At 36.4% G+C, this 142,544-nt stretch overlaps 1 protein-coding gene across 4 annotated transcripts; it reads right to left on the minus strand.

Moving 5' to 3' along the window:
• Positions 1-22,806: 22,806 nt before the first annotated feature.
• On the minus strand, positions 22,807-118,876 carry MDFIC (MyoD family inhibitor domain containing). Of its 4 annotated transcripts, XM_032194844.1 has the most exons (6): positions 72,257-72,397; positions 71,122-71,203; positions 68,912-69,067; positions 57,873-58,004; positions 34,802-35,077; positions 22,807-24,145 (listed from the first exon to the last, which is right to left on the minus strand). In XM_032194844.1, the coding sequence occupies exons 3-6, from the start codon at positions 69,000-69,002 to the stop codon at positions 23,898-23,900; spliced, it is 747 nt and encodes a 248-aa protein (XP_032050735.1). In that variant the 5' UTR covers positions 69,003-69,067; positions 71,122-71,203; positions 72,257-72,397; the 3' UTR covers positions 22,807-23,897. The 4 variants fall into 4 exon arrangements, with proteins under 4 accessions (XP_032050735.1, XP_032050751.1, XP_032050760.1 ...); XM_032194860.1 differs by lacking the exons at positions 71,122-71,203; positions 72,257-72,397 and adding an exon at positions 118,680-118,876; XM_032194869.1 differs by lacking the exons at positions 71,122-71,203; positions 72,257-72,397 and adding an exon at positions 69,484-69,503.
• Positions 118,877-142,544: the final 23,668 nt, after the last annotated feature.

Here is a 142,544-nt window from a genome sequence, read left to right on the forward strand (position 1 = left end):
TGTGCTTGCCCCAGAGCAAAAGTATACTCACTAAGATATTTGCTGAGATCAGGAGTCTCTCTGCCCCATTTTTTAAACAAAGGCATTAATAAGGAAGCACTATAAAATGTACAACAGTGAAAAAATATGGAAAATTCAGTATTTTTAATAAAGTAAGAAAAAAAATCCTTTAGTTCAAAGCACCCTATCTGAGCTATCCTAAATAATGCAAAAGAATAACAATTTATGACACTTGTACAGAATTATATCTGCTAAGAAGTGTGAGTGAACCCTGATTTCTAAAACTATGACTGTTATTTTTAAAAACAGTGGTCACATATGGTAAAAAAGATATCATTCTCTATAATTTTATAATTATAACACAAATACATGAACGGCTTTCATATACAACATCTTCAGAGTTCAGTTAGGCCCAGCAGAAATGACTGTGTCATTACCCAGCAAGAACATAATGATTTTTTGCTCCAAGAACAAAATCTAGGAAGTTGCAGACCTATGCAGAGGGTATATGTACACCTTTTGATGCTGAAATATCTTTGAAATATCTTTCATCATGACTAAATGATCTTTATAATTTTACATGCATATGTAAATACGTGTACTTTTTAAATTCTAGAAATGGTATTTCTTTTTTTTTTTAATAAGTACATTTCTTAAATTTCATTCTAAAGGCTTTCAGCTACCTTGGTGATTTTTATGCATGCATGAAAATAAGAAACTTATTTGAAGTAAGCTCAAAGTCATATAAATGAGAAGGAAGAAAAATCACATAAGAAGACTGCATGAGGTGGTTTACTAATTTGCCAACAGGTGGAATAAACATACTAAGACAAAAACTTTTCATTAAGTACCAAACCAGACTAATGTTAATCATTCATGTGGGCACATATTCAAATATTCGAGCCTCAGTTTCTAAACTGTATTACTTCTGTCTCTCTGTTTGTAATTACATTGCTTTCAATTTTATATATTAAATAGTTTCCTAGCTGCTCTTTAGAAAGTAATAAATTGTTTAATTTTAAAAGTGACTCCACATGATTAAGATAATTCAAGAGATACAACTGAATAACTTTTTTTTTTTTTTTGCACAAACCTTTATATTAAACCAAAAATAGAGCTCTATTGTGTTTATTAATGCAAATATTCTTATGGAAATAAACAATATTTGTATATTTGGTATTCCTAGCAGGTGCTTTATAAGCCATCACTGAAATATCTCAAAGCAATTATTTTTCAGCAATTTCCTCCCACTGTTATTCTATATATTCTACTATACTGAGCACAAAACAAGATGTTGGTATTTCTCAGTATAGCATCTACTGAATTATAAATTAAGATGGCTATAAATTAGATTGTAAATTAATAAGCACAAAAAGGCACCCCTTGAATATAGAAAGCTTAGTCTGTGTGGCAGAGAACTCACTTCCCCACTAGCATCAAGGCTGACACTCGAGATACTTTGGGATAATGCTCTTATTCGCCACACTGGCAGAAAGAAGAAATTACCTGGTTTGAAGAAGAGCTAGTGACATTTATTTATTCTATCTATTTACTGGCAATTGCTATGTAGGGTATTATATGGATTCCCAGATAGCATTAATGGTTCTGTTTTCTGCATGCCTCAGGCCACAGGGCTGTGATTACTTTTAATCAGTTTCAAGCCTCCCCACCCTGAGCTGTGCTTTGGTTATCTTCAGACTAGATCAGAACATTGCAGTCTACCTACCGTAACACTTGGAAGTTTCCCTGAGGTTTTCAGGCAATGTAGCATGCAGCCAAAATGAAAGTTCAGATCCTTTTCCTTCCCCTTCCTCTCCCTACAGGAATTTCATTGGCTGTTCCCTGTTTCCCATTAGTAGTCCCAAGTATTACAATGGTCACTAGAAATCCTGTCCTTTCTTTTGTAATTCAATACCATAAGACAAAAAATAAAAATAAATACATATACATGTACATATACGTAAAAGTGATATAAAAACTTTTCCACAGGATTATACTACCTATAAGTTCCTTATGAATACTCATGCAAATCTATGTAAATTTACTAAAGTAAATTGCATTCCTGATAAAAAGTAATATGCATTCCTGATAAAAATCAAGTCCCAAATTGTCATTCTACATGATCAGGAATAAACTTTACCACTCTTCAAACCCCCAAATTCAGTTTAATACGTACAACAAGGAGAGGATCCTTAGTAGTCACCCATAAACAGGCAGAAACAGACTTGTCACTCATGCTCACACTTGTGAGCATGACACTCTCTTTCGCTTTTTCCATTTCAGTGAAACTCATAAATTAAGTGTAACTTACCTCTGCCAAAATAACCAGCACACTTTCTGTTTCAAAAGATCTCTAATATAAGTAAAAAAAAATGCTGTAACTTAATGCAAGACAGAATATTGTTGACAACAGCAAAATCATTTTTACTATCATGTGTTAACTATCATTAGCATAACAAACACCAAATTATCTACCAATGTGATAAAATCATGTCAGTGAAGGGGCTTGGAAGCAACTAGGAAGATGTAGTGACAGTACCCTGTGCATATGCAATTCTCATTATTCAGATAAAGAAAGAACAGAAAGTTAGAGGAAATGCATTTATGAAAATCCCTGGTGAATAATATATTAATTATCAAAACGGGCTCCGCCAAACACTCAGACAATTTATATAGCACATCAGACAAAATATGCCAACTATTCAAAAAAACAAGGCAGATGAGATTAGGCTTGTGCAGGTTGTCTCACTGACATGCAGTGTTCTAGACAAGCAAGTGAACATGCTACGAGACAAGCAAGTGAACATATTACACAAGGACCTACGCAAACTACAAAACGATCAAAGACTGCTTCAATATCATAATGTAAAATTGTAATGGGAAGGTAGACAGGATGATAAAAAGAAGCAGATCTCTTTGAAATGCAAGTCAAGGAAAAAAAAAAAAAAGAAAAAAAAAGAAAAAAAAAAGTGACAGGCTCATAGCATTTTCAGATGAGGATTTAAGATTATGGCACCTTACACAAGAGCAACATAGGAAGTGAACACGAAAACATGCAGCTTTTAAAACAACAAGACTAACACAATTTTTGCAAACTATTTAACTCCACTATTAGATAACTCAGCTAATTCCAGAAAGGAATTATCAAAGGAGAGGGGGACATAAGGTCTAATTAAATGGAGAAGTATGCTGCTAAATAAAGCCTAGGGTGTTTTTCTGCCTTCACTACAGAAACTGCATTCTCCTATAGAACAACAGGAGTGGGTTCCACTGATTTCCCAGCAGATCTTCCAAAAGTAAGAAACTAAAAAAGTTATTTCTCTTTTGGTACCTTTGTGATGAGCAGCCATTATCTCCAGTTTAACTGAAAAGAGAGTTTCACAGTTGCAAAACCAACAGCTGCAGTACCACCGGCTTTTAAAAGCTGACACTTGCAGCACTAACTGCGGGAAGCCTACTGCAAGATTAAGACTCCAGCTGCAGGAAACCATGTGTTTTTATTTAATGTTGACTACAAAACTTCTCTTGCTTATTGTTGAAATACAGGTTTCAGGAAGAACAGTTTTGTCCTTCAACTGGAAAAGTACCCAAGTTCCAGTTAACTCCTGCTGGAGGGACTGACTGGCCAGCCATGCGGTGACGAAAAGAATAAAGGTAGAAGCTCTACAAATGGACAACAGACAGTCATGAACAGCCATAAAGAAACAGGCCAGAACACTTCACAGTGTGAGAAAGGGGAAAGAAAAATAAATAAATAAATAAACAAGGACAAATAAAAAAGAGGCACAGCCAAGTTACACTGAAAAAAAAAAAAAATGCAACAGCAATGTTAAACCTTCTGTGGGCAAAATGAGTTTGTGAATGATGGTGAAAAGCATATATGGCTGCCTCACAAGTCTTGTAATTTTTGTGTTTTCAAAATAGCATGATCTTCCTGTTAAAATCACCAGTAAAATCAAAGGAGAACTGGGGCAATTTCCCAAGTTTTGATAGATTCTCAGGTTGGCTACCTCTTACCAAAGCAGTAGGAGGTTAAAATGCTTCTAGAAGTATCAGCCAACTTGGTCTTACACAGTTAAGACAGTCTGATAGATAAGTAAGCACAACACTGTACAATGTAAATGGCAAAACAAGGTTTCAGGTTTTAAGATCTACTGATTTCATTGTTAGTAACAAACTCTTTTGGAGTTTTTTTTAACTCTATTAAGCAGAAAAGCAAGTCAATAATCACTTGATGATCAAGCTCATGTAGACAGACCTGCAGAAAGACAGACATAAGCTTCTGAGAGTGGTCTGTTGTGTCCACAGACAAGATTCAAATACTTCAGGAAGCACATTGGTTAAATATGAAATATTCTTTGATAATATTTTTGTATATGTCTTTCTTGTCTTGCTCAAGCCCAAAATAGTTACAACAAGAAATCAAAGAAACATAAAAAGCAAGTATTTATAAGCACAGGTATCAAGGAAGCTGAAGTGGGAGAAGATAAGATATAGAAGGCTTTCTCCTAGTGCCAGCTGGATGCATGCTGTAAGCCACATGAGGAGGCCAAGCACCTGGACCACAGGAGCTCCAGAATTCACATTTGTGATTATTGGCAGGAGCAAAACCCCAAGCAAATTAAAGAGGATCAATTTCAGCAATTCATATATTTCTAATAACTGAAAATTAGAGATAAAAATGATATTAAAAAATAATAATAATAATAATAATATTTTATTCCAGCGAGAACAGCAATTAATTCTGGCGTGTGTTTGCTTTGTATGAAGGATGGTAGCTTGCTGCTGCATGGAGGGAGGGGTAGGAAAGAAAAGATTTCATGTTTTTAAAATTTATGTCTTTAGATTAATGATTGGCTTTGGCCTAACAGTCATTTTGTTTACTCATTCTGATTTTAATACAGTTCTAAGCAAAGTAGTTCCTACAGAAGAATGTTGCAACTCTACTGGGTAAGATCTGTATTTATTTGTTGAGTTTTGCAGGAAAAGGGGAAAGGATTTTTGAATTACTGTGGGATTTTCATTTTTCCTCATTTTGATGTTTAAAAAGATAAATGTCATCATTCTTCATTTTTCTAGAATCCCTGGAAATGTTTTTTCTGCTGTTCAGCTGGTACTGTGAATGATTCCTTAGCAGAGCTCCACAACCTGCTAGTAACAGAAGAACAAGTTAAGAAAATCATAAGTGAAGTGCCTAGGGAAGAGAACACTGCACTGTGTGTTCTAAAGATCAGAGGAAGACCAGAAGCAGAACTAGAAAAAACTCTGTTCACAACATCGTATCGAAAAAACTCCCAGAAAATTCAAATACCGTCATGGTCATTTTTGAAATCACAAAATCTGGAGGAAAAAAAATGCAAAATGGACTTGAGAAAACTACAAGCTAATAAGTCACTATTACGGAAATATGTATATATATATATATATCAGTAATCTGAGATCCAATATATTAAGTTTTATTGAAATGATTTTACAGAATCACAGAATCACATAATTGTCTAGGTTGGAAGAGATCTCAAGATCATCGAGTCCAACCTCTGACCTAACACTAACAAGTCCTCCACTAAACCATATCACTAAGTTCAACATCTAAACATCTTTTAAAGACCTCCAGGGATGGTGACTCCACCACTTCCCTGGGCAGCCCGTTCCAATGCCTAACATCCCTCTCAGTAAAGAAGATCTTCCTAATATCCAACCTAAACGTCCCCTGGCACAACTTTAGCCCATTCCCCCTCGTCCTGTCACCAGGCACGTGGGAGAACAGACCAACCTCCGCCTCGCTACAGCCTCCTTTAAGGTACCTGTAGAGAGCAATAAGGTCGCCCCTGAGCCTCCTCTTCTCCAGGCTGAACAACCCCAGCTCCCTCAGCCGCTCCTCGTAAGACTTGTTCTCCAGACCCCTCACCAGCTTCGTCGCCCTTCTCTGGACTCGCTCGAGCACCTCGATGTCCTTGTAGCGAGGGGCCCAAAACTGAACACAGTACTTGAGGTGCAGCCTCACCAGAGCCTAGTACAGGGGGACAATCACTTCCCTAGCCCTGCTGGCCACACTGCTTCTTATACAAGGATGCTCATGGCCTTCTTGGCCACCCGAGCATACTACTGGCTCATATTCAGGTGACTATCAACCATCACTCCCAAGTCCTTCTCTGCCAGGCAGCTTTCCAACCACTCATCTCCCAGCCTGTAGCTCTTCTTGGGGTCGTGCGCCCCAAGTGCAGTAGTAATAATTTTAGTATTTTTAGTAATACTTCAAGATACTAATACTTTTAGTAATACTTCAAGATGACACTCCTCTGAGTAGCATACCACAAGTTGGTGCATAAAGATACAAAAGGATCTCCCCCAGAAGGTTGTGATCACTAGAATGACTGAAGTGAATCTACACCAATGCATGCAGCATGGGAAATGCATGCAGCTGGAGGAGCTAGATGCCATTGTGCAGCAGGAAAACTGTGATATAGCTGCCATCACAGAAACACTCACACATGATGACTCACACAGCTGGAATGCTGCAATGGATGGCAATAAACTCTTCAGAGGGATAGGCTAGGAAGGAGAGGTGGTGGGCTAGCCCTGTATGTTAGGGAGTGTTTGGACTGTCCTGAGCTTAATGATGATGATGATAGGGTTGAGTGTTTATGGGTAAGAATTAGAGGGAAGGCCAGTGAGGCAGGTGTCATGGTGGGTTTCCATTATAGACTTTCCGGACAGAATGAAGAGGCAGATGAAATATTCTGTAAGCAGCTGGGAGAAGTCTCACAATTGCTAGCCTTTGTTCTCATGGGGGTCTTCAACTTACCAGGTGTCTACTGGCAATACAATACAGTAGAGAGGAAACAGTCTAGGAGGTTCCAGGACTGTGTGGAAATAACTTCCTGACACAGCTGGTGAGTGAGCCAACTAGGGACAGCACACTGCTGGATCTTTTGCTCATGAACAGAGAAGAACTTGTGGGTGAAGTGAAGGTTGGAGGCTGTCTTGAACGTAGCAATCATGAAATAATAGTTTTTGACTATTGGAAAAAGAGTGGGGTTATCAGAATTGCCACCTTGGTCTTCCAGAGGGCAGTCTTTGGCCTGTTTAGGAGCCTGATTGACAGAGTCCCTTGGGAGGCAGTCCTGAAGGGCAAAGGATGCCAGGAAGGCTGGACACTCTTCAAGAAGGAAATCTTAAAGGTACAAGATTAGTTTGTCCCTCTGTGCCGAAAATGAAGCTGGTGTGGAAGATCAGCCTGGTTTAGCTTTGGCTAGAACTCAGGAAGAAAAAGAAAGTTGAAAAGTTTGAAAGAAGGGGTGGGCCACTCAGGAGGACTACAAAGATGTTGTGTGGCTGTGCAGGTAGAAAATTAGAAGGAGTAAAGCCTAGGTGGAGCTTAATCTGGCTATCACTATTAAAGACCAAACCAAAACCAAAACCAAAACCAAAACAACAACAAAAAAAAAAGCAACAAAAGGTGTAAAAAGGATCTCAATCCATTATTTGATGTTGGGAAAAACAGTGATGAAGTATGAGGAAAAGGCTGAAGACAAAGTCTTCTTTGTCTCACTCTTTAGCAGTAAGACTAAATGTTCTCTGGGTATACATCATCCTGAGCTGGAAGATAGGGACAGGGGGTAGAATGAAGCCCTCATAATCCATGAGAAAATAGTGACTTGCTACACCACTTAGACATGCACAAGCCTATGGGCATAGGTGGGATCTACCCAAGGGTACTGGCAGAAGTTCTCACCCAGCCTCCTAACCAAGGTGTTATTTAGCCTAGAGAAAAGGGTGCTAAAGGGGAGACCTTATCATACTTTACAATTACATGAAAGGAGGTTGTGGTGTGTGGAGGGATCAGTCTCTTCTCCCAAGCAGCAAGTGATAACACATTCAAGTTGTGCCAGATAAAGTTTAGATTGGATATTAAGAAAAGTTTCTTCACTGACAAGGCTGTGAAGCATTGGAACAGGCTGTCCAGGGAAGTATTTGAGTCATCATTCCTGGAGGTATATAATGGATTTGTAGATGTGGTGATTATGAACATGGTTTAGTGGTAAAATTGGCAGTGCTAGGTTGATGGTTGGACCTGATGATGTTAGAGGTCTCTTCCAACCTAGGTGATCCTATGATTCTGTGATTTTGTGGTAGAATTTACTCATCAGTGTACAAAGGAAAAGCAGTCCTCAGCTAGTGCAGGCACTGCAAATGAAATAAAGACAAACCTTTGTGCTGGTGGTTGGCACATCATTGCAAATCATACATTCCAACTTGTATTGCCTTTTAAATGCCATTTATTTCTATATTAAAAAAAAATGTAGACATCACTTTAATTTGCAATATTCTGCCATTTTATAGTTTTGAAGAAGGAAAAATAACCTAAGACCAAACAGGAATTGTGCTCTGGTTAAATTGGAATTACAAGGTCTACAAGAGGGGTGACAAATTCTATGTCTTAACTGCATCATTTGGGAAGCTCACATCAATGTAAATTTTGCTCTTTCCTGGATGGTTAGGTTTGTGATGTTACTATCATCCAGAGAAGTCCAACTTCTACATCCTTACATGTGATATTCCCCTGATGCAGTCTCTTCCACTAATCTTCTAAGTGTAGTATGTGATTCCTCCTGTGTGCAAAAGCTACAGGGCAAACTGCGATCAATGTGTAATTTGACTTGATGCCCTTTGAGTTTCCCAGTACTCTGAAACAGGCAAAATCACTTAAAGTAGCTGATTCAATTTGTCAGACAGCACTGTGTGTAACATGTGTATCAGCCCTAATTCAGCTGTAGCAGAATAGGATGTCTTGTCAGTCATTCAGTATGTTCGGCTATTCACAAGAACATGGCAGAGAACGATGTGAACCATAAACACTCCAAGCAAGAATATTTATTCAGAGTTATAAGATACACCTATAGGAATCAATGTGTGTGTACTATAACAATATATTTTACAGAGATAAATTCAGCAAATGTAGATGTTGAAAGGAAAGTTCACAACACAGGGACTTTCCCAGCTCTCTCACCAGAGTTCTCTGAAGGAACAAAAGATTTCTCCCTTTGCCTGTTTTGGAACGTGTTTTCCAGTTTTGCAGGCTGTCACCTCTTAGAAGGTTTTGTGGAGCTTTTGGCTTTGGGGCGTTGGGGAAGTTTGGGAGGTTGGGGTTGCTTGACACCATCTGTCCCAGCACTCTGAGGTATGTTTCTGAGAAGGAAAAGGAAGAGACAGAGGGAGATTTATCTGTTCAATAGTGGTTTCGGTGGTTCAAGCTTTTTGACACTAATCAATAAAGGTAGAAGTTCCAAAGCTATAGAGCACAGCCACTCTACTGTCAGACTTTTACATTTTTTTAAGTCACTTAACCATAGAAAAATATAATAGAACAAACAATGCATCTTTACTGGTTAATGTGTTGATATCAGGAAATAATCATTTACAGTAAGTGTATCTACATGTGAGCAAGCAGTTTGGTTGTTTACAGTTCAAAAGTCCTTTAAAGAAGACTACATATTTAAAGAAGACTACATACATATCCTACCTTTGATTCCAAGGTTTACCTGAAGGCTATGGAAATATTCATGCATATAGGCAGACAATGGACCTAGCAGATGCTGTTGGATATTTATAATTCCCTTTCATAAATAACAGTTTTATATAATATACAAATGTGGTGTATGAGTTACATCCCAGGATCGGATCTTATCTTCTATTTGAAATGTGCTGGAATACCTTTGGCCTCTTGAAAATATAAGAAGATTTAACCTGAGAAAAAAGTGAGATAGCTTACATTTAATTTAAGCCACACCACACTGAAGAATCTTTTATCAAAGATGCAGAAGCAGTACTTACTTTCTTGATACACTATTTCTTGAAATGTCAGGATCCTAGAGAATTACCATTAAGCCTCCAGACAGTGTGTGTTTTCCCTGATTGTCTTCTCTATTGTTTATCTGAGTTCAGAATTGGGTCCCAACAAAAGGATTCAACAAGCATATTAACCCAAGCAGCACTGGTTACAGTGTTCTGTATGTAATTAGTAAAAAAAAAAAAGTAAGCCTTTGAAATGCCATTACCACAGAAGACATGACAAACAAACAAAATGTGCGTTTGCCATTTTAGCTTTAACAGAAAGCTTCAACAATCGTGCTTCAAAAAGTCTTTATGCTGTTGTGTAAATTGCATGTCCTTAGTGCATTAGCATCCTCACTGTGGGGCTGAGAGCCTACCCAGGGCACCTACAGTCAACAGTGTCTTCCCTTTCACTACCCTGATTAACTAAGTAATGTTAACTTCCCTGGAATCCCCTATGGAGTAGCAGCATTCCTACATGCCTGGCCGTAGATCCAGTAATGACTGGATTCTGAGAGAATTTGAAACCTCTCCTCAATACACTTATTCCTGTTTTTCAACCCACATTCAAAGCAATACTTCAGCATTGTTATGTGATTTTTGACAGGGTTAGGGTATATTCATCATGCTAAACTGAAATGTTCCTGGCAGATGTCTACTCTGCAACAATCAAACTGTGTGTACAGTAATATGTGACAACTACAGTACTGCTTTTAGTTGTAAAAATTACACACATAATACTTTATTAATGCTAACTGGGAACACAAATATGCAGTATATTATTTATTTTTTCATTATAATTTTTGTTGCACAAAGTTGCTTCAGTATTATATATGCGATTAATTTTTTAAATTGAGTCTTGAGTCAAAAGTTAATATCAGTAAAAAGAAAATAGATAGCAGCATATCCAAAAAAAATACAGTTTCTCTTTCAACCCTAGAGAAGTTTTTTCTTAGTCACTATCAAGTTATATTCTCAGCTCTTTCTAGTTTGGTACCTGAAGGCTACCGTGAAACGATGGATTTAGAAAGCAATTTGGTGGGGGGAAAGAAAAAAATATATAAAATAGAATGATTAGAGAGAAATACCATAACTTTTCCAAAAGCAACGGTTACAAAATGGGAGACAAAAAACTGGGATTTATTTTGAAAGCAATTTAAACTATTCACATTTGTGGAGATCATGTTTAAATCACACAAAAAAAATTGTTCCATGAGTAGCAGAATTAAGGAAACCTTGTTTCTTTCCATTGGTATGATTTAAGTCTCTCAGCTTAATTCCATTATATTTAATACAATGTGAGATTCAGGAGTAGGTTCCTCTACAATTACACATTTTTAGTTAAGTCTCCCTTGTACTGATTCTCTGACAGCTTATAAAAGCTGAGCAAATTCTGCAAGTTCCTCCTCAGTGGGGTAATAATAGGCCCACTGTCCTTTATCTAGTTACCTTTGTTATTTATTTATTTTTTTAATTGTTCTCATTTTTAATTTGGTTTAAATTGGACCAACAAGCTTAAATGGTATTAGTGGGGAATAAGGAAATGGATGAACAAACATGCAAGCGTATACCTCACAGCAGAATATTAAGCCATTTTCACCCAGGAAATGAAGCTAAGAATAGGGAATTTTTATTTTGTTGTTGTTGTTGTTTTTCTAATTGGAGAAATTCCATATGTCTCTAAACATAGTCTAACAAACTAATGATTTCCGTAGGGGTCAATATTCATTTTATTATTTGAGTAACTCAGGAATATCACAGAAGCAAAAAAAGCAGCACAAAAACAAACAAACAAACAAATAAATAAGTAAGATGCAGTTTGTGAGTTAAATTTCTCCTGGAGTAGAGAAATACAAAACTCCTGCTGAATCAATGCAACAAAATATTGTATTAACCTCTAACTAAGGAGCAGGGAAGTGAAATATGCAGTAGTCTCTACACACTCCTGACCTTTCCACCTGCTCTATAATTTTCTGCGTTGCAACATGTGAAAAGATAATGTACAAAAAAAAAAAAAAAAAGCCAGTACCCACTTCTTTTCACCAGCCCACAGGAATTAGACCCTTATTTTTGCTCTTTTAACATTTCAGAGTAGATTTGTGATTGTTATGATAAGCCTACTAACACCTCACAACATTCCAGTCCCAGTGGCCCTTTTTTTAATATACTGGACTGCATTTTGTCTTGTAAATTTTCAATAAGCTTCTATATCATAGATGAACATTCATGCTTTATTTCAGTGAGTGGACTATTTATCTTAACATTGCTGTTCATCTTCTTTTCACATTCCTATTTTATTAACTTTTTTATATTAAGTAAATTCACTCTTTATCTATGATGTTTGTTTTACAGGTAATTCATCTAATTTAAAGTATTTTCTTAGGGACTTCAATTTAGCTTTGCCCTTGAAATTAACATTTAATGTCTTACATTTTTTTTGCAATAGAAATTAATCTTTATTTGAATTATTAGTCCAGAACTATAACCTACATTCACCATATTTTAATGTTGGTATTGAAAACATCAGTGACTGCCACATTATCCTAGACAGCTAGGAGGGAGGACATACGTCTTTCTGTTGTGGAGGTCTCAAACTAGTGAAAAAAGCAAATTATCAATTGAGTAGACATGTATCACATATAATAGTACTCACACCCTCACCAGTGAATGTGATGAAGAAAAAAAAGGAAAAGAAAGAAAAAGAAAAAGAAAAAGAAAAAGAAAAAGAAAAAGAAAAAGAAAAAGAAAAAGAAAAAGAAAAAGAAAAAGAAAAAGAAAAAGAAAAAGAAAAAGAAGAGAAAAAAAAGAAAAAGAAAAAGAAAGAAGGCAACAACAACAACAAAACACAGAAGTATTGTGGAAACTGTTATGGGAAGACAGTCAAGGAGCAATCGAACTTTTAGATCTATTTTTAAATCCTTTTTTAAATCTATGCTTTATCTGATGAACGTATACTTGGAGAGCACGGGGCAGAAAACATCACGTCCTCATTAGATTGTATCTCTGAACAGAGGTGTGATAAGTAATCCAGAATAATGTTACTTTTATTCATAGAATAATAGAATCAGAGAATGATAGAACAGCTTGGCTTGGAGGGACCTTAAAGATCATCTAGTTTCACCTCCCCTGCCATGGGCAGAGACACCTCTCACTAGATCAGGTTGCCCAGGGCCTCATCCAGCCTGGTTCTGAACACCTTTGGGATGAGGCATCCACAACTTCTCTGGGCAGCCTGTTCCACTGCCTCACCACCTTACCTCTAATCTAAATCTCCCCTCTTTTAGTTTAAAACCATTCTCCCATGTCCTGTCATTGTCTACCCAATCAAAAAGTTTTCTCCATCTTTTTTATAAGCCGCCTTTAAGTATTCAAAAGCTGCAGTGAGGTCACCTCAGAGCCTTCTCTTCTTCAGGATGAACATCCCTTGCCTTCTTAGCCTTTATTCATGGGATACATGCTCCAGCCCTCTGATCAACTCCATAGACCTCCTCTTGACCCGCTCTAACAGATCTACAGCCTTCTTGTGCTGGTGGCTCCAGACTTGGATGCAATACTCTAAGTGAGGCCTCAGAAAGGTAGAGTAGAGGGGGGACAATCACCTCCCTTGGCCTGCTGGCCACTCCTCTGTTGATGCAGCCCAGGATGCATTGTGTACTGGTGGCTCACGTCAAGCTTTTCGTCCCTCAAAACTCTAATTCCTTTTCAGCAGGGCTGCTCTCAATGAGTTCTACAGCAACTCTGTGCTAATGTCTAGGATTGCCCTGGACCAGGTGCAGCACATTACACTTTGACTTTTTGAACCTTATTAGGTTCACATGGGCCCACATCTCAAACTTGTCCAGGTCCCTTTGGGTGGCATCCTTTCCTTCTGCTATATCAACTGCACCGCTCAGCTTGGTGTCGTTTGCAAACTTGCTGAGGGTGCACTTAATTCCACTGTCTACGTAACTGAAACAGTATTGGTCCCAAGAAAAACCCTTGAAGGATACTAGCTTCCACCTAGACATAGAGACATGGATTACCACTCTCTGGGTGTGACCTTCAAGACAGTTCCTTATCCACTGAATGGTCCACCCATCAAGTCCATCTCTCTCCAATTTGGAGACCAGGATGTCATGTGTTACTGTGTCAAAGGCCTTACAGATGTCCAGGTAGATGACATCAGTTGTTTTTCCCTTGTCAACTGATGCAGTCATCACAGAAGTTCACCAGAAGGGCATGCTTTGCCCTTGATGAATCCATGCTGGCTGTCTCACCTCCTTGTCCTTCATGTGCCTTGACATTGCTTCCAGGAGGATCTGTTCCCTAATCTTTCCAGGCACAGAGGTGAAATTCACCAGTCTGTAGTTCCCTGGGTCCTCATTTCTACCCTTTTTAAAAATGGGAGCGATGTTTACTTTTTCCAGTCACCAGAGACTTCACCTGAAAGCCAAGACTTTTCAAATATGATGGAGAGAGTCTTGGCAACTCCATCAGCCAGTTCCATGGGATGCATGTCATCAGGCCCCATAGACTTTTACCTGTTCATTTTCATCAGGTGGTCTCAAACCTGCTCTAGCTTACAGTGACTTTGCTCCCCGAGCCCTCATCTACAGGCTCAGGGAAATGAGAGCCACAGGAAGACTGACTGGCAGTGAAGACTGAGGCAAAGAAGTTGTTGAGTATCTCAGCCTTCTGTATGTCTGTTGTTACCAGTTCTCCCTTCTCATCCATCATAGGAGTTACGCTCTCCTTTGCCTTTCTTTTCTGACCAATGTACCTGTAGAATCCCCTCATTACTTTTTGCATCCCTTCCCAAGCTCAATTCTATCTGTGCCTTCGCTTTTCTGATCCCATCCCGTTACAGGCCTAGAATATGTCTATATTATGCCAATGATAGCTTTACAGAAAAACATTGTCTTCTATTCTTTGAAATCTCTGATGAAAGAAAGTCTACTCATTTGGCTGATTAAAATAATTTATTAGTGCTGCTAGACAACAAATACGTGAGGTATTACTGCATCACCTCATCACCTCCAATATGAAAGGAAATTAAATTTCATCCAATTCAACACTTATTGCTTATATGCATTCTATATATTTTATGTATATATACATACATACATAAATGTATGTAAGTATGCATACACACACAGAGACTTTATAAGGTAAGCATATGTTCCAGAAAAACATTCACTTGTGTACTAAGACTGTCAGGAGGTAGGTAATCAAATGCTGAGTTTAGTAGTTTGCTCCGCTCATTACTATCTTCACAGTTACATTTAGGTATGAAATTGGACAACAAGTTTTGTTTGCCTTTGTATTTTAGTGTTTTCTGCTTCTCTCTGGTAGAATAAGAACAGCTTTAGAACACAGTAATCTTTGTCTGTGAAAACACCCGTACAGTGCGATAAATCCCATCTCAGTCTCCTGTTTGATCAACTGACTAGATTAAGCTCTGCAGTTCTCTCTTTTTAAAGCAATTTCATGACTCTAAATCATCTCTGTGGCTCTATTTTGAACTACTTCTGTTTTTCAAAAGGCAAAAGCCAAGCAAAAGTGATCTGAAACCAGTTTCCTAACCACACTCTCTTCCCTGCTCCCACTCACTGCATTGCCCATTTAGAAATATACCGTATTTCTAAATATTTCTAAATATTTCTAAATATTTCATGTCACCATGAAAGGCCACAGCGTTTCAACCAAAAACCATTGCTCAGTGCCTTCTTCATCATGGACCTCAATATTTTTCAAAGTGCTTAAAAATAATATTGCGAAGAATCTATGAAGAAAACTCTAAATATTTCTTTTCTCTTTCTTGGAAAAAAAAAAAAATAGGTCCCACCTACTAGATCAGGATTGCTTATAACAAGGTACACATTTAGTTCACTGTTCTGCCAGCTATTGATTCATCTATAAATTCTGCTAGAAATCTTTCCAGATCGTTGATGAGAATGTTGAATAGTGCAAGGCACAGTGCCAATCTCTGCAGAATCTTTCTAATTTTCTAAAATCACTGTTTTAACAACGACATCCTAGAAACTTTAAAAAGGATTCTACAAATCCCATTAAAAATTTAAAAAAAAAATCAATTTTTCAATTGAAAAATTTTTAAATTTTTTAAATTTTTCATATGTTGCATGTAGAAGATCAGGTTGATTCTTTATACTGTATCCTTTAGAGAAGTTAAGATGCAAATGAAATACTGTCAATTCTCTTGCCACAAAAATGCACACGTTAGAGACATGAATATATGTATTACCTCAACACTGCATGCAACAAGTATGTTTCTCATTTCCAGAGAAAGTCCCTGCACAAGTCGTTCCCTCAGTCTTGTGATACTTTGAAATAAAAAGTATAACTCGTATAGTAGATAATGCTTTAAATGAATGTTGTACTGAAACGCTGTACTGAAGAAGAAAGGTTGAAGAAATCAGACTGTATTTCTTTGGACTAGTTAAGAGAAAATTAGGCAAGAGTACACAAACTATATGAAAGGTTAATATATGAAAGGTTACGACAAGAGAATGGTGATTATTCTACACATCCACCGGGAATAGAACACGGATACATAGGTCTTGCAGAAATGAAAATACGATTAAATGGGTTCTTCGGGAAAAAAAAAAAAAAAAAAAAAAAAAAAAAAAAAAAAAAAAAGCTTTTTCTCTGAAGACTACTATAGTGCTACTGCGGATTATTTCTACAGTGTCCAAAGCTCTCTTTGGAGGTTTTCAAGATCATGTTTATAGACACTCTTTCAGCTTAGGCTGCTGAACTAGAAGTTTTCTAGAAGTTCTTCCCAGCCATACACTCCTGCATTTCCACAGTATTTTTATGAGCATTTTGGAATAAATGTTTTGTGGTATTAGCTTTCTTTATACAAGTGATTCTGCAAAGTAATTTGCAGCAAAAGTTAGAAATTTGCATTTCTCAGAAAGACAATATACTTTTGTCCTTTCCAAACAATGTGTGAGATACAAGTTCAGTATTATGTAATGTTTCCATTAACATGTATGTACACTATAAAAAATATTACAGTTCTGGTTTCAGATGCTGTAAAAATTAATATGAGCTTTAAAAGGATGTGTAAAAATATCAATTTAACACCAAAAAAAATCATTTTCACCACAGGCCTTTGTAGCAATACTTGCATATGCAATACATGGAAAAATTTAAAAATCATTTTGATGCATTATGAATCACCTGTAAAAAAAATAAATAAGTGAAGACATTCTCAATTTTGGTAAATATTTATAGAGCCAAACAATATGAAGTATATGTAACAATCAAATTTCTAGTGAAAATGTGTGCAAGTAGGTTTATTTTGAAAGGAAAATTCCTACTCCCAGTGTCATACCCAATTAAATTCTCCAGGTAATGACCCCATTTGCATAGAGAGCTGAACCCACAAGTGGGAATTTTAATGGGCACACCACCTGAGTACATTAATTGAGAGTGACACTACTTGAACTAGTTTTGTGCTTACCCCACTGAAAATTCTACTCATATTATTTTTAATGTCAAGCTACAAGTCAAATTTCAAGATGATGGATTTGTTCTTTTTTAAGCATTGAATTTGAATAAAAGAAAGCTTTAATTCTGTTATAAATTGCATAGCTTTAACTAATATGTAGTTCTGATTCTCACTATTGCTTCATTTTTTTCAGTGATTGGAATTTAATTTTATTCATTAATTTGTGACGAAATAGATAGCCAATAATGTCTTCAGCAGCTAAATTGCTTTTGGATTGCTGTTGAATACTCTGTGTTACAGTTAAACTGGCATAATAGTTTACTAAAATGTAATTGTGTAAATATCTCTAATTATTCTTTCTGAAGAAACAAGACTGAATATAAAACTTCAGTCATGGCTACCTTAATTTTCTTAAACTTAACCCCATGAAACCTTGGTAGTTGCAAAGCAGATTACTGTTGCAGAGACAGCAGTTGACAACAGCAGTAGAATCCTTGCAAGGTGTTGCCTTTTATGATTCACATACTTAGAATGACCTTGAAGTTATTGTACATTCTAAACCATTGCTGTTAGTCTACATTAAATATGGAATCAAGGTGTTTCCTCAACACAGAAGAAATAGACAAATGCAGTTACATTTCCTAGGGAGGAAAGCAAACCCATCTTGCTTAATACACTTCTTTACCCAAGCTTGTTCCTATTAGTCTTCAATAACTGAAAATATCACAGAGTATAAAAGCTGGCACTTGTATGACATTGTAAAATCTATTAATATTAAAATAATGTACTGGTCTTAATCATATGAAGAGAACTATTTGAAGACTGCCAGTTTGCAGGATTCTGCAGAGTACATCTCAACTAACAAACTTTCAGTTCTTTATTTCAAAGAGCAAGACAGAATCACTGTATTTTGAAGTTCATATATTCAAATGTAAAACTCTTGTGTTACAGTAACAGACATATATTCGAAAGTTCCAAACATACACTTTCACAACTCTTTTTGATTAGGAGTTGCAATGACCAATGAACACAGAAAAGATGAAGTAACTTACAACATAATATACATCTTAATATCGTCCCGTAATAAAAGCCCTTTCTGTGCTCTCCCTTGAACAAAGATTTAAAAAGCAAAACAAACAAACATATAACAACAATACACTATGATAAAAATAAAGAAACAAATTTAGTCACAGTAGAAGAAGATTGCAATGTAAAAGGCATACAAACTGGAGTATAGCATATTCACAGTGTGGTCACTCTGCAACTTAGAGATGAGACAAATTGCACAAGCCTACACCACTGATTGAAGAGGAATTGTATAGTGCTTGGGCACCAATTACATACCCTACTGAGATGATATAAAGAGCCTCAATTACAGTTGAGTATTTCGTCAGTTAAAATAGCATATGCATATCAGAATAAAAATTAGTAAGATAATACTAAAAGGTGTAAAAGGTATTATACAATCTTTCATCTAACATCGCATTTTTATGAGTGCTGAATGGTAACATACTAACAATTGCTATAATAGACATATATAATATATATTAAAAAAAAGTAAACTGGATTGTATCTGGTGTTTTATTAAATTATTTTCAAGTGAGGTGAGCTGATACACTAAAACCTATATAGAGATTAAGATCACCTAATCAAACTCAACATCTGCTGTTTTGCAGAATGATAATTCAGAGAAATTCCTGTCTATCTACAATAGAAATAGCCCATCATATCACGGGTTTGTAAAGCAGAGAAAGGCTATCCTTTTATGTCACTAGCACTGAATCACCGGTAAATAACATAAGCATGTGCTTATGAGGAGGTTGAATTTGTACAAGCAATCAATTCATATTCCATAATACTGAGTACAGTGAACAAGTACATCACAGAAGTGGGTGCAGGGTACAATTTTTATTGAATTTCTTTCAAGACCCTGATGCTAAAATTGAGCCAAGGTCCCCCTGCTCTCTTTAGAAAAGAAAAAAAACTGGCAGAAGGATTAGAAGATTAAAAAATAATAATGTAAGGTTAATGTCTGAAGGATTCAAATCTTATATTGTCACCAACAACCTTAAGTCTTCCAACATATGGTGTGCACAGCCACATAATTGGTAAAGACGAACAGAAAGAAGTTGTCTTCTACAACATTACAGGGCTAATGATAAAAGGAGCTTTACTATGAAAATGCACCAATATAAATGGCAATGTGCTCCGAGAATGTACATCAATTATTGCAATCATTAAGATTAAAAAAAAAAAAAAAAAAAAAAAAAAAAAAAAAAAAAAAAGTGAAGAGCTCGGAAATGTTTTTCATTCAGAAGATTACACCAAATAATTCAACAAAATTAAGAAGCAGTTCTTCACTAAAGTACTGTAGTTGATATAGACATTATTCAATTCAGAAGTTCCTGTATGCTGATCACGGTCACTTTTCATATAAGTCTTTTCTTTCTAGAAACATTAGGTACTATAAACACTGCCTAGAGCACCTGTAGTAAGTCTCAGATAGTAATTGTCCATATTTTTGTTAGTGTTCTTACACAAACAATTATTTACAAAGAGAATTTTGGCACAGTCTCAACAGCAAGATCTCATGGTACACACTTGAGCACAGAATTTCTGTCAGTTTAAATATACTACCTGTGTAACATCCACAGGCGACAAAACAGAATTATTTTAGACCCTCTAAGAGCCCATGTTCCATGGATATAATTCAATATGCAACGTGTATATACATTACATAATTTTAAATTAGATGTAGGAAAGTTAGTGTAAAAGACAACAGTTTCTGTGTTTTTAAAGTAGTATAATCTTTAAAATAGTGGTACTGTGTATACAATTCCATAGGCCACAAATGCCATTTCATCTTTATCTATCTACTGCAGTGTTATGAACCAACTGAACACTCTGTGTTCAGCTTGCTTTTAGAAAACCAGACTATTCCAACAGATGCATTGAAATTATTCTCATTTTGATCAAATTTAATAATGACTAGAGTTAATACAATTAATTAATATTAATACAATACAGTAATTAATACAATTGCACTCAGACACAAATTTGTCCCCTTAATGATGAACTTTCCATTGTTGGGCTACATGGTGGAGATTCATGCTAGCCCAGATTCTGGCACCCGAAATGGCACAGACCCACCTGTAAGACAGCTCACCTACTCTGGCTAATGCTCTCTGTGCAAAGTACCCGAAGGTAAAAGCCTTCAGGAAGTGTTATAACAGAAAAATCACAAATAATACAAAAAATTACCATTCAGAACAGTAACAGGACAAAACTAGAAGATATACCGAAGTTTCAAAATAAAGATCTTTATTTCAAAATAGTGTTTGAGAATAACACATCCAGTTAATAGAAAATACAAATAGCAAGTTACCATTTTTCCAAAATGGGACAGTTTGCAGAGATATATACTGAAACACTGTACAAGTTCACAAGAACTCTTATAAAATACAATTAAGTTCTGATGTTTTAAACTATATTTTCACATTTGTCTCCTTCTAATTATGATTGTTTTAATGACACAAGGTGCATATAAGATAGTCTACAGAGTGAAAATTACAAAACAGAATTTAATAATATAAATATAAAAAGGAAGTCCTTAAACTACATACTAATATTCTCTGCTACAAAGATACATTTTACAAAAGTGCTAATATCTCTATGACAAATAGTAGCAGATTACACTTAAATGTCAAACAAATCACATGTTTTTTTTGAACTGTAATAATTTTATAGTCCTAATCACTGTGTTAATAAACACAGTATTTTCACTTTCTTGTATTTCACAAATGAAATGGGAAAAGAAATATATCTCTGTGTGTGTGCACGTGTAGGAGAGTGTACACATATGCATAGATGCATCAACAGAGCTCTTGTATCTAGAATTTGTACTGGACAGTACAATACTAGAAATATGTTCTTAATAGTAAATACATTCCTCAGATTTTCATAATTTCAAACAATCAAAACAAAATCTGATTTCATGTAAGTAGAAACAAGGGATTGTGTAAATTGTATAATTCTTTTACACAGACGATACTCCCTGGATTAACATTTTCGTTTTTTATACTATATCATCCTGTGGTAAAAGTAATTTTTACATCCAGTATTCACTGAAAGCTTGAAATGCAAATGTGCAGTTTTCCAAACACAAAGTTGGAAATGCTCGGGCAGGGATGTCCTAACAGGACAGGAGACAGGAAGTACTTTTCCCCACCTCCAGAAGCACAATCAGACAGGAAACAGCCATAATTCACCTCTCTGTGGTAAGAAGGACACAAGGAAGGACAGACAGCTAGTGGTGCTACCTGGCCCCAGAGAGCATGGCCCCACCACCACTGTGTCAACCATAGGCCTACAATGGGTGAAGCACTGTCTACACTTTTTCCAAGGTGCATCAAGTCCCAGTGCTCACTGTGATGCCCCCAATTTCCCCAGAGGCATTATGCCTTACAAAGGCAAAATGCCTCCAGGCACTGCCACTCAACCAATGCACCTCTTCCCCCTTCCCAATGTGGTTCAGACTTTTAGGAGTCATAATTGAGCCCCATGGGCCTGATTCTGAGCTCAGGGAATTTATCAATTTAGCTATATGATTGCTTATTAGCCTGCCTATTACCATAATATCTTTGTGCTCTCTAACTGGAACTACACCAATGGAAAATTCTGACATTAATGGAAATGTACTCAGTTTATGCAACACAGATCTGAATCTGGCCCAACATATGGGGAAAACAAAACAAAACCAAACCACCACATATGGATCACTTCTTGTAGTAACTATCAAAAAGCAGATAAGACACCCTCTGAGTAAATCTGCATTGCATCAGAATATATCACAATATTGCAGATGTTAAGGCAAAAGGTAACACCTCCCAGCTCCCAAATACAGTTGAGGATTTGGCTATTTTACCTTCAGTGATAACTTGCAGTAGTAGGCACTACTAGCCAGTGTTCACAGGTAGAAGCTTGGATTAATATAAGGCAATTTGTTGACTTAGCTTCACATTCCTGTGATGTTTAGTTTGTCACATTTGCATAAACTGAATTCACTCCAGTGGAAAGAGACGTTTATGATCAATTCACTTAACAGAAATATGGTATTGGCTATTGATGACTCTTTAACAAGGTATAAATTTACTAGATCCAACAATCTCCAAATAGGAAATCTGAAGTGTAGGTAGGAAAGTTTCAGTATGTGAGATCAAGATGTACAGGTGGTTTTATGCAGAAAAGTTAACGAGCTACAGACATAGAGGGGAGAAACTAGCAAATGGGAAAGAAAATGGGTACCATTATTCCCTAAATCTGGGAATGTCGTAAACCTTTCTATGAGTTGGACTAAATTAATTTCAGAATTGCAAAGACAAAGACAGATTTTTCTCAGAAAGTCTTAATGGTATAATAGGGAAAAAATTGCCAACCAAATCCTAACTGTGTACTTACCAACTTTTCAAATCATATTATTTTTACATGAAAAGGATATACTTTTAAAATATATCCCTTTTTTACATAGCTTTTTTAAAAATATCACTTAAAACATATACAAAAAGCAAATGTAATATTCTCATATATGATGACAGAATTCCTTGATTGAGTCGGTTTTAATTTGGTCTTTCTATCCAGTTTAAATGGTGCAATCTTGTATGGATCATGCTCACACAATGAATAAATATTAAATTACATGATACTAACTGTAAAGCCACAAAACCTGGCAGGGCCTCTAATGTACAGATTTAGATTCTTGAGTTAACTTTTGATATTTTCCCCTTAATAGCCAAATTTTTAAGATTTGTTAATTTATTAGTCTATGGATATATTTCATGTCTACACAGATTTCCAAAGTCTGTTTCTAAAAAGAAGCATTTCAAGTAATATTAGTAATGAAGTAGAACAAAAGTTCTCTATTCTGTCTTGATTGATAACAATGAAACCTTGGTACTCTAATTGATAGTAAAATTTACATTGACTCCAGATTGCCAAATCTACATGTATTATTAACATAATATGAGGAATATCTCTCAAACAAATGAGATATTCAAAACAAAAGAAACATTGTCAATGTGACCATGGTAGCAAAACCAACAGTAGGTTAGTGGTGTTGAGAACTGAATTTAGTTTATAGAACAAGGTTAGTTTGAACCCAAGGAGACCGAAACAAAGACATTTTGCTTTTAAGAATTCCTGTAAAGGAATGTTATTTATGTAGGCATTTGAGCATTTAAACATTAAAGTAGGTAAAGGCAAATACTTAAGGCTTTGCCCTGTAGTCTTTACTCCAACTAAAATCTGTCACTACATTCAAATGGCAACTTTGCCCTCATATATTGCCTGCAGTATCAGGCCTATAATTCAGTTTCATTAAAATCTTCCATTTGCAAAGCCAAAAGGAAGCTGGAATGTAGCTTGAGTTTCACATACAAAACTATACAACTTGTGTTAGAAGACAGATTTGAGGACTGCTTACAAAAAATATTTATATATAGGGAATGAACAGTGCAATACCAGTTGGTTGTGTGAAAATCTTACCTTGTCTTTCTTCAAATGTATTTAAAGAAAAGCTCTCCAGTTTTTAAGAGATTAGAAAGGAATAAGTATTTCAGGATGGGAAGCAGATCCCACAGCATTCCATGCAGATCTCCAAGCAATCTGAAGATTCACAACATGCATCCATTATGCCACAGTCCATGTCACAAGGGCAGTTACAGTCATCTCCCATCTCGTCCCCACAGCAACAGCAGCAGGCCTCCGATGTGCAGATGCCACAGGATGCTTGTCCCAGAACAATGTTACAGAGAGTGAGAAATTCACAGAACAAGCAAGCCAGGATACAGTGAACACAGCAATCTTCACATATACCAGTTCAGTAGAATGTCACACATTAAAAAAAAAAAAAAAAAAAAAAAAAAAAAAGAGAGAGAGAGAGAGAAAATTTAAAATATTATTCTAAATACAGATGCATCACAATGTCAGATAAGTTCTTGAAAGACAATGATTCACAATAGACATAATCTAACACCATAAAGAACATGTTTCCTATCTTCAAGGTCACTTATGCAGCCTAACATCTCCTATTCAATTACCAGTTTTGGTGAGTTTTGGTGTAAGCTTCTTTTCTCCAAATCATTTCATGAAAATTCCAAGTATTAAATGTCCACTTAAATTTATTTCTTCAGACATTTATTATGTAAAATATCCATATCCATGATCCCCAGTCCCAATTACTTTGTTTCAGGGGAATTCACACCTATACCTGAATGTCAATATGCATCTCTCTCAAGTACTATTAAATTACATAAGGTAACCAGAAAGGTAACTCACTGTCAAAAAAAAAAAAAGGCACCAAAAGAATTAACTTAATGGAATTTATTCAACTATGGAATAATTTCAAACATGTGATATGTCTGTGAGACAGGACAGAAAAACACAAACACTGGAATTAAACATGGAATTAAACAGTTTCAATGAAATTGAAACTGAAGAGTGAGGGATTTGTTTTCACTGTCATATAATCACAAAATGGTTTGGGCTGGAAGGGACCTTAAAGATTCCAACCCCTGCCATGGGCAGGTGTCTCCCACAAATCCCATTACTCAAAGCCGCAACCAGCCTGGCCTTGAACATTTCCAGGGATGAAGCATCCACGGCTTCTCTGGGCAACCTGTTCCAGTGCCTTCCCCCCACCTCAGAGTAAAGAAATTCTTCCTTATATCTAATCTAAATCTTCCCTCTTTCTGTTTAAAACCATTACCCCTTGTCCTGCCCTCTTTAAGTACTGGAAGGCCACTATAAGGTTTCCCTTGAACCTTCTCTTCTCCAGGCTGAACAACCCCAACTCTCTCAACCTGTCTTTGTAGGAGAGGTGCTCCAGCCCTCTGATCATCCTCCTCTGGACCCACTCTAACAGGTCCATGCCCTTTGTGCTGAGGGCCCCAGAGCTGAGCGCAGCTATTCAGGTGGGGTCTCAGAAGAGCAGAGTAGAGAAGGAGAATCAATCTCTCCCAACTTGCTGGCCGTTCTTTTGATGCAGCCCAGGATACGACCGCTTTCTGGGCTGCAAGCACACACTGCTGGGTCATATTGAGCTTTTCATCCATCATCACCTCTCAGATCCTTCTCCACAGAACTGCTGTCAATTCACTTATTGCTGATCCTGTATTCATGCTTGGGATTGCTCCAACACAGGTGCAGCGTCTTGCAATTGGTCTTGTTGAACTGCATGTAGTTCACACAGACCCACCTCTGGAGCCTGTCAAGGTCCCTCTGGATGGCATCCCTTCCCTCCAGCATGTCAACCACACCACACAGCTTGGTGTCATCTACAAACTTGGTAAGGGTGCACTCAATCCCACTGCCCATGTCACTGACAAAGAAGTTCCATAGTGGATCCAGTAAAGATCCCTAAGGGATACCACTCATCACTCATCTCCACCCGGATATTGAACTGTTGACCACAAATCTTTGAGTGTAACCATTCAGGCAATAGTAAGTATATAATGTCTGTGAAGCATATTTAATTTGTAAGAGGCAGTGTACAGCCAGCCCAGAAAGAAAATGGAAACTTTAAAATACACAAAACATTCAGTTGGAGAATATTGTTCTTTCATAAACAGCTTTCATTTTTCTTCTTACAGCTTGCAAGCCTTTAACTCCTTTATCCACAGATATTTGAAGATTGGGAAGTTGTTCTGGGGAAAATATCCTGCATCATCTCATCCTTTCTGTTCCTAGAGTCCCTCACAGGTATCTGCTATGAGAGGCCATTAGCAAAAACAGGATTTTGAAGTATGCAGACATTTCCTCTGACCAAGTACTGAATCTTCATAGAAATCACAGGTTGGAGGCTCTTATTTTGGGGGAAAGCTTGCAATTACTTGCAGTACTAATACAATTACCAAGACTCTAAAACATATTTATAATATCTAAAATGATGGAGTAACCCTGGCAAGTATCCTGATTGAATCAAAGTATCACTAACATTGCAGAAACTGACTGCAGGATAGAATAGAGCTGATTTTACACTAGCAAGCTGTTGTGATTTAACCCAGCCAGCAGCTAAACACACAATACTCACAGCAATGCAGCTCACAGTTCAACACCACTTGCAAAATCTTTCCCAAGAATGAAAACAACTACCTGAATCCTTAGTCCACACTACCTCCACAATGCTGCAGATGGATTTCTCCTAATTACTACGTCAGTTAGATCCAAACTTATCTTGGGAATGCCTGTACTGCAATGTCGTCACAGTCACAACATACACAATGAGCTTATATACCCAAGTGAAAAAGAAAATTTAAACATCAAAAAAAAGAAGAAAAATGCAGGTAAGATTGAGCTATTTTTAAAGACAATTGTTGCCTGTACTAAAAAGGCTGCTTTTTCCTAGGAAATGCTGTCACTAAATAAATGACCTTCATAGAAAACACAGAAGATATGTGAAATAAAGCTGGGGAGTATCCGTTCACTGAAGAGGACCAAAGCCATACCAATAGCGATTAATTAGCTGGTTGTCATGGAGATGGTGTTAAATTTGTTCAGGTACAATCTCCTTTCAGATTTTCTTTTAATGCAAAGGAAAAAGAAAGATAAAGAAGCCAAGAGTTGTATCTAAGAAGCCCTCATATTTGAAGAACTGAGATTTTTAGTATTTTACATCTTTAAAATACAACTGCAAGAACCAAGTACCATAACAAATTTTGTTCTACAAATAACTTTTAAACAAAACACCTTAATAAAACTTCATGAGCATCAGTATTAAAAACAAGATGCTCAGACAAATCTTGCATGCTTCATACAGGGATATGTAAAATTGAAGGGTAAGAACTAAACATTTATATAAATTATAACATATATATTTTTTGATGGACAACAATTCATAAATTAAACCAAAAGGGACTGCACTTTCCGGCACTTTTCTGGAAAAAAAATAATAATTTCCCTTTACACTTATCGTACACTAATCAATACTTAAACGTAGAGGTCATGTTGGTTTAAATTATGATATTTCCAAGGTAACAGCTACCAAATATGGCCCAAGATAACAGAAAGAAATAACAATTTTTTGCCTTTGCCTTTAATGCTATAGCACAAACTCAGTGAGGATCTTTCCATCTCTTCTTCACTGACTGAAACGCTAAAAGAATTTTTTTGTTGTTGTTTATTTTAATTTCCTTGTGTATTCAACACTTGGCAAAACATGCTGTTACCTAGCTCTGCCTGACCAGCTGAATTCAGAATCACGACTCTAAAAATCAGCAATACCTTTTTTCTGGATGGATTGTTGGAAGAATTACTTTCATGTATGACTCCTACTTCTTAGCTTATTGATGCAATTATAAATAAGATGAAAAGATGCAGTCATGGTGTTTTTTGTAATAGCAGTGACACAAGACCTTAATGTCTCATAACATATCTCCAGGGTCCAAGGTTCAGGCTGGATGTTAGGGAAAGGTTATTTACTGAGAGGGTGGTTGGGTACTGGCACAGCCTTCCCAGCGAGCGGTCATGGCACTGAGCCTTCCAGGGCTCAAGAATCATTTGGACAATGCTCTCAGACACAGGGTCTGATTTTTGGGTAGAGTTGGGCTTGATGATCGCTGTAGGTCCCTTCCAATTCAGGATATTCTGTTTCTATGATTTTATATCTATATATTATACAAAACTTACACATTCTTGACTAGTACCCATATTCATACCCCAATCTGCCAGTTTCAAAGAAAAATTTATAGAGTTTAAAATACTTCCTTTGGTTGCTGTTGTAGGATGCCATGATCAGAGAAAGCCATCTGTGAAGAAGATACTATATAAAACTCCCAAAGAGAGAATACCAGGTTTATCAATACCATGTTGGAGACCACTAATATATATTCTACTGTTTGCACTCCCTGATAATTCTTCCCTGGTACCAATACCAACTAATTTAACATGTTAAGACTATACTTAATTTCCTCTCTTTGAACTTACTACATCAAAATCCTAATAGTTTTTGCAGATAAGTGAATAGTGGAACAAATTATTCCAATTGGAATTAAATGTAATTTATATATTTGGAAAAAAAAAAAAGTAAAAAGTAAATTTGATGATCTTAAGACCTGATAACATGTTTTCTAGAAACTTTGAGCATATTTTAGCCTTTTTTGTTAAAGAAATGATACAGCAATATAAGTTGTGACACAACACCTATGTTACCTTAAAGAGTAGCTAGTTTAAAGTGATATAAGTGGCATTTTTTTTTTATTTTATTAATATTTTTTAGGATAAAAGTTTTTTTTTTTAATTTTTTTTCCCCATTAGAGATAGTCATGAAAATGAGAATTAGGGGTGCCCTTTTACTAAGGACCAAACTGCTTCTTCCTTGCTGTTCATGATGCAGCAATGTTGATAAATAGTTAACTTCTAAGTTTCTTGGAATTTAAGTTTTCACTTAAATACTTTCACAGAGAGAGAAGAAATTAGTCTATTTCTCATTACATAAGACCACCATTAATGAAGACTTTCCTCCAGACTTCCAAACTACACCATGCCAGTCAAAACATTGTATCACATTTGTTGAGTAGGATTCAAGCTCCCAGAAACTATGCTGGATGACATAAATTATGATAGGCTTGGTCTGTAGGCGCTGAGAATATATCTTATTAGACCAACCCACTGTTAGTGGAAAAAAACAGATTCACTTTCAGACACACAATCTCATCCACAATTACCTTTTCATTATTATCCTGGGATAAAAGTTCAACCTGAAGTTAAAAGGGTCATCTCATGCAGCGTTTTTAAATACCAGTGTAAGTAAAGCTGTTTAAAGCTGTTTCCTTAGACTTTTGGCACATCCCCAAAAGTCACAGATTTGTTAGGAAACTTCATGAAAACTCTTAAAACAATGCCAAGGCAAATAGAAGCTCAGCAAACTTGTCCAAGTTTTTGTTGCTTAGATCATACATGTAATTCCAGCTACCTTGCGCTGATGTAGCCAGTGTATATGTTACAAATAATACCTACTTTAACTGGGCTATAAACGTTATCTCAGACAATATCCAGACTAGCAGTTTAAAATCTCTTAAAACTGTTTATCCACTGATACTCAAATCCCAGGGAGCCCCACATTATATCTCATCATGGTTATAATAGCTATGTTCAATTAAAGAAAAGAAATAATATTAGCAATGAAACAGCTTTAATTTTTGTCTATGTACATGTCTTCAAACATTTGCACATTACTTTTTATTTCTAAAATCTTTCCATACACACATTGTTCTGATATCTAATTTCTTTTAAATACTCACACATATGTTTCTTTTATTTCAGCTTCCCTTTTATCCCCTCCTTTTCATTTTTATGAAAAGATGCAGCTTTGCTTAAGAAACAGATTTTAAGAGAACTATCATCTAAACTGTACAAGATCTGCAGAAGTTAAACTGAAAAAAGTGTACAGAGAAGCACACAGGCAGGCTGATCTGTGCTGCTTTTGTAATGCTTGACACTAACCTCTCACAAACTGACCCAATAAGCTTTCATACCAAGCAGGCAGGTCACATATGATAAAAGGTTTCCCTGTCTGTAATGGTAAATAAGCTCACTTACAGCATTCTGACCTTGGTCAGCTTTTTACTAACTATATCCACGGAGTTCAGACAACTCAAAACAAATCTCCAGGCACTCTGCTGTCTCACAGCAAGAATCAAAAAAGGGCAAACCCGCAATCAAAGTGCCAGTTGAGGTCCTCAGCGGGTGTTCGTGCCGGGCCCCCGCAGCGCCCTGAACAGAAGCCCCAGCAGGCGCTGTAGGCTTCCTGCCACCGGCGCAGGCAGGGATAAGCCGTGGCCAGGAATAATAGCCCTGGCCAGATCAGCACAGCACTCAGCTACAAACAGGAGGTGAGCCATGGAGAAACTGCCCCAGCCCACATTTCTAAAAGGTGTGTGTTACCCAGAGGTGGGATGTCAGCTTACAGAGCAGCTACACGTGCGCTAACACAATGCCATGCCCATAATATGTGGAGCTCCTGTGCAGCTTCTGCTTCCCATCCTCTTTTAGAAAATTCACCATGTCCACTAAAATTCTGAAATAAAAAGAAGAAAACCAGAAAGAATAAACTGACATGTCAGATGGAGTATAACTATCCCTGGAAAACAGAGGTCCATTTCTTTAGATGGGGGTCAATAAGGTTACAAATCATGACAGGTGATATTTCAGCTTTTTAAAATAGAAAATGATCATCTCTCTTGATCAAGAAAATTAAAATATTGCCTGAACAGGCAAAATGAACAGAACACTGCAAAATCAATAGAAACTTTCATCAAAGCCTATATTCTAAACTCTTAATACAGACGTAACCTTGGAAGAAAAATGATCCAGGTTCTTTATGTTAAACATACAGAAATACTATGAAACGTGCCAATTTACAATACCTAAGACTTCCTTCAAATCTGCAGCTTTCGTTCCCATTGTTCATTAAGGCAAATACTGACACTAGTTAGATGCCAGCTGGACTGTGACCTTATAAAATGGATGCTGTGGAAAGATCTTTCTTCATTGCAGGCCCTGTGTTCCACTCGCTTGTTTAACAAATGTGTAAAACATGTGCCAAGATTTCTATGCAAGCAAAAGTACAAACCATGCTTAAAACACACTGCTTTTCAAAATATATTTTTTTTTAAATGATAGTTTTGACCATATGATAATGTTAGTTGCCTGACTGACAACTGCCTTCTGACACAACCTTGTCTAACAAACAGTTTAAAGTACTAAAATACTTCTTGCTCAGACAGAACTCCAGTTTAAAGCAAGTTCCAAAAGATAACAATGGAAATTTTGGCAGAAGTAAAGAGATTTGCAGGATATTGATTAAGTAGCTGTCTAAGGGCTGATAGGGCCGATTTCAGAAGTGCATGTAAGAAATAATAAAAAAGAAAAAAAAAAAGAAAGAAAATTAAAGAAAAAAGAGGGAGAAAGCAGGAGAGAAAATGAGAAAAGGAGAGAACAGGAGAGAAAGAAAGGATGAAAGAGAAGGAAAGAAAATTTGAGAAAGAGAGAGAAAAAGAGAGTGGGAGAAAGAGGAGGGAAAGAATGAGAGAAAGAGAGGAGAGAGGAGAAAGAAAAAAGAAAAAAAAGGGAGAAGAGAATGGAAGAAAGGGAAAGGGGGAAGGGGAAGAAAAGAAAGGGAAAAAGCTCCTTTGTACCTTTGTATATGCACATACACACACATGCTGCAAGCTTTATCTACCTCTCTCCTGCATCTAGCTATCTAGCTTTATTAAACTTCCAGTGACCTATTTTGGGGAAAAAAAAAATAATAATAATTGGAAAGAAGATGCCTTGTCCTGCCTCTCTGGTTTAGGGAGCCTGAAAAGGAATGAAATAAAGATCTGCCATACATAAAGGAGTCTGGCTCATGATCTGCTTACAGTAGTTTAATGAGCTATCCTGTCCAGATGAGCACAGTAGTTGCATGTTCTCAGCGTTTCAAATATGTTAAGTGCTAAACTCAGTGCTAATCTAAACTCAGATTATGACAGGTTGTCAGAATTTTAGTTGCTACCCTAACAATCGTAGTAATCTGTGAGGTCACAGCAACTTGACCACAAGTGAGAGCTCCATTTGAAAATTTGTGTTCCTTCTCTCCACCATTAACTTCTTTTAAAAAAATGCTTTATTTAAAAAAAAAAAAGAAAAAAAAAAAAGTTTATCATCAAGCTTTATACATTCTTGGTAGAAAAGCTCGGCTTGTACATGTATTTTACAAAATAGTTAGTGTTTATTTCATTTTGCCCCTTCTCTCCACCTATTCTGTTAATTAAATTCCTCTTCCATCCCGCCACTGCCCAGTTTCTTTTCACCTTTCCTTCTCCAGCCCTGGGTACATCGTTATTATTTGTGTCCCACCATTCTGATACACTTGTATGTACTCAGTTTACCTCTCTCTTTTCATTTCCTAACACGTAGATTTACTGTTCAGCTGCCTCTTTGCTGTCTCCTTTAGATTTCCTTCCTTCTTTAAGTTGCTTTGGACTGTTCCTCCTTTCTTCTCCCCTTGTGTGTAGTTAAACAGAAACTTCCAAAAGCAGCAACTAAATTGTCTCGTTTTTTTTTTTACTCATTTTCAATTTCTTTTTCAGGTTTCCAAGGTTGCTCTGTGCTACATATCATAGGTGCAAAGTGACAATTCACTTTGCCAGTAGTCTACAGACCACAGTTTTGCAAGAACTGTGACACTTCTGACACAAAACATTTTAAATATCATTAACATTATTATATAAATTAAAATATATATATAATCATTTTTTCACTGCAGTGAAACCTATCCAGTCCTTTTGAAAATTCCTTAGAACTGAAATAGTGTTTAAAAACTGATTTTTAAAAGAGAAACTCCAACTCTTTCATAATTCCTTTGTGTTTTTTTGTTGTTCGTTTTTTTGTTTTTATAGTGTAAGTCATGGAGCTGAGTAAGATTTCTTCAGGGATGATATGGATTAATAATAGATGCAGACGAAGAGCAGAGTTAGTGAATGCACTTACACCCTCCTAAGCCTCACTGGATGTGAAGCGTTTCTAAACAGCGTATCTTGGAATGCTGACTTGACTCCATGGTCTAGATCTTCATATAAAAATGCAGATGGCAGAGGGAGGAGAGGGGAGGGGAGGAAAGGGAAAAGAGACAATTTCAAATAGTTTCCTATCTGATCCATCTTTCTGTGAATCTTTTCAATAGTTTCTACAGAAATGTCATTAGATCAAGAATACAGAACTGTTCACAAAAAATACCTCTGCCTACAAAAGTAAGATTCAGAATATGAAGTTGTAGAACTTGTGTCCAAATTAATTTGTGTATACCATCTCAAAAGAGTGTCTATGAAATCCTCAGTCATAGTACTTATTAGTGGTACTAATTAGTACTTATTACTTAATAAGTGGTACTTATTAGTACTTATTATTGGTTTAAATGCAATTAAACTGCAATTTTAGAAGAAAAAGGAAGTGTTAACCATAAATAAGTATATAAGGGCATGGACAGAACAGAACCTATCTCTGTATAATGCTAGAATTTCTTTCTCGGAGTTTGAATATCTTAAATTTAGCAACTGCCACTTTGTATCAGCTATGTGAACAGATCTATTTTTCTTGACGTCCAGTTTTTTGATATTGCATGAATGAAAAATATATAAGAAAAATGCAAGGCTGGAGGATGAACTGTTTTTCACATAACGGGAAGAGAGAAGGGGAATATAGCAAGAATGAAATCTCAGTTTTGGAAAGAACTTTTAGAACTGAAAGCACAAGTCAAAAATAACATTAGGTTCTTGAAGATATATATGAAAATAAACCACAGCAAGGAAGACCAGCCCATGGCCCAGTACAAATGAAGCTCTACTTGATATTATTACATAGATGCACGCAGTAGGCTTGATTGAAGTAGTAGAAGCCAAAAGAAGTCAGTCCACTGAAATCAGTGGGTTTCACCCAAGCCACTACATACTTACAGTCTTTCTGATCCCTTTTGCTTCCATCCACACTGAGAATCCTCCCCATTTCACTGAACAGTACAGCCTCCTGTTTTTCTGCGAATCTGTGTCTTTTCTTACCCCCCAAGATTTTTATTTATTTATTTATTTATTTTAACTAGATGCACCTATGGATGTGACCTGCATTCTGAAAGAAAGCCTGCCTCAAACCAATAAAATTTATAGAGCTTCTGCACCCTTCCTGTAATGGGCAGGAGCAAAGCTCTCTGAGTATATTAGTGCTAATGGGAAGGCAATAGATTGAGTAGAGGCTCAGGAACTCTGGGACCATTAGAGTAATTGCAAGCAGTGAAAACACACACAGAGCTGAAAAAAATATGGCAAAATTATTTACTTTTGTTTATTTAAGCTGTGCATAGGGAATATGAAACTTTTTCATTAAAGTATTTACAGCCTAAATATAGCATAAGACACATTCATCATCAAAGCACATTTCTAAATTTTATTATTTAGTGTTCAGACCTCACAGCTAGTCAGAATATCTCCTAACAGAACATTTTTAAAAACTAACTCTACTGTCATGGAACCTGCCATTGTTAAGTATTAACAATGTAGTAGTTACTATGTATTTAAGCATACAATTAAGTATACAATTAAGTATGTGTATGTTATGTGTAGTATGTTATGAAATAGTGCTTTAACATTTTTCTGGTGTACCCGTTACGCCATTAACTGGAATTTCTATCAGTTCAGGATACTAACTACAAAGAATTAAACATCACCAGACTATGCTGGCCAAATGTTTGAGAGCAAGAAATCTCCCATTGCTTCAATTTCCTTCAAATACTTAATATTTTCCTTTGGGGAAGTAACTTATGTTTTATCATAATGATTTCTATTTGCTTCTGGAGCATGAGTCATGCTCTTCAATTACTTTGAGTTGATTGTGTAATTATTAGTGAGAATGGAGTTTGGCCAGTCTTTATTCAGTTTGGTTTTTTTTTGGTTGTTGTTTTTTTTTTTTTTAATAAAAAAATCTACTTACCTTCAGGTGAAGTACCTGGCTTTTGAGAAAATGCAGAGCTTATTTTACTCTTCTTGCTGCCGTCACTGTTGACAGACAAGGTGGACTGAATTTTTCTGTGCATTTTTTCTGAAACAGGAGATGAAAGTTTTCTGTTGTCTGCAGATGCATGCTTGACCCCATTGTGAATTCCACTTCCATTACTCAGGCCCACATGGCCGTTTTGTACTTTGCCACTTTCTTCCTCACCCCTTTCCAGTGCTGAAGTATTTGGCTGAGGCAAGCGTTGAGGTTGTGCTTAAAATGAAATGGAAAGAAAGTGTTAATTAAAACTGTAAATTGATAACTGAACATTTCAGGCAAGACTGGGAATTCTTTGTTCTTACTGTTCTGAGAACAGATTGAAAAGTTAACATCTTCCATCAAAACAAGAAAGCAAAAAATATCCCTAAATTAAAAATGATTACAATTAAATTATTAAATTTAACCATTATTAAATTATTATTATGTAATTAAAAATATATATGCTGCATGTCTAGATGAGACGTAGAATCCCCATTCAACACTGCGCTGTTTCATAGGTTTCTGAACTAGACAGAGAGAACAAGATAACCAATGGGAAGAAGTAAAAAGTCGGGAATGGGAACAAAAAAAGTATTAAAACTGAGGTAAAGTTGGGCTAAAGAAAGCCAGATGAAGAATGGGAGGAAACACAAACAATAAGGAGAAAATTGTACAGAAAAGATAGAGACTGCAGAAAGAGAAGTGAAACTACCAGTTAGCCAGCCTGCCAGTCTTCGGAAAATAACCAGAGTGACAAGGCTGAAAGGCAGCTACCAGCTACCAGTATATTAGATATGAATAGGAGTAGTCTGGTAACTAACACCAGATGGAGCTTAAACTAATGGATTGCTGGGAAGAACAAAAACAGTCACAATCTTCAAGAAGCTTAAAAAACAAAACAAAACAAAAAAACACCACCACCAACAACAACAAAAAAAAATAAGTTCTGAAACTAATTAAACTATAAAGATAGTAACACAACCAGATTTCATAATCATAAAGCATCAGACCAATCACATCTCCTAATCAAAATACTGTTATCTTGCTTGGACATAAAGAGGTTTTCAAGAAGGCCTATCTTTGACTATTTATAAATTTAATGTCAAGAAAAAAAGCCATCCTCCCTTCCCCAACCCCCCAATTTTTCTTTAAGACTTTCACTGAACTCTCAGAGAGATTAGACAACACCAGTAGCAAAAGCAAACACTGTTCAGCACTGCAATTCATTCTCTTTTTAAACAATTCATGTAAATTTTCTGATGATTTCACAGTATAGCTTTGTATGCATATTATATATATGTAGTGTATTATTTTACATAAAATATACATTTTTAAAAGTGTAGGTAATTTTAGTTTCATTTAAAGGAAACAGCTACACTGTTCACTTCAGATACACATGATTAAACTTTTGGACAAATACTAAAATACTACCAATAGCCACAAAGATGATCAAGGATTGGAGCACCTCTCCTACGAAGACAGGCTGAGGGCATTGGGGTTGTTCAGCCTAGAGAAGACAAGACTCTGGAGAGACCTTAAAACAGCCTTCCAGTACCTAAAGGGCGCCTGCTGTAAAGCTGTGGGTGGGACTCTTTGTCAGGGGGTGTAGTGATAAGCAGTAATGGTTTTAAACTGAAAGAGGGTAGATTTAGATTAGATATAAGGAAGAAATTCTTTACTATGAGGGTGGAAAGGCACTGGAATAGGTTGCAGATGCCCTGGAGGTGTTCAAGACCAAGTTAGATGAAGCCCTGAGCAACCTGATCTAGTGGGAGGCATCCTTGCCCATGACAAGTTGGAAGTGGGTGATTTTAAGGTCCCCTCCAATCCAAACCATTCTGGAATTCTATCAGGACACACAGACCAGTATGGTCTTTAAAAGGACTCCCAGTTCTGAATTTGCCTAATAAAGCCTCAACACTTCCCTTTTATCAAGGACACTGATATCATATATACATTGCTTCCTCCAACTATCATTTAGTTGTCCAGATTAAACTTTAGATTAATCTTAAACTAAATCTTGGTTTAAATATTGAAAAGGAAAAGCAAAAAAAAAAAAAAAAAAGAAAGAAAAAAAAAAGGAGGGGGGGATGTTGTTTGTTTTTATTTTCCATTTGACATTTTTAGTCAGAGCAAATAAGATTTTGAAAATATACCCTACACTGTGCAAATCAGTCTAGGCCAAAGTAACACCAACTGTAAACCTGCTTTACAAAAGTGAAAAGTTTCTGTTGCAGGTAAGAAGAGAAGGGCTAGAGGAACATTTATGCTATTAGACTCCCCAAAGATGCAGCAGTGACAAAGATTATTACCTTCCGTTGGTAACTGCTCGTGAGCTTCCAGGCCAACAGAGCAGGAGTACAAAGGTATCCTTACACTTGAACTAACTTGCCTAAAAATGTTTTCAATGGCAATACCAAAGCTGCTCTTCCTTTCAGTTTTGCATTATTGCTTGAAAAATGTATGAGCAGAAGCATAGGCAAGGTACTTTCTTGCCTCTGGAATTAAATTCCAGCACATATTTGCTGTTTACATTTCCAGACTATCATGGGAACCCCAAAACAAGTTTTTTAGTTTTCTCTTGCCTAAAATAGGAGCAGACTCACTACCTGCATAAGTCTCTAAAGTTTCTAAACTGACAGTTATGATCTTTTTCAAGACAGATAAATTGGTGGTAGCATTTTGCACTTGTTTATGTATTTCTGGTGCTTTCAACAGCATAAAACCATTAGAGAGTGTCCAAAGGCAGGCTATAAAGATGGTGAAGGGTCCAGAGGGGAAGATGTATGAGGAGCGGCTGAGGTCCCTTGGTTTGTTCAGCCCAGAGCAGAGCAGGCTGAGGGGAGGCCTCATGGCGGCCTGCAACTCTCTCAGGAGGGGAGCAGAGGGGCAGGCTCTGGACTCTGCTCTCTGGGGACAGCAACAGGACCCAAGGGAACGGCATGGAGCTGGGACAGGAGAGGGTCAGGCTGGGGGTTAGGGAAGGTTCTGCACTCAGAGGGTTGTCAGGCACTGGGACAGGCTCCTCAGGGCAGTGGTCATGGCACTGAGCCTGCTAGAGTTCAAGAAGCATTTGGACAGTGCTCTTGGACATGTTGTCACCCATTGATTTTTGGGTAGCCCTTTTGGGCATCTGGAAGTTGGACTCAGTGATCCTTCCAGGTCCCTTCCAATTTAGGATATTCTATGATTCTATTCCATGAGAAATTTTCCAAAATTCAATCTACAAAATTACAAGCTTTTTGAGTTCTTCTGTCAAATTGTGGGTGAATGGTAAGGCTTGGGGAATCTAAACAATTACTGTTTTTGCTTTTATTAGTATTTTTACTATGGTAGTGGGGGTTTTGTTTGCTTATTTTGGGGGGGGAGGGGGGGGGGAGGGAGGGTGTTAATAATAATCCTGTTCCCAAAGTACTCGCACTTCAATCTTTCAGCATTACCATACAACTTTTTAGCTGACTGGCTTTACAGTATTCACATATGATATGCAGGTCAAATCAAAATGGAATAAAACCCCAAATGGATTAGTTATCTCAATTTAAATTTATTTTAACTTTATTGATAATTTTGCACTAGGGAGACTTGAATCTTATGGTTAAAACACACTTGAAACCAATTAGGAACCATATGACCGCATTCTAGCATAAAGAACAAAAGCAATTGACAGTTCCAAGATTAAGCTACAACCACTCAGTTTAAAACAGAAATATTTTTACCTTATTTTTTAAAGGTTGTGTATATCTTAAAAAAAAAAAAGAAGTGTAATATGGGGAACGACACAATGCTTCTTAAAACATAGTGATACCCAGGGACTCTCACTCTCTCTTTAATGATCCACTGCTCTCATTCAGCTGTCTTTCTTTTTTCAAATCTTTACATATGTGACAGCTCTCAAAAGTAGACCATAGACCATCTGGCATTTTCAGAGGTGTAACTTGTGCAAATTCAGCTCTACTGGGAACACAATGCTATCTTCTGCCTGCGTTATAAAAGATACAATAGAATGTAGAACTTATGAGTTGTTTTGAATTATTCATTTTTTGCCTGTATATTCAAGAAATTTTACAAACTCTGCATTTTGTACTACATAATCACATGCGTTAAAGGTACAAAGAAACTTTTTGACACCTCTTTTCTACAGAAAGATGGCATTTTGTTTGATATGTGAACATTCAGTGCCTGTTATATCATTCTAAACAGGCCGTGTGCTGCTACAAAAGATCCCATTTTGCACTCTATGTATGAGCAAAAATTTTATTCTTGATATTCAGTAACTAATGCAATACACATCAAAATTTCAAATATGAGTTGTATGAACATTCAGCATCTTCAAATCAGTATGGCATTGGTCACTTACTGTATGCCAACGATTTTTAAAGAAATAAAAATCATTCCTCACACAACACAGAAATATTGTCAGTTTAAACATCCAGAATAAATAGTTTCAAATGTCCTAAGAAATGTGCTTTTTAGGTTAATATGTTTTTAATCTTTAGCAAAACCAGTACATTTAAGTCAATATTTTATATAGTACTAACACTAGTGGATTTTCAATAAGAATGATAAATATTGGATAAATGATTCAATAGATTGAATCTTTTTTGATAGAAAACTAGCAGATAATGTAGCTAGTAATAACTATACATGAATCTGCTGCCTGTGGAAAAGCAATAAAAAGCCAATATATTGCTATAGCATAAAATCTATTAGCATGTTTCACTGCTTCCTTGTCATTGGTTTCCTTGCAAAGTGGGCCTTAATACAGTAACTTCTGCTGTTATTTAACTGGCTTTACATAATAATTTAATTATAATGTTACTATCTGGTGAATAAATATTCAAATACTAAACACTTGCTATGATTCTGATGGTTTTAGATGAAGTTACTATGCACATTCTCATTTGGACTGTAAAATCCATAGCACATATATATTCACACTGACAATACATGGTTTACACCTCTAGAAAATAACAGCTATTCTTATGAGAAAAGTCCTGATGTATGCATTTAACAGAAAAATGTATGTAAACACAGGGAAATACTCAACAAAAAGAGGACAGTTTAAGCTATCATTAGGGATTTTAGACACAATACAAAAACAAACATCACAGAATACAGGCTCCTCAGAGTCAAAATGAATCAAAAGAAAACATCAGGAGGGAGATAAAAATTGAGACAGCTAATTAGTACCCTAATCACATCAAAAGCAATTCCAAGGCATCTGATACAGATGCCTATGGAGTTTGATAGGCTGGCCAATGTCACTGATGAAAAAAAAAAAAAAAAAGAAAAAAAAATTTCCACTGACAGCCTGGATCATCTGACTACATACCTGGAGAGGTAAGAGCACTGTTTTTCTTAGCTTATGACACATTAGTTCATGACATCAGATCAGGCCATAGAAACAATATTTTTGCAGGTGGACTAGGGTGGAATAAAAATGCAAAACTGGTGGGTGTAAAAAAAAATATAACCTTTGGCATTCTCACATATTGAGAAAATACGGAATAGTACTTCAGTTCAGAATATGCTTGTCAATTCTCTGCCTCCCCCAAAAAAGTTGCAAAAACATTAAGTGAATGAACTTTTTTTTAGGAAATAGAGAGGTCCTGCTTTGGTCCGTTAATGTTGAAAGGCAAGATCTGCATGCTAATTTGAGCCTGGAAAATTGTTTGATCTCAGCGGTAGCTGCTTCTACTTGCTCTGCATGGATCATGCTGAAGAGACCACATGGTAAGAAGGTAAGAATCAGGCCTCTGTTTCTTATCAGTACTTCATAACACAAACCCAGGCTTGAGGGGGAAAATAAAGCAAATGACAGATAGTCATGGATTTTACAGTAAAACTAGGAGCTACTTGTATTCTAGAGTAAAATTAAGGTGACTCCACATTGCTTCTGGAAAAGACATAAATTCCTAAGATATAAAAGGTGACAGTTCAAACTGACTAGCAAAAAATCTTACCTTTTCAAAAATATTACAAATTGTATGCATTTATATGCTCAATAAGCATAAAATTTCAGTGAAGCTGGAAGAACTCAAATATCTCAATCTCTCTTCCTCACCACATTTTAACTAAAATCCTGACTAGTCTCTATGCAGATCTTCAAACTACATCAATAGTTTTCTCTGCCTAGCTATCCAGAATATTAACAATCAGATTACAAGATGTACCTCTGAGTCAACCTGTGAAGTGGCTTTTGTCAGCAATTATTTTTGAATATTTTCTAGGACATAAATAGCATATAATGCAGCTTCCATATCATAGAAAGCATACATTAACTAAATAACAAGGTACCATCAAGGTACAATCTATCTTTTAAAATCAATTTTTTACACTGAATTTTTTATACCATGCTGACTTTACAAGGAAAACAAAGTTCCAACTAACAGCATCAACTACCTTTTAAGAATTGCTTCTTGTAAGACATGGGGACATCTTCAAATGAATACAATAAATTATTATGAAACAGGATGTTCTTTGTAAAGAAAATACTGTAGTAAAATTGCTGAGTTTTACAAGACCCACACTGAGAACACTTTGTTAAAAATATGTCTGAGAACACATCCAGAGAGCACCAGGTATAACAGCAACGGGGCTGTAAGGGGACAAAGGAAAAAGACATTTTAGCTTGTCAGCTCTCAGTCCATGAAGGGCTGACAAGAATGGCAAATACGTGTGTGCATGTGTGTTTATGGGTTGAGAAGGCGACATAAGTGTACAAGAAGGTGCTAAGAGTACTCTTAAATCTGTGCAAAGACACCTGCAGTGCCTTCCTCTGGAAGCTCTGCGGGACCTTACACATTGTTTGAAGGGTTGCAGAAATTGTTTAAAGATGTCTTTGACATACCCCAAAAGCAGCATTTACCACAGGGAAGCATGAAAAAGGCTGGTAGCCAGAGGTTTACAAAGTTGATAGGCATTTCCACTGAACATGTGGAGTGAATTTCTGTATTTACAAATCCTCTTCCCTGAAGTGTTTTTGGTTTTTCTTTTTTTCGTTCCCTTTTTTTTTTTTTTTTTTTAAATGAGGGAATGACTGCTTTTTTTTTTTTTTAATAACAGCAACAGCAAATTTTTTATCATTGCTGGATTGAGTGAGACTTTAACTTTTTTCAGTTACCTGTCTTTTAACAGTTATCTCAAAATACAAATATCTTTTTGTCTTCTAATTACCGTTAGAAAATACTCTTATCATACACAAATCTTGCCATCATTAGCAGTAGTTGTGTGAGACTGAAAATATTGACATCTATGATAAACTTTGCAAATGATATGTAAACTTTGCAAATGATATGTAAATTATTTCTAGACCACAACATAGAAATAAAAATTATTCACATAATGTGGTGGTTGATAAGCTACATCTACTTAAGGTGGAATACAGTTCTTACTGCAGAATACAGTTTTTCACTTCTTGAGAACAAACAAATGTAGCTTGATACTAAATAAAAAAAATAGAAAAACAACAACAACAAGAGAAGCGCCCATTCACACACACACACACACACACACACACAAAAGGACATTGTAGGTAGTGGGAAATAGATTTCTATATGAGGCTGTATTCAAAAGTGGGAATTTTTTCTCCAAGCTTCCCACTTGCAGTATTTTATTTTTTTACCTCATATATTCTGCTAGAGGACTGAGAAAGAACTTCAGTATATTTGCTTTTATGTTTCACAGCATTAGAAATACTTACAGTAGCAACTGTCATTGCAAAGATATGTGCAATGCCAGATTAATTTATGATCAACATTCCAGAATTCCATGTGCATGTTGTAGGTCATCTACACTTTAATCAATGACTTCTGAAGGTGATTCTTTTTGTATTTAAGGTGAATTAAATAGTTACTTAACTATTATGCTTAGTTTTCCACATAGCATGCTTATTAAGAGAAGTATTGATCTACCTGATTTTTTTTGTAGTTCTTGTTGTTAAATTTTGCTTTCTAATGCACAGTGACTTGTAGATATTGGATATGAAAACAAAATAATGCACAAATTAAGAATCAGAGAATTAGGCTTGTTAATTTCTGAAGTGGTGAAAGTGATCTATTCCTAGACCATTAATAATCGGTCATTTAGTAGATGTGGAGACAGTCCCCAGAACTGTAAAGTATACAAAGGTGTAGAAAAAAAACACAATCCCATCTCACTGAGGAACAGCATGGCTTGCTTCTGAACTTCTAATTTTAAAAGGAAGGGTGATTAACCAGTACATGCAAAAAAGTAATCCAAGCTGTTGGCATGGCAATTACAGCACTTATGCAATTAGTGCATATTACAACATATGGTTATACCACTGCATAAAGACACACTGGAGTACCATGAATCTAATACATTAAGTCAATCATTTGGAAGATTTTCGATGCCTCTCACCATTGTGTTACTTGTTCCCAAATCAAATAAACTTCAAAGAAAAACTACAAATAACAGGATATCTCTTGCTGGGTATTGCCTCATAAGCGACACAACAGGATATACCGGCTAGGATAGATAACCTCAGTGTCATTAACAGCCACAACCTGTGCGAGTGCGCAAACAGGTCCTCTTGGCTCCACCACCTTCTGCTCCCTTCCTCAACAAACCAACAAGCATGGACTATAGTCACTGTTGCACTGTAGCAAAAACCATGAGATGGTGAGGCAAAAAGCAGTCCTGGCTTCTCAGCCTAGCCCATCCACCACTAACCTTTGAATGAGAAAACAGCCAAAGGTCAGATGTATTCATTACTGATCCTATATACAGGGTTCTCAGATATTTCAGCATTCTTTTAAACTCAAACAAATACATACAGAAATTGGCTGTTCTTTTTTGTTGTAGTTTGTTTTGGTCTGGTTTTGTTTGTTTTTAAAAAGGGCATAAGGGCAAATGCTTGAAATTTATTAATTTATTTATTAAATTTATTAATTAATGCTTGAAAATTATTAGTTTAACTGTGAATGTTAAGATTCACTGTTCTCTTGATTTCAAGTCCTCCAGATTTCTGAATTTCTGCAGACAGAATTTCTGAAGATTCCAAAGTGTTCCACCTCAGATATCAGTCTGCCCCCTGCTCTTATCGCTTTGTCTTTCATCATCCCCATAATTCTAAGCATTGCATAATGCTGCTATTAACAAAACAAACAACATGCAGAAAGAAAGAAATAGGAGTAAAAACAGAAGGACAGCAACAAAGACTGGAGTGTGTAAAAAGACAGTGAAGGGAAAAAAAAAAAATTGGTACAAAAATAGAAATACATAAATTGATACCTGAGTTTCTGAATCTTTGCTGCATTCATTTTCTCTATGCTATTCTTTCTAGCAATCTAGAGTTGATGCTAGGTTTGGCATCAGCTATCAAGTACCAGAAAACCAAAGGAAGAAAAGGGTAAAGCACAGCTGCAAGGAAAATGGAATAGGAGAAGCAAATGGGCACTAACCACAAGGAACAGGCTAAAACTTGGGTTTTTACATTATTAAAACAATAGTAGGGCAAAAACATCAAAAGCAAAAAAGAGCAGATAGCAACCACCCACAAGATGAGAGCACTGGAGGGGAAGGAGATAGAGAAGGGAAAAATATAAAGTGAGCTGAGCCACTTCAGTTTGCGAGGGCAGAAAAGTAATAGGAAAAAAAATAAATAATCATAAGTAAAGTCCACTACAGCTGAAGCATTTGCTACAAATTTTACAAGTAAGGAAATAATTAAATGATAAACCACTCATTGATAAGCAATGAAATTAACTGAAGACAAACATGTTGTATTTGCACAGTAATCTAGAGTTGAAGCAACAGCTTCCCTTCTGCTCTGGGTCAAAGAGACTCAAGGAGCCCAGGCCAAAAGTCAGCCACATTCAGCAACAGTGGAATTGTGGAAAATGGAAATTCTGTGTCAGAAAGCAGGGATTAGACATGAGGTCCACAACAATGCCTACTTTGTTGTTACTGCAGATTTCTACAGCGTGGGTGATTAATACAATGACTGTTGATGGCAGAAAAAAAGGAGAAACATAGAGAGTGCATCAGGTACCACCTACCAAAATAAGTAAGTAAATAAATAAGAGAGTAGATGGAGAAGCAATAGGTATCTACACAGACATTAAAGACACTGAGAGGAGTCTCTTCTGCTACTGACGTCCTCTGGCTATGGGCATTCCCTCTGAGTAAGCAGGGCCTAGGAGATGGGCACAGGACCATCCCACCTGGCTGTTGTGCCCATGGGTGGAATTGGCAGGGCCATGGAGTAGAGGCAGCCCTCCATCTCTGCAGCCCTCCTGTACCCCACAGGCAACCTGACTATTATACACTTACACAGCTAAAACAGCAGTTTCATATGCTGACAGGAAAAGCAATGTAAAAAATTATAATCTGAGAGATTTTTATGTTCGTTTCAAAGCTGAATGTGCTTAACATGTAATTATTGTCACAAATACTTAGCACAAAGGAAAATGTTTGTGGTTATTATTATTATTATTACTACTATTATTTTATTTACTCCTTATTAATTATATTCTATCAAAACATTCTAGGAAGTCCTCTTTCTGACTCAGCTAGACAATACCCACTCATCCTGGCCAAGCTTTTATATATGATATCCATTATATGAATTCAAGAAAGAAAAAGAAGAAGAAGAAAAAAAAAAAAAAAAAAAAAAGCTACATGCATTTTTGCTTTCTGCTCATGCTCACATCCCTTACTGAAGTGCAAGAGTCAAACCGCTCACTGTGTCTGGTGAAGACTGAACTTCCTGTAAAAATGGTGTGCATAGTTTCCTGAAAGGAAGCAAAGCATAAGCTGCTCAAACAATGCACAAGAAAATTCTGGTATCTGAGCCACACAGTTACAAATCTGTGCTGCTAGAAAAATACAGTGTTGTATCAGTGACCAACAGTAACATGCACAAAAAATACGAGAAACAATCGCATTAGGGCAAACGAGAAAGTTACAGATCATTTGAAAGAATAGGTAAATTGTCTGTCTTAATGGGGTGAAATTACCCATACAACTTTTTTCTTTCAGATCCTAAAATTCTGATTCTCCTCTCCTTTCAGGAAAACAAATATAAATCTTCATGAAATTATTATGCTCAAACTATTTCAGTATAGTAGAGGCCGGTAGCAGTTGCAAATCCTTCTACTGCAAAATTGATTGGATAGCAGTAGAATATTGCTTTTTATCTCTGACATACAGAAGGGGAGTTTTCTTATTTCAACGTGTTCAAAACCATTCAGCATATATGTGGAATAATTTTCATTCTCTTAAAAACATTAATAATACTTCCTCTTTAAACTTATAAAATTACATAATTTGACCCTCTGAAGTTTATTTAGTTTACCTACTGTTTACCTACCACTATAGCATTTCAATTTGAATGTTTCTTGCAACAAGGATCTTTTTTAAAAACAAACAAACAAACAAAAAAACCTACAACAAAAAATGTCTTGTCTCTTATTTAGAAGACATATTTTCCTGTATTTTTTTCTGGAAGAAAAAAGAAAAGAAAAAAGAAAAAAAAAAAAAAAGAAAAGAAAAAAAAACTTCTGTACACTAATCACTTTTTTTTTTTTTTTTTTTTAATGGAGTACAGATATAGCAGTGAAAGCTGTGCTATGTCAGTGTTACTCACTATACTGAAAAATATTTGCTCTTACATTTTAAAAACTCTTGGTTGTAAGGTTTTGCAAATAAGCTGAAGGGTTTCATAGGAAAGAAACAGCATGTTAACTAAAAGCATAACAATTTACATCTGTGTTCATATTTTTTGTCCTTTCACAATTCAAGAGTTTTAGCAAGTCACAGCTGAAGCAGGAACCCTCTCTTGTCCCCAAAGATCAGAAGTACAGAGGCGACCCTCACCTCGTAGCAAAGACAGCAACTAAATCACATGCAAACAACCTTCCTTTGCTGCCTTCAGCCCCACAAAAGCATTCATGTCATCATCAGCAACAGCAGCTCAAGCAGGCTAGCGATCAGCAAACCAAACTGCTGCCCTTTGTGCCGTGCAGCTGTTTCATAGTGAGGAAACATCTCAGCCTCCCTTCTTGCATTTCTTGGCCCCTAACAGGAAAGCTCTTAGGAAACCATTGAAGTAACTGCCAAAAGGACACAACTGCAGAGTTTTTGACGCATTCGTACCCACTCTACCAAAGTTTTGTGCCATCTGCTATTTTATTTGCACTGCTGCCACAGCTCTGCCAGTTGGAATTAATTCCAGCACCCTTTACTTTATTGTGCCTTCAGCATAACTAGTTGCATTTTATTGTGCCTATTCTTAGGTTGAGGGAATTAACAACACACAATAAGAAAACCTCCCTACCACCTTACACTTAATTAGTGTCCTACTTATTTAGACAGAATTCCTGGTTTTATTTTCAGTGCAGTACTGCTAACCTAAATTACACAAAAACTAGTAATCATTTCATTTTAAATGTCCTTGCTATTGGCATTCTTAACTTTGAGTCTTTAACTTTCAGCTTTTGTTAGAAACTGCAAAGACTACGGCTGGGTTTATTTGTTTATTTTATGAAAATGTAAATCTCATGCAATAACATGACTCCAGAAGCTAAAATTTTCATAGCCTGTTGTTATGTTTAACAACTGTTTTTTTTTTTCCTGAATGCACCATACCTTTTCATAAATTTTAATCTACTGTTCACTCTCCAATAGTCAAAACACTGATTCTAATAAGAAGGTTCATTGCTACTTACAAAATAGGTTAAATGTTGATATTAACACCCTAAAGTTGAAGTGAACAGGCCTTTATACCGAAGCACTTAAAAAAAAATTCCAGCCACCCTCTAACCACAACCTTCCTGACATTTCTTACCATCGTGTTATTGTAATAGAAAACGAACTAGGGAAACATGAAAAAGGATTGTTAAAAAAAAATAAAAATAAAATGTGTGGAGGGCTAGAGAAAGCGATGCAAACATAAAAGAGAAAAATGCCCTAGAGACAATAACTACAGTAGGAATGGGTCAGTCTTTATCTTTTTAATTTATAAAACTAATGTGGAAAAGACTGAGCACAGTTTATTCAGAATGCAAACAAGCCTTCAATGCTCCTCCAACTTTGTCTCCACCATGATAGCCTCCACATCTTTCTACTATATCAAGAATCTATATCCTTTACTTTCTTCCAAAAATACCATAATTTCTAAAGAAAGGATTTTTTATGACCAAAACCTTGAATTGTCATTCCTTTATAGTCACTGAGAAGTAGATTTTTAATTCCACATTTAAGTTTTGAGAGCAAAATGGATCCTTGCTTGTACAAGGGCTAAACAAACAAGCCGTCTTTCCTTTTCCATAAGGACTTGTTCCACTAATATCTGACAAAATATTGATAATGTGGGCTAAAGTTCTTGCCCTATTCCAGCAGAATCCCTGGTGTGGATGTAGCTGTGTTAACAATAGAAAGCTTTTGCTAGTTTTTTTTGCTGTTGTTCAAGAAGTGAGCATAACACAGCAAATGAGGTTTCTCTATTATACTGTTTTTCTCACAAAGGTGTAGGAGCAGATGCCTACACAAATGGTCCAAAACAAACTGTGTTTTATTTAAAATTGATATTGAATTTATCAATTAAATTATGGGGAAAAGATTCCTCAGGCAGAACACTACCCTATAGACGGGAATCAGAAAATCAAGTGGATGGATGCAGAAGTAGCTGAAATAACAGTTAAAGGAAAGGAACAGGAGAAGAGAGAAAAAAATAGGTAACTACTAATAAGATTCTCCTTTAAGTCTGTGTTATGTGCTGCTTTTTTCCCTTCCATATCTTTTAAAAGTTAAACAGTGTTTTGCTTGCTGTAAATATTAAGCTCACACTGGATGCAAGTTTCCAAGTCTTAATTCAGAACAAAACAGTTTACAAAACAGCTATGATGAAAACTTATGAAACGTAGGGAAGATTTTTATGACTACTTCAGATGCGCAAAGGTACACTGAGAGACACTTTCTAGAGTGATTAGTACATACTGTTGAAAAGTCTATTAACATATAAAAATGTTTCTCTATACTTGATTTAACGACATAAATACGGTAGTGACTTATTAAAAAGTCAGCATATACTAAAGATAATTTATATTTAGGTAGGAAAATATGTATATTTATAAGGTCAAAGTTACAAAGCAAATAGCTAGGAAATACTAAATTGTTGAATGAGCTGGTGTAATTCAATAAAATTGCATATATAAAAACTACATGTGCATTACACAAACTTAGCTCTGTATCCTGCCTTACCATCCAAAAACTTTTTTTATATCACCTTTACGAAAAACTCAATCTGATCACTCAGATAAACGTTCCCAGCCAGGCTGACCCAAATCTTCTCAGCGAAACTTAACATTTTCCTTTACTTTGTAATTCACGCAAAATAAGTATTATTCACTTATCTATAGAGACCTAAAGGTATTCCGTGATCATCGGATCTCCATGGTCAATTCTGATCAATATATAATGCCTTCATTGCTTTTCTGTTAAATTGTGCATTTTAACTTTCATCTTACAGAATAGCAGTTAAAATAAGCATCTCTCTTAATAAAGAGATGGGAGATGGGAAAAGGTACATGTCATCTAACTGGCTTAGAGATTTCACTGTTTAAGATGTATTTTGTAGCTACCCAGACTTGAAGACAGACTTACTCCTGCTCCACTAAGGAATGAGTAAACAGTATGTACTGTCTCCGTGGGGCAAAAACTTGCCCTGAAGGTCAAAACTGACTCACAGGACACATATTTTACAGGTTTGCCTAACAGTTTGCTCTACTTGCCTTGTCTCAAAAGCAAACTTCATAACATTTTATGCAAACATTATACAACCGTAAGTCTGAAATATAAATCAATAATATTCACTTAAACTTGAGGAACCTCTGCACCAGGAAATAGTTTCTTATTTGAAATTCTGCTCTAATTAATATTAGCATTGCTAAATCTTACAATTATCTCTAAACAAGTGTCATAATATTTATAGCTTTAGATTAAAGTAAAAATGTGATAACCAAGATTCTGCACAGAATTTGAGGGAGGCAGGTTTTAAAGTAAAAATTGTCTCATTTTCATGGGCTCAGACAAATAGCTTCACATTTGAAAACTCTTATGTTAGAATGCTGTTGTTTGATATTCGATGGTCACAAATTTCAAGAGCTGTCTCCATACAAAACCATATTTCCTACTCTACAGCTCATTTAAGAATTGTTAAGGTTCAGGTGGCAAATATTTCATCATTCTCTTAAATCAAGCCTCAATATTTCTGGAAGCCTACCTCACTAGTATAATGAGTTAACAAAACTGATATTAGAAAAAGACTGAGTGACCACAGCTGTTTGACATTTGAATGTTTTTCAAAGAGATCCTTTGGGTCTGGGTCATGATTTCTTTTTTTGTTAAAAAATAAAAGGGTAGGGGAAACAGAAAACCACCACCACCACTACAGCACACAAATAGGCCATAAGCCCCTGTTTTTCCTTATCCTTTAGAAAAATACTTTCAGGGAAAGGGTACTTGTGGGCACTTTTGCACTGCAGATATTTACCAGAATGCAGAATAAGTAAGTAATATTCAGACCTTTCTTTCCTCTGCATAGATATAAAGAAGAAAAATGTTTAATCATAATTACTTAGCTAAGCCTTCTGATGTGGCCATAAGCTCTTCTTCATCTTTCCCTTTTATATCAGTAAATACAGAATTCAAATATTAAAAATTAGTTTGGATTCTTCTAATTCTTCTAAATTTTGAAGAATTAATTTCAGAATTTTGATATACACACAATACTCACTATTACTTTTAAGCTATATAAAATAACTCCAAGTGTTCCACAGATGATAGCAAAAATGTAATAAAACATTTAAAAGAGAAAAACTATCAGAATTTTTGCCATGGTTTACATACAAGATATATATATATATATATATTTTTTTTTTTTTGCCAGCAAACAGGTTCCTAAAAGTACAACTTGTATAGCGATACTTTCATGCACTTTGTAATTTGGTGTTTTCTTTGCTAAAACTGGCTAGCTGAACACTGTTATTACTGAAAATAACAGACTGAAACCACACTGACTCATTCTTTTTGTAGTATAATATTTCATGCAGAACCCACTCAGAGTTTTATTACTCTTCCTCTTTAAGGAACCACTACAAATATATTGTACTTTTTCCCGATATGAGGAACTGATCAGGAAAAGAATATGTATTCTTTCCCATCTGGCATAACAGCACATTAATTCTGAGACAGTACCAATATAACAAAGCAAAATATTCTGAAATTAAGATACAATTTACTGCAGGCTCAAACACAGCAAGCACGGTAATCTTTACATTACTCGAAGAATTTCACCTTTGTCTGGTACTGATGATTACTGCCATCCAAGCCTTCCCAGCCTCAGACCATATATTCAGATGATGTTCTGAGAGTCAGAAGTAAGGTAAAACAGAAAATGAAAAGCTCCAGGTAATTCTGGCTACTAGTGATATGCAGAATACATGCATCTATCATGGTCATCTGGCACAGTTTAAAGTTCTCACTGAAGTTTAACTACTTTTCTGCAAATGGATCAACAAAAGCAAGTTTATTTCTCCACATGAAGTCACCACAGACTATACATGTACAAATTCCTTACTTATCACAGTTCATCGCTAACTACTGTGTTTCAAAACATTGAACCCAGGGTTGCAGGGCAGAAGCTACACAGAAAACATTTGCATCCCACAGCACCTTTTTTTATATAAGTAAGAGGCTACTAAAGTTGCATCAGCAACACTCAAGTCATTCCACAGATGACTTAGGAAAACACTGAAGGCAAGGTCTTAAATTCTGAAGACTGTAATTGTCAGGATACAGCTATCTGTGAAAATGTCTCTCCGACTAGGACGTAATTAAATCAAAATTAAACAAAAATGCTACGGTTGTGCAACAATGAGGTCTGAAATTTCCTGGATGCAAAATTTTCTCAGCTAAGAGACCATCCCAGAAATTCCTAGTGGAAATCAAAACAGCAAGAAGATGGATACACCTTCAGCAAGAAAAGTCCAGGTAGAGACAGGGAAGAGGACATCATTGTTATCCATTAAAAAAGTCTCAGGGAAATCTAAAGAACCCCAGCTGAATCATCAAGTCTCAAGTGAATAGATCATAAGATCCAGCTGCATGTGTGTCCACCATCTGCAAACCCTGATTTATTTGGAATGCTGAAAATTGTTGGTCTCTTGTTATTCTAATAGTAGTTGCTTATGATTTCTTATTTGTATTTCTCAGCCTATTGCAAGAGCAGTAATACTTGTTCTCCTGCTCAGCCACAACAGCTACATCTTTAAAGTAAAGTAAAGTAAATCTAAGTGTTCTACACAGGCCCTCTTACTTCTGCTGCACAACACAATGGCCTGCCTCCAAATGGATTAAATTCCAAAGGTTTGTTAAAGAGTGTAATTTTCTCAAGCACCTTCATAAGATGCTTCATCTTGACTGGCATGAGTACCCCACATGTGCTGTACAATTTGGTAGGTAGCTTTCTTCCAGTTTATATAATCAAAGTTGTATTTCACTATTTTGTGGCTGAAAACTATTATAAGAAATCATATTGTACCTTCTGTGTGTACTAAAAGTAACAATTGATGCAAAGCATTTTACTTACTTATTTTTAAAGTTTTTTTGTTGTTGGTTCGGTTTGTGGTTTGTTGTTGTTTGTTGTTTTTTTTCTAAAATGCATGTTTTGTTTGCCATCTTACAACAGGTTAGGAAGAAGTTAAAAAACACATCAGGATAATCCATACATGTGAGCAGAATTTTCTGAGGAATTTTGGAACAGAAGTAGTAAGAGATCTGCCAGACCACGGGGGAGAAAGAGAAAAGACATGGGATAGTTGTCTGCTGGAGAAAGGATTAGAGCATCACTCTGGGAAAGGAGCTTGTAAGGAGGTGCTTCACACCACTATTCCTTCTATGGGCCAGATTTCTTAAAGACTTGTCTTTTTTTTTTAAAGAAGAATCTAAATATCAAATACTGCATTCCTGTATTTCAGTGTTTAAGTACTGAACTGATTAAAGTTTAGTTCATCCACAGGCCCCCACGTTTTTCACATCCAGATGGAATGAATACCTGGATATACTGGGAACATTATGCAAACCCTTCAGACTCAGCAAGATATTCTGAATAATTTCCATTAATCTATTTTACAAAATTTCTATATTCACACACTCAGTTACACTAGAAGATGATGGTATGTGTCATGCTTTCTAACTTTTAAAAGAACCATTTAAGTTATCTCAAGAACTGGCACTATTTTCTAGACAGAATGAACACAGTCGTCTGAAATCACAGTAACTGTAACATGACTATGCACCATAAATTATCCAAGAAAAGGTACTTTGGAAGATAGAAAGAACATAGAAAGAACAGCTCTAATGACAAATGATCTTCTTGTTTGCAAAAAACAGTCCCAAACTCAAGCTTGTATAATGTAAACTGTGGAAAACAGCCACTTAGCCATCAGGAAAAGGGAATTTCCACACATTATAGTTAAATAAATAGCCATGTAAAGTAAAAATGTCAACATAAACATATAAAACCTATATATATATATATATATATATACACACATATATTTAAATCTAGTTTTAAATTTCAATTAAAAAAGTAAGAATGTACTAAATAAAACAGGGAGCACAAGAACATGTAAAATTGTTTAATCCCTACAGAGCTGAATGAAGCACCCCTTTCTCTGAAGACCCACTTTTATCGGGAGGCTGTTTCATGGAGGAGAAAGAGGCAATTGAAGCTACGAAATGATGGATAGCAATGACCTTTCTATCTGTAAAACATGGGCATATTTTAGGTATTTAATCTTGAGAATTGGATTATTATTAATCAATTATTCATGACAATTTGAATCTATGGTAGATGTTTTTTGTTTTCTTAAATATCACATAGCTAAGGTCCATCTTGAGAACCAGAAAGGAGATTAAATCCTCACAAGCAAATAGTGTTGGCACTGGCATTTTCTTCCCTCCTAAAAATTTCTTCCCTCACATAACAGGGCATATTGACAATTACCTAGTACTCTGTGTAGAACTTTTGCCTAAATATTCTGAAATCCGACTTTAGAGTTAGGGCGGGGGGAGGGGGAGTTGCTTGTTTGTTTGACTTTCTAACAAGGGAAAAGATAAACTTTCCCAAAGAACAAAGCAGGGCATTGTGGTAATGCAGAGCAGCAAAAACTGTGATGGCTTCATTCCTATGGCCACAGATTATTCTGCTGTATGGTTTAACATTCACTTTTTCTCATTTGCCAAAGGTGAGTGATACCAGAACCAGAATGTCTCCATTAAAGGCCACCAGATCATATAATGAAAATAAGCAGAAGGTGTTTGCAGATATTTAAAATGCATTGCTGAAGACGAAGGAAAAACAGATGGAGCTATTAATGCTAAACTCTTTTTAAAAGCAGAACCTCTATATCCTTAAATAAAATGCAAGCTACGTGTGCTTCTGTGAAGGGTAAGGAACAGATCTTAGCACTGCCTTGAAGAATACCTCAGATTAAAACTCTAAAATTATTCCGATTTGGGGAACTACAATTGGAAAGGAGACTCTCCCTTACTGCAGCTGTAAAATTGAAGTATCGGGATAGCAGTGGTCACCTTCTCAAGAGTAAAATCAAATTAATGCACCTAAAAATAATTTAGCATGCAGCTCTACCTGTTCTCAAATACCCTATTATATATATATATATATATGCATATATATACACACACACGCCTTACTTCCAGTTTAATTGAACTTCCAGACATTAGATCTAGTTCTTCCTCTGTGTGCTACAGATAGAGAACTTATCAGATTTCTCTTCTTTGTGGCATCACGCTTCTTAGGGACTAAGCAAGCCATTCCTTACACTCCTTGCTAACACTGAACAGATTGAACTCCAGGAGTTTTTCCACAATAAGGCATGTTTTCAACTACTCTAATCATTCCTGAGATGTTTGTGGTTCTCCATTGACCCTTCTCCAACAGAACACAGTATTCCAGTAACAGTTATGAAAAGCATTAACAATCAATACAGAAACTCAACATAAACTTTTCCTTCTTATTTAGCTCTCCCTTGTTTACATGCCAGTATACAGTAGCCTTTTGAAGCACAGAGTTGCACTGGAAGTTAATATTCATCTACCACAATTCACAAGCTCTTTTCAAAACAGGCTAATTCCCTGGTTAATTAAATCCTTAACTCTTTCCCAAGATTAGCCATTTACCCAGGATATTATGAAATTTAGGGATTCTCATTCTAGGGAGAGGGAGTGCTCCAAAGGAGCTCAGGGAAGAGGTAACTTGGGGAAAATCTCATAATCTAGAAAGAGTTTTAAAAGTGGCTTGAGAAAGGGTCTGCAAGATAAAGGTGAACTGGAAGTGTCTTAGTGTGGAAAATGGGTGCAGCATTTTAGTTTATTGATGTTGCCTGGTAAAATGAGTTTATAAGTGCAAATAAGAAATCATACATAGTGAAGTCATTACAGAGTCTCTAACACTGGACTTCATTGTTGGTGTGCCAGTAAAACTGACTGATTAATCTACTTCCATACAACAGCAGGGTAAAACAGCTGCAAACAAGAAGAACCTTGGAAATTAAATGCTGGAAACATTTATACAGTGAAAACAAACTAACACAAATGGATTATGTATCAGCTGTGGGGCTGGAAAACAATCTGTATGGGAAAAAAAAAGAAACTGGATCACTAGGATAGTGGTGAATAGTTGTTAATACTTAGAAAACTAAAGTGTGTCTTGTCTAAAACAATTTAAAGAAATGGTTTTAAAATAGTTCTGAATAGTCAAAACACTATTTATTTCCAACCTCAAGCTTCTTTCAATATGCAATATTCCACAAAATTTAGTCTAGCAGGGTAATAGATTTGGTTGAATCATAGTCATTCTGATCTAAACTACCAGTTATTTAAAATGAACTGTCTAAACAATGTTTGTGATAAACTCCTTTTTTCCACTTGTTCTATTATTCAGATTTTAGTAACTACATAGATCAATTTGTAGAATTTACGAATGCAAGAGGTACTTGGCAGTGAGCCAAACACTCTTCTTTAATTTTGACTTTTTTGACTTCTCTACTCATAGCTATATTAAAAATAAAAAAATTAAAAAAAAAAAAAAAACTAGAAGGTTTTGTTTGGCCATTTTGTTTGGTGATGAAACAAAAAATTATGGATTTGAAACAGAGAAAGAAGTGCGTAGAAACAACTACGCAATTGTATCATAATAAAGCCACTAGCATACAAAATTCAATTATCAAAATTATCAAGGTTAGGAGTTTTAGAGACTTCCAGCTTTTACCTAAGCTTGCTTTCAACAAAGATAAACTGCTACCGACTCCAGGAAGAGCACATTTATGCACAGGAGGGCCTCCAAATTTTACCGTATCTCTACCCTTTTTTCCTGTTATTTATTTATTTATTTATTTTTAATTTGTAGACAGAGAACCTTCCTGTCACAGAGACATATAACTGCACAAAACTGCCAAGTCACTTTACACTTACTTCACTGTCAGGGACTTGCAAAATCTGCTGCAATTTCTACCATACACTGAAAAATTTGCCTTTTCCTCTCCTACTTCCCCAGCCCAAGGGTTGCAGTGAAGAGCTTAGAGGAACCACAGCACGAACCATCCTTGGCCCTTTCTTCCATAGTTAAGGCATGCTACTAATTTGCTGCCAAATAAATCTTTTTTCCCACAGGTTCAGGAATAAGGAACACTCTAGGAGGGGGCAATTAGAACAAGACCACTCCAAAAGCAGCTGACTCCGTACCCACCTTCCCACATCCACAACCGAAGTACAAACCAATTGCTTGTTTACTCAGTCTAAAGTAAACAATATTTGGGGGTTAAGAAGACTCTCAAATCATAGAAGCAAATTCTTCTCCTTTATAGCCCATGAAGAATTATTTTTAAATTTTCAGATAAATATCTGACATGCTAAATTCAAGTTCTCCTATTAAGGATCTTGAAAACTATTCACTACATTAAGGATGTAACTATTTACCAGGATTAATTATTTATATTTATTATTTAGGAGAAGAAAAAAAAAAAAAAACAGAAAAAAAAAAGATTAACTAATATTTGAGTTTCTTTGCAAATCTTTACAGAAAGTTCAGGAGAAGCTGATCAAGAATATCCAGCCTAAGAGCTGGAGTACAACTCAGTATTGAGTCTATTTGCTTTTTGAATGCACCCTACGATTAGGGAAGTTTCTCCTGCTGCCCCTCCCTTGAACATCTAGTGTTCAAATATTCACAGAATTTTAAATCAGCAGTTAACAGAAATATTTTTGCCTCAGGAGAGTGCAATTATAGATGATATTTTGGATGATCTTTTGGACAGCATGTGATCCTCAAGTGAGAAAACTGGGAATAATCCTGTACACCTTTTTATGTTGTAAAGCATCTAAGACATACACTAGGAATGTGGGTTTGTAAAATTCAACTTAAAAAAAAAATATTAAAAAAATAAAGTCCATAGCACTTTAGATCTAAAACCTTGTCTTACAGCATTCTTCTACTTTTGAGAGGACTAAAACTACTTTCAGATTCAAAGCTCTGTATAAAATTACATCTGAACAGTCCTTAGCATATCTGGTAGAAACTTCTCAGTATAGTTTACCACTGAAACATATAACCTGAGAAATCTAAGGTGATGACATTGTGCACAGTTGCACAATGCAGCTCATGTGCCTACTAAATGCACAGATCATGAATAATATTATGAATATTATATTATTATTATGAATAATAATAATATGACATAAAGGGTTAAGATGTAGATACCATAAAGGTCTACAGTATACCACACTGCTCAAATCACACCTTTATTTCAATTTGTTATTTATAGATGCTGACAGAAGTCATTCCGGGAAATAAATTCCAAGACACGCATTATAGTTGCAACACAATTGCATTTGACACACATTTAAGGGAGTCAACAGGCAGTATCCCCTTACACTACTAAAGCAAGCCTAAATGGCAGCAATTTGTTCTGGAAATACTTACTTCTGATGAGGTCACCATCAGTGCGATTTCCCCAGACAGACTGCTCTTGTATCTCTGGCTGTACACTTTGGTTACTGGAAGGCTGTTTTATGTCTTTATCTCCTGCCGCAGGATTTTGTTGGTCATTTTTTTCTAAGTCGAAAGAAATTTGAGGGTATTAGTTTCTTTGGTATTTTTCCTCTACGTGAGCAAATCTCATATTTGAAGGTTAAAAACTAGAGAACATAAAATATAATTTTTATTAGCATCTCATATATTGTCCCTAGAAATAAGTCCTAATAAAGTCAATTTTCAGTTTGTTTTCCTTTGTAGATTCTTTGTAGTTCTCTCTTTAAAAAAGTCTTTAGTCTTAGTTATTGTTCCTTTAGTCATACAAAGAAATTCTCAGCACCTTTTGTAAGAACAACTTACAACTGAATTTATGTTTAGTTACTTTCCATGACATTTTCAGATAAAAATTTTAATCTGTCATACAGAAAACATAGTTTGTCCGTAAGCATGTGCCTCTGGCATATAAAAGCCACAGAAATTCCACAAAAGTCTGTTTTCCATTATTTAGAATTCAACATATGATTAAAGACAAATATTGTTCTAACATCAACACTGATTAGTACAAAGATTTTACTATAGCACAATTTTCTTGTCTTCATTAAAAAACTACACTTTTAAAAGCCATTCATGGAGTCAACTTTTAGCCTATGATGAAAGGAAAAATGATTTTCTCTCTCCAAGTGTATACAAGTTGCAAAGAAGTTTCCATGGTAAGGTTTTTTGAGGGATTCTTAACATTATTTTAAAAGAGAGCAGATCTTGTTTTGATGATTTCTCCAATAAACTCATGTAGACCTGTACTTTCTCAAACCAAAGTAAGTGACAGCCTTCATTTTCGCTGTTGTTAATGTTCTAAGTTTGTTTGTTCATTTATTTATTTTTACTGGCATTCAAGGAAACATTTCCAAATTACTTTGTTCATTATTCATAGTCATAGATTATTAGCTTATATCATTTACTTGAAGGATGTATAGAACACTAAATGTTTTCAGTTTGGAGTATTTTTTCAGAGTATTTATAATATCTAATATTTACAGTAAAACTAAAGTAAATGAGCAACTGCTGAAAAGTCTGTTAGCTCTCTTTTTTTTTTTCAACCTATAACATGTTTATAAACTACTTATCACAATGTAGTGATTTCATATCCTCTACCAAAGCATCAGTTTCAGTCCTCAGACACAGAGAAATTGCTTAGTGCTACAGCGACATTTTAAAGGTTAGTTTCTTTATGTAACCAACAGCAGTTTGAATTTAAATCCTAACTTTCTGCCTTTGTTATCCACCCTATTAAACTGAGCCATTGAACATCACTCAAAATAATATATGCCATATTGTATGTATAGTAGCATGTGCCTTCAAGCACTGCTGCTCCCCTTCTATTAATTTCCACCTCTGAAACATCTGACCCAGCTACCTATATGGTACTTATCTCTCTGCACTCCCTCACACCACTGTTTCCTCAACAACTTGTCAATATTTCTTCAAGCTCATCCTCAGATGAACAGTTTCACTGTGATTTACTTAAGTGATTGGAAAGATAGCTATTGACTTCAATGAATTTTGCACTTCGCCCTGTATGACTTAATCTCACCTAGATTCTCATCGTGTCCAAAACCAAAAAACAGCAAACAAACAGAATACTGGAGGATTATTTTTTTTCCCAAGCCCTTTGACAGACTTTAGTCACAAGTTATTTATCCCAAATATCTATCAGACACAAATATGACTGTATTGAAGTATGATGATTTTGCTTCTGCAGTTAGGTATTAGGTTCAAATGTGTCTCAAAAGTGTTTGAAAAGTGCCCTGAAATAGGCTGAATGAAAATAAGTAGCATCCTGGAGAGAGCTAGTGTAAAAGAACTGCAAGCACTGTACTATCCGCTTTTCATACAGAGTAAGCTCAAATGAGCTATTTTAAGACATTTGGCTCTTAAACTACTTTACTGCAGTAACAACACTAAGATTACAGCAATATCTACCCTGCAGTGGTAGTGCAAAACTGGAGAGTTGCTGTATAAATTTTTCTTGTATATGATACAACTTTGCAGAGCACTACTATTTCATGTTGTAAACAACAAATGAACTGTAAGGAAAGATTAGTATTAATATTACAAGGCCCTTGGCACTCTAAATTACATTTTTATCTAATAAATTTGAAGAAGTGCTGAATGCAATGAAATCATCATTATTTATAGGAATTCAATTTTCATTCCTCTGCTTGTTTTCTGTTTGGTATATACATATTCTTTACAGCTTGCATGTGCATTTTTCATGTTTACTTTTATTGTTCTAGCTGGATATAATGAACAGCCAGTCAAAACCATGTAAACAATATTAACAGTTAACAAGAAAGAAGTAAGAGGTGCTATTAAGAAGCAACAGCGGTGTTGCAATTGAATACCAATTTTGATAGGAAATTTGCAGGAATTTACATGAATTGAGTAGCTGTTCTTTGATTTACTGCATTCATATAAAGTCTTCCCTGAGAATGTTCATAATAGAAACTTGCAGCAGAGACATTAAGCATGTATTTGCTTAATTTGCAGTTCTAATCACCCACCAGAGAAATTTTTCTCCCAGCAGATGCTACTATAACAGTGTGGTGGGTTGTCCCTGACCAGAAGCAAACACCTTTTCTCCCCAGTGGGGTAGGGGGGAGAGAATAGAAAGAGCAAAAGTGAGGAAACTCATGGGTCAAAATACACTTTTAATATGTGAGAAAAAAAAAAAAAAAAAGTCAGAAATAAGTAAGTGATACAAAGGCAATCGCTCACCACCTCCCACAAGTAGAACGATGGCCTGCCAGTCTCCAAGCAATGGATACCTCCCCAGAAACATCTTCCCCTCAGTTGCTGTTGCTGAGCATGAGGTTACATGGAATGGAATGATATACCCTTTGGTCAGCTCAGCTCAGGTGTCCCAGATGTGTCCTCTCCCAGCCTCTTGCCCATACCCAACCTTCTCCCTGCGTGACATGCTGTGTAAGCTTTGTTCAGCAATAGCTAAAACACTGGTTTGTTATCAATGTTGTTTTAGTGATGAATCCAAAAAACAGCACCACAGAGGCTTCTGTGAAGAAATCTAACTCCATCCCAGCCAGACCTAGCATAATGGGCCTTTAGAAAAAGTGTTCAGTTATGTTTAAGATTTTTTTTTATAGCCACACTACTAAAAAAATAATACAGCAGACCACTGAAAATAAAGAAATTATGGATTCCCGATTAATTACTTGTTATTTCTCTTGACTGTGTATAAGCTCAAAGTTTTAGTACAAATAAATTTCTTAATTATTCCCTAATAAAATAAATTATAAAAAAAATAAAATAATAATAAAAAAACTTATGATGGGATCATAGAATTGCTTTTGTTATTATTATTATTATAAAAGTGTGGTGACAGCATATCAACAACTGATTACACATGAAAACAGCCTCAAGAACACTCGAGTCTGTATTTTGTTGATGCCATTATTTTTAGTGCATAAAAATAGTTACGAATTTATTTTATGAAAGGTAATGCATTCATGAAGCCAATAAAAATCCACACAAAGACCTTAACCTCCTCTGAAGTGCGATGCTTGTGGCAAACAGGGTTAATAAAACCTACAACAACTACAAATACTGATGGCTGGATCTGGCCATAACCAGGCATGTCATTTTTCCACTGTGTTTTCAAATAAATTAGTAACACTTCTCTGCTTTAATTAAGCTTAGCCTTAGGAAATTTTTGTGATATTTCTTTGGTATGTTAGCTGCTGCTTCCTCTAGTACACTCTTCCACTCTCAAGTGACTAACCTCCACAACTGAAAGCCAAGAAGAAAACCAGATGCTCTGCCTAGAAGATCAAATAATGGAAGGAAAAGTATCATTATGTTCTGAGTCTGGCTGTATTGAGGCAGAAACCCAATCTCTTCAAAACCATTGCAAGTTACTCCAGGTCATGTCACAAAAGCAACGTAGTCTTCTTACTTGTGTACTTGGTACTACTCGTGTTCAGGGCCCAGATCAGCAACCTGGATGGTTGTGCTGTCCTAAAGGAATAGTAGTCCCTAGGCTTCTAGCCAAAACCCTGTGGCAGTGATACTCAGACAGATCACACTCTGATTTATCCTGAAGTTAAGCATGGGCACAAATTCTACTTGCGTAAAGAATAATACAAATTTAAGTTTTAAATAAGGAAGAGATAAAACATGCAGGCAAAGTATAGAATTGAGATGGTTAACAACCTAGATCATATCTATATTACAGACAACTGTTAAGTTAAAAATTAAAAACTTTATTCATATCTCAAAATGACCGTTTCTTGAAATAAGTGATCAAAGTGAACTCCTACTTTTTTGTTACTTGGAATTATTAAAGGATATATAAAATCACTTTTATAGAACATTAATTTATTATACCACAATATTTTTATATTTATTTTTGGAATTAAACTGTAGTACATATATTTCATAGAATAAATCCTTGTTTTCATAGGTGAAAACTACTGCAATATTGTTAACTCCTGTTTTGGTTTAATTAATATGCAAGACTGATAGAAGAGATAAAAAAGACAGGTAAAGGATGTGCATTTGGAGGACACATCTCAGAGAACTCAAGTCTTTGACAAACAATTGTCTTTTCTTCTTCAAGTGCTTGTCCGTTTGTACATTCATACACTAGCTGTATCCACACGCCCTTATGTCTCTTGAGTTTACTAAGATATGGGTGTCAATGGCTGCTGCAAGACCAAGACAGCAAGCATGGAATCATGTTTTACTACATCAAGAACTGCGTAATGTCTGACCCATCAACATGCAAAAAGATGAGAACAAGTACCTATATATTAAGTAGGTTGGGCATCCTCATCCTTTTAAGGGCAGCTGATTTCTATTCTTTAGATGACACATAAAGCCATATACTGACTCAGTCATCTCTTCCAAAAATTTGAACAATGAAAGTGCTAGACCAGCAACATGACAAACTGGACCTGAGAAACAGATTCAGATTTTGCATATTGGCACTGTGGATGTAACAAGAGTTAAAAATCCCATGACTGTAACAGTAAAAGGCTTTGTTGCTATGACATTCATTTTCTGTTCACCAACAATGTGGTATACAGCACCAACGAGCAAGTAAAGCAAAAGCAGCTGCTGGGAAAGCCTTCTGGAAACCTGGGTGCATCATTCTCATCAAGGAGACAAAAACCAGCAAAATGGACTGGCACGGCTGACCACCACAAAAAAATGTAGAGACAGGAACAGTTCGACTCTTTCACTATTTAAGGACAGAGGAACAGTGGAAGCATGGGGCAAGGCTTACTTAGGCACCTAAATTTGACACAGCTATGGGGATGTAAACGTGAATCCTCCAAAGGCCTTAGTTATCTCTGAACAAGCAGATGTAGATTTAAAGACACATTGTGCAAAGATCATAAGCCATCCCAAATGGAATTTTGTCTTTCAAAGCAAAGAGATATTGATTGATTGATTGATTGAGAGAAAGAGAGAGAGTGAGAGAGAGAGGAAAGGTAGGTCTATGAGGAAAAAAGAAAGTTTCAGAATGTTTCCAGAAGGAGCATTAACAAAACATTTCTTTGTCTCAAGCATACAGCAGTTGAAAGAAATTGAAGCGCATACAGCAAATGCTGTATTTTAACACTTCTTTGTTCATTAATATCCTAGCTGGCAAGAAACCACTGACGATACCATTCCCTGCCTTTCACAACAGTAATACAATGGAACAGTGATAATACCAGGTTGCATAATGCAACTATTAGCAATAACCCCAGTAGTTACTTCATGAGCTGCCTAAGACTTTTATGCATTTCTCATAACAAGTTCAACTGTGCTATTCGTGGAACAGAAAGCCTGTTCCAGTTCATGGTTTGCCTGAAATCATCACATTTCATTAATGACTGGTTCTACAATCTAAGTGCAACGTTTATATTGATAATCCACAAATTATCAAGTCCAGAGTCCTCCAATGGAGTTAGATGCCTCCGTTTAGATGTTTGATTTTTTAAAAAATAAACTAACTTGCTTTTATTTCATTTCAGTGCCTTTCATTTAAATGTCTCATTACAACTTTCATTGGCCCCAAAAGCACTACTGAAGAAACAATCTCTTAAAACTAAAGCAATTCAACTGAACTTGGAAAGCTCTTCCACAGAATTTTCCATTTTTTATGGTACAAACCATAGAACAATTATGGATATACTGTAAGTTTGACAGCCTTTGCCAATGTTCTGTCATGATAAATTAAAAATAAATATGAACATGCAAATAAATACCCTGCACTATTAAAAACACAAGGTCCAAAATCCATAAGTGAAAACGTATTTTCATAAATAATCATACTAATTGTCATTTGGTCGGTTAGGAATTTATGTAATTCATCCGATGATGTTTCACATGTACAAAACTTAAGTTTCAGGTAAATGCTGAGTGATACTGAGCACAGTGGCTGTCTTTATTATCAAGTAGCACACTATAGTAATGGTGGACCTGTACAGTGAAAGATTTGATTTAAAGGACACTTATTATCCCAGGGACTTGGATAATACTTTGGACTAACACTCCAGTCTCAAAGACTGAGAGCTCTTTTCTGGCTGGAGTGCATCCAGCACATTCCTGCAGTGCATCTTCCAGATTATTTTGTTCAAAATGAATCTAGTCCAGGTCACTCCCCAGAATCACTCCAGAAAGTAAAATAAAGCAGGGGTGAACAGGAGGTTCATTTCAAAACTTCACTGCTGATCCAAATGAAAATATTACCATAGACATACTCAATTGCTGGATGCTGCTTATTAGGAAAAAAAAAAAAAAAGTGTTTAAAGCAAAGAGAAATCTAACTTCTGAAGGTCTGGAATGGAATTTGAGAAGAATGATTGTGATGTAAAACTAGCCTATGAGATGGAACGAAAATATTTCAAATTTGATGCAAGATCTTTACAGTCACCTCTGTGAAATACAAGTCTATGACACCCATGTGGACATGAATCACTTTACTGGAACTGCATGCACATGAAACTGAAAGAAGAAGTCTATTATTATGACTAGCTAGAGTTAGACATTTGTGAAAGTTTCAGGCATTTTAGTCAGTAACGTTCAATTTAGTGCTGACAGAAAACTATAAAACAAATTAACACTAAACTCTAGTCAGATTGAAAGCGGAAGCACAAATAGAGCAAGAATTTGGTACGTTCAAGCAATTTGAGTGTATGGGTTAACCGTTAAAATAAAAATCCATTACTCATAACACTGAGGCACTGCTAGCAAAGTGCAACAATTATGGTGATAGTAATAGCTGTTGCCTCAAGAATTTCTAGACATTCCCACTGTGAGTCTTCTGTCATCCCTCTCTCATCTAGTACTGTAGCACTCCTGGTCATGAGAACAGAAAAGCACACAAATATTAAGGGGGTTGAAACATGCTGTTGAAGAGGAGCACGTGTTGAGTGCTTTTATGAATGGAAGTTCTGAATGAACTAATGTGTATGGTTTCTTCAGACACCAAAACAGATTGTATCTCCATCCAGCAACAGTGATATGATTTGCACCGGGAAGAGTGGTCACTTACAGAATTTGACCCCTAATATTTCTACTAGACTTCACTATCCACTCCACCAAAAGATATATTTATAGATGGCAGTCTAACATTTTCTAAATGTTGTCTGATTCTCTAAATATAGTTCCATGTTTGTTGAACTTCTCTCTTGCATTCTTTGGTTTATTCAAATGCAGAGGATTTAATGGAAAAAGTCTACCCATATTGCTTGGGATTACTGCCCGAGCAATAATCCTGACATGACCTCTAACTTGCGAAATATTTTCCTTAAAGCAGAGAGGCTGATGGTCACAAATTGTCACATTCCTTGTCTAGGGACATTGAATTATTTCGGTACCTGCCACTCCAGAAAATACTTGACCACAGTCAAATTACAGGAGTATAGACATGACACTATTCACTCTGATTATATTGCATGGCACACAAGTAGAAGTAGTCATAATTTGATTCCAAGGAGCTCAGGAGAACAGAGACAGTATGAGCAGGATCTCGAACAACAGTCCACAACTAGACTTAGGCTTTTGGAAGGATGTGGCAAAAAGTGAACTAGACATTTGCAGAAATTAGGTTAAATCTTTCTTCCTCTCTCAGCAGCAGACTCTGCACCGATAATAGTCTAAAGACTGAAATGAGTTGCTACAAAAGAAGACACTGATTAAATCAACTCTCTCTCAGCACACTAATTGTGGAAGGGCAAAATCCAATAATCTGACAAATAGTTATTTATGCATTAATTCAAAAACGAAGCAAAGAAGCACAGTGAGAGCAGGGATGTTGAGAGAATGTTGGTTAAAGCAATGTAAGAAAATTCTTCTGAGTTGCAAAAGCCAGAGCATGACACATCTTTAGGCCAAAGTACTTCTCAACCTAGTTTTATCATCTCCAGAACTTATGTAAATCTCCCCATCTGCCTGAAGTTTTATTTCTTCTGTTTTGTTTTTGTTTGTTTGTTTTCCTTAGATTGTAGGATAGCTATTAGTTGAATATTCATAATTCAGTTGAATTTACTTTTCCTTTTATGAAAGAGAAACAATCTTCATCATCTTCTTCATCATCTGAATGTTTATGATGGCAAGCAAAAGGAGCACTTTGAAGATCTGGATTTTTTGATGATAACTCAAAGAACTACCAGAGAGAACAAAAGACTGTTCTCATAATGTAAAGTATCTGTATCAGTTATAAAATATGGAAAGCATATTAAAGTATGTCATTAACAATCAAAAATTATTTTTCACCAGAATGTGTTTAATACTTTGCTATACGTACAGCATAAGCCTTTTTTCTTTTTGACTGAGGGAACTTTATTCCTAGGTGGACACAAATTTAAAGTATCTATTGTAAAGACAAAGAGTCATCAATTATATATTAAAAAATGAGCCTAAGTAAATTAATAGTTATTTCAATTTACTACATATTTTTCCAAATACTTCTAACCTACTTCCAGAGGTAATGTGAATTTCAATCACAGCTGTTACACTTATCTCCAAATTCTACAGAAGTTGGTGTACTTCTGGATGTCCTGTGGGGTGGTATAGAGAGGGTTGGAGGGTTTTGAAAGTCACAGATATATTATCTTAGATCTTTAGCCCTGGAATATCTGGACTACCTTACCCTGTAACTACACACTGCAAAGCTGACAACAGAAATGCTGGAATATAGACTGGAAATGTTATGAACTCACCTCTTCCTCTTTCCACCCCCATTTCCCCAACAGACTTATGCTAGAAAAAAGCATCAAATATCCACAGTTATCCTTAAATCTAAGTTCACTAGAATTCAAAAAAGTCTTTCTGCGAACTATGCATATGCTTTAAAATTGATCACGTGCCTTAAAAGGTGTGGCAAGTGAGCAATCTTGAATCAACACATTATACTTGTTTGTACCTTAATGATCCCTGAAAAAGTAACTCCATAATCCTTCACCTTGACAGCTGTGTGCTGTAATTGTGTCATTCAGACTTTCCGCACAGAGCTTGTCTGTGAGAAGACCAGCGTTCCCTTCCTTACTTTTCATAAAACAGAAAGGTGGGTATTGAAAAATTTTAGATATGACTTTATTTCAGAGTAAAAACATAATTCAAAGTGGGACTGTAAGAATAAGACTGCTTTCCAGGCTAGTTAGCTCACTGGCTTACAACTTCAATAACTTTGATGTATGGCCTACGCATAAAATTTAACCAGTGTGTCCACTTGATCACATGGCAGACAAAATCAACAGATTGAAAATAAACATGTATCACAGATACTGATTTTTTCTGGCAAAAACATGATTTTAACAGCTCAGTTCTGCATGCTTGATCTTCTGTATCTAATCTTTTTTATTATTTTGTTTTACTGTTTAGAAGTTCTGAGTCATTTTCAGAACTTCTGAAAAAAAAAAAAAAAAAAAAAACAATAAGAGAAGTATAAGCCAATTTTATATGTCTCCTTGCCAATTTATTTATTTTTTTTTTTTTAAACTTTGCTACAGATACTTTCTGGTTTCTCAAACAAGTCTTCAACTTTGATTTCACATAGTTATTGATTTTCCAAGTTACAAAAGCAGAGACTGCATCTTTAATCCACAATTGCACAACTATGCTCTCAGTATCTGCTAACAGTTAACCACATAGATATAAAGTTGAACAATCTTATTTGTCTGTTCTTCAGGGACTTTTAAAACTGCTCTCAGAATTGTGAAAAGCAAAGATGTAGCTCTAAATGCAAAAAATAATAATTAAAAAAGTCTCATCTTCACAGACCAGAACTCAGTAGGCAAACACACTACCCTTTTTGAGGGTAACCTACAGTATACCTTGTCAAACTTCTCTACGTGAAGGTGATCGGAATATAAAGATATCTTGTGTAATTGCAAGTTGCACATAATTGCACATCATGTAAGGAATTTATTGCTATGATGAATGAATGTACTTTAAAAAAAAAAAACATTAGAACAGCAAATATAAAACAAGTTAATACTCTCAGAAACAGGTTTTAGGTGCAACATCAATGAGTGGCCTAAGAAAAACAGGGAAGTGACCTCCAACCTGAACACTCCTGCTCCAGGATCTACCTTTCTCAGTGTATTGCAAGACATGGAAAGAGAGAAGCTTTGCGGAGAAGAGCTCCTAAACACAAACACCAAGGCTGAGGAACAAGAAGGCAATTTTTAAGGAGCAGCATCTGCCTCTCTGTATGACTGCAGTTTTTCAAGTAGTGAAACGCGGTGCTGACATCAGTGCATCTTTTTTCTTCTTCGTCTTCCTTTACACGTTTTCTACATAGGAATTTCTAGTTAAAACACAGGCGTGGAAGCGAAAGTGTTACAGAGTTATACCAACGAGGGGAGGCCGGGGGGGAGGGGAAAGAAGAGAGGGGTTAAAACCCACAAAACAAATCAGCAAATGTATCATTCAAATAAAAGGCGCAACAATTACAGAGAAACTTTAAAGCAACTTACCTCGAGGGAGAGAGATCAAAGCGCTGCTTTCAGTCGGAGCTTGCTCTGGCCCTTCAGGCCCTGGAGGAAGAGGTTCTCCCACTTGGGACATCTGCCAGCTTTCTCACCGAGTCACGCAGAGCCTGCGCCCCCCTCCAACAAAACTAACACGCGACCCTGAAGGAACAAGCGAATGAAAGCACTCGTTAATCTATTTCACACGTTAAAAAAAAAAAAAAAAAAAACAACAACAAAAAAAACTTGCGGTTCGGGGGGCGAGGGACCGAGCAGGAGGAGGAGGAGGGACGGCAAATCCGAGCGGCAGCGACTCGGCGGGCACCGGGGAGCCGGGGGCGGCCCGGGGGGGGTCCCGGGGCGGCGGCTGCGGAGCCCCCCGGCGGCTCTGAGCTCCCTCTCTCCGCCTCTTCTCCTGCTCCTCCGCGGTGCCCGGCCCTAATCTCAGCGCCCCGGCCGCCCGCAGGCTCCTCGGCTCCCCTCTCCCGGCCCGCAGGGTTGGGGGGGGGAGCATCTTCCCCCCAACACGTCCCCCCGACCCCCCGTAGTCCCTGGGGCGGAGGCGTGCTCGCACACACCCGCACTCGCCCCCGCTATCCCCCCGCGGCCGCAGTCAGTCCTTTTCCATCATTTCCGGACGATGAAACATCCCGCTGCGGCTGGCGGCGGTGGTGCAGGTCCTGCCGCCCGCCAGCGCCGGGCCCGCGGGCTGGGCTGGGCTGGGCTGGGCTGGGGCTGCGGGAGAGCATTGCTGCCCCCCGCCCCCAGCCGGGCCTCCGGCCACGGAAAGTCCCCGAGGAGGCTGAAACCCGTCAGGCAGAACGAGGGAAAAAGGGAAAAAATAAAATAAAAATAAAAACACACCACCCTTGAAAGGCAGGCTTTCATGCCTGGACAGGGTTTGCAGCTGTAGCCTTTGGCAGAGGCACTGCTCGTGGGGCAACAGCTGGCGCAGAATTAATTGGGCCGCTGTGGTGGTTGTTTGCCTTCAACCAGTTGTGCCTCGGAAGCTGGGTAGCCAGGCACGTGAAACGCTGCAGGCCTGCACTTTCCACCCTTCTCAGAGCCCAGTTCCAGACCAACCCAATGCCCTAGTGTACCTCCCCTGGCAACATATGGATGTGTACATTAAAAGGACTCTAAAGTGTGTGTACAAAATTATTCAAACGAAAGTGAAGGATAGAAGAAGTGTTTTTCAAAAGTAATACCCTAGAGAGCAAACCACTTCCTCCACCAGCACCTGCCAAGAGACCTGACCTACCTGTGTTTTTTCTAGATAAGAAATACATTTCTTCCCCATTACAGGACTTGATTTGATTGTCAGCCTCTGTTCTTGCCCACACCATGCAGCATTGCCATTACTGCTCATGTACACGCTAGTGTCCATATGCTAAGTGCTTGACCTTGCTCATGCTACCACAACTTTGCACACCTCTCTAATAAAGTGTGTTCATGTTTACTCTGTAATTTCCTTAAAACTTAGAAACCAAATTTTTATTATGGTTGAGTAAATATGCTCTACTGGTATATCCCATCATGGTGTGAAAAGAGTTATCTTCTGAGAAGCTGAAAATAGGACTTAGAAACAGCCAAGTCGTAAACTACCTATGTCCTAACATAAAAGAAAAGAAATAATGGATATTTGTTTTGATACAAGTGCTAAGCAATGTGCTTAGGTATTAAAAGTAAAACTTCATTTCTTAAAGTTTAATATTTCCCAGCAATGCTTGCAAAACAACCAGTATAGAGTGTAAATACCTGAGTAGGAGCCATTTCATATATGACACCACACACTTTGGGGCATCCCCTGATTTCAACAGCCATCACTGTATAGCTTTATTATTGGTTACCACTGGTGTGAAAGAAGTGTGATGCAACTAATAAGACATGTTATGTACTTTCCTCTGAAAAATACAATCATTTTTAAGTATTTCAGTAAGCTGAGATGTTCTTTGGTACAACATAGTATTTCTTTAAACCTTTTAATGATAAAATGGAAAAAATATGTGCTATGTTTGGAAGAAGCCAAGTAAAAATTCCATTTGGGGTACGCAAACTTGTTATTGTATTGCATAATAATAATATGGATATCAATACCTATGCTTCTCATCTAAGAAAACATTGCATAACTTTCCATAGCTCCAGCATACAACAGCTCCTTCTCTCCTCACTGCCCAGGGGGCAGAGCAATTGAGACTTAAGGTAGAAGGACTTACCTCAAACTCGAAAGTGAGTCAGTAGCAGAAGAGAGGTTATGACTCATACCCAACGGACAAGCTTGTATTTTTCCCTCTGAAACTGGAAGCACAGCACAGAAGAGTGGGAGGAGCAATAAATTAGCCAACCACACCCTCCCTTCAAAACCTTTCATTGGGTAATACATATCGAACAGATACTATCCTTTTTTTTCCTTTTTTTTTTTTTTTTTTTTTTTTTAGGCGTGGTGTTTTTTGAACCTTATCTATGAAATACACTTGGTAACCTTCATGGTGTTTAGTTTATCTTCTTTAAAAAGATGATGGGATGAGCTCAGCCTGCCAAGGTTCAACTATGTAGATGCCTACGTACAGTTTAAAACAACTAAATCAATGAAAGAGAAACTCCAGCTGATGTTGCCATATTGCAATTGATGATAGTGTGAGATAACCCCAAGCAAGATCAGATAAAACAAGATAAGGGAATCTAGTATTAAAAAAAAAAAAAAAAAAGTGTGACTCATTGAAATAACATATTCAAAATATTGTGCAACACACTGTAAACACACTGTACTCTAAAAACCAAAAACTGTGATTACTGTAAAAAGATAAATCCAGATATGGTCACTGTTAATGAGATACCACAGATAGGCAAAATTAATTGGCATAGTAGAGCATATTACTGACATCCCAGCACGGCAAATCTAAAATAATTGTTTTATTCTTTTCCTTTAAAATATTTATCATTCTAAAATGTTACTGATTTTTTTCAGGAACCAGGTTATAGGCTTTGTGCATATGTATTGCGATATACTCTTCCATTGCTAGATCATAGCACTCACACTTTCAGGTGTGCTCTTCTAGACCATAACGGCAGATTCAGGGATAGATGTGAAAGGGATCTCAAAACATTTATAAAAAAAAAAAAAAGCCTTAGACACAAGGTCATAACAGGGCAACCAATCCCTTCTACTCCAAGGAAATCCAGCTCCAAAGAGCACAGAGAGACAAAGAGTAGGATACCAAAATGAAATTAGAGGCATGCAGATTTAACTCCAGAAATGGAGTCAAGAAATGCAGAGAAGCAATTTTTTTCCAGTAATACTGCACATTGCCCTTTAGAGAAAGAAGTCTATATACTGTAAATGATTCTTACCCAAGTCTAGTGGTTTTCTGCCATGGGATGGACTCTGCAGTGGAGAGGGAATATGAGGCTTAATTGCTGCTTTGCACTAGCTCAAATTGGCATTTGAGTATTAGACCTCATGTAAATCTGAATTTAAAATATGAAACACTATTTTTTTCTGTTTTAGTTTTCTGTTTATAGTGAACTATTTTATGTGAAATATTTTAAGACAGTGAAGATTTCATTAAAACTGATAAATTATAGAGTGAAACAATATAAAATATTCTAAGAAGAATTATTTCTGATGTAACTCTAATGAAGCCAAAGCAGTCACATGAAAGATGAGTTGAGCTCAACAAGCTTTATCCATCTTAGGGTGAAACACATCACACGGCATAGTTTATGGCAGTTTCAGCTATTGCTTAGCAAGCTCAAGCAAGTAGCTCACTCAGGCAGGTAATAGATCTCACCTGAAAAAGTAACAGATCATATATTGAGGCATGCAAAATGACATTTCATCACAACAAAATGTCAACTAGTAATTCATTACATTCCTACAAATAACTCAGGAAGAAATATTCAATATACAACTAAGTGTGCTGGATTGTTATTATTAAGTCAATTTATTTGCATATATTTTTTCAGTTACTCAGCTTTTCGCTCTGCATTTAATCTTACACCTTAATAAAAAACTTATTTAAGTCTTCAGAATAAACTTGAAATTCAGCAGAAGTGAGTGTTTTAAACACTTCAAAGGTTATTCAGACTTTTTAGTGCATTCAAGATTATTTGGAATTTCTTTCAACATTAAAGATCAGCTCAGCAAAGAGAAGAAATGGACAACAGCATCTCTTGTGTTAATAGAACAGGAAGTTTAAGTGAATATTGATTAACAATTATGGCTAGCAAAATACAAACTATTGCAACATGAAATATATAGAGACTTAGTAAATTTATTTTAAATTTAGGATAAAGATATCTTGCCTGAACCACAGTCATAATACCAGAGGCTGTATTTAAAAGAAAACCAAGACAAATATTTCTGTTGCTTTTGGTTATTGGAGTTAGCAAGGCTCCTTTTGCTTCTGCAACCAAAGCAGTGTCTGGATCTGACATTCTACATTAGTATTTTATGCACATTCTTAACAGTTGTGGGTATTTGTGAAATTGACATTACTTTTTCTCATCAGTATCAAACTAATTGCCAATATCAAATGAAGTTTGCGAAAATATTATGTATAGAATTCCACAAAAATAAAAATGTTTCTATATAAAATAAATAGTTACTCAAACATTCCCAAATAAAATTTTTTACACATAGAATAAATAATGCAGTGGAACAGAATACTGTATGATATTTTGCTATGTGATATCATGGAATCACATCCTGATTTCTTCACAAATGTTGTTAAATTTGTGAATCTTCAATATCAGTTCACAGTACAGGTGCTGCTTTTGAGCTGTCAGTACACAATGAATGGGCATTAAAAATACTGTGCATTTTATGTTATAGTTTCTTAATATAGAACTCTCTTAGTTACATATTGCATATTATTCCTAATACATATTCAGAGCATATCTTATAACAGCTCCTTTGGAACCTCTAGCATGTATGCTGTGAATGTGTATTAACAGCAGAATGCATTTGCATATTATGAGTCCATAATACTGAAAGCACAATCGAATCTTTGATAAAAGTAGTTGTTCTACCTGCAAGAAGTTACTCATGCTTCTCACTCACAGCCATGCCACCTTGCAGTTATTTCTCACCCAGATCTTTAAATCTTGAAAAGAAAGGAAACAAACAAACAAAAAAAAGCCAGTAATACCACAATTCTATGAGTTATGTCTTTCTTAAAGGAAGATATTTCACAAGGCCTTTCTTTTCCACTCCTTGTATCTGCTAATCATAATGAAGATTTATTTTTTTATTATTATTATTATTTTAATTGCCTGCATATATGCTCCTGATTTTTCATTTTGGCATTCATATAAGTTACCAGACTAAGTTCCATTTGATGTTTATCCAAATAAGTCAAATGCTTATTTGGAGAGTAAGAGTAAAACATTGTTCACAGGAAAAAACAAGTATATAATAATAAACCTCGGTCTGTTCCAGTGGTGTTTTTAACTATCCTGATTTGTGCGTGTGTGTGTTTGTGTATTTTGCCCAAAATAACTTCTACTTTTTTTCCCCTACATTGATAGATGAACATCCTGACAACCCATGTAAATAAAGATGGAAAAAGGCACTCTTAATTGCCTAAAACAGGGAAGTAAAGTAAAATCCTTCTGCTCAATTTCTTGCTGTCTTCCTTATCTACATGAAAGTACTGCAAACCTTGGGTCCAAGTCTCATATAATTCTGTTCCTGTGTTCATGGGGTGGGGGTGCCCAGGAAGCAAAAGAAACGCTAGGGAAGATTTGGCTTTTGCCTAATCCCTTTCATGTTCCTATAGACTAGCTGGAATAACCAGAAAGACTCAAGATCTACATCATTTCAAGGACTTCACTATGACTATATTGACAAATAATAGTTTTTAAATACAGTTATATTACTTCAATAAGTAGTACTGAGAGGTATTTTATAGGTTTGATATTAGCAGAGACATTAGCTCCAGAAAGTGTTCAGATAAGCATTTTGGTAATTAATGGCAAGTATAAACTGCCAACCATACAAGAACAAAATATTTATGCACCTGCAGATGAATATAATAACACCTCAGCTAAAATATTAATAAAATCAGAAAACACAAATTAGATTCAGAGTCCCCCATATGACTGGTACTTTTGGATCACATTTATGGGGATGCAGTCCTGCCCAGTGAATGATGGACATGATTACATTTCCCATTATAATCTGTAATATCTGTCACATATCAGAGTGTGTGTAAGGGTGTGTGTACATAAAATCAGTGGAATTTTAGTGTTTTCCTTTAAAAGAAATGGTCACATTTTAGCTTAGCGAGGGAGGCTATTACGGTGTACAAATTCCTTCATTTCTCTTTTTCCTTTTCCTGTGTTTTATTTCAACTGTTTTAAAGTATTAATGAAAATGCTATAAAAGTCATAATGTTAAAGTATAATTTTATTTAACATTGTTTTACACGTAAGAGCTATAAACAGGCTGTTGTAAACTTATACAAGCAGTTATCTTGAGGTCTGAGCTGTTTTTTTTCTTTTATGACTGTAAATAAAAGTAAGATGTACTCGGTTATTTTATAATTCTAACATGCTAGCTGCTCTGTCTCAGAGAATGTTTCAAGATATAAATGCCAGCAGTTTTCAAATTACCATAATCATCAACAAGCAAAAAAAATATGTTAATAAAAGTAAAGTTCTGATAACTGTGCTCTACAGCCAAGTAAAATTTAGGCAACTACAACATGGCATCATTCACTGAAGGACCACTGGTTTTCCAGTCCTGGAACTCAGATTAGTACCCTAATTTCTGTCCAGTTTTCTTGTTTTAGTAAAATAAGAAAAAGAAAACAATTAAAAAACAGATTTTAAAATTCAGTATTACTAGGCCTATACTGAGATTGATCCAATCATTTTCACAGACTATTTAAACTTTCAAGCACACATTTATTGTGGGCTTGAAGAAGATTTGACACCTATTTTGCAGGCTAAAATATATACTTTAAAATATATACTTGATATAATTTTAATTAATTTACACTGTAAATATAATTAAGGAGTAATTCAAGGGATATATTTTTTTCACAAATGCTACTGACATTTTTTTCTCAGCTATTCTTTCTGTCACTTGAGGAGGGAATATAAAGCTTTGCAGCCCACTCCATTTTCCTCCTACATCAGCATCAGTCTGCTCTGGGGCTGTGAATGGGAGCACTCATCCTATGGTCACCCTGCACACTCACTCCAAAACAATAACTGCTGTTGAGCAGAATTGTGTCTTGTCTCCTCATATTACCATTTTTAAATAATTCTGAAAAAGAGACATACAAAATTAAGAAAGAGGGTTTTAAAGTGCTCTCTCAAAACACCCTAGCCTCACCAAGGTGTCATTTTCTTCAGGGAAAAATACAATTTACATCTGGAAATTTCTGTAATGGAATACTAAAACCAATAGGAACTGTCTCCTAGTTGTCAGCAGCTAGGAGTTCCAAAACATACTCCTAGGTTAGAAATGAATGCCTGATGCTTTCCTGCCCAAAGCCCTTGTTTAGTCATTGACTAAAATGACAGTAAAACTAGGTAGCAAAGAAAGTCACTTCAACCCAGAAATGTGTCAAGTCCTATATTCAATAAGTACCTCCTTCTGCCAGCCATTATAATGGAATCAAATATATGTGTAATAATAAAATACCCTCCACATTTTAAATAATTTGTGAGAACATACACAAATTATTGCAGGTCATTACTGTAGTACTTAAGTCTACTTATATGAGGAATTAGTACAGAAAAATCTTCAGAAGTATCTTAGTTATCAGAGATCAATTTTCTTTTTATAAAACTGAAGCTGGAAAGAGTAAGAAGAAACACAGAGGTATGTATTCTTTTTCCTTTATAGTATCAAAACAACAACAACAAAAAAGCCCTTTTTGCATGATAACCACAGCTTCTAATATCTGGTCACACTTTAAATTCTTCTCTTATATGAGATTAGCTATGGCATGAGAAGTAGTGAATAATACTGACCAGTTCCTGTGACAAAAAAAAAAAAAAAGACTTTTTAAAATAAAGCAGAAGACATTTGGTCTTGTCTACTCAACATAAATGAGAGAACTTATGAACAGTGCAGTGAGTCTGGCCTCACAAAAGAAATCAGAGTCTTGGCCCATGGCTATAGCAATCTGAAAAACAGTGTATTAACTTGCTTTGCCAAGCAATATACTGTTCAGCAATTTGGTAAAAGAAGGTGAAGGTTTTAGAAATACACAACAGAATTCTGTACATACACATTAATGTTTGCCTAAGTATCTGTCTAGACACCCATAGTTAACTACACTCACACTGTGCATGCGTAAAGGATATGCTACAGTAGACCATGAGATTATACATTTATCCTCATTTGTGAAGGTGGATGCCTAGAACTCATGAATGGAAAAAGATATATTATAAAGTATTTAATCCTAATCAATATTTATTAAAGGAGACAAAGTAACTGTAAGGCAAACCTACAGTACTTAAAAAAAAAAAAAAAAAAAAAAAAAAAAAAAAGCAGAAAGCTGGATTTCTTATCTTGCAATAGTTAATGAAGTTCTATGATTTATTTTAACCCTGAAGTGGGTTTCAAAAAACCCTAATTATATTAATGTACTAAAAGAAATACAATTGTCACTTAGTTTCATTAAGCATGACAGGTGACAGTTACAAAGATAAATGCTGAAACTTGTGAAAATTGCGAGTTCAGGTTGAAGTGACAATAATATGGTAGCAATGGGATGGAATTGGGCTGCTCACTGCATTAATCAATAATACAATTTATTTTTTAATGTATGAAGAATATTTAGTCTCATTAATTTATGACTAGGTTCTTTCTACTTAACTCTTCCTTCAGTCTTCAGACTTTGCCTTCATCTTAAAACACTCTGGCTGTTTATAAATCCACAGCCAATCTCATAAAATATCACTGTTGGGAGAGAATCAGCTTTCTTCATGCCATGTGCAATTTGGCAGATTGGGAATATAACTGAATCAGTTAAAGGGGATATAGCTCTATTAAGACTGGAAAAGTTGTACTATTGTCACCTGTACTCTACTCTCTGTAAAATCAGAAAAGATTTAAACTTGTTCAGTTTATGATATCTCACTTATTTTCACAAAGCGCGAGCTACACCTGCAATCATCTGGCAAGCCCCAGATTTTTATTTCCAATTGCTAACCAAGTCAGTATTAAATTCAGATTATCACAGACAGTATTTGGGACTTGAACTGGGACTGAGAGGATCCTACCATAAAGTAATTTCTTTTCAACTTTATGACTCAAAACACAAACACACATGCACTCTGTGCTGCCTCACACAGATGTGGTTAGCTTATATTGTACTTTGTGATAGGCCACATAGTTGAATTTTAGTATCACAGAATCACAGAATTTCTAGGTTGGAAGAGACCTCAAGATCATCGAGTCCAACCTCTGACCTAACGCTAGCAGTCCCCACTAAACCATATCCCTAAGCTTCTAAACGTCTTTTGAAGACTTCCAGGGATGGTGACTCCACCACTTCCCTGGGCAGCCTGTTCCAATGCCTCACAACCCTTTCAGTGAAGAAGTTCTTCCTAACATCTAACCTAAAACTCCCCTGGCTCAACTTTAGCCCATTCCCCCTCGTCCTGTCACCAGGCACGTGGGAGAACAAACCAACCCCCACCTCGCCACAGCCTCCCTTGAGGTACCTATAGAGAGCGATAAGGTCACCCCTGAGCCTCCTCTTCTCCAGGCTGAACAAGCCCAGCTCCCTCAGCCGCTCCTCGTAGGACTTGTTCTCCAGGCCCCTCACCAGCTTCGTCGCCCTTTTCTGCACCCGCTCAAGCACCTCGATGTCCTTCTTGTAGCGAGGGGCCCAAAACTGAACACAGTACTCGAGGTGCGGCCTCACCAGAGCTGAGTACAGGGGGACGATCACCTCCCTAGCCCTGCTGGTCACACTGTTCCTGATACAAGCCAGGATGCCGTTGGCCTTCTTGGCCACCTGAGCACACTGCTGGCTCATATTCAGCCGACTATCAACCATCACTCCCAGGTCCTTCTCTGCCTGGCAGCTCTCCAACCATTCTTCTCCCATCCTGTAGCTCTGCTTGGGGTTATTGCACCCCAGGTGGAGGACCCGGCACTTGGCCTTGTTGAACTTCATACAGTTGACCTCAGCCCATCGGTGCAGCCTATCCAGATCCTCCTGCAGAGCTTTCTTACCCTCAAGCAGATCGACACACGCACCTAACTTGGTGTCATCTGCAAACTTACTGAGGGTGCACTCAATGCCCTCGTCCAGATCATCGATGAAGATATTAAAAAGGACCGGCCCCAGCACCGAGCCCTGGGGGACGCCACTAGTGACTGGCCTCCAACTGGACTTGACTCCATTCACCACGACTCTTTGGGCCCGGCTATCCAGCCAGTTTCTAACCCAACGAAGCGTGCGCCAGTCCAAGCCAAGAGCAGCCAGAACTTGGGGATAGGCGAGCAGTTAAAAACTTTAATTTCTAATATAGTTTGTGTGCAGTGGTAAGGCGTGTACAGTAGATTTTATGGATAGCTATCAGCAAGAATGCTTACAACACCTAGTATTTGGGTTATTTTCTTTAAATATGGTCAAATTACATACATATGGTAATTGATACATAAATTTAAACTGCAAAAAAAGTCAACAAAACATCAATTTAAACAATCTCCTTCGCAGTACTATAGAATGAATACATGAAGGGTTTAAAGAGCAAACATTCAGTTCAGATTTGGAATACAAAATCCCTTCTAAGTAAAAATCTTGGTACTACTAAGTATCAGACAGTATTGAAAAATAGCCCTGTCAACAGGTCTAAACTTGTTCTTGACACTGTTAGGGACAAGAAATAATGTAAACACTTTAATGCAAAATGTAAATAAATATATTGTTATGTCTAATATAAATGAGCATGAACCTATTGGTAGACTTTTCTGCTAATATCATACATTTCTGCTCTGTGCACGTTGTATAAAATCTAAGTTATGGGCTTGCAATCTATATTGTTCTTTACATCTCCTGTATATCTGGTTCATTATTATCATGACCCATCAAAATCCACCTATAAATGGGTAATATCTCTTAAACTTATTAATCCTGATTGATTAAGAGACGATGTTCATAGTGGAGGAGTATATGAGGCAATTTATGGCTTTTGAGGATGATTAAATGCTGAAATGGAGCCAAGGCATCTGATAATCACAGGAGCTATTTATTGCTAGAATATTTCATCCACTTTTCCCATCAGCCAGTAAGAGAAGGACATTCAACAAACAACATTAAAAAGACAGATTTTGCTGGGCAAATGAAACTTCGAAATGCTGTGGTGCAACTGCATTGAAAGCCTCCACTTGTGTCCCATGAAGGACACAGTATATGTGAAGTATGTATAGGATTCAGAAGGAATACGATTACCTCCCTAAGAGCAGGGCTAAAGGCAAATAATTTTATGAGGGAGTTACCTGTGTAGAAATTGAGGGCTGAGACTGAAGTGAGAATATATGTGATTTAAGTCAGGATTTATGATTCATTTTCAAATTGCTACTGTAAATGAGTAACAATTATCATCTGCCAAACTGTCCTGTTAGCACATGTTGGAAGCAAGTCCAAAGCGGCTGCAATTCTCCAGTCTCCTGGGAATGAGCCTGTTTCAGTTATACCTCCAAAAATATGAATGAAGTAAGGAATGACGCCATAGGAAGAGGCCACTGTGGAATTGGGAGAAGGGAGGTTCTGCTGGAAAACCTTCATAAGAGCTTGGAGAGGAAGTTGGAGTTGAGGGCTTGGGGGATTTTTTAATTTTTTTACTTTTTTAATTTTGTTAGTTAATGCTGTGAGTCACAAGTAAAAGGCCAATGCAGGGATACCAATCCATATTTATTTAGACAGTGAATACCAAGAGACTAAAATCATTCACAGAACCCATACAGTAATCTGCTATCCACAAAACAGCCATGTTTGGTTATTTCATGATTATTTTTGTTTTGTTTTGTTTTACAACTTATACAACTCTGTTTAAAGCAGCATAAAATTCAACCCCCTTTGAAATGTATAAAAAGGTGGAAATTCATTTACCCTCAATGGAAATTAATAAAAAAAAAAAGTGGAAGGAAGATGCTGGAGAGTCAGGCAGGCAGCTTTGGAGGCTCTGTCCAAGTAGACTGCACAGAAAGCAGGTGACATTTCTTCCAGGGATAAAATGGCATTTCCTTAACTGCTAGTCAGAAAATAAACATAAAATACTGGTACTTCTCACTGACCATTAAGCAGAAAAAGAAAAGACCTCATTTGCCCATTTTTTTGCCTTCAGTTTTCTGTCTTTCTCATTTTCTATCAACTAGCAATGATCTGCATGGATAAAAAGGAGGAATTCTGAACTGCACAACATACCTCCCAGGTACTTTTTTAACAGCATCCTGGGAAAAGCTGGAGGAGGACTACAATTGCAAAGTAAAATACATGAGTACTTTTATTTATAGCTGGTAGGTGCCTAATTTTTTTTCTCCCTAGGCAGTTTCAGGAAGGACAGAAAACAGGCAGAGAAGCAGAGGAACACATTTACTTTTCATTTACCTTTGCTTATAGATGCTCTGTAACTTCACATGCAGTGAGAAGGTGGGAGCAAGGAATTGCCATGTTGAGTCACTCCAGAGATGCATCCTGCTCTCTTAGAGAGTAGTCAACACCACGTATTTCAGTCAAAAGTAGAAGTCAGCAATAAAAGTGTGGAATAATTCCTTCACAGCTACAATGGGTTCTAATACTAATTTGCAATGAGCTGCTTTTCCTTTACCCCAGACATCAGACTTTATCTAGATTGTCCTAATGCATAAGTAGTTTATACAGTTCAAGCATTACATTCTGATCTTCACAAGCAAGTGTATAAAACCTCACTCTAATGTGATGAGGAATTTCATTTATTTCTATAGAAATTGCTCAAGCCTCAGAATAAATATGGTCTATGGTCTCAGTGCACCCAAATTCTGAGTCCCAGCTTTGTTTCTTTAAACACAATTTATCTTGAATCTATTTTTTTGTTTGTTTGTTTGTTTGTTTGTTTTTTAGTGCAGGAAACCTCAACTCTCTTCTAAAATCTACCACAAACTTCCACTGTCTTGGCAAGCAAAACAATATTTGCATACCTTCTTTTTGTTGTCTATGAAATAAAGATGGCAGGACTTACTTCTCACAAAGGCTGTATTTATGCTTTTCACCTGAGATCTTTGGTTGGAAGGTACCAATTAATTCCAAACAGTAATTATTTGTTAAAAATCTTAAGATGAGAATCTAGGAAATTAGCAAATATACTTGGCAGCCATCTTCCACAGGATGATTTGCCTAGAGAAATTGTGGATGTCCCATCCCTGGAAGTGTCTAAAGCTTTGAGGATGGGGCTTTGAGCAACCTGGTCTGGTGGGAGGTGTCCCGGCCCATGGCAGGAGGTTTGGAACTGGGTGATCTTTAAGGTCCCTTCCAACCCAAACCATTCTATGATTCATGATTCTATAATGTCAGAAGGCTCCATTAGGAGGCACCATCACTGGATTTTCACTTTTTTTTTGACTTTTGGTGTTCATTTTCGGTGTTCATTTTTAGCCTGTCTGACCTGCAGCATTATTGACAGAGATCACTTTACCACTTCCAATTTTCTCAAAGAGTTAGAAAAGATGTGATGACAAAATAAAAGCTGCCACTGCAACAGTAGGATAGTTATCTGTGAAAGAATACTGGGCCACAGTTTCAGAACAATCTGACAACACTATTTAGAAGTTGACTGGCTTCTTGTTAAGGACGTAACAAATCAGTTTGTTCATTCTTGGGATGATAATGCTGTTTCACTGAAGTACAACTGAGTGCCTTTTACATTTTCTGTGTGCAGCAAAAAAACTCCATAACAATACTGTTGAGCCTTCTGAAATGAATACCTCTTGAAGCAATAAATCTGTTAAAGGAAAAATGGTTTCTGGGCACCAAGGCTATGTGTTTAAGGATTTGAACTTTCTTAATGCCTAAAACCTGGAAAAAAGTCCAGAAAGGACACCCAATTAGAAAGGTATTGACTCATCCTGACAAAGGGGAGGGGGAGGGAGGAAGGGAGGAAGGAGGGAAGAGATCAAGGCTTCCAACAAAAGACCTATTCAGTTATAACAGCTTGGCTGTGGAACCATTCCAGCATGCTTAAAAATACTTTATCCATTAGTTGGGAACTATTTTCTAAACGCCAGCTTGCTGCCCACGTCTGACCACAACCACGTCCCTTTTCACACTGAAGACAGCAAGGTTCACATTGTCAAAAGCAGCCTGCTGCCTCTTCTGGACCTTGTACAGGAGAGATGTGTTGTAAAGCAGAGGTGCCTTGTGTGAAACAAAAATGCCTGACCTCCAGCATGTATTGAGGGGAAGTACAATGCTGCTCAGTTCCTCCCAGGCTATTTTAAGAAAAGAGGACAAATGAATACAACATTTAACTAGAGTTTGCCTTACACTGGAGAAAAAAGAGAAAAAAAAAAAGACTATGTTAGGTTAATTAAGTTATTAAAAATATGGTCATTTAATCCCTCCATATACAATTTCAACAATAATCCTTTGCAATTTTATATTAGGCTGCTTTATATTAAGCTCCAATCATACACCTGAAGAAAATTATCAATCATTGCACAAATATTCTTATGTAGCAGCTGACAGATAAACATTTTTAATTACAAATAGTATATATTTGTTGAACAGCAGTTTTTTTTAATCAAATGATTCTCTTCTAACACTTTCTTCCAATTTATAAAGTGATATAGCTGGAACTATTAATATTTTATGCTAGGTTTTGTGGGTACAATTTCATATAAAAGCTTTTATTTATCTGAAATGTGACTGTTGCTATAAAGTTGGCATTTTCCTATTATTTTATTGCATATGGTTTCAGAGCTTAGTTTGAGGAAAATGAACGTCTGGTTTAATGTGTGTTTGTTTATCTTGATCATTGCATCCTTATGTTAGCTTGCACTGATATTCTAGAGAAGACGCTGGGAAAATATTGTGCTGTTGATCTCGTCAAAGTATCAGCTTTTCTAAATGTGTCAGTCAGCTACTTCAAAAAGTACTCTGTATTACAATATATGCCCATTCAACCTCTTGCAGGGGATCATCCTTGTAACCTTCTCTCATGTGGATATTCTTAATATCAGCCCTATGTAAATGCAAAAAAACCTACATCTATACGCACAGCATGTGTTTTAAGTAAAAATTCAGTGAACAAATACTTAAGTTCTTAAAACAAAACATTCAATAATTTATATTTGTTTACAGTTTAAATCTATTGAAACAATGTTTGCAATAATTCCTTGTTTGCTTACCTTACTATAATTATTTTCAAGACAGGATGGAGAAGCAGTGAAGAAAGTGGGCATTGTAAATAATATAGAACATATTCATGTGTCCAGTTGCACAGAAATAAGGTTTTATTGTACAGATCTCAGTGAGTGCACAAGAGCTGCCTTTTTAGTTTCCTGAGACACGATAGCTATTAACCTTGGTTTGCAGGTACCTTGAAATATTTATGAATAATACAATACAGATTCAAAAATATAATCTCCTTTTATGAATACTGGAACATTGTAACCCAGTTCTTCAGAAGGCCTGAGAAAAATGGCAGGGCAAGATCAAACATTTGTTTACATCTCACCTCCAATAAAATATAATTTTACTTTGTCTGACCTTTAAGTAGATGTAACAATTATGTAACAAAGTAAAGTGCAAGACAAACAGAGAAAGGGAGACCACAAGTCATGCAATCTTGAATATACTAGAAACAAAATCTAGTTACTGTTTTATCATGAGAAATGCTAAGCTTTATGTGTAATGCTGGACTTGTAAATGTTTCTAATTTAATGTGGAAACATATCCAGATTTTAATAGCTCATTTCATTTTCTAGGCTACATCAAAGAGTGAGATGACCTCAATGCAATACCAGGAATGAAAAGAATTCCTGAATTCTGACCCCAGCTGCAGCCTGCTTTCAAAAGCCTTCCTGCCATTGCCTGCCTTCTGGCTTCTCATAAACTGGGTGTTGTCTTTTTTATTATTATTATTTATTTAAGGGCAGTGTTTACCTACTTCATAGGAACATGGTGAAGATTAATTCATGTGTCATGTGAAATATGATATGTGCTTGGAAACAGATCTCGGTGCTGGAAGTGCAAAGGGCAGTTACAGTACTGTTAGCAAACCATCCAGAAGAAAGTGCCTGGTTGGCTCTGTTGACTTATAACTCCTTGCTCTGACACTCAGAAGAGATATAAGGGTAGAAAAGAAGGGGTCTCAGGGACTGGCTCATCTTTCAAAAACAGAGTGGAAAGTGCTCTGTGGTCCTCAGCAAAACTGGTGCAGACTGCTTCCATGTCCTTACTGGAGGTCAGGTGTTAAGCCTTGCATAAACTTCTCTCATTCATGCCTAGGCTTCGCTGCCAAAAGTACTTTCAGCTGAGGTTGGAGCTTACCCTATGTGCATAGTGGATAATTAGACAACTTGGAGCCTCAAGCAAAACAGAGTGATCAGCTTGGCTACATTGATATAACCTATATATCATGTTCCACTTGATTACTTGTGGGGCTGGTGCAATCCTTAAAGAAAGGCCCTGGCACCTCAAACCTGAACAGTCTTAAGCTATAGCTTAGCACAGCAAAAACTAGTTATTAATAACAATATAATACTTTTACAACACTCCACTCAAAAACCAAAATGTTGGTATTATTTGGGTAGAGTAGCTCCATCAGTATTGTGAAAAACGAGGTACATTTGCATGTCTTAATAACTTAAATAAACTTGACTGCAAAGAAAACCATATCCAATACTACATGAGACACAATTAAACAGTTGTTAATTCTGTTTATAGGGATATTAGAATGTCACATCATTGAATTATATATAAGAATGTTCGCTTAATAGAAGACAAATACGAGTAGAGAATAAAATAGACCACTCATCTCTGTAACAGGTAACTTGAAGTTCAAACTAGCTTGTTATCCTGTCTCTCACATTAGCCAGAAGCAGATGCCTATGCAAAAAATAAAAATAAATATTATTTCCTGAATCTATTCTGCCAGGCCACAAAAACTTGCAGCTCAGAACTAACTAAACTAGATAATTCTTCATATTCAACAGCCTTTTTGAATAGTTCATGGGTTTTTCCTCCCAATTCTTTTTCAAGAATCAACTTTTAGCCCCAAAAATGTCCTGTAGTAACTTAATTGCATGAAAACCTATTTCTATTTTGTTTTGAAATTGCCACATTCTAATTTCATCTGATAGATGTTTGCTCTGTCTAGAAAAGACAGTGCACAGTCAGTCCCTGTTTAACACCTCCATAAGCTCGATGATTTTATGCTGTTACATCCCTCCTCCCTTGTCTTTTTTTCTAGTCTTAAGATTCTTAAGATTTTTAATTAAACATCATATTGAAACTATTTCATACTTTTGATCATTCTTGTGACCTTCTCTGTATCTTTTCGACTAGGGGAGAGAGTGAGGGTGAAGTGACCAGAAGTATTTACAGTGTTTGAGATGTGGGCACACTGTGAAATTACAGAGAGGTGTAATGATATTTTCCATTTTGAGTTGACATTTTCATAGAGCTATGTCTCTACAGTTATCCACTATTTATAATTTGAAGACCTCATTCCTGGGTGACAAGCTGTGTATGTTAAGTTAGGATTTATATATAATTAACATTGAGGTTAGTTTTTTCCCCCCAGACATCATATTTATTTACATTTCTTTTCACTTGTTTTTTTATTACCAAATATTATGTTCTGTAACTCTTCCCAGTTGGTCCTCATCTTTCCTGTCCTGAATAACCTTATAATACCAAAAAATGTTGTTGTCTTCACCCACCTTTCACCTCATTTTTTACTATGTTGAGGAGGACAGGTTTAGTGCTTGCTTTTGTAGGTCTCCGCAAGTAGCCTCCCTCAACAAAGAGAAAAAAAAAAAAAAAAAAAAAAAAAAAAGACTCTATGAGCTTACATTTTTTCTTTCTGTTTTGAGCAATTATTCATCCATTTAAAGACCTTCTATCTTACTCAGTGGCACTATTGTCTGCTTTACAGATCCTTAATAAGGAACATTGTAGAAAGCCTTTTGGAACTGCTTTGGCAGCTAGGTTATTCTTGTCTATCTGATTGCTCACACTTCATCCATTCTCAATTTTTTGTGTGTGACTTCTCCTTTCATAAACCGCATTGCTTTCCCTTATAAAACATATATTTACATGCCTGCTAATTATGTTCTATTCTGTTTATATTTGCCCAGTTCACATGGGAACAGTGAAGTCCTGTATGTACTTTCTTCGATCCTCCTTGGATTTTTTATTTATTTATTTTTAAATCAGCATCACATATGCACCTTCCATTGGGCTTCCTCATACCTAAGCTACTCTAAAGTTCTTGATTTCATAAATGATAAGTTATCTTTTAATCTTGATTTTGTAACTTTTTTTTTCTATGAAGTATTTTGTAGAAACAGATGTCAGAACCCCTTGGGAAATGGACCCAAGTTTCTCCACAGTAAATACTGGTACAGAAAAATGCTTGTAGCTTCCCCTACCACTTCATCTTCCTTAAATCTTTTTTGCATACTTTGATTATCTGTCTCTACAAACTCATTTCCTTCTTGCAAACTTCTTGGGTTTTGAGTTTTTGGGTGGGAAAAAAAAAAAATAAAAAAAATAAAAGATTTTTCTCTTTCTGCCTTTTGCAAGTTTTTCATTAATTCATGTTTCATATTTTCCCCTTTTGGCTGTCCTTTTTTCTTTGAGGAGTTTCTTCATTCTGATGTAGTTCACTTTTCAAAATTAATGGGATTTTTGGCTTTGTTTTTCTGACAATGATTTTGAAATTAAATATGTTATGACCATGCTAAGCTTCCTGTATGGATTGCAAACCTAACTTAAAAAAATAAAGCCTGGTATAGCTCTTCTTGCAATAAATTTTACATTAAGACCTTTTATATTAATGCAGGGGAAATGAATTGAACTCTTGATGTCTGTAGAAAAGTGCACAGTACAGAGCATAAGGATAGCAATCTGGAATTAAATGTTTTTCTTCATCATCCCAAAGATAGACAATAACAGTAGCCAAAAACATTATGACCCAGCTACACAACAGCTGCAGCCCACGGCAGCTGGACCCTGTTCCATGCCTATTGCTGGGCTGAAGACCACTGTCAGCACCAGTTTTAAGATTGGTCCCACAGCAAGCACTGGGATACTGCCTCACATGGCTACATATTCACCTCTTGTCCAGAGCTTCATTTCTTTTTGAAACCTTCCTCTGATTTGTATTATCTTGCTGCAGTATGACCAGTGAAGTCATTGTGTGGTGGTGAAGGGCTGTAGCAGGAAAAGCCCCTGTATAGAGCTGCTTGCTGAGGTGATGGACCCCTGGTGCAGAAGAGATGGTTAAGAAAAACAGGGCAACATGTTAAGGCCACAGCTTTTATATCAGACCTTCCATGAGCAACTGATGGCAGCCAACCTGCAGACCAGATGTCAAGAGGAACCTCCAACCCAGAACACTCTGTAAAGGGCCTCTGAGCCCCACAGATGTGGCACTAGACTACCTGAAGGGAAAAAAATAAAAGAGAGAAAGAGAGAAAGAGAGAAAGAGAGAAAGAGAGAAAGAGAGAAAGAGAGAAAGAGAGAGAGAGAGAGAGAGAGAGAGAGAGAGAAAGAAAGAAGAAAGAAAGAAATAAAGAAAGAAAGAAAGAAAGAAATAAAGAAAGAAATAAAGTAAGAAATAAAGAAAGGAAGGAAGGAAGGAAGGAAGGAAGGAAGGAAGGAAGGAAGGAAGGAAGGAAGGAAGGAAGGAAGGAAGGAAGGAAGGAAGGAAGGAAGGAAGGAAGGAAGGAAGGAAGGAAGGAATCAAATACAACAGGCAACAGTAGATAGAAAGATAAAATTGGGATAAGTCTGTCAAAAATGACATTTAAAATGGACAGAGATGGCAAATGATTTTTATACATAGAACCACAGAATCTTAGAATCATTAAGGTTGGAAGAGACCTTCGATATCATCTGGTCCAACCATCACCCTACCACCAATACCACCCACTAAACCATGTCCCTAAGCACCAGGTCCAACATTTCCTTGAATACCTCCAGGGATGGTGACACCACCACTTACAGATTAGTTAAGAAAAAGAAAGGGATGCTACCGTATGGTCAGTAGATGACTTAGTGATAAATTTTATTCATTTACTAAGACAGAGTTTGAACACAGAAGTTTGGATAATGTGATAGCTTTACCCAGTGCTGCAAAGTCACTCCATATTTAGGAGGGCTGTCAGAGAACAGTCCAGAATTCAGTCAATCAAGTAGAGTGTGTTTAACATTTGGCTTAGAGTTTGAAGGATCCCAGCCAGACCTGCAACAGTAGGCTCTCAGTGGCTTATCATTGTGGCTGTTACCTAGAGCATTTGTAGTCTCAATCAGTTGTTAATGCTTCTCTTGTAAGATTATAAAATAATTGCAAATAGCTCAGATTAGGAGGTGTGAATGTCACTTAAAGCTCATTTCTATTTCATATGCTTTCCAGCATTCTCCGTAGGCAGCAGATGAGGGGCTGCAGAAAAATGGGAGCAGAGAAACAAACAATAATAACAAGCACTAATCAGAGTGTAATAATCTTTTAAGTCGCACTTATGTTAAAAGGTAATCACTGACATTCACACAGCACTGAATAAGCAGCATTTCATATAGACTTCATAACTCCAAAATGAAAATAAAGTCTTTGAGTTCCTAAAAGACATTAGCAACCAAATATGAAGAAAAACAGTTCTCTAGTTTTAGTACTGGCTTCAAGAGTTCTGTATTTTCTCGGTTATGACATAAGATCCTGTGCAAGCTTAAAAGAACATTTTGCATGAGTTCTATATTAACATTGTGCTTGGATATACCTTGTCAATTGTGATACTGCAGCAGACAGGTATCCATGAGGTCAGCAATATTGAGACTTGAGCATCTGTGGACATACTTGAAAGCAGTCATAGGTGACTAGGTAACTTAGATTGTGGAAACTCCTATTAAAAATAATATAAGTACCACCCTGATTTGATGGCAGAGGGGGAACGGTTTCATGACAAAAAGTCTTGAGAGGTGACACCAACAAGAGCAGTTGTCATGCTCATCTCTACTACTGCAGTGGCAGTGGGGACAAGCCAGGCTTGTCCCACATAGGAGGACAACTATTGACACATCCTTCATATGTGAGCCTGTGACCTGAGAGGGCTTTCAAAACAGAGACGTAGTTAGGCACCTAGATATGAGGATCTAACCATCAGTCCTTCCAAGTCTCACTTTTCATGTTTGCAAAATACAGTAGTAATACCTGCTTCACCAGTGTATGCAAACATTCATTTCCAGTGCATACTTTGAGATCCTTGAAGAATGTTGTTGAGGCAGGTTTGTTTTTTTATTATTATTATTATTTCTGTATCAAACACACACACACACACACACACACACACAAAAGGATTATATTCTTCTGGGTACTGTTAAGATTTCTCCAAAAATTTGAGTTGTCTGACTAACATAAATGAATAGAAAAACTCAAGACTAATTCCAAATATAGACAAGGAGTATTTTTTAAAATATAACTAAAGTAGAAAGCAAATAATATTTCAAATCCCTACTTTACTTTATGCATTTTTATATACATGCACACTAAAAAAATATATATACATTATACACACACAAGAATAATGTATATGTCCTAGCTGCTTGAAAGCCTTTAGCTTGAAAAACAAATTGTACCTGCAATATGATACTAAATACCTATATTTCTCACAAATTTTTATATTTATTTGATTAAAATACAAAATATTATTTGGAGTTTAAAATATAATAAGTATCTGAAAGAGAAAATATCCAGTAAATTATTCATATATTTACCTTGTTTGATCACATAATCTTTGCATTCACAAATATGGTAAGCAAGAAATGTGGACTTTAAAATCAACAACACAGTAATGTGAAAAAGTGGAATAGTAGTTTTTCAGTGATAATAACATTAGGGATATGAGATTCTTACACAAATATACACAAATATGATCTTTAAAATGGCCTCTATCAGCCTAAAAAATGGACAATATCATGAAACTTGCTAAAGCCAAGGTGAACTGTGGCACCATATCCAAATGCAGAAAAAGACAATCACATTTTTCGACATTTCTATAGCTGATGGCATTGAAATGTCAGCAAAGCTCAAAGCAAAAGTACACAATAAATTTGATATTACACCACATGTTTGATTAAGCCCAAGGGTGAAATTGTAACCTGCAATTTTATTCTGAGTCAGTAGATTTCTGACACATTTTGATTTTTAACAAAGGGAAACTCAGTCTTAAGGCTTCAGAGAATTCAGAAAGACTGTCATTGTTTTACTCAGACTCTCCTAGAAACTGGTCTTTACAAGACCAGTGGACACAAATACATTAAAAAATGTTATTGTAAAAATTGTCCTCAAGGAATGGTTTAAATGACTATACTCAAAACAGAGATTATTAATTAATGGTAAAAGTGTGAGGAAACACTATAACTTTCATCAGAAAACACTGCTGGTATTTTTTGCTTCAGATTTTCAATACATTAAAAATAGAGATGTAGCGGAAGTCATTCGTGTTTAAAATGAAAGAGTGTTCTCTATAAAAATCTCCAGGAATTTCTGATCGTACTTATTTTTAAAAATCAACTTATGCTCATTATAAAGCAGAGGATAATTCCAATAACAGTGGGAAGAAAACAAACAAACAAACAAAAACACACACAAAAATAACACTTCTGCCTCACGATGAAGACACAGGGAAACTGTATAGGTTATTGTGACAGGTTTTAGGGAAGAAACGCTTGACTACAGATGAAAGAAATACAAATTGTGAAATCCGCTTTGGTTTATGACCATGGAGCATGGTAATTAACTGACACATATTCAAACACTTTTAAAGAAATAGCCTATTCAAAAGTCAGGCATTGTTTTTGTTGTTTCCTAATTTTTATCACACTGCTGGATCACTCAGAAGTGATGCTGTCAAAGCTGCAGTCAAGGACCGAAGTAATTGGAACTGCTGGGTGAAAAGACAAGCTCCGTACAGGAATTTCCTGCCACTCTGGTGACTGTGACAGAAAAGCTCTGAAAATGCCGGTAGAGATTTAGAATGATGAATAGCTGCTACAGTTACTGAGAAAACTTGGAAGTTTGATTTTGTTTTATTTGTTGAAATATTACCAAAGAAGGCTTGAAGCCTGTGACTTGTAAAATGTGACTCCAGAATGACCTCTGACAATTGAGGTTGCTGTGGATGTTATGCTTCTGTTTATCTGTGAATATTGTCACGTCCTTTGTCTCATTTCTCAAAATAAAAGCACAAACTTTGTCTCACTGTTTATCATTATTTATACACTACAAGGTCAGTTCTTTTAGTTTGAGGCCTCCTAATTTTCCTGACACTGTTTTTTGGGGCTGTCTTTTCAACCGTTCTTGATAATTATCCCTGTATTCCATTCTCCAGCCTTCAGAGGTAAACTAACAAGGCTATGTCCACGTAATGGACTTCAAAGTAAATTGTTGCAATGTTGAACCTAATTACCTTGCTGCTTGTTGGAATCTGTAACCCTGTGACATGCACACAGGCTCCTGTTGCCTTGAAACCCTCAAAGAAATAAGCTTGTGAGAGTAAGATTCACAGAAGCCAGGTAAATGCCACAAAATAAGAAATGTCAATATGGACATCTGTCAGCACTCCCAGGCAGAGAACCACCCATGGACACTGAAGACTTTTCCTGTCAGGATTCTCAGATGTGAGCCCTCTTCTGATTTTAGGTGCTTAACAGTGGTTAAGTGAGACCTGAAGATACTTATGTGATTAGATGTAAGAGGCGAAAAGATTAATCTGTGAAATCAAGAATTTAGTTGTTGGCCTGTTGACACCATCAGGACCATGGCTGTGATGTACAGGAATGTGTGTCATGTATTTTATAGATAACACCTTCGACACCCACAGCCTTACAGCAATAGCTTTCAAGACCTAATTTTTGACCTGAAAACATTAAGTGCTTGCAAGTTACTTGAAGGCTTATATATGATTTCATCAACATGAATTTAAATGCAGTATTAGGGCCTCATGACTTATTTGGAGAGCATCTTCTGGAAACATTAAAACTTAGGAGTGGTGAAAAATCTATTGGTATTGAAAGAGTGTTTGCTAGACACTCTTAGATATAAAGTCAACACTCAGAATAAGTGCTGAAACAATTTTATTTTGTATATGATTTTTCAAGATAGCCACTAAACATTGCATGAAGCAGACAAAATGAAAGCAATAATCTTCAAAGCCTAACACCACATCCTTTTCCTTCCTGGCATAAGTACAAAAACACAAGCTAAAGGAAGATAACTTCTTACTGAATGAAACAGCTTTCACAGGATCTAAACTGCTTTCCTCCCTTCTTCTAAAGTTTCTTTAAAAAACAGGAATAAACTAATCTGAGGGGGCTGGGGGAGGAGAAGGACTCCAGGAAACATAATACTCGAAGAAATAGATACATTACATGGAAAACGTAAACTTCTTTTTATATTTGAACATAACACTGTTTTTCGTAACTTCTTTCTAAGAATTTCTGGTAGTTGAACATCCCAAAGGGAGAGTTCACTTCAAAGTTGTAAATACAAATATATATAATTGATAACATTAATTGTCAAACATGTAGGCTCTCACTTTGTCTTAATTGTAAAATACAGAACTCCATAAAAATATATACTTTTCACTAAGCAGTAGCAAAATGAACTTGCAGACCTCTAAAATACTTTTATTCTCATTTCTCTTATTTCTTTTGTGCTATTCACATAGCATTGATTTTCCTATACAAATTTTCTTTTCCAACCCTACTTGTAAGTATTAGAATGTATTCCCATTACTTTTTTAAAATGAACTTTTAGAAGACTAGAGTAAGTCTCAAAAATTATCTATCTAATAAGAAAAAGTAGTTACAGATATCCATAGAATCAACACTCACTACTATCACACAAAAATAAATAAATAAATAAATAAAAAATATTGATTAGAAAATCCTTTTTACATTTAGGATGCAGTAGGTATTGAGAAGAGGTGAATTGAAGAGTCAGTGTACCACTACTCCCAGGATATTTTCAGTGTGCACAGCTACTTATCAAAACACCAGATAAACAGCTGAAGACAGAACACATTTAAATACCAGCCTGATGGTATTCAAGCTACTAGACAGGGTTTGGGAATAACCTCACAGCTTTACTATTACTTTCTCTGAGACCCATGCCATCACTCTTACCAATGATCCCTAAAGGACTCCGTGTTTTTTTCTGAGTGTTCTGTCTTGAAATCACACAGAACAATCCCTTTCAAACCTTGGAAGGGTTACTGATAACAGAAATAATGCAAATGTCTCACTGTAAGCAAATTTGTAAGCAATACACACATGTGTAACAATCCCTTTGTCCTTGCCCAGTCTGACAGACTACCTAGGATTAAAATAACGTCATGGTCAGTCTAGTCCTTCTTTCTGCTCTTGGCCCGCTGGTGCTGCTTTTTGGAAAGAAGGAGTCACAAAACATCCTGGTACTCTTAATAAGGTAATCCTCTTTGACCAGTGGAAGAACAATAGTTGGTTTTCCATTACATTCATATAAGGTCTGTAAGTTATTAAAAATGCTCTAAGGCATGCAAATCCCAGAAGTGCCAATTCAAGGGAATATAAGGGAATATCATTTATATTATGCCTATTTAAAATATGTTCAAAGAACATTAAAGTTGAACAGCCAGTGTTTCAGACTGGATTCACAGGGTATACCAGAAGAAAGGTTATCCACCAAATTTCATATATATCTCTGTGTCCTTGGCTACTTGACCATGCATTATTTTCCACTTCATGGAACATCATCTAGACTGTATGTGGAGCCTTTAGACCACCAACAAAAAAGTTGCTTGCCAATAGCAAGGTGAGCTATGGAACAAGAGTGAAATGTAGGTCAATTCTCATCCGTCTTCCAGGAACAAGTTGATCTACTGTCTACAGCTTCTGTTAGCTAATAAAGCACAGCATAATGATTTGTCACATTCATTCTGAAATGTGTTATGCTTACATGGAAGTCTTGGCTCTTTCATATTGGAAATCAGCATTTTACTCTTTCTACTAGATCCCAATTACATTGAGCCTACAGATCCATGCAGTTTTACCAACGCAAAAAGTTATTCTCATTCACAACTTTGATTTGACCTACAGCATGATCAAATGTGACAGGGTTGCCATTGGTGTGATCAGCATATGAAATCTGTACAGTGCCAGATGCTCAGATGTGTGCATTCCTGACATTTCTTGTTCTCTTTGACCATAAAGACTTTGGATCACTCAAAAATCTTATCCTAATTTTAAAAGAAAGCTAGAGCCCTAGATGCTCTTCAGTCACTTTTCATTTCTCCAAATTATTTTCTTTGCTTTTCTTCTCTTCCCCAGAGAAAGGGAAATTCAAGCCCAGGTAATGCTTCCTTTTGTGAATTTATACAGAGGGACACAAATTTCAGCAGAGAATGCACATGCACTTTTCAAACAGAGGTAATGAAATAATTTTATTAGATTTTATCTAAATCATCCCTGTGCTGAGAATAGACTCAAAGCCAAAAGGGGAATATTTAGAGAGACATGGCTGTCATTAATTCGGTGATTTTAATTAATGTATGTCATCAAATATCATTATCACTTAATAGGCTGATGCTGTGGTCCCATAATCAGACATCTCAGATTCCCAACAAGGCAGTGACCATAGCTACACCTATGTCTTTTCTGAAAGCAGGCAGTCCTATCAGATGCCGCCAATCTTTATGTGGCTGTATAGATCACACAGCTGGAAACTGAGAGAAGACTTTAGAATATCCTACTGTACATTTTCTCCAGTTAAAGTGAAGGGAAATGAAATATTCATATGATATGAAGCTTCCTAGGCTGGAAATAGGACTTCTCTTGCCAAAGGAAGCAAGCACCTTCTATAGAATATTTTGCTTGCCAGAAATATGGAATAAGCATTACCTGACTTCTTAAAATCACCCTTTTATTTGATTTCTTACCAGACTGAAGTGAAATGTGAACTGTAGCTTTAAGGCCTCTCCCAGACTTAATAAGCTCCAGGTGTACTTGAAGCAGTTAATTGCTTCTGAAGGGAGCTGAGAGAATATTGTTCCAAGAGCCTGTTATTTCTGAAAAGACACTAAGTTCAGAGTTTGCTGCCTCAGTGAGTTCCTATGGTGAAAGTTATTCATGTGGACGAACTATCAGGCTTGAAAGAAAGAGCTTTTATGGAGAACCTCTTTGTGGAAGGATGAATGCACTGAAGATTCTCTACAGAAGGCTATTTGAATTACATGCATCTTAAACGGTAGATGTTGAACTAAACCCCTCTGAATTTTATGGAAATGGGCCCAAAGTGCGAAGCTGGGCTCATGATCCAGGTTTTCTCCTAATAGAGGGGGCTAAATTCTGCTCTTAGTTAAGGCTCCTCTCCAATTCCATTAACAATAACCTCTAGATGGCTCTTTTGAGAACTGAACTGAAATATCTTGGTGTAACTAACTTTCTTTTGAGAAAAATAAAACCTTCCCCAATAGTAATTCTGCAGTTCTGTCATGTTTTGACACAGTTTCTATTTTTTCTAACATATTTTTAATAATTAATAATGTGTTTTTAATATTTGTTGTAAATAATGAAATACACATGAAGAAAAAAACTGCAAGACCAATTCCTCCTTTTCTGGGCTACCTATTACCACATCATGATAACTAGAAACATACTACAATCAGTAGATACCATAGTTACTTAGTTATAGTCCTGCAGTTTTATGTGACTGTCCCATTAAAAGTGTGTGTGCATATCAGTGTGTGGCAGGGGAACAGCGCAGTAGAAAGCAATAACTGTGGCAAGTGCTTCTCTACAGAGACACAATTTTTTAGTAAACCACACTGAATTATAAAACACACATATATCTTTGTGTGTGTGTGTGTGTGTGTGTGTAAAGAAGGGCTACCTTGTGACTGAGACATTATGCTATAATTCCTAAGGTGCAGGCTTAGTTCTTCCAATTTTCCATTGTGGCCCTGGATAAGTCATCTAATTTTTCAGTCTAATCTTGTTCTTGGAAGAAACTTATCTATTGGGATTGAAATTTTCCAAAAATTCGGTCTGCATGGGAAATTTCAGAACAGATGTTTCAGGTTTGGCAAAATTACAAGCAAAGAAAACAGGCTCTTATTTTGGGAAGCATGAAGTAATTTTAATGACTGATGAGCTCTCTCTATTAGAGTGTAAACAGGTTGTGCCTGTTTTTTTTAAAAAAAAGATAATTGACTTTGCCTAATTTTTTACATCCCACATACTTATCCTTACTCTACTGTCATTATTTTTTCCACTCAGTTCCTTATTATAATTTCAAGATCTCTAACACTTTCAGAAGACATCAAAATGTCATCTTCAAATCCAGCATGACTCAAGTACTATAATATTTGTGTCATTTTCTTCTTATTTAAACTTTCTAAAGACCTTTTCCAGGCACAAGGTGAAAAATTTCAATGAGACAGTATCTCCATATCTAGCTACACTTCAACTCAATTTCTTCACACTTCTTGTCATGCTAAACTTAAACTTTTCTGTCCTAATAATATAGATGTGCTTCTGGGTTATTATATATATGGCCCTTCTACATATATATATATATGGCCTTTCCACAACTTTCGACATTACTTGAATTTCCATCAAGTCAGAAATTTGTTCATAATTCCAGGAAGGTATACACAATCTCTTGTTTTTTCTGGCACTCTTTTTCAGGAGTTATTCATTGTTTGCAGGTGACTGGTGGCTGAGACATTATTTCTAAATCCAACCTACTCTTGAGCATGATTAGAGTGTCATTAAATATTTTTTTAATGTACATAAACTTCTGGCTATAAAACCAAAGCATCTGGCATTGCTGTGTCCTGGTGGCTGGTAAAACAGTAAAAGAATACATTCAACCAATTTTTTTCCCTAGAACAACAGTAATAATCCAACGGAAACCCAGAATTTGTTTGCCAGAAAGGAGCATTTTAATGCTGCTGAATGTTACTTTTAAATCATTACTATTATGCAGTCTAAATATGCATCTTGGAAGACCTCAATATCAAGACTTCAAACATACTCCATAGTATCACAAACTTGCTGAGGCACACCTTATTCTCAAGTGATACTACAGTTAAGAATCTGGAACATTTTGAATTTCCAGTAAATTTCTAAAAACCCTCATTCCTTGTTTGTGTAGTTTTACAGCTTGTAAGGTGTGAATATGTTCAATATGTAGGCACAGAGAGCTTGACAAGAAAGAGTGTGTGAATGGAGGGGACAAACCGTGACATCACAGCAAAGCAGCCATGCCATTGTACATGTCCTACCTAAGAGCACTGAGTGTGGGGTGAAGGCCTTAAAAACACCTAACCCACCCTCCCCGTCCCCCCTGTCCCCCTCATCCCGCTAATAAATTCACTTTAAATATATGAATTTGGGGGCCTCACCCAATTTAGACATCATTTTCTATTTTTTGTTTTGCCCTTGAAAGAAAAATTCTTGAGGTACTTCCACCAAAACAGGTACAAGGAAATCAGTTATCTGTGATATTATACTCTAAAAAGAGAGAGAGAGAGAGAGAGAGAGAGAGAAAGAAAGAAAGAAAGAAAGAAAGAAAGAAAGAAAGAAAGAAAGAAAGAAAGAAAGAAAGAAAGAAAGAAAGAATGAAATAAAGAAAGAAAGAAAGAAAGAAAGAAAGAAAGAAAGAAAGAAAGAAAGAGGGAGGGAGGGAGGGAGGGAGGGAGGGAGGGAGGAACAACAACAAAACAGTTTTCTATAGTACCACAAACAAGACAATTTGCCTTCATCAGACCTGATCTTCTAATATTTCCTTTAAAGACATCTGTTTGGACTGTTTCAGACCACGGCAACATGCCAGTTTGAAGAACTAAAGAACTCCTTTGGAGAACACCAAGTAGCAGATCCCTTTTTCTTACAAAAACCCTTTACTTTGAACATCCTTCCAATTGCAGTTTTTGGCACTGCATCTCACAGATGAAGTCCTCACAAATAAGTGGTTTTCAAACTGTTTAAGGTTGCATAACCCTAAATTTTAAATTCTACCACCAACCAAATAGGAACCAGAAATGGTTTAATCTCCTGGTTAATTTACTTAACAATTTGATTTAACGGGTACCTGCACACAGAGACTCTGCAATGTTCTGAAGCCCAGTCAATGAAACTATGGATTTCAGTAATGTCTGAAACAAAACAAGACACATTGCCATTTCAGGAACTCAAAAACATGGACAACCATCCTGGCACTTTTAATTTAATTGACAAGTATTGTGCCCTTTCTAGCATCCTAATAGCCTCATATTACGACAGTAGGTTGGAGTCTTCAGATACAGCAGCTCGTCATAGGATTTCTTAGTGTCTCTAAAATTATGCCATCTCAAATTAGTCATGAAGCCATGAATGTGCTACCCAGGAGATTTTTTTCGATTTTTTTCCTTTTTTTTTTTTTTTTTTTTTTTTAGATAGTTGTCTTGTTTTAGTAAGATATTTTAAGCCCTCCAGCAAATTATTCAAAATTTCATTGCCTTTCCATTCTGTCTAGGCTGTATTTAAATACAAGCAACTGAACTGAGGCAAAACAGTGTGCCCAGTGGAGTCAGGCTATGGCTTCTAGAAACAGCACTGACCAGACATGTTACAGGAATTGTACAAAATAATGTTTGAAATGTGTGCTACTATTCAGCCTACTCTGTCAATTCTTGAATCATGCTGAACAATGTCTGCTCCGGTCATGAATCTTTTTTCTACATGTCCTGTAGTGGTGAACAGCAAGAAAATGAACACTGTCTGTGATGCTAATGCTATTACACACATAATAAAGGACAGCTGTTTGCCAAGTTGGATGGGGTAATAGCCTTTGCACAGTGCATGAGGCATGCTCAGAAAGTGGTTTACGCTGGTAAAATTTGTGATATTCTCATTTCCATCCATGAAAGAGGCTAGTAATTCTTTAGTATTCCTTATGGCTTACCAGAGTATATAACTAAGCGTGGAAATCTAGCTTAACACAAGGCAACAAACAATATTTTGGGGGTGTGAGGCAGTTCATAGACAAATTTATTTGCATTGGCTAAGAGTCTTTCTGTTCTCCTTCCACTCCTGGGCATATATAATAAAAGCAAGGATTGTTTAATTAATGTGGAAGTTGAAGAATTATGCTTTCAAGCAAGCAAGTGAAGCCTATTTTCTGTAACAGAAATTTTATCCTAAAATCCAATGCAGAAAGGCCAATTCAGTGCAAGTAATTTTTACCATTTAATTGACATAGAAAGTACAGTGACAACATACACCTTCCAGTTCCGAATCTGGCTGTTGTCCAGTTTACAGGTCTGACTACTAACTGTCTATTCTAATACCAGTTGTGTAGTTATCCAATTAGGTAGAGCTGGGAAACACACATCAGACATTCACATCCACATCTGTATGTGACAGACAGAACTTCTGATAGTCAGTGAAGCACAAGGAAAGTGGCTGATTAAATTCTTCCATCTGAATTTGTAGGCTGAAAATCTGATCTCAAGTTTTTCCACTCTTTCTAAAATCTGACAGTTCGACATCTACCTCTCCAACTTCAACTGATTCTTAATGTGATTTAGAATGACATGAGGCTGCATTTTTACTCGATGAAATGTGCACTGTAATTTGTTCTAAATGTTAAAGGAGGAAGATTAGTTAGATTTCTATATTAATAACCACTCAAACTAAGCAAAAAATCAATGACTTCTACCTGTTTAGACTTAGGTAGAATATGGAAGGATTTTTTTTCCTATAATAAAAGATTATAATCAATCTTTCTTTTAACAAAAGTTAAATTAATAAGCATAATTAATACATGTTGGCTTTCGTATGTCTTGTTTTGAGAACCTTATCCTCTTATTGTTTTTGTTGAGAAAAAGGAGGAATCCTTTAAGAGGATTAATACATTCAATGTGATTTAAATGATTGAAAAAAAAAAAAAAAAAAAAAAAAGACAACAAAAAATTTGAAACATTTCTGAGCAGAAAGCACTAAATAAAATCTATTAGCAGTAGTAACAAAATATTCAAAAAGCCAATTTGTAAAGCATTTACTTATATTTCCTATGTGCAAATCATTTTGTATGGACTACAAGGATCAGAGAATGAAGTGTCAGCAAATAACTTCTGAAATACAAGATACTCTTGTAGTTAAATATTTCATTTCTGCATGAGTGGTCGTGAACATCTATGGATTTACCAGCCTTTTGTAGCCTATATAGCAGGATAATATGAGAATACCTTCTACAAGTGAAATTGAATTTTAAGATATTCAGATAAAGTGGGTCAGAATAGTATAGAATTATCAACAAACTTAAAACACTTCATGTCAATTTTTATTACATTCAGTAGAACAGAGCTCTCAAAAATGATATAATCTAACCTTTTCAATAAAAAAAAATACTCCTTCTTTAAAAATCTGATCTCACAAGTATTTTTCTTTAGGGAAATACAGCTCATCTCAGAAATATCCCTCTCTTCCTTTCACTGTCATTTATCATTGAATTCAACTGAATCTCTTTCACTGAGACTTTATAATTTCATCTTTAATACCCCCCACTAATCTCCCTCATGGTGGCCTTCAGCCAACAAATGTTCTTTACATTACAATACCTTCATTTATTCAATTCCCAAGAAACAGATCTGTGAAAGGGTTAACCATTTGATTGTCAAAAGCTTTGGGTTCTGCTGAGCTACTAAATTTCATGTGCACTTATTACCTAGGTTAGGTTCAAGCCATCACTGGGCTGGCACAGCATTTGCCTAACAGGAACAGACCCCTGTAGGGAAAACTAGACAATTAGATGATACTCTGCACACCTAGCATTTACTCAGCCTAAGCCATACTGGTATAAACTGAAAGGTAAACCATCTTTCCCTGATTACTCACTGGGAGTGCCAATTCCACAATAAGGGGCTGCAACTAAATCTAAATTAGAGGAATGAAATTAGTTTACCAGCTTCCAGCTCCTGCTGCCCCTTCCTGCCATAGTTGGATGACTTTGTACTTTGTTTCAAAAAGGGGGTGGGGAGGAATCATTTCCAGCTTAAATGGGCAATAAGACTTATTTTTCACCTCTTATATTATCAGAAAGAATTTACCTACTGAATATATGAATGCAATAGCGCAGGGTCTGAAGTGACAACAGCAATGTATTTGTCTCCTGCTCAGTCTACCAAGTTTCAGTATGTTTATCTGACAGTTATTAAGTGAAACTTAAAGACCTCTCTACTAAGTGCCCTTCATTTCATATAAATAATTAAGCGTTCTTTGGACCAAGTACATGAATATAAGTTTCCTGTGTCCCAGGAGAATGCCCTTCCTTCCTACCTTCCCCCCCTTACCCTTTCTCCTAATTCCCATATAGTTATTTAATACAGCATTTAATAGCCTTAACAGGAAATATTGAGGGAGTTCTACCTCCTTTTCGAGAAGCCTGGTGATTAGTACATTACCATATCAGATGTGGAGGACTTGGCTTCATATTCCTGTTTCAAATTACACTAATTGCAGCACCTTAAAAATGTCCTCCCCTGTACATTGAGACAGGCCAAGCTGGTGTCTCTTTCCAGCTATTTTCTGCTACAGTGTCCAACTCCTGCAAGGTCCAAGAACACTTCTGAGGTTTGAACCTGTGCCTTGGGCTCAATCTAGAGAGTTTTTTGGCATTTAGGCAGGTGGTAAGTGGCTGGACTCGGGAGCATCAGCACCCCACCCTGCCCACCAGCTGAAATTCATATACTTGCACAGCTAGGGAACAGCCAGCTGTGCCTGACGATACACATAGTGCAAAATATTTCTCTGTGAAGTGGACTGAAGTAGGCAGGTGCCTTACTCTCACTATTTCTTTCATTCAAAAACAGGTCTTCATAATTGGCAACCCACAGCCAACCAAACAACCAACCATCAACAAAAAAAGGGGTGGGGGTGGGGGTATTCCTTTTATCTTTATGAAGAAACAGGCAGAAAAATGTTCTTAACCCCCTTGCAAAGTCTCTTTACTGAGTTTCTGATGATCTTGTCACTTTCGAATATAAAAAAAAAAAAAAAAAAAAAAAAGGCAAAAAAAGCATCCTGTGGTTTATTTGCTAGTCCATATCATGGTATTATGAAAACCTGAGTACACTGCCTAATTTTACTAGAATGGAAGAAATGATCCAGTCACTTGGAAACAACACCAGGGATAAAGTTCAGGCATTATAACATTCCATTCTGTGACAACAAGGGTATATCTCATCCATTCGTTTGCTGAAAATGGAGGAAAGGGATAACATTTGTTTTCTTGTACCAAAGAGATTGGGTAAATTCTGGGTCTAAAGAAAACTGCTACTTGTGATACCAAATAGCAGATAAAGCAGATAAAAAGCAGATAAAAACTGTTGTTTGATTGCACAGAAGAGGGACTAGAAGCTTTTCCAATCTTAAAAATGGTCCTATTAGAGACAAATGAAGGAGTTCTAATCATCATTGAAACAACTCTTTTTGATTAAGTCAGACAGAAGCATCATTTAAGATATAGAAGACAATCAACCATGTTCAGATCTGAAGAGAGCATCTAACTGACAGCACAAAACAAAAGAAAGACAATCAAATAGTTTTATTTATGAAATACCCCCTGCTTATAGAATGCACATTCATATGAAGGAACAGCATGATAATACTTAATATTTAGGCCAAGATGAGTAGGAATTAATATTTTTATAATATAGATGGTGGCTTAATTAAGACAGAGAGGAGGGAAATAATCCAGTTTCAGGCACACAGAAAGCTGGTGAGAATAGTAGGAAGAAGCACCAGATGTCCTGTTTCTGAAATCTCTGCTATAACCATTAGATCAGTAATTCCCAGTCTGGCAGCCGATAAGGTCTTCTAGTGTGCTTTATGCCAGTATATATTAAAAAGCAAAAAGAAAAGCCAACAGCAAAATGTTGCCTGCAGCACGTTAGTTGCTTACTATTTGGCTTATAAATAGAGCCAATTAGAGGCCACTGACTGCATTGCCTAATTCTGCTTTACATGCCTTCTGTGTAGAGTCAGATTTTGCCCAGTCTCTTAGCCTGCCTTTGTTGACTTGCTAGAGAAAAAGAAAAGGCAGAAAAGACGGTGCCAGCAGTGACACAGTGGAGGCAGGCAGTGGCTGCCACAGCTGTGATAGAGGGATTGAGACTCAGCAGAGGGGTGCCCACGCCCTGCAGCATGTAGGGCTGGCAGCATCCACGAGCTGTGGTTTCAGCACATCCCCCAGCAGCCCCTGCCCCTGGTCCAGCATCAGGGGACCATTGCTTTAACCAGACAAAACTTGCTCGTGACAAGCAAGTTGTTCACAGAGTGTCAAATAAATATTTGCCAAGTATAAGATATATTAAGGTGAGTATGGTTGACCACAACATACTCTAAATACTATTTCATGCCAACTCATATTTTTCAGCCTGAACTACCTGAACTGATCCCAAGATATTGATTCTTGCAGTGCCACCATGTTAATGTTGCTTTACAGGCTTTTCCTTATAAGTTTTTTTCATACTTGATTGGTATAAATACCACAGAAGTATTAATCAAAATTCATGGCAAGAGACCATAGTTAAAGACATGTGAAAGTGATTCAAGACATTCATTGAAGCATCTCAGTAGGTGAAATGAAGTCCCATATCACAGTAACTTTTTTTTTTTGGTAGATTTCCATCTCTCCTAGGAGGAAATCATAGGTAATTATTTTGCTTTAGTTACATGTGTGCATATTTCTTTTTTTCTTTCTTCTTTCTTTTTTTTTTTTTTTTTGTTAAAATGAGTGTGACTTAGAAATTTTGAGATCAGACATATTAGGAAGATAGCTACACTTGGGCTTTCTGTTGACCACAATTAGACAAAAATCTAGATACTCACTTAGATGAGTTGGAAAAAAAAAAAAAAAAAAAAAAAAAAAAAACACAAGCAAACAAACAAAAGTACGATCTTTTGTTGTTGTTACATATTTCTTAGCAATTCTTCAGGACTGTACCATTTTTATATTATTCCATGTTTCTGCACAGAATCTATAGTTCAACAGAACTACTGCCTGTAGTTAGGGTGGTTGGGTTGTTTTAGACCAGAAAACAATAAGTCTTCTTGAATTCTAATTGCTATAGTTCAGAAACTTTCTGCATTTGATGTAATTTATTTTTTTAATAAAGACAGGCCACCAGCATCATTCACTGGTGGTACGTAGTACAGCACTATATATATCCTTTGATTTGGCCATGCATTGCTGTATTTTTGCCTCCCTTGACGCATATTTCTTGATGAGGAACTGCAGTGCTACTTATTAACTGTTATTAAAAGTACTTTTTGTCTTATTTGCTCATTTGCCTTTTGGTTTATATTTTCATTACAGAGTCTGTGTGTTGCAGGTAAAAGTTGTACTGTTAATCCTGCATCCTTTGCCTGCAATTTAAAAGTTGACTTCAGCTAAACTGCTAAATATCTTTACAAAAAGTTATGATAATCATTCCATCATTAAGGAGTTCTGTACCACCCAAACTGTATCTTGACTCAAATAAAGATTTTTAGGAGCATTTAGAAAGAAAATATTTTCTTAGGGCATGCCAAGGTTTTACAGGGCAAGGGCCCAAGTTCTCTCTCTAACATTGTAACACATGTCCATTTGCTCCTGTGTGCTACATCAGTAGGAAAAGCACAGCTTAATCAAAGTACTGGATATTCTACAAGCTCTCCTAATTCCTTTCTATCTCTTATGTACTGGTAACTATGCCAGAGTGGGGATGCAGGTACATGAGAGTGAATCCTGCCATTTAACATTTTATTGGGTGTAAAGCTTTGTCTTTAGTAAGACTACTGTATGTCTGGATTTCTCTGGTATTGGTGATTTTCCCACTATGAGTTTTTGTTTGGGCAGGATTCATCCTACTTCATCCAAGATTCCAGATGTCTAGAAATTATACTGGGTCTGGCTGGAATGTTAACTTTCCCTGCAGCAGCCCATGTGAGTGAGAGAGTGGTTGTGGTGTTTAGCTGCTTAGCATGGTAAAACCACCACAGAAATGTCAGACAGGTTGAGAGGTCTTGGGGAATCTTAATAGCCTCATCCAGTCCTATAGAACTACACTCATCAGAATAAATCAGACTCACTACAGAAAAGAATATCTGACCATGGATCCATATTTCCATATTAAAAAAAATCTGCCCCAACCCCAAAAGATTGCAGTCTTATTCCCTGATGTCCAAAAATTACCATGAATGACTGCTCTGAAATTTGGATCTTGTGTTTTGGTTCTGTTTTGTTTTGCTTCATTTTCATATGACAGATATAATTGCCTCTGGCAGTTTACACACATTACCTTGCCAATATGTCTTAAATCTGAACTGGAGATAGACTTGTTTAGTTGATAAATTCACTCATTTTAGTATCTTTCCACTGACACTGCCAATACAGGTGGCAATCCGACAAACAGCAGTAATAGGCTGTTCCCATGATACGGACACTAGCATAGGAAGAAACTAATATCAAAGATAGATATTTATTTAACTTAGACACCAAATAGTTATTTCCTTTAACATAAATGCTGTATAAACCATTCTTGGCTTCCGAATCATCATTTCCCTTCGTCAATAGATATTTTAGATAAGACAAAAGACAGTAATAATGAAGAACCCTAAGAAAAATGTATCAGCATTTACCTCTCATACTGATTCTGCCTTCTTAATGTTAATGTAATAACAAAAAGTAACTGCAATGATCTAAATTAAAATAAAATTCTAATTATCTGATAATATATTTGAGACTACCAGTAAGTTTGTTTACCTCATTTACATGGAAAATCATACTTCTACCTATGTATATTATATTAGTTGAGAAGTGCTTTTTAGACATTTATAATGTTTTGATAAGTGAATGTTACATGCAAAGAGAACTCCCTTTTCATAAATTTTGAATTATCCACATTTTGAGTCCATTTGGTTTTCATCAGAAACTATTTAAAAATACAGCACAAAAATCATCACTAAAAGATCATGGAGAGATAGAGGATGGATGTTGCCAATACTTCCAAAACCAATCAGTCATTAGATTTAATATTAGAGTGCACAGTTTTTATACTAGATTATAGAGAGGGGAACACAATGACAAATGCAAAATTCTCACTGAATTTGTGCCTGTTTTACTTTGCTTTAGTGTGCCCAAAGACAGAAATTCAGATCTAAAAAGGACTGAAAAACTATTAAGTGCGCAAAAGCTGTCATAATATGAAAGTCCAAGTTTAAGTTACCTAGCTGTGTATCCAGTTCTAGCACTATATATATACACACATGTACAGCCTTTCAAATATTAAAAGATGTGTCTTGGTGATTTACTTTCAGGCACTTGAAGTATACAACAAAATAGTACAGAAGACATAAAACAATTCAAAATATGATTGGAACTGATGTGAAATAATGCAGCAAGTGCTGGGGATGGATAAGGAATTATACTTGGCAAGTCAGACACAGAGAGAAACTGTTCACGAGATCTCCAAGGAACAGTCTGTGCCTGTCAGAAGCACTGAATCTACATTTTGTTAGGTTAGATATCTTCAGCATTCAAAGAAATAAATGCTCCCATATCCTTTTCAAACGAATCCCAGGTTGACCCAATTTGCATGGAAATGTTTACACTTCCTTCAAGGTAAATTATGTAAACTTACTTTTTACTGCATTGAAATGAAAACTAGTTTATCATTTCCCTGTTTACTGAACCAGACTATTTACAACCAAGCACATACACATACACATGTAAGAAAGATTTCACCAGCTAGAACCTTTTGCAGTAAAATCAACATGTAGACACCGTTCCTATTATGAGATTTTTAACTTGTTTTCAGTAAACTAAAGCAGATTTTAAATCTATGTTCTTACCCCCTAGGCACAGGAGATTAAATAGGGTTTTGTCCCAGTTCTGCAAAGGAGCTTAATCAGGAGCAACACTCCAATATTTTGGTGTCAAAGTGGGTCTCACTATCAAATATGTGAGCTCTGACTTGGAGGAATAGCCTTCATCACAGCTTTGTGATACTGCAGGACCCAGTGGTTGGGGATTAATTCTTGAGGACTAGTACCAATGCCACCCTTTCCAACCACCTGCAGGAATGACTAGCACTTCCAGGTTCAGTGAGAGCCCCAGAGCCACAGTCCCATAAGGGTCAGTGACTTTAGGAAGAGGTAGCACAAAGAATCAGGGGAGCATTGCCACCTTGTTTTATATTGAGATATTGTTAATCATTGCCACAGTTGTCTGGAACACTAATACAGTCATCAAGAGGGATGGTGGAGGTTTAAATAAAAGCCACAAAACACAGCTTAAAGCAAGCATGTGTGTCTATGGAATATTAATGCAGCATTGTGTTAGCATGGCAGCTAATGAGATTTGTTGCTGTAGTCATTTTCTTGCAGTACTCAACCATGCAATAGGAAGTGGCTGGCATTATCAATGTAAGTGTCAAGGGGAGCATGAGAAAGCTTTCAAGTCCTGGCAGCAACAATAGATTTCCCAACACATATGTCATGGGTCTGAGTCTGCCTTTGCATGTTAGGAGGATCTCACTGCTCTCTCTTGAGCCTCAGATAGAGCCAGGTTAAAGGTTCAATGGGGCAAGAGGAACATGAACTCAGTTCAGTATTGCTGTGCAGTCTGTACCACGTCCCTGACGGTTCCCATCTCCTGATGCCATGGGGCAGGACAGAGCCTGAGGACCACATCAGAGGCAGTGTGCAGCAGGAGCAGATGTGCAGTCAGCAGTGCTATCATTGCCCCTTGGTGGAAATACTCCAACAGTCTGCCTAAGAAGCTGCCCGCTCTGCTCATGTGTATGATTTTCCAGTTCCCAAGACCAAAAGACTGCCCAAAGAGGAGGGTTAGGTAAGAAGCTGTGGCACATCTCCAAAGCTGAGATTTTTGCCTCTCAGGGCAAGGCTGTCACTGTGTTCAAAAAGAACTGTAAACTCCTTCCTAGTCAGGCAAGCATGAAAATATGAACATGTGTATGTACATGTAAACACAGATGAATTAGCTTTGACATTCAAAGTTCCTTAATTTAGGGAAGCCCTTGCTTGTGAACATTTTGAGCCACAAAAGCCAGCTCTGATAACTTTATTTGCTTGCCATCTTGTAATTATATATTTCAGTCACCCAAAGATGTTCAAATGCTGGAAAGTGGAAAGAAGTATCAGACATTTTTAAAAATACAGTGAGTGATTCCATGATTTATTCATGAGGTTATAAGGTACTGTTGGGTTTAGCAATCAATTCATAAATAGGGCAATAAAAGCACAGACCAACACCTTTCACTTACCCTAGTAAGTAACTTCATGGTCAGATTTGTATGGTATACTGAGCATAAAACCATTTTCTATCAGATAATGAAAATATTTAGAAAACCTCTAGAGCAGTGAGGGCTATAGAACTCCTAAAAATGTAATTGCTTTGTGCCATTATTAGAAATGAAAATATTGGCAAATTATTGACATTTCCCAGTAAATAGGGTGTTACACCAAATAACCCTAGGGCTACTAAGAAAAGCCTTTTTGAATTACATGAATAAGAAAGTGGATACTTTTTCATCTTCTACTACTGCATAAGGATATATACAATTGTATGTGTAACAATATCCTAGCTTTAATTGTGTTTTATAAACAAAGCAACTATCATTCTGAGTACAGTATGTTCTATGATTTAAAATGAGAAAAAAGATAAACTAACAAATGCTGTCATGTAAGGCTCACCAAACGCAACTGCACATTCTTGACGATCACTGTTTAGCTTACAGACTCAAATCAAAAGAATTTAAAAAGAAATAGGGTAATTCATTATTTTAAAAAATATATTTTTTAATTCATTTAAATGTTAAGCCTGATCTAGACAGGTATATATTCAATGTGTTGATGAAATATCTTTTCTCTTGGGATGATATCTGTGTCTAAATCTTTCTCCCACACGTAAAAAAGGGAGCAGCATGCACAAGCTGTGTGCTTCTGATTTGACCTATCTGTATTTTGAGGTAAGATTTTGGGTGGATGCTGCTTGATAAACAGCTGAGAGCTCCAAGGAAAACCTCAGGAGGCTCAAGTGACAGCTACAGTCAAGGTGGCTAACCAAACTGCTTAAATCATTTGTATTCACTACACATTAGAATCCTATAAAGAACTAGATTTTATGCTGTAACCAAAAGTACAAGAGGCACTCCAGCTCTCAAAGAACTCTAAAAAGCCTGAAGGAAATAGGAAAAGCATATTAATGCAAATAAAATGTTCTTAAATCAACTGAAAAACAAGTTCTGAATTTCTACACTGTACTCCAGTCTACTAAAAACACTTAGTCAGAAAGTCTACTAAACCCTTCCTAACAGATTCAGCTCAGAGATTAAATGTAATGTTCTTGTCATATAATGTAAGCTGTCCAACATTATTAAAAACAAATATACTTTGTAATGATTTATTTTACCAGTGTATTAGATCACATAGATCACTTGGTTGTGTGTTTGTTTTTTGTTTGTTTGTTTGTTTTTTTCTTTTTTGGGTGTGTGTATGTGTTTGTGAAGTATTTCTGTATATTTGTGCAATGTTATAGTAAAGTTAAATTACTTATAAAGGATGAGTAAGTGGCATTAAAATAATTGGTAGATTCACCAGGAGGTACATTAATGATGGCAAATCCTGCTTAGGTGACAAAGCCCTGGCAATGAGGTCTGGTAAGTCCCACCTGGTAAATCATCACAGCCCTCACAAGATTAGGCTTCCCAAGGACCACTTGATTGGCTTTTGAGTACAGTAGTGAATTATTTAGTCTACATTTACTTGCCTTATTGGGGGAGGGGAGAGATGACTAAAGCAGTGATCTCACTTGCATGTAAAGCAACGATAATGGTACAATACCAGCTAGCCCATACTATGTATGTGTGTGGAGCAACAGGTTTTCCCTCCAAACACCAACCACAAAGCATTTCTAGCTTTCTTAGCATTGTGGTTTTTTAAGAGCTAATTTTCAGTCTGTTGCAACCAGACAGTGTATTTTAATACGTAGAAGACATTCTTAGTGATGAGATCCAGGGCCAAGGGATAATCCTAAAAAAACAAATGAAGTGGGAGTAGGTTGGTGGTTCTGGATCTAACACCAAGGACATCTTAGGCAGTAGGTCTATATGAGTAAACCCTCTGGAAAAAAAAAAAAAAATGTAAAAAAAAGTGGCACTTCAAGACCTTTGCCTGCTAGAACTGCTCCTTCTCGAAAACAAACAAAATAGTAGTTAAGTTAGTTCTCAGGTATTGCCTTCCATATCTTATCTTCAGCAATATTAATTCTTTTTTCTTTTTCCTAATTCTCAGACAAATCATTAGCAGGATGAACTGTTTTTCAACAGGTGAAACAAGGGAGGTTGTACATGATTAGCCTAAAACCACAATGGTAGCTTGTGTCTGAGCAGAATATAGAGCTGAGCTAAATAAAATAATTGTGGGTTCTGCCACCTGATTGCTTCCAGAAATCAATCAGCTTCGTGTCGGGATGGGAGAAAGTTACCATTTACACTGTGAGTTCAGACATATTTATATACTTCGTATTCTCGTGCCAAAAGTAGTTCAGTCAGCTGTTGGGAATTTTTCCACTATTGTTGGCTGCATCTGCACTTCCTGTTTTTAAGGATGATTCGTTTCAGGAAGTGCTGAGGCCACAAAAAGCACCACAAATTCATCAAAATAAACCATACCCAGATGAACCCAAGGTTTTCATCACAATACTGAGGCACAATCTCATGAATTTGGACAAAGAAGCTTGAACTTTGTGAAATTTCAATAAGCATTTTCAGGACCTCACCATTTCCTTTGTTTCTTAGCCATTAAGTTTGTTGCTGAACTTTCTAAGTTTAAAAAAATGCAGATTAAAAGGGAGAAAGATAAGGATATTAAGCACAATGAAAAAGAAACTCATCACTGCCCTGCACCAGCTTCTTCTATTAGTCAAAAAATATGACTAGATATAGTTCATTTACAGCCAATTAATTTGCATAAGGACTTTGCAAAGTAAAATATAGTTGCATTCTCTATAGCTGCAGTATACTTCACATAAAATAGTCTATGCCCATATTAGTAGCCTGATGGAACTTTCATGAGAATGATAAAGCTGTGCTTTGTTATCTTTTTTCATAATTTTCTTCCTGAAGTAGACTTAGAAAGAGTCAAAGATTTCTTTTATTGTCTAATCACGTCTGTCATGCTACAATGTGCTCCATGCATTCACATCTCAGGAGTAAACTGTTCTATCAGTATTTTTTTTCAAGGCAACCAACAGAAACTATTGTTATTTTAGCGACTTACTAACCTTTTAACTGTTGCCCTAACTACCTGCTCACTAGCATCTTTCTCATAAAATTGCTGTAAGAATCACAGAATTGCTGAAAAAGAATTATTTTTACAGTGCAGTAGAATTGCTAAGCTTTTGCCTCATTTTTGATTAATTTCATGCCTGACTCAGTCAGAGATTAGGCCCTGACACAGGTTATAATTAAATATTGAAATCATGAAGTGCAAGAATGTTTAATTTTTAAAATATGAGTTTTAATTTACCTCATACAGAGAATAGCTCTGGTCACCTGCAGAGTTGCATTACACACTACATTGCCTAATGTAGGATGCCTGAATAAGGCTGAGCACACAGTTAAAGTAAACTAATGCAATTTACTGAACAGCAGTCAAATATTTATCCAGTTGATGAAGCAGACTTTATGTGAAACTCAGACAATAATTAAAGAGAAGCCTTGCTTAAAACATGCTTATTCCAGTTTTCACAAATATGTTATACCAAAGCAGCATCTTCCTTTTCTCAAATATTGATGTTCTTCTAACACATTATACAGTGAGCTTGTCCTTGGCATTCTCTTGACTATTTAATGAATCCATTTCCTGGCATTTGCCTTATCTTTGTTATGTTGTTCTTTGGAGAACTAAAACTATTAGTTAGCCCTTGACAGGAAAACATCAGAGCAAGCTAGTAAAAGGTCTTACAGTATCAGAGTTATTAACATGGTATCTGATTAAACCATAGGAAGATGGGGGAAGAGATACTACAGAATATGTCTCCTGTAGTTAGATTTTCACAGCCTTGGATTTTATTTTTATGTATTTATTTATTTGTAGAATTTTCACTTTTGTTTTTGTCATTTTATCTAAGCAATAGCCTGAATAGTCACAGGCTGAATACTAATCCTACATTTATTTTGTAGTGCTGAATCTTTACCATTCCAAATAGAAGTGAACATGTCAGATCTTTCCAGTTCTTCAGAACAAGTATTTTTCCTGCAAGGTTTGTGTTTTGTAGTAAAAGTATCTTTAAATCTTTTTACACCAACAAATTGAAATACATGTTGAGAAGATACATCTAGCATCTACATCTTTTTCCTGTGTTACACAATACAGAACAAAGGTAAACACAGATATTTGTAAAGATCCAAAAGGCATTAGTTCTTAATTTAGAAAATGGAAGTTTAGAAGTTCAGCATAATTTACAAGCATTATTAAATCTTCAAATTTCAAAGCACTGTTAGAATCAGGAAGTAGGTAGCTGCTCATCAGAAACACCTAATACTGACCACAGTAACAGAGAAGACAGAGTTTTGACTTGGCCTATATTCCCAAAATAGATGGAAGCATATTTGCATAATACTCTGCTGACCAGTAGGTAGTTATGAACAAATACTCATTGGCTGTTAACAGTTGTTAGGAAACCCCAGATTTTTTTAAACATCTATGCCCATCATCCTCAAAATGCATTGTATTTTGAAATACACCCTACAAATGACAATTCACTTTTCTTCAAAACACTATTACTTTTGCAACACAGATAAGTCAATATAAAGGGACGGTGTGAGGTTTTTCTTTGAGTAGGAAAAGCAGCAGTTTGTTTTATCAGCTTTTTTTTTTTTTTTTTCTTAGATAATGCCATATGTACAAACATCCCCTAGATTGGGAAGGTTAACTTCATTTCTATGAAATTTTCATTTCTATAAAGTCAGAATTATCTTATCTAGATCAAAAAAGCAATAAAACCAGATGCCAACAACACCAACTTAGCACATCAGAAAAGCTATTGAGCAAGAGACTAACTGGCATAAACTAACATTACTACTTCAGCACAGCTGTGCCAGTACACAGCAGCTGGGGTTCTGGCCTGATATTTAGAAGCTGCATCCAGCCACACTTCATTTTCAGCTGCAGCCTCCAACCCAAACCAGCAGCAGCTGCAAGCAATGAGGAAGCTGCCTTGCAAACACTTTATCTGGACTATTTTTGTTCTTGAACATGCAGTATCACTTCAGTCATTGCCATGCTTAAACCCAATATATCACTACAGTGCTGCTGTTCTTATGTGCTCTACGGGTCAGGAAAATTTGGAATGTTTCTGCATGTGCAAGCTCTGGAAGATCAGAAACTTACTATTTATTAACAATAGGACATTACAGCACCTAGTTGGAGTTGCAGAGGATTTGGCATTTTATTCTGCCATTTTGACTCTAGTTTGCAGTATTCATTTTGTTGTTTATACATGTAGGAAAATGACAAATCACAAAGTATAATTGAGACGCTACTGCTCAATTAACTCATCTGAGGATTAACAGACAGTAAATTTTGTAGAGTAAGGCAACAATCCCACCAAACTTGTTTCTTCTCACTTAAATGAGGGATGTTGCTCTCAGCCTTTCTACCTGTCTGCTGACTGATGGTTGAGGAACCAAGAAAAGGCAACTGTTTTGACTTTATTCATACATTAGCAATCTCTGTCCTATTCACCTGTTTTATCTATCACCTGTTCATCTAATTACAAAAAGAGCTTCCTAGCTAACACAGATGCAACACATAAGAAAAACTGAAGCATCAGAAGCTAAGGCTTCTGGTGCTGACCACTGGTGCTGTCATACTCCATCAGATTTTAAAGTGACTTTTACAATCTACTGCTGTGGCCAATTAGCATGAGATCTTCAGCTTTATTATACTCTCACTTAAGGTGGTCTCTGACACTCAGATTTCCAGGATTTAAAGCATAATGTAAAGGCCCAAAGGTTTGTCTGCATTACATTATTTTGTTTTTAAATCAAGTACCCAATCAAGCAATAAAAATATTGATTAAACTACAAAAAATATGGCAGTAAATGTAAAAGTGATTTGATTAAAATATTTTATAAGTAACTATTCTTGAACACTTTAAATGCTTTCCAGTATGGTTGAGTTTGTGTTCTCCTCAAAAGGTTTCAGAGCTAGTAAAAATATTTGAGTAACTATTGTGTGCTACCAAACAGACAAAAACCTGACCTTTTAGCTGTAAGTAAAACAGGATCAGATTATAGGACATCTGCCATTTTTTGAAGATCACTTTGGTTTGTCTGCAAATATTATGGAATGTCTTTAAATTCTGGGCCCTATTTAGAACCAGTTCCATGGTGATCCTTGTTAGATGACAATGCACTGATTTTTTTTTTCCTGTTTAGTTATTTCCCCTTAAATATCTAATTTTAACATGAGAAAACTTTTCAAAGGATATAGGAGTTTTATGGCCCATTTGTGTCTCAAAGCCACTGAGATCAGCCCAGACCCTACCTCTCTGTCCGTAAACACACAGACCATCCCAGGAAATCACATCGTAGCAGATTAATCCAGAAAACTTCCACTCTATATTTCTTTGTACTACAGTTGTTGTTTCCAATGTCATAAAAAAAGTTCACATCAGTTCTTCCCAAATTCCTGACACTGAAAGAACTCCCCTTTTTTTTTTTTCCAGGAGATTCCAGGAATATCCAAAGATTCTTGTCTCTAAAGCTCACTATTTTATATGTTATACTTACTTTGTAATACTGATCTGTTCTCTTTCCATTTTTATTTCCTCCTCGTTTACTATTACTGTATTTACTCCACAGATCTGAATGAGTCAAATTTGTGTAATAGCATCTGGCTCTCACGTCATTTTACAGATAATCCTTGCACTTTGTTTATCAAAATCTAAGATTTTATGTCAGGGAAGCTGTCACAAGATTGATCTGTGTAGTCAAAAAAAGAAAAAAAATAATGTCTGAAGGGCCTAATACTGTGGCACTTAATTACATGACTAATTGTACTTAATGGATCCATTCACAGGGGCAGCAGTACTGGCTCTGAGCAGATTATGTATTGCCCCCTAGAAACCTACAAGCTTGGCATGTACCCACTAGGACTAAGGCTGTTTCACATGTTAGAGCAGATGCCGCTAATACAGAGGGCTGTGAGTTTAGCCTGCCAGAAAGCATTCATTTTCACATTGAACTGTTCACTGCAGCAAGATACATGGGTACACACTGGCTTGTGACTGTTACAGCCCCATGCTATTTTACAGTGCATAGAATCTGTAATGGAAGAAATCATTCCACAATAAAAATTATTTAAGATGGCCTTACTTAGCCTGTATGCATCATAGGGCATCAAATTATTTTACATGGTGCATAATGACCAGCTATTGATGTTCTCCACTCAGGCTTACCAAGTGAATGGAAAACTTCACCTATGCAAAAGGAAAGTTCATCATGTCATACTGTACAGTGTCTTGCATTGATGGCTGTGAACGAAGATTAAATAACAGCTAATGGCTATTTGGACTAATTCCAATATTCTTACATTTATTTTGTATCTCTAGGCATGTTTGTGTGCATGTATATACATGTGTGTACATGCAATTCTATACACATCAGTACTAGTGCTGGTATCCCATTAGCATAGTGTAAAGGTTCATTTTATCTGAAATGTCAGCTCAATACTAGGATCCTTTTGATAACTGCAGTGAATAAGAACTATTTCAATGTGCAATACTTTTTAAATAAAATAACTAAATAAATGAAGTTTTAGAAAACTTAGGATTTCCTTCAATGACTTATTTTTCTTTCTCAAATGGAAAATTTGGTGCCTAAAAGAAATCCCACTCATATCGTTTACTTTGGAACCTATCTTCTTGATGTTTTGGGAAAAAAATATTTCTTCCAGCTGCCCACCTCTGAAACCTTTTAAATAGCCATTTCTAAAGCTGATACACCAATTAGCTAGATTGGTTTTCCCATCTTTATATATATACAAATATATACATATGTAGCCAAAAAAAAAAAAAAAAAAAATTTAAATGTAGAAATAATGCCAAATTATTGTTTGAAGTTGTTAAATGACAATTGCTCATAGGACTATAACCTTAGTTATGCAAATCACTAGAGTTCATGGTAAGTCTGACATTTACAGAATTAATGAACTAAATAATTAAGTGACCTGGTAAGCAAATTGGTAAACCAGAACTATTAATCTTTTAATGAATTCTTTACTATCACTTAAATAATAATTCTTTTTTTTGCATAATTTTAAAGGATTATAGTAAAGAAACACGAGAACAGAAAACCATTATGTAAAGGAACCTTACTTTTATAAATCTGTCATTATCTCTCTTTTTATTGAACTCATTTCTATTCAAGGTTTAGAAAAGTGGTAATTCCTGCACTAGTGACTAACAGTCCCCAACATTGTAGTGGTAAGGTTTTTTCTTGCTAAGACAAAAAGTCTAGGATCATTTACTGCTTCAGACAAACCACTGCCTAAAATGATTAATTAGCATACAAGTATAATTTAAGAAATCCTCTATTTGATGGTGTGCATCACACATGTGTTTTGGATTTTAAAAGCACTAGTAAGTTGACTAGGCACAGTAAATGGTGTTTCTGAACCAGTTCCTTTTAGAGAGAAATTTTCTTTATTCTGCCTGTTGCTGACTTTCACCTTTCTACCTGCTTTTTACCACCTCTCTTACTAAACCCTTTTTTATATTAGAGTATCCTGAACTCTAGTTTTGTAAAACTCCAGTATACCAGTAATCTTCATATCCCAATTGGTATGTAAATTGATGTTTTCCCATCTTTCTCTCTATCAATGACCACAATGGAATTGGAAATACCAGAGTGAAGATTTTGAAGTACTGTGTGCTACTGTAGGTACCATTCCTGCCCTTCAGAAAACCACCTCTGTACAGACTCAGAGTACAAGTTAGTCTCTTCTACTGTCTAGATTTCTATATGTAGGAGAGATGACATAAGGTATAATATTTGTACATTCTTATTACTGCGTAATCTGATTTGGTACCATTCCCAAAGACTTCGAGGATTTGATTCTGTAACTTGTAAAAACACTTCAATGTTTGTCCCCTTTTAAACATTGCAACCATTGAAAGCAGCCGAGTAAAAATCACTGCATGTGTCCAAAACCATTAAAACAGCATTTCAACTTTTAGAAACTTTGTACTTACACTTAATGTTTTATTTGTCTCCTTTGAAAGATGCTACCCAGTGTCACCTGTCTCAAGATTTAAAAACATTTCAATTTGATATTGAAATGTTGTAGGGTGATAAAAGTAGTAATGAAAATAATGAAATTAACATCCAGTTAGGATCTTTCTTAAAAAAAAAAAAAAAAAAAAAAAAAAAAAAAATTATATATGTATATATATATCTTTATATATATATCTTTATGGCATAAAAAGAAAGAAAAAAAATAGTTACCTGTTGTAAAGGAAAAAAACAACACTTGGTGGACCAAGAAGCAAAAAATGGATTTCTTCATCACTTTATTGGCACATGCCAGATACTCCAGCTTCTTTCATTACAGGTGTGCATGGGGAAGGAAATCTTACAAATGAAACTCCCACTGCTGACAGATCCTTGCTATTTGAAGTTTACATTCAGGAAAGTGGTGAATAGTTTACATTCAGGAAAGTGGTGAAACTTCATCAACAGAAAATCTAATCCTGCTGACCTATGCTGCACCCACACAATGGTGCTTTTGCAATTCATTATGCAAGCACAGCAAATACAGCAGACAATAACACCCACAAAACAAAAAATCTGAAATCATGGAGTACTGTTCTGTCCCACAGAACACTGTGTCATTAGGCCAAAAAGCCTAAGAAAGCAAGAAACAAAACAGAGCATGCTATTCTGCAAGTTTAGTAACTAATTGTAGCTGATAAAAAAAAATCCACCAGGCAAAAATATTTTTAAAATCACATACATTTCAGTTTTGAATATATTTCATTATGAAGAGGGATGGGAAGTGTGCAGACAGAATCAGTGGGGCAAGGCAAAATATGTTCAGTTCACATGAGTATCTGGTATACAGTTGGGCAATTTGTGGTTCATTAACTCCTCTGAATTAACACCTATGCAGAGGCTTACCTTGTATGAAACATCAGACAATCTATTCAACATTTCAAGTGAAACGGCAAATCTAGAACAAAATAGCTAGCGTACAAAAAGGGTTTCTCTATTCTGTAGATGATAGCATGATATAAAGATACCCAATGGCTAGAGGATTCAAGGGTTAGAGGAAACCAAGAACCAAATGGAACAAGTTTTGTAAAAAAGTGCACTCAGACAGACTGGTTTTGAAAGAAATTGTGTTGCTTGACTTTTTACACTTTATTATTTCAAGGCTGTACTGTAAGCCAAGCCTAGCTATCAGATAGTCCACAGGAGATAAAACAGCAAAATTACCTTTTTTAACACTGCAACTGTTCCTGAAGTAGAGGAATTACCAGGATCTGTTTTCTTAAGGATTTCTAAAATAATAATAATAATAAAAAAAGGTATTTACAGATATACATCGAGATGTGTATCAGTAAGTTTTAACATTTCTTGATCTCCCATTTGATCTCCCATACACATACACATGTACAATCTGAACAGAATCTGTAGAAAATGAGAAAAATGGGAGAACAAAAGATGCTAGCTTAATCTAGAACAGTGGAAATCAAGAATTTGAATGGATATTATCTTTTGAAATCTAACAGTGCATAGATATATATCTTAAGGTGGTGTATTGGTGTCTTGTTTGTTTGTTTTCTTTTTTTTAATTGCAATATAATTTTGACCCTGGAGATGAGGGAGAAAGTCACAAAGATCTTGTTTACATCCCATTTAAGCTATGGATGAAATGACTTCTCCAAGTACAAAGAAACTGGTAGAGGAGACTAGTGGAAATGCTAAGTAATTTATTTGAAAAACGTTCTATGTGTCATCAAACACAGTTTTTACATACCTTACCCAGTTAATGCTGGTAATTGCACTTTATCTCTTTAGTAACCTCTACAGGAGATTCCCAACTATAGCAATCAAAACAGCCATGGGTTTACTTAGAAGTGAGAGGTGGGTAGAATATCAGGCTGTAAAGAACAAATACATATGAGAAAATAAAGTATTAATCACAGAATCACAGAACTGTAGGGGTTGGAAGGGACCTTGAAAGATCATCGGGTCCAACCCCCCTGCCAAAGCAGGTTCCTCAAAGCAGGCTGCCCAGGTAGGCGTCCAGACAGGCCTTGAATATCTCCAGAGAAGGAGATTCCACAACCTCCCTAGTCAGCCTGTTCCAATGCTCCGTCACCCTCACCGTGAAGAAGTTCTTTCACATGTCAGTGTGGAACTTCCTGTGCTCTAACTTGCAGCCATTGACCCTTGTCCGATCCCCACAAACCACTGAGAAGAGGTTGGCTACACCCTTCTGTCCCTCACCCCTCAGATATTTATATACATTGAGGAGATCCCCTCTCAGTCTTCTCTTCTCCAGGCTGAACAGACCCAGGTCTCTCAGCCTTTCTTCATAGGGAAGATGCTCCAGTCTCTGTATCATCTTTGTGGCCCTCCGCTGGACTCTTTCCAGGAGATCCCTGTCTTTCTTGTACTGGGGAGCCCAGAACTGGACACAGTACTCCAGGTGAGGCCTGACCAGGGCAAAGTAGAGGGGGAGGATCACCTCCCTTGACCTGCTGGCCACGCTCCTTTTAATGCACACCAGGATCCCATTAGCCTTCTTGGCCACAAGGGCACAGTTGCATGGTCAACTTGTCGTCCACCAGGACCCCCAGGTCCTTTTCGTCACAGCTCCTCTCCAGCAGGTTGTCCCCCAGCCTGTACTGATACTTCAGGTTGTTCCTTCCCAGGTGCAGGACTCTACACTTGCTCTTATTAAATCTCATTTGGTTTCTTCCTGCCCATCTCTCCAGCCAGTTCAGGTCTCGCTGAATGGCAGCACAGCCTTCTGGCATGTCAACCACTCCTCCCAGCTTTGTGTCACTGGCGTACTTGCTGAGGGCAGACACTATTCCCTCATGAAGGATGAGTAAGAAGAAAGTAAGAAGAAATTGAAGAGACCAAAGAGAGTATAATTTATTTTAGAAAGACACTGAAATTATACTTTTTGAGCTCGTTAACATCGCTGATAAAGTGTCTCCAAAATAACATCAGTGTAATGTGCACTTGCAGAACTCAGTCATCCACCATTTGGATTGGCTACAGACAGCACATGGGAGGATTCCCTGGGCTGCCAGTACCTTCAGACAGAAACTCTTCAGACCAGCAGCATGGGAATACTCCCTTTGAACAGCTGACTGATATGCAAAAGATATAAAAACAGATATAAATGCTAATAATTAAAATCTAAATGAATAATACCCTATGCAGAATTTTTAAGAAGGCTGAGAAGACTTTGGCATTCAAAGAATGTGTCAGACAGCTATAATAATCATTTTTAAATATTCCAAGAAAGAAGGAAGCATTATAGAAACAAAGCAAGTGCTCTCCTGGATAAAAGTGTGTTTCTGCAGTAACAGTTTCTGTAGTGAAGCGTCTGTAGTAAACTGAAAGGGTTATACACTTGAATCACTCTGCTCTAAATGAGAAAAGCAACATTACATTTATTGGTCTGAAGAGACCCTGCTAGAAACATTTGGCCTTTTATCCAAGCCTACCCAGAGCAATAAACTTTGAAATACCATAGTTGTGTTGGTTATTTTATGGGCAACAGAGTATTAAAGAATAAACATTTTTAGAACTGTACTTTTATAAAATGGAAAACATTCAGTCTCCTCTGGAAGCAGCTAGGTAATGTTTTGTTTGCATTTGACAGTACACACTCCTCAGATGAAAATCTTTGCTTAAATTCATCTGAAATAATAAAATAAAATAAAATAAAATAAAATAAAATAAAATAAAATAAAATAAAATAAAATAAAATAAAATAAAATAAAATAAAATAAAATCTGAAATAATTCATCATTAAAAATGTGAACTACGCACACTTTTTATCAGAGATAAGCAAACTTATCTCTGAGATAAGTTTGATTTATGAGTATGCTGTGTAACTGTGTCAGGGATATTTGTGCTGCAGCTTTTTGGCTATTTTTCTGCATCTCACTCACTGCATCTCTGAATACCAGCAGCTTCTGCAGTCTGTCTGGTCCTTACCAATCACCATGCAGCTCTGCCCAATGCTGCGAACAGCCTGGGTAAATATCCTCTCCTTTGAACAAAACTTCCTAAAAAACGTTTTTCAGTATTTTGAGAGTACAGGTTACTATTCTTTGGTAATGCACTTTTTTTTTTTTCTTTTTTAATTTGACAACATACGCTGATTTAATCAGTATACCTCTTCCCTGCATGAAAACTGAAAATACCCAATGAAATGTGACTGTGGCTGGTAGAGTTAAAGCTTGACTGGTGTTTGAAAGCTCAACTTCTTTCTCCTTCAAATGCAAAGAGGCTTAATATAATATAAAAACTAGAATAAAGAATAAATAAAGAGGACTGGTGAATGACTGTTGTTGTCTAGGCCATAAATCACAACAGAAGCAGAATCCAATATCTAAATATCATTAAATATCTAAATATTGTGGAAACTGGAAAGAAGGTTTAGCTATGCACTGGTAAATCTAATTGCATTGAGACTTTGAGCTGTTCTTTCTCTAAAATGGGAAACAGGCATGGCCAGCAGAAAAACCCAAACCCCTGTTTGCCCAGAGGCCCTGAATTGCAGTGAGACTTAAAATATGTGTCAAGATCCAAAACCACAGAGCCTTCTGGTTTCTCGAAAAGTTAATAAATAAAGAGTCCAGGGAATAAAACCTGCCTTTACAGATATATTAGTAAAATAAAAAAATCACAAACTAAAAATACATTACCCTCCAAAACTTGCAAAGAATTGTGGATAAGTCTGAGCATTGTTTTTATTCTTGACAATAAAACTCATGTCATGTAAGTAGCAGAAAGAAGCAAAACTTTGTCATGTTTTCTTAAATTATCTAGGGATTACTTGACAAGGAAATCACTAAGAAAATCACATCTTAGCTGATCGATGGCTGCAGCATAAATGTCACAGTCTTTATAACTTCTTGCAGAAACTGAAAACTTCTCCCTGTGTCCAAAGCATAGCACAATGTCAGAAATTCCCTGGCCTACAGAGAACAAAATCCCACTCTCATGACCATTTTCTCCTTTCTCTAGGAGAGGAAAGCAGATTGGGGTGCTCAGGACAGAAGATGAAAAGTCACAACTCAGTCACTCTTTCGAACCCTTATTTCAAAAGCCCATGTTTTGCTTTCTAGTCTTAATACCACTGGAAAGAGAGAAGCCCTGAGCCATGTCCTGATCTCCAGCCTAAGCTACTGTGATGAGGACAGAAGAGTAGTGTCTGCAACTTCAGTAAATATTTCTGCTTTGTGGTATTTCTTGGAACACCAGTATTGCAGCCTCTTCCTGCTGATGGACAGCCCTCTTTTATGCACTTGCGTGAAAAAAATATGGTAGGAATGTTCTCATTTTTAGGGCCTCCTGAGATAAGATGCTTTAGTAGGAGACAGCCAGGAATAAGGAAAGCATAAGGACAGCAATAAGGAGAAGTATTGCTATGAAGCTGCTGTGGTGTTGTGGTTGCCATATCACATAGCAAATACAAACCAGAAAGAAAACTGAATAGATATATAGATATTCTGTTGATCTCAGAAATATGAACCTCTGTCTTTCTTTTAAATATTTAGAAAGCCAAAACAAGGAAAATGAAGGAGAAAGAAAAACAAAACAAACAAACAAACAAAAAAGAAACAAACAAAAACTCCCAGTATTCTTTACTCTTAAATTGATAAAATGCATGAGAACTCACTGCCATGAAAAACAGAGCTTCCCAAATCAGTGTGGAGAACCCTGACAGCACTCTCCAAACAGAGCAGTATCAGATTTTTCTTTGCAAGGATACACACAGATGTTTTCGTAATACCTGAGTTATTTGAGGGCCCCGGTTCTCCTCAGTGTAAGTTGTTCTTTCAACAAAATGAGGAGTGGAGGAGAAGGACAGCCCTCCACTCCTCCATAGTGCTCCCAACACTTCTTTGTGTGAGGGACATGGAGGCTTTACAGGCTGGGCCCCAGGCCTTGCCATGAGCAAGTATTTATTCCCCTTGACTTCAGGGCTGCAATCCCAACAAAAGAGAGATTTATTTTTTTTTTTTTTCGTTTGAAATTTCATGCAGATCTGTGCATAAACTAGTTTTCCACAAAACTTTTTACCTTCCCTGAGGTATCTGAAAAATGCTTTCAAAGTATTTTCCTGCTGTGACCATGGTTTCCTCTGGTGAGCAGATAATGTAGCTCAGGACAAACACTGTGTCCTGGATTCTGCTTTCTCTACTCATTGCAATTATGTCCATTCAGTAGGCACCACTATATCTCAACAACACTGTACTTTCATGTCAGGACCTTCACATTTCAGGTTAGCCACTGTCGCTTTTCATTTTCTAGCCACAGCCCTTACACCCAGTCAGGTTTTCTGGGTAGAGAAACAAAAAGTAAATTGAAGTGATTTTGTGTCACAGGATTTTCCAGAGTTTTAGGTTGCTTAGAAATTGCTTCAGTCTTCACTGCAATTCACAACAGCATTTGGTAGACTTCTCCAAGTCATTGGATTCTTTATCATGAGCTAGGACTGCACTTGGACCATGTGAGAAGGCAGAGGTATCAGTGTTAGGCTGTAGCTGGGGACCTGGGCACCTTGTGGGGCATCTTTCTTCTGTCCAGATACATTGATAACATAGCAGATCATAGAGCCAGACAAAAGCCCAGAAGGCCAACTCTATCCTGGGCTTCATCAACCATGGCATAGCAGTAGGTAGAAAGAGATGATTATCCCCCTCTATGCTGCCCTGGTGAGGCCCCACTTGGAGTACTGCATCCAGGTCTGGGGCCCCCATCACAAGAAAGATGTGGACCTTTTAGAGGGGTCCAGAAGAAGGCCACAAAGATGCATAAAGATGATCAGAGGGCTGGAGCACCTCTCCTATGAAGACAGACTGAGAGAGCTGGGGATGGTCAGCCAGAAGAAAAGGCTCTGGGGAGATCAGGAGAAGGCTGCTATGGCCTTCCAGTGCCTAAAGAGGGCCTACAGGAAAGCTGGGGAGGGACTCTTTCAGAGAGTGTAGTGCCAAGACAAAGAATAGTGGTTTTAAGCTAAAAGAGGGTAGATTTAGATTCGATATTAAGAATAAATTCTTTACTATTAAGGTGGTGAGCACTGGAACAGGCTGCCCAGAGAAGGTGTAGATTCCCCATCCCTGAAGGCATTCAAGGCCAGGCTGGATGGGGCTTTGAGCAACCTGGTCTAGTGGGAGGTGTCCCTGCCCATGGCAGGGGGGTAGGGATTAGATGACCTTTAAGGTCCCTTCCTACCCAAACCATTCTATGATTCTGTGATTCTATGAATGTATGATTCTATGAAAATATCTCGGTATTAAATGTGAATGTGCAAGATATAATTCCACAATTCAAGGAGTAATATACCTCCCACTTCTGGCCATAGTGTCTAGTCCTATAATACTCCCTTGCCAATGTAGTACATCTTTGTAGTTCCTTTACATTACCAAAGCAGTGCAAAGGGGCTCTGGCGAAGTCTGACTTATTTAAATTGCCTAGTCTGTAAGACACTATCACTTGCAACAGCTCAGCCTTTTCCTTACTCCTTCAGATCCATATTTCCATGATTTCAGTAGTGTAAGGCCATTATTATTACAAGTGTTTATTTTATTTGGGGATTCAGAAAATCCATTTTAGTCAGCATTGTGACTATTTAACATACTTTTACAAATGAAAATCCATAGTTATTTTCACATTATGAAACCTAGACCTGACTGCAGAAAGATTGCCCAGCATGTGTAATGATTATAGGAAATTGCATCTATCCTATATGGTATTTTTTTGTTTACTTCCCAGATCTCCAGTGAATTATCTGAGTGGCTTTGGAGGACTGGAAGAGGTCTCTAGGAAGCCTAGGGTGGGATTTCCGGTGCCAGAAGGTGAATTAAGAGCTATATTAGTCTGTAAGCTTGCCTGTGACGACTAACAGCAGTATTGCAAGATGAAAAAATATAGAGTACAACAACAAGGTTCAGATGAAACAGATTCTGACTTATCTGGCAGGTCTAAATAATTTAAAAGCACAAAGCATAGCTAGCCTGCTAGAATGAGTTAAGCACATCCTGCTGTGAATGAGGAGACCTACGTTTTATCAGTTTAACATTTTGGACTACAAGGAAAGAGATTAGGGGGTTCAGTGGAATACAAGGGTAATAAATTAATAGTCACTTAAAACAGCAAGAAATAGCAACTGCGACTGAGAACACAGGAGTTGTGACACATCAGTTTATTTCTATATGCATCCCAGCGGTCTCCTGAAACCCTTACCAAGGCTGAAGTCCCACTCACCCAAATGGCACCTCCCCGATGATATCCTTTAAACAAATGTGTTGTGAAATAGACAGAAATATATTCACAGTCCTGATATGCAGACTGCCATGATAGATGGAGGGATCAGGTTACAAAATATAAGACCATACTCTTTATCCTCTCCTTAGTATTTTTTCTTCATTACTTTTCCCAAAACCTCCAGAAACTATAAATTCTGGCAGTCCTTCAGTATAAAGAGCAAAAGACATTTGTAAGCCTCTCCTCCCCCATGCCAGTACCTCCCTGCTCCTTTATTCTCTCCCAAACAATAACAGGCACGTGCCTCCCTTCTAAACTCTCTTTTTCCCCCTTGAGTCTATGTGCCAGACATCAAACTCCTTGCTCCACAGCTAACTCTCCTAGACAGCCCAGAAATGTCTCTTCTAGACAGCCCAGTACTGTCTTTAAAGCTTTGCATGCTACCATTACCTAACCACTTCAACACATTGTTCATAGAAATGGGGTAATCATTGGGCACTTTCTGCAAGTCATCAGGGAAGTAATTTTTCAGGGATGTACAACAAAGTCTGCCCACTGGTGCTCCACTTACAATCTGATTTTGATCATTAATGATGCTAAGCACTTAACAGATTTTAACTAAAATAATGTACAGAGCCAAGTGAGTATATTCTATAGATGAGCCTTCCTAGAAACTACTATGACAACAATAAATAGAGGAATACCCACCTATAAACTTAAACTATGAATGTAATCCTGTGTACCTAAAATTTCATCTATAGTTTTATGCATTTGTGTTTTACTGAGCTGTAGCACATAAATATTTTTATGGGATCATTACCTGAAACATATATTCCTCCCTTTCTTGTCCAGAATTCCCTTAGAAAAAAAAAAAAAATCAGGCTTTGCCTGTTAAAGACAAAATAAGGTATTTAAGATTTAGTTAACAGTTCACAAAACTCCTTTGATGTAGTTATTATTTATGTTTCCAAAGTAAAGCAGTAGAAGAAGTAGCATGTGCCAGTTATTTTTTAAATTTTTAAATCCAATTAATTGTTCTAGTTACAGTACCACTAATTTTTATCTAGCTGATTAACTAGAGAATAATCCAAATACATTTCAAATTATAAATCTTTCATGATTTGGGAGATTTTATACAAATGTACATTTGACAGTGCTAATTTAAAGCAAATATCAAGCTTGATTAAACATTCCCAAGATAAGAAGGATAAACGATTGAATTATTTTATAGATTTAACTACCATTGATATGATGTTATAAACAGAAATATTTTGATGTTCATCATTAATTTTTAAAAATAATTCTTTGGGAAACAGCCAAGAAGGACTGGAGAAGTAGGTCAGAATGTATGCACAAAACATTTGTATTCTTTACTATATAAACACTAATTTATTTATTGAAATAATACACTGTTAATTATTTATTAAAGAAATTATAATTTTGCTGAGCTTCTGTCTGAAAGGAAAAAAAAAAATCATTAAAATATGGCTAATGCAATAGCCAAGCCTATGATTGTTTCACATCTCTGCCTCCCAACTGTTTGCCAAGTATTTATTCACAAATCACTATCCATTGAAACATAATCTGCATCAGAGCATCTCCAGCAAGCAGGTGATTTACAAAGTGTTTTAGCAAGTACCACACTTCAGCTTTAAGCAATTTAAAAACATTCAGGATCCTCTGTTGCATCTTCTGTCCGCATATGTAGGAAACTATAGCTGGAGAAAAATTCTTTAGGGATCTGTTTTCTGGAATTGTTGCTAAGGAAGGTAAATTTTACAATACCTCTAGCTATTTCCCAAAACCAGGCTTTTAAAAATACAAATAGACCAAAAACAATTAAATAATACGGGAAAGGGAGGGAAAAGACTCTAAGAAGTAGCATTACAGGCATTATACTCATCGAGAATAGGTGTGATTTTTTTCTTTTTCTTTTCCTTTTTCTTTTTTATTTTCCTTGATTTTTATTTATTTATTGTGAAGGAACATAACTTATTATATTACTGATTCACCAAATGTATTTAAAACTCTTCTGAGCACAATCAATCCTCCAGCCATAAACAAGATGGACTTCGTGCAAACATGCAGGTAAACAGAGAAAGAAGTATGAAAACACCCCTTACCAATAAAAACTGAGCACATATTCCAAGCTGGAGAGTGAGTGGACCATAGTCCACAACACAGAAATATGCGTCAGCACGCTATTCTCCAAGGCAGATGAGTAAATGGGTGTCTTGCCTTCACAAATCTCAACTGGCCTCTCTAGTTAATACATTTAAAAAAAAAAAAAAAAAAAAAAAAAAGATTTTCTGCAATCTCTTACTATGCTTGATTAATTTGGGCACCAGGGTAAATAACCGTTTTTCTTCTATTTTCCATATGACACACTTAAAATGAACATATTTTTCTAAGGATATAATTTCATTTTGTTTCATTATTTCTACTTAAAACAAGCAATATTTTGTCCAAGTAATGCATTAATAAATATAACCTGAAATTGGTTAATGCAACACACATTTCTCACAGATCAGTTAGCTCTGTGTTACAGTGGAAAACAAAATTAAAGTATGTATGGTTTTAGTTTACTTTTGCTTCTTCCAATAGCATGAACTGTTTTGTTTGTTTGTTTGTTTTGTTTGCTGGTTTTGTTTTTTGGAGGGGGGTGGGGGTGGGGAGAGGAGCAGGTTGCTTTTCTGTTAGACTTACTGATAATTATTCTTTTCTTAATTTTGGTACCCCTTCGAGGTTACCCAGAATTTTTCTAAACTTCATTAAACCATTTTGCATTGGTTTAATGTGGCATTGGTTTAGGTGGCATTAAATTAAATACTTTTCTGAATTCCAGATAGATTAGATCTACTGCACTTCCTTTGTCAAGGAAATTATTTATCTTATCAAAGACATAGATCAAGTTAGTTTGGCAAGACAAGCCTTTGGGAAACCCACGTTGCATTTTATGCTTTACCTCTTTTCCTTAATTATTCCTTTAAGATTTTTCCTATAGCCTTGAATAATACTGCAATCAGACTAATGGGCCTCTAGTGTTTAAACTACCCTACGTCCCCACCGTCATCTAAAATATACAGGCCCTATTTGCTGATCCTTGCCAGGAGCTTCCTTATTCCCCTTGACAGATGTATTTAGATCACTGCCACTGTACATATATTTGGTGTTTTGGGATGGAGATGCTTAGGCCTATGTGATATAATTGGACATTGGGCTTTTAGCCTTACTTTGAGCCTGGATATCCTAACTTCTAGCCTGCCCTCACCTCCCCTAGTCAGTATTTCTGTCCTTACAGAAAATGAGCAAGTTACTTAATTTGGATTTGCACCTGCATCATTTTATTCCTGACCTTCTATTCATTACACAGTGGTTGAGCTTGTCTTTCTTTGTTGTCTTTTGTACTTAAACATAGATGATTGTGGGGGAGAGGAGGGGAAAGAAAAACACCTTTATTCTATTTGTTTTAATTTACAAGGTCTAATTTAGCTTGACTTTTGGCACTTATCTCTAGTTCTCTGTTTCCTCTCCTCTCTGACGTAGAATGTTCCCTGTCCCTTTAGGCTATCTGCATATTTCTCCTGCACTTTCAAAAGTGGTTATTTATCCAGTCAGCTCTGGAGCCCTTCCCTACAAGATTTTACCCTTGATTAAGATGCAAGTTCTAGACAGTTTTCACACCTTTGATTTAAAGAAATTTCACACCTCCTCCACATTAAAATCCCTAAGCTCTTTAATCCAGTTGACCTCATTAACTAGTTTCCTTAATTTTTCAAAGTTTATCCTATTCAAATTGAGATTCTTACAAGCCTGGTTGCAGCTGTGCTGGTGGGGGTGGAGGATGCATTGTGGTGCAGCTGGTGGTGGCACATCATTTGGTGCCCATGCTGCAATGAGTGGTGCTAGTGGGAAAAGGTGAAACCCACCTCTCCCCCACCCCCCCAGGCTACTTCTCTTTTAGTTAATTAAATTGAATAAATTGGTGATCATATGATACTACGTTATTTTATACCACATCTTTCTTAGTGCTGCCTTTGAAAAAAGTAAAAAAAATATAAAGATACAAGAGATACAAGTGAATTTCTTGCCTGGAAGTAGAAGGACCTTGTACTGGGAAATTTTACCCAATTGAACTATTCTGTCCTCCCTGAATCCCTTTGACTGTCCTTCACTGTAGTGACTTTGATGCTAACAAGTATTTTTCGATGTCTCTATTCTACTCCATTTATCCCACACACACATTTTTTAAGTAAGTGGTTTCATGTGCTACATTAACAACTCCAATTCTCCCATTTAGTTGCTCAGGTTCCTCTCATTATCATCAAATTTTCAGTTGTTTCATGTTAGTTAGTTTCCTAAATAGGGAGCTACAGGTCTTCTGCTAACTGTTCCAGCTGCTTGAATGGTTACATCTTCCTTACTTTGTGCACTTGTTACTATCTTTCTCACTGATACGCCCAGCCTTCTGTATTGCCTTTTCCATAACTGTGTGTGTTTTTATATGATTTTCTGCAAATCTAGGTTTTACTGTGTGCTTTAAAGGAAAGTTCAAGCAATTTTGTAGTATAATCAGGAAAATTTCTTCCTTATCTGTCACAGAAGTTGACTGACTTATGACCCAGGATGCTAAGGATTTGTTTTAGAAGTCTGTTTAAGGCAGAAGTTGTCACAAAAACAATATAGTATTGGCAACTGACAGGTGAATATTACTGCTGTTTTGTTGTTCTGCCTGCTAATACTGAGAAACTATATTATCTCCTTAAGAAATGATTAGTAACGTGATTCTTAAATCAACACATACATAGAACTTGAAGATGGAGATGTCTTGTTATTGCACCTAGTTCTTCTCAAAAACTAGGAATGATTTATTCTTGTATGTTTTGTCATATTCTCTACATTCTAAACCTAAATGTTGAAAGCAATGGGACATTTATTATTTCCCTGGGGAGGCTGCTGCACACCTGAAAATGTCTCAGCAAGCATAAGATTTTCACTGGTCTTTAGGACTATTTTTCCTCTCTTAACTTAGTATCACCCTGTCAACCACAGGCAACCAAAACACAATTTAAGCACTCATGACTGTACTGATATAATAAGGGTAATAACAGAAAGACATAACCTCACAAACTTCCCTTCCCTGTAGTTAGTGTTTAAATGGCTCAGCCGCTATGCGTATGTGTTTGCCAGATCAGACTCAGGAAGCCAGAATGTACACCATCCATTAACTGTCAAGCTCCCCTATGTTAGATACCAGCCCCAAGGGAATAACTAAAGCACGGCAGAGCGAACCTAACAGCAAAATGAAATGTGCTTGTGCACTTGCCTGTGAAGATGGGCATCCAGTTCAGTGAGTATAGCCCTGTGTTGCAAAGAACAGGGTAGAGGCATGTGTTCTTTTATGTGGGGCAAGCAAACAAGAACATTTATATGTTGGCACTGCTCTGATTCTGTGAAGTATAGGGAAAGATAAAAGTACACAAGGCAGAGCATGTGTCTCCTAGGCACAGTCATGCTGTGGAGAGAAGTAATTTATCCCTGCTGGGTACATCCATCATAATCCAGAGCCTAGAAATATCTGTTATTAGAGTGCATTCATTGCAGAGCTTATGTTATGTATGTTGGCTATTTAAGTTGATTTGCTGCAATGTTGGTGTCAGTTAGCTTCTGAGATCCCTTCCTAGGATTTTGCCAGTAACTAGCACACTCACCTGTGTAAAGTTAATGAGCTAATATTACAAATATGAGTAAGTGTAAAAGTTGTCCCTGTGCTTCTTCATAGATTAAAGACTGAGCCAAAACAAAGCAGGCTGGAAGAAATATATCTCTGAAAATAGTGTTAATACTTCCCTCACTCTTAACCCCTGAAAATCTAGAAGATCATATCATGAAGATTAGGATGAGATGTAACCATAATTTAGCTAGTATTGCTGTTAATGATTTACCAGAAATTATGTGAAGTCTTTAGCAATTGTTTTTTGCTTGAGCGTTCTGTGGGAAATAAACATGCTAATACTTCTTATTTGTAAGCTACCTTTTTAGACAGTCAAATTGAAGTGGTCTTCAGTCACCTTGTCTTTTCATTATTATTATTATTATTATTTTAATTTTGTCATGTTAGAGGGTTTTTAACACCGTCTGAAATCAGTTCAGGTCTCAACTTATGCTGGGAAAAGAAAATTAAAAAAAAATATGAAAACCAACTTTTTTTTTTTAGGTTCCCAAATTTAGGGATTTAGATTTAGATTAGAGCAGAGGACTGTGGAAAAAAAAATTACAAAAGTAGGGAAAATTGTAAGATTTTGAAACAGGAGAAAAAGTAACCTCTGCAGTCCATTAACATGGACAAGTTAGAACTCCCATATATATTTTTGCACAATGAAACAAGGAAGTGAATGGAAGCATTAAGTGCAAGTAGCAATGGGAAGATACTGGAACACTTCAGAAATTCTGAAATCATATTTGCCAATCAGGGCCAAAAGCATCTGGATTCAAAAAAGAAGATGGAAGTGGCTTCAAATGGGGATATGCTGAGGAGGGGAAATGCTAATTATTGGGACTGGCCATTGCTTGCTGCCTGGAATTTGAAGAGGTTGGGAAATGAGATATCTGCCAAAAGTAGACTTTTGGTAACTGTTGGAACAGGGAGCTGCTGGTCAAGGTTTTTCTCCATGGCATTCTGTCTGCCTACCTGATCAATGGAGATGTTCAGAGTATATCACAGGCAAATCGATTAACATAATAATTATCCTTATTTCTTGGTTCCTGAGACTCCAAGTATAGACAATCTTTATCCAAAATATCAAAATCATCAGCACTCAAGTCAAGCTGCTTTCCCAAAATATACAAGACCATGCTTGCCTGACATGAAGAAGCACAAGAAAGTGAGAGATGGAGTGCATCATTTTTTTATCTGGGGTGAATGCTGCAAAAGTGTTTGAGAGGTGAAACACTGGTGGAATACAATACCTATGTTTTAATTTTGTTAAAGGACACAGGAAATTAAAACCATCCCCTGAAAATAGTTCATGTTTAACTCATCTGTAACCAACAGTAAAGGTCCTTCTCTATATGAATCATTTCAGATTTATGAATCAGTGTTTGGAAGTTCAAATAACAGAAGTCTGCTCCCCAAATGACAATTTCTTGTGACACGTGGGTGTTTTCTTTAATGTACAGTATTGCTTCAAAGCTGACTATGAGTAGAGGAAATATTTGTAAAGCTAAGCTTCTGATAGCGTGATTAATACTTTCAGGCTGACACTGGAGGTAAGCATAACCAATAGTTAAACATCTAAGGCTCCTGTATACATACAATATTCTACTACAGCTTTTAACTAATCATTAAACAAAACAGAGCTAGAACATTGCTGTGAGCAAAATAATCTTTCTAACATGACTCTTAAACAACTCAGTAAATCACTTCTCAGTAATTTCTTTATCTAACTGGCTCAGTATCCTTGATAGATTCCTGATAGCCCTAAGAAACATTTGATCAGTGGGTTGCCTATGTGTATAATCTTTACTTATTTGCTACACTAGTTTATCTCATTTTTTCCTAACTGAAACCCCATTTTATTATTTCATTGTGAAACATTTTCGCAGTGCAAAGGCTGAATTTATTAGACAGCTTAGACTCCTTCAGCTCTCTTAAGGGCTGATTGTTCTGTTGTGATTATGTGACAAATTATACCAGAGAAATACCTTTGCTCAGTACTGTATCTTTGCTAAAAAGCTAAATAGTACAGGAGCAGTCATGAATCCCTGTCTTTAAAATAAAAATATCATTTACACTCCTCATTACACAGGGAGGAGGGAGAGAAACTGGAGTGGGGTGGTCTGTGGGTTATAGTATTGTAGTTTACAAGTTGGCATGGCTGAAGCCTCTTAGGAGATAGCAGTTTTTTAAAAGAAGTGCCTAGATGCAATCAAAAGTCCCTGGTGGCTAAAATTCACAAAAAATATCTAAGCAGGTTTAACTCTTTGAGTGATTTAAGTAAGATTTTCAGCTACTACAGATCAAACAGAAGGACAGAGCTGTGGCTTTGTGCACATTGAGCGCATTCGACTTTACTCCTACATTTTCCTAATGACCACATGCTAAGTAAATAACTTAGAGTAGCTACCCCAAAGCACATCTCCTGTGTGGCAGGAGAAAGGTTAAAGATGCATATAGTAGCTTCTGTCTTCTGTCAGTACTTAGGAGTTTACTTTCACTAAAATTAAACAAAATTGTCATCCAATTAATGGCCTGTGTTTCAGATTGCCTCTGGTGTTGTACTTGTTTTAGAATTACATGTAACTATACCATTAAATCTAATACATGGTTGATCTGTGGCTCAAAGGAAATCATTTACTGAAAGACTGGTTAAGTCTGGTGAGTTTACTCCTAAAAATAATAATAATAATAATAATAATAAAAATCTGCATCATTTGAATAGTCTATTTTCAAAAGTACAATATCTTCCTAAAGTGATCTGGAAACAAAGTTGCACACACCAAATGCAAAGATCCTTAAAAAATCATGGCTTCTAAAACTCAGAAGATCAGAACAAGAGAACATGTGACTATTATAGAATATTTTCCTGCACTTTTATGTCATTTAAAATAAACATTCCTAAAGTGCTATATTAGATTAGGAAAGTTAGAAAGCGATTAAGAACCTGGACTCATGTTTTAGTACATATCTTTATACTGGATAGATGTAGACTAGATAGTGGAAAATGCCCCATTAGGGGAAAATAGGATGCAAAATATACCTACAGTTTCAAGTCGAAAATTCTGTATTTCACCATTAATTACATTGCTGCCACTGTGAAGCTATTAATAGTATATGTACATGTATATATATGGTAGCTAAATATCTACAGGAATATTTACTATTTTTTTGAAAGATAGTATGGATGCTTAGGATTCAGTTAGCTAAAAATGACCTGTTCACGTAAGTACTAAATCAATCAGTAGAGGTTCTGACATGAAAAGTTGTTCCTGGACTAAGTGATTTTATTCGTTATCTAAACTAGGATTAAAAACTAAAAAATAATAAAAAAATAATTAAAAAAAAAAAATCAAACCCAGAAATCCTGCTCTCCTTCATTCTAATTTTAGTCATTTTATTTTTAAGGTTCTTTTGTGGTATGTTTTGGTTCCAACCAAAGGAGAAGTTAATGGAAATCCTGAGTTGTTATGAAAAGAACAATGCCCCAAATAAAGCTTAAATTTCTAAATGAGGTTTGGAATCTAATGACAATTTTTCTAGAGCTTCCACTAAGTAGATTTCAATAGTGCCTCCATCTGAATAACTCAGCCCACAGAATATATATATCTATTTCCAAGGGAAACCCACTAAATAGGTCATAGTGACCTATTCACGGCTTTCAGTTTTTTAGTTTAAATCTTATGTTATTTGCTCCTTTTTTCTTAAGAGCTATGCTTCAAACATCATGTGTTTATTATATGTGTCTATAATCACTCAAAAAGGTAGATTTTGTGCTTTCTGTTCCTTGAAGAATAATCTGGAAAATGTGAGCTGTAAAGACTCATGAACAGATAAAACACCCTTATATTAGTAAACAGTATTAATTAAAATGCTCCTGATTTTGGACTGTCGTGATTTTTTTTTCCTCTTCTGTTGTGGAGAAGAAAACTAACAAAAAAAAAAATGATCCCTGTATTTTTAGAGTTGAACCTCTCTGCTTATTTTTTGGGGGGGCGTACAAATGCCGATCCCTATATGAAGGAATTTGCTACATGTCTGCAGCAGTTCACATATCCAGGAGATGCTATGTTCACAAGAACTGACAGTTAAGATTGCTTTTCAGGCTGTATCTGGTTGGTTCTGATGTTTGCTGATGGTAGAAAAGGAACCATGAAGGCTGAGGTACAGGAAGGCTTGCAGATTGGTGGTGTTGGCAGAGGCTTAGGGAGCATGAGCACATAAGCAGAATGAGATAATGCCATGCTCATGCAGTCTGACCAAAGGTTACTAGTTGCCACCAATGCTTTATGCAAGGAATAAGTGGTTGCAACTATATAATTCTCTGTTGCCAGTTCTGTGCTAGTTGGAACATTCTCCCTTCATCCACTGTTATTCACCTTTCACAAGATATAATTAGTAAATGTTGAATCTTGACCGCTGCCGCTGTGTCTGGCATTCATAGCATTGAATTCCAACATTATCCAAACCAATTCTGCTTTACACTGACTATTCTAAATCTATATCTCTATATACACAGAAATAAGAAAAAAAAGGGAAGGGAGGGGAGGGGAAGGGAAGGGAAGGGAAGGGAAGGGAAGGGAAGGGAAGGGAAGGGAAGGGAAGGGAAGGGAAGGGAAGGGAAGGGAAGGGAAGGGAAGGGAAGGGAAGGGAAGGGAAGGGAAGGGAAGGGAAGGGAAGGGAAGGGAAGGGAAGGGAAGGGAAGGGAAGGGAAGGGAAGGGAAGGGAAGGGAAGGGAAGGGAAGGGAAGGGAAGGGAAGGGAAGGGAAGGGAAGGGAAGGGAAGGGAAGGGAAGGGAAGGGAAGGGAAGGGAAGGGTTTTCAGAGACGTTACATGACATTGTGTCAAAAAGACAAAAAACATTCAACATGATGTTAAATGGGTTCCAGCTTTTACAGGTCTATTTCAGTTAGGACTTTCTTTTCAAGGAACAGGCATATTTTAATTCTGACATATGGAAACCTTGTGCATCTGTACATTTACTCTTTGATTTAGTGCTGAAAAGATAGTGCCATAAGAATGAAAAAATAAACTTCTAAATAATAATAAATAAAAAAAGCAGCTCTCAGCTTAAAAGACCCACATATTGTTATAATGTTGTAGGATGCAGAACAGAAAGTATTACCCATGTTCATTTTTAGTAAAATTACTATTATTTGTTTCAGAGAAAGTGCCCATTTCAATGTTACTTTGCCACAGGACCTCCTAATGAGGTCTGGGCCACAATGTGTTTGTACCTCTCCTGGTGTCATTCTTGCTTGCCTAATAAAATCTGCTCATATTTGTTATTTTCTTCTTACTGAATGTATTCTGTAGCCACTTGCATTTTCCCAGCTTAAACTATACTGAAAATAATTGCCTGACAAATTTTTAATACTTAAGTGCCTGACTCCCTGAAAAATGCAAGGGTGTTTGGTACATCTATTTAGATGCTTTAAATAAATATCACTTTGTAAGCAAAAGCTCCAGAAGAAGCAACATAATATGATGTCACTTTTGGAGAGGAAGCATCTCTTGTGCAGTGATATATTCCAGGGAGGCCACAGTATCCTCTTGAAAGGGAAGTTAATAGTGGACAGAGCACAGCAGTTTTCCTGCAGCACCAGAAGTAAATAGATTAACAAGGAAATGCCAGACTCAAAGGAAATGATAATGGATGCTTTGATAATGCAAAACTTTGTTTATTGCAGCTAACCAAATACACCTGTAGTAGGAATTTAAAATTATTTTGAATATACTAATAGCTTCAAAAAAAAAAAAAAAGATATACAGTATATACAGTATCTGCACTTTCATGTTTTCAGATATTTAAAAATAACAAAATTCAGTGTCATTTATTTTTCAATAGAAAATAAATGAAGTCTTTATATGTTAAAGTTATGGGTATTTTTCATTAGCTCTAAGATACAGTGTCTGTACTAGAATCCATTATCTAGTACATTTTGCTTTCCAGATAAAACTTTCAAATGCTTACATTTCGTTGCACGTTGGTTGATTGGATAATTTGAACATCAAAGGAACCTTTCATTTAATTTAAGCCGTAAAGTTGTCTTTTGCTTTATTAACTTTCGATCAATAAACAAGCAATTTGGAAATGTAATCAGGAAATGCTTCCAATTGGCTGACAATGTATCAAAGCCAGTGCTTGAAGGCAAGAGCAAGCTGTAACAAGCAGTTTATTACCAGTAGCTGTTACTGACATTAGTCAAAACCAAGAAAGATAAAATGGAATAAGAAATGTAATGCTGGAAGAGCCTTGGGCACTGTGTTCTCTTCTTCCTTTTGAAAACTGCAAGCCTGTCTTTGATATGATAACAAATATAAACTGTTTAAAAACACCAAATGCAGAAAAACTGAGACCAGCCTGTCATGGAGTTAATCCATTCTAGAGTGACATACAAATAGTGTAACATCCAGCGGATATATGTTATGGAAATATTTTGAATTGGATTTACATGTAGTGAGCAAATTGGAACTTTTGATTTTATGTGATATTGTAATGTGCATGTTCTCATATTAACTGAGTGTAATCCTATTTGAAGATAATGAGTTTTCAATAGGCTCTCCAGTCTGAAACTGCATCAGAATATTTTGATTTTTGACTGGAGAAGGTCCAAAATGGACTTAGAAAAAAAATGCCTACCTCAGATTCTGGGGCACCCCTTATTCTGGAAAGGAATTTACACATTCCTTGGCCAACACATCACCCATAAAATTAACAGGGTGGTGAGTTTTTCTGTTTTGTTTTGACAGTGTGGTATTTATTTTGCACCATGTTGTCTATAGCCCACAGCAGAACACTGGGCTGGATTTCCCCTCTATTTTATTGAGAATGTCACTCAAAACATTTTGCAATTATTTCACAATTATCTGTACTTATTTTTAACTCAATTAAAGAAAGGGAGGGAAGGAAGGAAGGAAGGAAGGAAGGAAGGAAGGAAGGAAGGAAGGAAGGAAGGAAGGAAGGAAGGAAGGAAGGAAGGAAGGAAGGAAGGAAGAGAAAGGAAGGAGGGAAGAGAAAGGAAGGAAGAGAAAGGAAGGAGGGAAGAGAAAGGAAGGAAGGAAGGAAGGAAGGAAGGAAGGAAGGAAGGAAGGAAGGAAGGAAGGAAGGAAGGAAGGAAGGAAGGAAGGAAGGAAGGAAGGAAGGAAAGAAAGAAAGAAAGAAAGAAAGAAAGAAAGAAAGAAAGAAAGAAAGAAAGAAAGAAAGAAAGAAAGAAAGAAAGAAAGAAAAAATGGTTAACAAATTGATTTTAGAAATGAGCAATGAGCATAGACTAATAGGTATAATTTTGCTTTTCTACAATAAAACAATGTTGAAGTGACAACACAAAGGGATGTAGAAAGGAACAAAGAGAAAAAAATGTTTTGTCTGCTTTTAGAAAGTTATGCGTCTTGTCACACTGGGCATGCTGAGCACATCACAAAGTGTGCTGACACTAAAGTCACATATTTCATCAACTCAAAGAGAAGCAATATTATTCTGTTACTCACTCATGAGTATAGAGAGAGGATTATTTTTCTGGTTCTTCCAGTTAATAGTTGTACAGGTTTTGTGAAAGTAGTTATTTCAATATTTTGTTATTATATATATTATTACAGTATTCAAGTTATTGCAGTACTATAACCATAGATGTTCACAAAACATCTTGGTCTTAATTTGATCTCACTAGTACATTCCGATCATGCCTTAAAACTCCTTCACGTGTCGAGCATGTGTACGTATAACTACAATCACTACACTGAAGTGCATCATCAGAATCAGGCCTAAATGACATATACTGAAATCGTTACACTGATATGGTGATGTGAAGAGACCTTTTCAGCAATGTCTCATTTGTCAATTTAAACTAAAAAGAAAACTCATCTCATTTAGGTAATATCTCTGTTGTTACAAGATTTTGCACACCTAAAAGAATTCTGAAGATTAGCAGAACATTACACCCATCTGAAAGTCCGAGGAAAACACTACAATCACCCCATCCACCAAAAACCATACCAAATACCAAAGAAATACGAAAGGCCAGTTCAGTCTTTTCCTTACTCATTTCCTTTTTTTTTTTTAAAAAAAAAAAATCACTTCAAAACAAAAAAAAAAAAAATAAGAAAAAAAAAAATTTAAAAGTAAAAAAAAAAAAAAAAAAGAACCAATAATGTTGCCAGGACTCCCGTGTCCATTATAGATCAACATAGTGTTTCAAAGGAGAACAGGTGTGAAATGAGGAGTATGGGAGTGTTATGATCTTCAATCCATGTGGGTAGGTTAACAAAAACAGTAAGCATGGCTAACACTGAAAAAGAAACAGAAAGAAATGTTGCCCTTTATGTGTGTTAGAAGATCATGTAATTTTGTCCCCACCTACTTCCCACGTGCTTAATAGGATACCTGAGAGTGAAAGAATTTATTGTGAAATACGAATCATTGATATTACCCTGCTCTGCAGAAAAAGAGGATACTTCAGGGCAAGTTACACTAACCAAAATGTGGATATGAAAATTATTCTAAGTGGACTCTGGAACCACAGTTCCTTTCAGAATTCCCATATACAACAGCTTTCTCTGCCTTTGCATTTTTATACATTTTTTTTTAAACAAGATCATTTTATAATTTTATAAATCTGTAAAATGATCAATAATCTAAGAGTTCTGCTTAATATCCTCAAAAAATATGCTCAATCAACCATTTGAACATGTATTATCTAAACCCATGACTTTAAAAAAAGACCTATCAGCTCTTCTTGGGTGCTCTTTGTATTGTGTGTGTCTGTTAAATCTTTGCCATGGTGTAATGAAAAATTTTGAAACAAATATTCATGTAGACATGTCTGCTATAGGATCTGTAACAGCAACCTGAAATGCAGTTAGAGCCTGGCCCTGTGATCGTTGTTATAGGAAGATAATGGACCCATCATGAGAGAAAACAGTTGCACTTATATTCTGTGAAAAAAAAAAAAAAAAAAAAAAAAAAAGTTGCATTCTGGAAGACAGAGATATCTATACTGACAAGCATAAAATCAGAACACTATACAAGACTTTCTTCCAGGGGGGAATCAATAATAGTCCAGTCTGTTAAACACCACAAACTAAAAAGTGAAAGATGTTACGTTCTTTATAAACAGTTGATGGAAATTAACACTAAAGAAGGAGAAGAGTTGTAGTACCATATCAGCATACGAAAGATAGGCATAGTCCATCAATGAACAAATTTAGTCTGGAATTCAGAGAATGGTGCAAAACCATCATAACGAATGGGTACTGAAACACCAGCCAAATGTAGTAATGGGGAAAAGAAATCTAACTGAATGTAATCTGCTTCTTGATGTGTTTTAAAGCAATCTTAACCGAGGCTCAGCTCCAGATTGCATATCCACGTGCAGGAAAGATACCTAAACTTCCACTGCAACCAGTGCAGATTTGGGTTTTGACTCAGTTGATTCTAGCATAATTTGAGATAACTTAGAGCAACCCATTTGTCCTCCAGAAGGATATTTTCTCAGGGAGTTCCTATGTCACCCTTACAAACCTTTGTCTTAATGTCTTAGATAGGACATCTCAAATGGAAATAGGTGCTTAAGTAACGATATGTACTAGGTAACAATATGTAGTCTGTTTAACTGACATCCTGCCCAGATTGAATTGACTGCAGTAGCAGTTCAGCTAATTCTTACATAGACCGGAAAACAGAAACCTAAATATTGAACAGAATCCCACCCACACCATGATTTTTCTATAGCTAAAAATAGATCACATGATTTTAGATTCTGATCATTCTGATTTATGCTTTAGACCTCACACACTGATGCATTCAATTTTAAACATTAAAACTCCATGATTGCAGGCGTTTTAGAATACTTATATGTGTGGGGTTTGTTTTTTTTTGTTTGTTTGTTTGTTTTGTTTTGTTTTGTTTTGTTTTGCTTTGTTTTTGAAAGCACTTCCAAGTTCACTTTTGCTTCCCCTCCAGTTCAAGTAAAAGTCTTGCAGGTGAATGCACACAAAGCCAAGCAAATCACACACAAAAACTTGTTGCATTGGGTTTAACATAGGGATAAACTTAACTTTCACATCTGTGCTAGCCTGGGCTTTACCAGTTTGGAAATTGAGAAAAGTAATTTAGGTCATCCTGAAAAATA

This window comes from Aythya fuligula, chromosome 1, assembly GCF_009819795.1.
Source record: "Aythya fuligula isolate bAytFul2 chromosome 1, bAytFul2.pri, whole genome shotgun sequence".
Classification (NCBI taxonomy): Eukaryota; Metazoa; Chordata; class Aves; order Anseriformes; family Anatidae; genus Aythya; species Aythya fuligula.

What these genes read in the sequence shown, in the direction of transcription:
- MDFIC (XM_032194860.1), bottom strand. Translation starts at nt 69,002, where the DNA reads ATGTCCCAAGTGGGAGAACCTCTTCCTCCAGGGCCTGAAGGGCCAGAG. An exon ending in TTTGATCTCTCTCCCTCGAG is followed by an intron (nt 58,005 to 68,911) that starts GTAAGTTGCTTT and finishes CTTTCGACTTAG; the next exon opens with AAAAAAATGACCAACAAAAT. An exon ending in TGATGGTGACCTCATCAGAA is followed by an intron (nt 35,078 to 57,872) that starts GTAAGTATTTCC and finishes TTTCATTTTAAG; the next exon opens with CACAACCTCAACGCTTGCCT.